This window comes from Vanacampus margaritifer, chromosome 7 (assembly GCF_051991255.1).
Source record: "Vanacampus margaritifer isolate UIUO_Vmar chromosome 7, RoL_Vmar_1.0, whole genome shotgun sequence".
NCBI lineage: Eukaryota > Metazoa > Chordata > Actinopteri > Syngnathiformes > Syngnathidae > Vanacampus > Vanacampus margaritifer.
In genome coordinates, this window is record NC_135438.1 from 21,029,402 (window position 1) to 21,173,580 (window position 144,179).

The 144,179-nt window shown below is 39.3% G+C and overlaps 9 protein-coding genes and 2 long non-coding RNA genes across 37 annotated transcripts in view; 4 read left to right on the forward strand and 7 right to left on the reverse strand.

The window, feature by feature from the left end:
- The first annotated feature begins 5,662 nt into the window (after positions 1-5,662).
- On the forward strand, positions 5,663-11,704 carry LOC144055799 (uncharacterized). The gene is made up of 3 exons (XR_013294937.1): positions 5,663-5,774; positions 10,806-10,846; positions 11,091-11,704. It is a non-coding gene; the product is annotated as an uncharacterized LOC144055799 (long non-coding RNA).
- Positions 7,127-12,340, reverse strand: rtn4rl2a (reticulon 4 receptor-like 2 a). Its single transcript, XM_077572119.1, has 4 exons — positions 12,193-12,340; positions 11,427-11,653; positions 11,116-11,349; positions 7,127-9,375 (listed from the first exon to the last, which is right to left on the reverse strand). Exons 1-4 carry the CDS (start codon positions 12,248-12,250, stop codon positions 8,521-8,523), a joined length of 1,374 nt encoding a protein of 457 aa, XP_077428245.1. The 5' UTR covers positions 12,251-12,340; the 3' UTR covers positions 7,127-8,520.
- A 22,485-nt stretch (positions 12,341-34,825) lies between these two features.
- Positions 34,826-50,794, reverse strand: unc93b1 (unc-93 homolog B1, TLR signaling regulator). Of its 2 annotated transcripts, none has more exons than XM_077572001.1 (13): positions 50,618-50,794; positions 47,839-47,955; positions 45,509-45,650; positions 45,280-45,433; positions 45,043-45,204; positions 43,910-44,039; positions 43,223-43,316; positions 41,606-41,730; positions 40,952-41,134; positions 39,829-40,102; positions 39,628-39,749; positions 38,686-38,808; positions 34,826-36,463 (listed from the first exon to the last, which is right to left on the reverse strand). In XM_077572001.1, exons 2-13 carry the CDS (start codon positions 47,953-47,955, stop codon positions 36,200-36,202), a joined length of 1,890 nt encoding a protein of 629 aa, XP_077428127.1. In that variant the 5' UTR covers positions 50,618-50,794; the 3' UTR covers positions 34,826-36,199. The 2 variants fall into 2 exon arrangements, with proteins under 2 accessions (XP_077428127.1, XP_077428128.1); XM_077572002.1 differs by having other exon boundaries at positions 50,571-50,794.
- An 893-nt stretch (positions 50,795-51,687) lies between these two features.
- timm10 (translocase of inner mitochondrial membrane 10 homolog (yeast)) lies at positions 51,688-55,671 on the reverse strand. Its single transcript, XM_077570954.1, has 2 exons — positions 55,428-55,671; positions 51,688-52,779 (listed from the first exon to the last, which is right to left on the reverse strand). The coding sequence occupies exons 1-2, from the start codon at positions 55,496-55,498 to the stop codon at positions 52,584-52,586; spliced, it is 267 nt and encodes an 88-aa protein (XP_077427080.1). The 5' UTR covers positions 55,499-55,671; the 3' UTR covers positions 51,688-52,583.
- Positions 55,672-55,839: 168 nt separating this feature from the next.
- On the reverse strand, positions 55,840-65,447 carry LOC144054621 (uncharacterized). Its single transcript, XM_077569770.1, has 7 exons — positions 65,279-65,447; positions 64,716-64,822; positions 63,792-64,618; positions 62,092-62,190; positions 58,749-59,124; positions 56,904-58,604; positions 55,840-56,520 (listed from the first exon to the last, which is right to left on the reverse strand). Exons 2-7 carry the CDS (start codon positions 64,816-64,818, stop codon positions 56,213-56,215), a joined length of 3,414 nt encoding a protein of 1,137 aa, XP_077425896.1. The 5' UTR covers positions 64,819-64,822; positions 65,279-65,447; the 3' UTR covers positions 55,840-56,212.
- A 126-nt stretch (positions 65,448-65,573) lies between these two features.
- ctnnd1 (catenin (cadherin-associated protein), delta 1) lies at positions 65,574-93,188 on the reverse strand. 9 transcript variants are annotated; one of them, XM_077570060.1, is made up of 23 exons: positions 93,029-93,188; positions 82,066-82,213; positions 78,977-79,051; positions 78,773-78,895; positions 77,632-77,924; positions 77,448-77,538; positions 75,796-75,986; positions 75,394-75,649; positions 75,114-75,185; positions 74,499-74,649; positions 74,185-74,383; positions 73,024-73,141; positions 72,753-72,909; positions 71,529-71,546; positions 71,266-71,331; positions 70,993-71,120; positions 69,845-69,995; positions 69,563-69,758; positions 69,279-69,472; positions 69,022-69,069; positions 68,778-68,860; positions 67,689-67,743; positions 65,574-67,411 (listed from the first exon to the last, which is right to left on the reverse strand). In XM_077570060.1, the coding sequence occupies exons 2-23, from the start codon at positions 82,204-82,206 to the stop codon at positions 67,356-67,358; spliced, it is 2,862 nt and encodes a 953-aa protein (XP_077426186.1). In that variant the 5' UTR covers positions 82,207-82,213; positions 93,029-93,188; the 3' UTR covers positions 65,574-67,355. The 9 variants fall into 9 exon arrangements, with proteins under 9 accessions (XP_077426186.1, XP_077426184.1, XP_077426188.1 ...); XM_077570058.1 differs by having other exon boundaries at positions 92,762-93,080; XM_077570062.1 differs by having other exon boundaries at positions 67,649-67,743; positions 92,762-93,080.
- A 14,746-nt stretch (positions 93,189-107,934) lies between these two features.
- Positions 107,935-121,240, forward strand: slc43a3a (solute carrier family 43 member 3a). 2 transcript variants are annotated; one of them, XM_077571787.1, is made up of 13 exons: positions 107,935-108,065; positions 110,285-110,616; positions 112,516-112,645; positions 112,906-112,952; positions 113,726-113,802; positions 114,145-114,237; positions 114,964-115,103; positions 115,169-115,302; positions 115,621-115,770; positions 116,487-116,594; positions 118,248-118,434; positions 118,527-118,650; positions 119,855-121,240. In XM_077571787.1, exons 2-13 carry the CDS (start codon positions 110,427-110,429, stop codon positions 119,996-119,998), a joined length of 1,524 nt encoding a protein of 507 aa, XP_077427913.1. In that variant the 5' UTR covers positions 107,935-108,065; positions 110,285-110,426; the 3' UTR covers positions 119,999-121,240. The 2 variants fall into 2 exon arrangements, with proteins under 2 accessions (XP_077427913.1, XP_077427914.1); XM_077571788.1 differs by having other exon boundaries at positions 115,627-115,770.
- On the reverse strand, positions 114,456-116,193 carry LOC144055634 (uncharacterized). The gene is made up of 2 exons (XR_013294914.1): positions 115,710-116,193; positions 114,456-114,740 (listed from the first exon to the last, which is right to left on the reverse strand). It is a non-coding gene; the product is annotated as an uncharacterized LOC144055634 (long non-coding RNA).
- Positions 121,241-122,032: 792 nt separating the features above from the next.
- Positions 122,033-130,153, forward strand: ccdc175 (coiled-coil domain containing 175). 4 transcript variants are annotated; one of them, XR_013294751.1, is made up of 3 exons: positions 122,033-122,373; positions 124,899-124,942; positions 125,013-125,572. XR_013294751.1 is itself a non-coding variant. In XM_077570559.1 (3 exons), the coding sequence occupies exon 3, from the start codon at positions 129,263-129,265 to the stop codon at positions 129,908-129,910; it is 648 nt and encodes a 215-aa protein (XP_077426685.1). In that variant the 5' UTR covers positions 122,037-122,373; positions 127,207-127,333; positions 128,558-129,262; the 3' UTR covers positions 129,911-130,153. The 4 variants fall into 4 exon arrangements, 1 of the variants encoding a protein (XP_077426685.1); XR_013294752.1 differs by having other exon boundaries at positions 125,090-125,572; XR_013294750.1 differs by having other exon boundaries at positions 122,034-122,373; positions 125,016-125,572.
- Positions 130,154-134,366: 4,213 nt separating this feature from the next.
- LOC144055013 (nocturnin-like) lies at positions 134,367-141,401 on the forward strand. Its single transcript, XM_077570558.1, has 5 exons — positions 134,367-134,511; positions 136,812-136,966; positions 137,050-137,215; positions 138,643-138,974; positions 140,598-141,401. Exons 1-5 carry the CDS (start codon positions 134,499-134,501, stop codon positions 141,120-141,122), a joined length of 1,191 nt encoding a protein of 396 aa, XP_077426684.1. The 5' UTR covers positions 134,367-134,498; the 3' UTR covers positions 141,123-141,401.
- A 2,549-nt stretch (positions 141,402-143,950) lies between these two features.
- elf2b (E74-like factor 2b (ets domain transcription factor)) overlaps positions 143,951-144,179 on the reverse strand; it is a 23,011-nt gene continuing 22,782 nt past the window's right edge. For all 14 annotated transcript variants that reach the window (XM_077570589.1, XM_077570595.1, XM_077570592.1 and 11 more), the window contains one exon: positions 143,951-144,179. This exon is cut by the window's right edge and continues 1,610 nt beyond it. The gene's annotated coding sequence lies outside the window, so the exon portion shown is untranslated.

A 144,179-nucleotide genomic window follows, 5' to 3' on the forward strand; every position in this document is an offset into this window, starting at 1 on the left:
GGGAACTGTATGTAAATGTCTGTTTACTAATAACATTACACCTTTGTTTAACCTGGAATCAACATGTCTGTATGTAAACGTCTGCTTACTAATAACATCACACATTTGTTCACTAGGAGTTGACATGTCTGTCCTTTAATCAACTTAGGAGGGGAAGAGGAACCTTTTATCTTTTGAGTATAAATGAGTCGATGTTCTGTAGATTGTTACACACTTGGGGGCTCCACATTACATTCAGATGTGGGTGTCCTGACTGTGTCTTTAGAAGCTTCTAAATAAATCCTTGCAAGGAACTTTCTTCATCAGATCCTGAATACAATTATTTGGACACGCAAAGATTACACTTAATATAGTAATCAAAATATTCCTTCAAAGTGCACTGAGTTCTATCGAATGCAACTGCTGTTTCAGCCACAGCATTTACATATTATAATTGTGTTTACACCAAACATCCACATACTGTATATTTGTGGCGGTGCATTCATCCTTCTGCCTTTACACCATCACACTTTTTTTAAGTCGCTCTAATTAGACTAAAATATGAAAGATTGACTCACAAAGGTCTATTTGGAAGAAATTAATCATTCCAGAGATTGATGGCATTAACAAAGGACTGTGAGGGGGGACATTTGGAAAGTCACAGATGTACAGACAAAGAGGAGATCGACTGTGACGTTATCAGTGAACTGATTGGTGAGACGCATCGTGAATCAGAGGAGCTTCTCGGCTCATGTTGGAGCTTACATGTTGCATGTTTCTACTGTTTGATGATGTGAGGATTCAAAAATAGGAAGCTGTGACGTCAATTGCCATCTGAGCAAGAAAGATGGTCGGAGATATGGAAATCTGCCAAGCAGTTGGCATAATGTTTACATCATATTGGAGAATATTCATTGATTGACATAGTGGACTAACTGAAAGCTAATTAGCATTCACTATATGCTGATCAGTACAATTGTGGAGTGAAATTGCTGTGGTGGAAAACCACCAGCTGGCAGCAAAACAGCCACAGAACATGATGCCACGGTTTCCACCGCCGCCACCACCACCATGCTCCACAGGTGGTATGGTTGACTGGCTCACCTTGAGTCATCCTAACAGACCTCTGCACCTAAAATTACCCAATGCCCTCCTACGATGGACTTTGTCAGTGTTGTCAGCTGCAAACTGAAATTGACCTTAAGGTGTTTGACAACTCAAACTAAAAAATCTAAACGGCAGACTCCTCACAACATTAATCAAGATAGGATGGATACATAATTTACTCTCTTGTGGCATCACAATGGAAGTTGACAATATTAATGACTATTCATCTATGTACATTACATACATGTGTCCTCCCCCGCCCACTGCCAATAGCTCCCCACTGTTTGCACACAGCTCTGATCTTTTTTTTCATTTTTCATTTTTTTCTTTTTTTTTTTACAATATTGTGAGTTTTCATATAGTATATTATGTCACCAAACACCCCACAATATGGTGGTAATTATGGTACCTTGACGTTCAAATTGTGATAATATTGTACCGTGATGTTTGGATGTCGTTACATCCTTAGTTGTAATATCAATCACCCTTCATCACTAGATGATCGACATGGCTTTGTTGTGCTCGTACCCGGTCTGATACTGCCCTATACTACAACGTTAGTAGGCCGTTTTTGTTGTTATTGTTTTTTGTTTGTTTGTTTTGCTGATTTGGAGGGATATGCAGAACAAACACAATACCTCAATAATATCACAATTTTAAGTGATTAAGATAGGTTAAGATTAAGTGTTAAGATTTTTGTGGGATAAAAATACACAAAATTAGTTATTTCACTAAATGTTGATTTGCTTTCCAGCCGGTGTGTGTCATCCTTGAATGCTAATTTTGATGCCAGAGAGTTCTTTGCGCTGTGTGTGTGTGTGGGTGGGGGGTAACGACGATGGTTATTTTGTTGTTTGCTTCAAACCCTTTGTTGTTGGGTTAGCCCTGGAGAACCCAAGAACCCTTTTCTTCCTTGGAAAATTATGAATTATACATTAAATGACTGCTATAAATTCACTGAACACCAAAATATATGTTTTTTCAATTTTAACCCTTTTTTTTAACTAGCAGAGTTGCTAATTTATCAAAAAAATATATATATACATATAAAACATACTCCTAGGCATTCTGCAACATGATATGAAATAGATTAACAAAAAAAACACAATTTTACCATCTGATGGTTTGCTGAGAAGACGGTTTTGTTTGGATTGATTTCCAGCTCAACAAAACAGCATGTTGCCAGCCATCTTGTCACCACCACTCTGGCTCATGTAAGTGCAATATTCATCCACTAGATGGCCCCATGCAGGGGTCAGAAGTGGCACTCTGGACTTTTGAAGTTAAATTTGTAAAATAAAAAAAGGTCTTCGTTATTTGAGTAGCAGAATTTATAGGGGCCAAATTTGACCCCGTGGGTTCGCCAGGGTTAGGAGAGTGGAAAAGCTTAAAAAGCTTCAGAAGAATATATTGAGAAATGTCTTGTGAAAAATGAAAGATCACATATTGTTCACATCTAAAATAGCATTTTTGTCATGCAACTGATAATGAAGTGCGTGGGCCAATGTGGCGCCCCAGTCTTACTGATGAAAACTGGTGGCCTCCTCCAGCATTTAGGTTACCCATCCATATTCTAAATGGATGGAAATAGAGCTATGACTCCAATATTATTATTACCATACAAACAACTGCTGAAGGACGCCAGTCCAGTATTGTTATGGCAATGTGTGAGATCAGAGTATGCAATGTGCAAAGGTGCATTCTTGTTTTGGTCAGCTAAGTAAATGTGCTGTTTGAAGGTAAGCACAATTAGAGAGCTTCCAAAGACAAGTCATTGGCAGTTACTAAGTTCCAAGTACTGTAGTCTCAGTATTAAAACCTGGGTGCAGCACATTTTTCAACACATGATATCCATCCATTCCTATTCTTTATCTCACCATTTGTCATCCCAGAAATCTCGTGTGACTGTGTGCTCTGAGTGATGCTAAATGACGTCCAGTCAAACCCACACAAGTTATATGAACTGTACGAGGATGCGTCACAGCCATCTTTTGCCAGGACCAATCAGAAGAATTGTGAAGGATGAGCTGTCCGATGCACTTGTTACATCCTTAAATAGGAATTGCAAACTCCCAGTCATACTGGAGACAGAATGTCCATATTGGTTCTGATGTGTGTGTGTGTGTGTGTGTGTGTGTGTGTGTGTGTGTGTGGGTGTGTGTGTGTGGGTGTGTGCGTGTTTAAATTGTTTACAATTCTGTAGAGTAAATTTTACTCTAAACAGAGTAAAATGTACACTTGAGAGAGAGTAATTTTGTGTGTGTGTGTGTGTGTGTGTGTGTGCGTGTGTGTGTGTGTGTGTGCGTGTGTGTGTGTGTGTGTGTGTGTGTGTGTGTGTGTGTGTGTGTGTGTGTGTGTGTGTGTGTGTGTGTGTGTGTGTGAGAGAGAATTTGCCTATCCCATGAAAAGAAAAAACTATTAAAGATTTTTCACACAAAAAAAGAAAAGTTACATTAGGGTTGAGGAACAAATTCACAACCTTCATTTTGGGAGACTTGACACTACCACCTGAGCTATGCCACTCTTTTTTTTTTTTAAATAAACTAGTCAAATTTAGCTAAAATCTCTCCTTGCAAAATTAACTTTGAATATCTGTGTGAAAAAAAAAAATCTTGAATAGGTTTTTCATGGGATAGGCAAATTCTCTCGTACACACTAATAATACTTTGAGTAAATTGTGTGCATTTTATCCTGTTAATAGTAATGTTTACTCTACAGAATGTACTGTGTAGTTAGCTGCAGAACAGGCAGCGGCGGCAGTTTTACGGCCACATGAAAGGACTTAACACAAGCAAGAAATTAAACATTTCTTAGTGAATAATTATTTTTACCCATTACCTGCACATAATATTTATCACAGCAGTGAAATTGGTATCTCTTTTTTTTTTTCTTAAAAAAAGTTATGATTGATTCCAACTAAAACAAGCCGGACTCCTGACATTTCTGACTGAAGATTTATCAGTAACATACGACGGCATATTAGGGCCATGTATTTTTAGGGAGAAAAAAACTCATAAATTTGCGACTTTAAGGGGCAAATTTGCGAGAAAAAACCCTCATAAACTTACTAGAAATACACGTAGCGTACAACTTGGATGTTTGTGCCAATACTTTTCGGTCTGGTTTTCAAATAAGAAGATAGCTTTAGCAGAGATTGACCATATGATGTTAAGCTTTCACTCTTTGAAGCGTTGGGTACGGCCAGCGACAATGACGCCTCGCTTTGCGAAGGTTCACACCCTGAGGATCGAGCATCAAGTTAATTTGTTAATATGTATTTTTACTTGTACATTTATGTTTCCAGAATTATTATTTAGACATTCATACTTTTTTTTTTTTTTTTGTACATGTATCTAAGTTGATGTGTCGAATCTGCTGCTCTCTGTCATTCACTTGCATTTACCTAAAGTATGCTAGCTTCTGATTGGTTAGTGTTAATCAGCTGATAGGGGATCAGGAAGTGGTGTCGCTCTGGCTGTGGTGAATGACGAGTAAAGTTTTAATTTAAGAATGAATCCGTCTCCATCCTACCTTTTCATTTTATAAACAGTGTCCCATTAACCACCAACGAATCCTCACATTAGACTATAGCTCTGCTACGTGTATTTCTCGTAAGATTGTAAGTAAATTTGCGGCATGGCAAATTTTCCACTTTATAAAGTGGCACGTTTGCTATGTCGCAATTTTGTGAGTTTTTTTCTCGCAAATTTGTCACTTTATAAAGTGGCAAATTTTCCACTCAAATTTGCGAGGTTTTTTTTCCGTAAATTTGCCCCTTTATAAAGTGGCACATTTATTAAATGGAAATTTGCCACTCAAATTTGCAAGATTTTTTCTTGCAGATTTGCCAATTTATAAAGTGGCACATTTATTAAGTGACAAATTTGCCCAGTCGCAATTTTGTGAGTTTTTTTCTCGCAAATTTGCCACTTCATAAAGTGGCACATTTATTAAGTGGCAAATTTGCGAGTTTTTTTCTCCGAATATTACATTAATACGCCGTCATAGTAACATATTGTCAGGAGAGTGGAGTTTGGTGAAAGCCCAAATGCAGGGCAAGGGGGCAGAGGTGATGTAAAAAAAAAAATTTAAAAAAAGGATTTTAATTATACAAAACAAAAGTGAACTCCAAACGGCAAGTGAAACAAAACGTGGGGAGGACAACAAGGCAAAAAACTGGCAGCATGACGGGAGGAAAACGACAATGAATCGACGCAGACAGAGGGGAGACAGGAGACTTAATACACTAACGACTCAACAAGACACACCTGGGGCAAGACACAAGTGGCTGAGGGCACTGATTGGTTGACACAAGGAAGGGCAGGATTACACTTAACAAGACCAAGGGAGACGCACAAGGAAAAACAGAACCCAAACATGACACATATTTGTTGATGTAATGAAAAAATAAAATCCGTCTTTTTTAATGTACATCATCAGATATAGTGTATATTAAGATGTGTATCGTATGTGGTGACTGTGGCTGAAATATGCATGAATAGAAATCAAATTGGAGTGCAGTTATTCATCTTAACACTTCCTTTTTTCTCTTGTGTTCAGTGGGTTCGTTGAGGCTGGACAACTGACAACTGCCTGGAGGACTTACACAACCGCGTGTGCGTGTTTGACTGAACATGAGCCAAGAAAAAAAAAAGATCTGCCCACTCAACGACATCAGGTTAAAACAAGTAAGAATGTATTCTTGTTCTTAATGCCGCATCTTGTAATGACATGTTTTTCTTCCACAGTAAAAATGACAAAAAAGGTTCTGACAGACAAATTTATATTTCCTTCTCTGAACAAAGGGTGCGCGTGCAACAATGGAACGTTGTATATTGAATGATATTGCTCCAATCTGTGAGAAGAAGTGATGCCGCTTGCCTTGCAGTTAAACATTGAATATTATCTCCAAGTGGCGAGCCTGTTTTTGCCAAGTAGGGACAACTTGCTTGGTGAGCTTCCGCGTGCACGCCCACTCTTCAACTCCCACTCCATGTCAACCTTGACACCTTTGCTTTGCTTGCATCACATTTTGCTTTGCTTGGATATCGACATGTGAGAACGGCGGCGAGCTGCAGGTTGGATGGCAGGCGCGAGATGAAAGCATGAGCACCACGCGTCGTGTGAAAGGTGTAAAATGCCACCATTTAGGTGGGCTTGGTGGTATTTTAAGTCATTTCTTACACCTGTACAACTTAAGCTCATGTTCCATCTATACGGCTGCATGTGCCTGACTTTTTTTGTGTCTAATTTTCCTTCCTACTCTCCGCACTTTGCCTCTCATTGCTCTCTTAGTTTCTTTGCAAATCGGCCAATTTGCACCTCCTTGGTCCATCTGGCATCTTCATCATCTTCAGCTGATGACTCACGCGAGTGATCAAGCTATTGACGTAATTGCCTTTCGCAGCGCCACCGGCTTGTGAATCCATTTAACCTTATTTATCCACACTACGGCAGATGTCGTTCACAGTCAGAGACCTTCCAGACTAGACCAATATTTATGAATGATTGCTGTGTCCTTTTGGGACACTTGACTCATGTGTACTCAAGATTTAGTCACATGGCAACAACCTGCTACTTTTTCTGGATATTATTATTATTATTATTATTATTATATTTTTTGATATATTTGGATATTATAGTTTGTTATATTAATATTATAATACATATTATAACATTTTATTAATATTATTATATTATTTTGATATTATAGTTTATTATATTAATATTATTATATTGTTAAATCTATTATATTATTATATTAATATTATATTATTTTTGATATATTTGGATATTATAGTTTGTTATATTAATATTATTATATCTATTATATTATTATATTAATATTATTATATTATATTATGTTGATATATTTGGATATTATAGTTTATTATATTAATATGATATTGTTAAATCTATTATATTAATATTGTTGTATTATATTATTTTGATATATATTGGATATTATAGTTTGTTGATATTGTTTTTTATAACAAAAACAAAGATGAAAATTTGAAAGAAAAGCACAAGTCGGATTCAATAAATATTCAATTTTTCTTTTTATAAAGATGTTCATCTGCATCCAGCCAAGTCTTTTTACATTGGTATCAATACAGTATGTCACAGAAAGACATCCAACAACCAATCAGGCTTCCTGAAAGGAAGAATTCTTTCCCAGAGTTTGTCGTAAACGACATCATATTTACAGAAAATATTCAAAAGAGAATAAAATGCAAAAACATTCAGATACAAATAAGAATAGCTGCTAAAGAGTGGATGTTTCACTATTCTTGCTCTTCTTTTGCCTTCCTCATTCTAAATCTATTCACAAATTCACATTTTGTCATTTTCATATCAGACCTCCTCTGTCTTACATTTCTTCACTTTTCATGTCACTCCCTGAGTATTGCTGTCACTATGGAATATTTTTAGAATCCATTAATCTATCGATTATTCAATTGATTAATCGGATACATTTAAATTTTGCATTGAAGTGCATTACAAAAGCCTTTTCCTCCTGATTACTGTTTATTGAGCAGTGATTGGTGTTTAGTTCGTACTTTGTATGCATGTAGTAATTAAACAAAAAGGGGGATTATGTTACCGGTTTGGTCATTGTTTTCCAAAGTAAAAGCAGATGTTTGCAAATGTATTATTTTGATTAAAAACAGAAGATAATCAGTCTTCTTTCATGAAGGACTACAGAAATCAGTGAACAATTACTGTTGATATACTAAAATGAGAGGATTTGGACCATTTTAAATTAAAAAATGGCTCCAAATGACGACTTGATTATTAAAATAGTTGTCGATTAATTTGATCATCGATTACTTGTCGATTAATCGATTAATTTTGACAGCTCTATCCCTGAGCGCCTTCAAAAAAATATGGTCTGTCTCCTAAATGCCTTGTCGCCTTCAGTTTTCCTGGTTCAAGATGAGCTAGACGACATCAATTGGAGCACGCACAACAAACAAACATACTGTCGGTATTTACATGACACTGTAAGTGGTTACAATACTGTTGTTACTATGCACTGTCTTCTAACAGTAATTAGTACTGGGTGCAATAATAGCACGATTAGTTTTTACTCAGTTGAGTTGATGAAAAATAATGACATCATTGACAACTGCTTTCAAATCTCGCTGATGTTAATGATGGACTTAGCCCTCACAGCCCTGATTTCAGGAAAATCGTGACATCATTCAGGCTTCGAGCGTAACGCTGTGCCTGCCGTGTGTTGTATCCAAAGATCTCCTAGCAGCCCTGAAAAAGTGTTTAGCCCTGTAGGTGGTACAATCAGAATCTCCCTATCTCGCTTGCTGCGCCTTGAGGATCAGCATACAACAGAGCTGTCTTGGAGAGTCTTGACATGGAGCCTCGCAGCCTTTAAAACAGGCTGCGAGGCACGTGGCGGGGCACTTGAACTTGGATTCAGCCAAATAGTAAGTGGAGACTGATTGTGAACACCGAGACGGCCAATAATGAGAGGGACGAGGGCGAGGGCGGTGAGGTGGAGGAGGAGGATGGAGGCAGGTCAAACTCAGGAGGACATTCGAGCTCAAAGCATCGCAGGGTGACGCCCGAGTCCTCGTTGCCATAATTTGCCCAGTACTCTTCCTGGTCAAGTTTCGGCAGTGCCAGTTCATCCTCCCCCAGCTCATACTTGACCAGCGATGTGGTTGTGGACGGGCCTTTCCCGTGCAAGCCGGCTTTCACCGTCTCAGAAGATTTCTCAAAGAGACCTTTGGTAGACGACTGAGGCTTGTTTTTGTGGAACCACCATCTGGTTTTGGTACTGAAGGTGGTGGTGGTGGACCCGCCGATGGAGCCTGGGTCGGCCAGCGGGCAGAGGGCGAAGTCCATTTCTCGAAGAAAGCGGAGGTCTTGACCGCGACGCGTGGAAGGAGACGCGCAGATCACCTCAGATGAAGACACGCGGGCCTCCCGGAACCACTCCCACAGGGCACGGGCTTCGCAGCCGCACGACCAGGGGTTGGCATTGAGCCGGAGGAACTCGATGCCCTGGGTGTCCCTCAGGGTTTGACTGGGCAGCTCGGGCAGAGAATTGTTGAAGAGGAACAGCATGGTCAGGCGACCAAGGTCGCGGAAGGCCCGGCGGTTCACCTGCCGGACGCGGTTGTCATGAAGGAGCAAGCGGTCAAGGTTTACCAAGCCGCGGAATACGTTTTCCGAGATAGTGCGGATGCGGTTTCCGTGCAGGAAAAGCTGACTCAGGTTGATCAGGTCCGAAAAGATGTCATCCTGCAGGAAGTGGAGATTGTTTTCCTGTGGACAAAAACAGCAAAAGCACACACAAAAATGCTATCAGTTGTTTTTATTTTATTTAACTCATTCACTCCCAGCCATTTTCATTTCTCGGCTGTTTTGCGGGATTTTGACTGATTTTGCAAAGCCCACACAATTTTGTGCTCTATTGCTTTAAAAACATGGAACCTACCAAAAGAAAAATTGGGACTTCCTTCTTTCACCAGGAAAAAAAGTAAATTAACTAATAATTAATCATTGTTAATAATAATTAATAAATAGTAAATCGCATCTTTATTCATAAACCTATTGAAAACACTGGGAAAAAGAGCTTGTTGCCACATGGCCCTGGTTGATCTCTTGTACCCTGCTGCCACCTGCTGGCCCTTTTTTGTATTAACTACCATTGCTTTAAGCGACCTCTTCCGGCCAGAGGATGCCTCAAATCATCTCTAGCATAGAAAAAACTTTCTTTCTTTTTTTTAACGGATAAATACGTTTTTGGGACCACGGCAATATTTAAAATAGAACGTTTTTATATGTTTTTAGGAGCAAATTAGTTAATTTAATGGCAATAAAATAACAGAATGTATCCCATGCAACATCTTTTAGATTTTCTCATGTATTCTTGTATGTAAATTAGCGATGTTTAATGCTACTTTTTTTTTTAGACCGATACCAAGAATTGATACCTCTATTTCCCCCAAAAAACAATGATGGATCATTTTAAAGAAAAATGTACGTATCCCAATATAGCATTTTTTCTTAAAATTGCATGAAATTAATGGAAATTGTCTATTCTTCTAATTCTTAATTTTTACTTCCTGATTAAATCAGCCCAAAGAGAGTGGCAGATACTGGTATCGGCCGTCGTCACAAGTACTAATGCTGTACCTTGAAATAAGGCTGGTATCTGCCCGATACGATACCTGCTATCGATACTCACCATCCCTAATGTAAAATGATGAAATCACATATAGTTTATTGGTAAATTAAAATTTTAATAACAGTATTAATATTTTTTTTTTATTAATATTATATAATATATATAACAATAATATAATATATTATTAATTAATATTAGTTAACATAAAATAAAAATATATTTTTAAATTAATTAATTTTATGTTTATTATATATGTATTAATATTAATTAATAAATATATAGATATATATAATAAAATGTAAAAATAATTCATAATTAATTAATTTTTATATTTTAAGTTATATCAACTAAATTATCAGATTCGCCAACCCTGTTCATCAATTTGTGACAAATTTGAAAAAAGTTTTTTTTTTTTTTTGGGGGGGGGGGGTTGCCCAATGTTGAGACTCCATGTTAAGCCGTGACCTGTCTTCACAAACACAAACACAAAAGTCTGAAATTATAGTGATTCAAATACCTCCCAGTGGGATAGAAATACATTTGTAACTATTTTTTTCTTTCATAGGTGGACAGCTACCTGCAAGTACAGTACATATTTTACATACAGTAAGTGTTTACATGACATTCTGGAAAGCTGTTTGAGCATTTGTTTGATATGCATGCTATCCAGCTTAAGGTCCATACATTATGCTCCCTCAAAGAGCATATAGTACAATACAATAAGATGCATATCAAGCATATTGAATAAATGCTCCAACGGCTTTACAAATGACACTGCAATACCATAAAAAGTGTATGTATCCATTACTTGTATTGTAACTAATTCACCATTTTACTTGGGGCATGCAAGTTGATTTCAGTCTAGTGCTCCCTACCTGTAAGTAGAGATAGTGCAGGCTGTAAAGCTTGCGGAAGATGTCGTGGGGCAGAGCGGTGAGTTTGCAGCGGTGCATATGGAGGCTCTGGAGCTTCTCCAGGCCGCGGAAGGCTCCTCCTTCCAGCCGGTGAAGATTAGGGTTGTCCCCCAAGTCCAACTCCTCCAAGTCCCTCAGCTCACTGAAAGCCCCTGCTTCGATCCAGGTAATGTTGTTGGAAAACAGCCACAGAACCTATCATACAAATTACACGTGATGATTCAAGCTGGTGAAACGTCAACGCTCATTTCATACCACCTCTTCCTACCTACCTGAGTCCCAAAACCAAAAGAGCCAACTCTAAGCTCCGTGATCCTGTTGTTCTGGAGGAAAACGCGCTGCGACTCATACGGCACTCCGACCGGGACGCTGGTGAAGTTCTGCGCCTGGCAGCTTACAGTCATGGGAGTCGGGTAGCACACGCACAGGTGCGGGCACCCCGACGCCAGACTGGGCTTGCCCAGGACCATCCACACCACCAACCAGAAGGAGAGGCCGCCTGCATGGAGGAGAACCGAGAGGAGGAGGAGGAAAAAGTCAGTCTGTAGCTGTCAGTGGTGCTGAAACCAGCTGCACTCTTTTGTATTTTATAAGGCTTAATGTAATGTAAAAAATAAATAAAAATAAAAATAAACAATTAAATTGCATAACAAGACTGCTTTTGTGAATAACCATTATTCCGTTCTTGCTTAGATTAAATGTATTTTTTTAAATCAATAATGCTGCTCGTGTATATTTCTTATACTTCTTGATTGTATGGATTGACAAAACTATCTATCTATCTATCCATCTATCCATCCATCTATCTATCTATCCTGGCGTTTCGATAACGCAAAATGAACATTAAATCTAGCGTTTATAATAATAATTAGCATTTGCGCACTGCAGCTAACCCGACTTTTACGCACAGCATTGTGAACACTAAAAAGGCGTTCCGCGAGGGTAATAATCCAATCTTCCTAGATATAACCATTCCCAAATATACATCATGCAGTTTTTGCTATCAAACATGAACGAGCCCAAAAAGAAGAAACTTACTTTTGCAGTTGCGCACGATGGAGCATCGTCGGCTCCGAGAAATCGAGAAGGTTTCCATCCTTAACCAAAGCCCAAAGCGAGTTAGCCTAGTGGGGCGAAGTATTGCCTGCTATCTCCGCTGATGACCTGGTTCCCGAGTCGGAGCGACTGAGAGAGTGCCGGCCGATGGGCACGAGTGTGCCATATATAGTCCCGGCATCCATCTATCGCCTACTGAGGTGGCCGCCGTGGAATCTCCTACGTCACAGACGACAGGGTCATGATTGAGTGAGGGCGGCAAGAAGCGGAAAAGGGCGGGGCTTGCTGCCGGGGATTCTCTTGGGGAACTTTGCGCGCGTAAAGGTGGGTTGGATGATCAGGGAGGAGGAGACTGCGGACGCACGTAGAAGAAATGGAGGAGGAGGGAGGGAGCGCAATTGGAAAATCATGAATGGATGAAGGAGGGAGCCGAGGCACGTTGCCCGCTGATGATGACTGAGCTTTGTGGAGGAGCGGAGGACGGGGAGGAGAAGAGCACACAAGTCGTTTCCTGGCAGCAGCTTTCTCGACTCTTTTGGTCTGCTTCCGGCGCTAGGCAAGCCAGACAAAAGATACAACACAAAGCTCAGATGGCTGTGAGCAAGGAAAGGAGGATGCCCCCGAATTATGATTCAGCCACAAGGGAAAACTTGATGCCACGAGAGAATCACTCCAAATAATTGGGCTTGGTTAAGGAAGTTAAGTACATCATTAATGTCTTTCTTTATTTTTTAATTTTTCATTTTGGAGTGGATCCCAAGCAATCACAGAGCAAAACCCATTCATATTTACATGCTCAATTTAGTTTCAATAACTCTCCATTCCCAGGCCAATATGGAGAGTCATTTAAGCATTTAATCAAAGTTTTTGATATCAGATCCTCCCTGTCCTTACCATGAGAACACTTCAGTGGGGTAGCCCTAGAAGAACGACCGTATCTATTTTCACTACTACACACATAGTAGGACAAATTACACATGACTGACTAGTGAGGCAAAACTACAGGGGCGTTCAGAGGGTCGGGGCCAAGAGGGCAGGTGCTCAGACATCCGCAGCGCATAATTTTGCCTCACCAGTTACATGTTGCTGATATCAAATAAATGACCCAACAACTTTATGAAAAGCACCATTGCATAAACAGTGGCGAAGCCAGACTTTTTATAAATGGGCGGGGGGGGGGGGGGGCAGGGTGGTGGGGGGGCAAGGTTACTTAGTATGCGTATCCAAAGATTATGCCAAATACTTTGGTTTTATAAACAATTAATTTCAAACATGGATGGATGGATTATAGCACACAGGAGATTTTTGCACATAATGTGCTAGACAAAATGTACAATATTTGAACAATAAACAATTAACAGTGTTTAACATGAATGAAATATGCAGCTTGTTTGAAATTTTAGATTTGTTTAGTTTAAGGAACAAGTCATATTTTCTTGTTTAATTTTCCACACACCCTTTGAAAAAAAAGGAAAGAAATTTGTTACTCCTAGCACTTTATTTCCAACCACATAATGTTACTTATATTATTATTTAATAATAATGTTATTATTTAATAATAATGTTATTAAATCTTGCTATTAAACCCCCCATTTCTAGACGAAAAGGGGCATATATACTAATTGAGTAAGTGCTAAGCTGTATTCTTCAAGCTTTTGTGCGTGATGTTTAACTCTCTTATTTTGAAATCTATGCTTTTAATTTGGAAGGCCGCTCCGTACTTCTGTTTCCTGCTTCACTTCTTCGTTTGTCATTCAGCTCATGGATTTATTTTTAGCTTGTGCAAAACAACTTTAACTTATTGATATCCGTTCAAAACAATCTATCTGAATCTAAAATATTTTAAACAGTCACTCACATCTCACGGGGAAACCAACATGACATTGCCAAAAACCTGTCATCTTGTTGCACTGATCTGAAGTGTCTAGATGGGACTCTGGAGATTCTTTTTCTCCAACAACATATTGTGGTGCATAGCGCCACCTACTGTGCAGGAGGGGCATAGCAATTAGTAGGCGTCTGATTGAAAAAAAAATGGGAGGCTGCACTGGCAAGACGTGCTGCGTCACTGCGCCGGTGCCGTGTTACGTCAATCATTTAGCGCCTGCGTGGTCCAATCAATAGGATTCAGCTCTGGAGAAAGTGCAGGCCATTCCATTTGAGGTACACAAGTCTCCAATAGCCGTTCCCTGATGATGCCACCTCCATGAGCTGGATCATTGTCTTTTGTGAATTTTGCGGTTAAGCTCCTTATTAGAAAACAGCGACTTGTGCAAAAAGTACTGAAACATTTAACAGTTGGACATGTGCATTGAAAAGCTTGGAGAAGGTCACATTAAGTTCAATGCATTTTAGGCTTGTCCTGAAATTTCAACTGAAAGCCAAATATCCCTAACTTTTTGTGAGTGGTGTACAGTATTTCTACTATACTATACCCCAACGCTCTTAACATTTGCCTATGTTGCTGATTCTAATGCATTTCATAGTGAGTATTTCTCTTATCTCGTATTATATGCATTCACTTATTTTGTTGTGGGCTGCTTACTCTATTGGCATCAACCAATCATAGTGCAGGAAGTGCTGACAGACCGTGCTTATGTTTTGGGTAATTTAACTCATTCACTGCCATAAATTCATTTGAACTATTTCTATTAGTTTAGCAGTTTTTTCCCCACTTTTATTAACAAAAGTATGAAAACCTAGAAAAAAAAATATTATACATTTAGAACAGATATAAAATTTTCGTGAGTTAACTAGTGAAGTCATGCAATTAATTACAATTAAACATTTTTAATCGCTTAATGCTTCTAATTTTTAATAATTATTTATTTCTTTATTTTTTAATCTTTTCTTTAAAAAAATTAACTAGTGAAGTCATGCGATTAATTACAATTAAAAAATGTAATCGCCTGAAGCACCTAATTTTTAATCTTTTCTTTTTTTTTAATAATAAAAAATTAACTAGTGAAGTCATACGATTAATTACAATTTAAAATATATATATTCGCCTGACGCCCCTAATATTTACTAATTTTTTAAAAAATATTTTCTTTAAAAAAAATAAAAAATAACTAGTGAAGTCATGCAATTAATTACAATTACAAATTGTAATCGCCTGACACCCTTAATTTTTAATAATATTTTTTTCTTTAAAAAAACAAAACAAGAAAAAAAGAAAAGATTATTAAAAATTAGGGGCGTCAGGTAATTACAATTTGTAATCGTAACTAATCGCATGACTTCACTAGTTAACTCACGATTAAGCACAAATGTTATATCTGTTCTAAATATACAATAAAAAAAATCTAGGTTTTCATACTCTTGTTAACAAAAGTGGAAAAAAAATGTTAAATAGAAATAGTTCAAATTAATTTTTGACGTCTATAGCCGTCAATGGCAGTGAATGAGTTAATGTATTTGATGCATATAATATGGAGGGGATTAAATAAGTGAGTATTCATGTTGGTAGCTCTTAATAGCATGTAAGCATTGAGAATTCTCTTGTCGCAGAAGAGTCATTTCAGAGTTGCCAGTGGATGTTTGGCCTTGAAAAGGAATTCATTTTGATGAGAGCTGTTTCGAGGTAGACAATAAAAGTCTTGCCATTCATACTTGCACACAGACAGCTAACAGATTAGCATACCAGACATGCAAACAAAATGGGTGAGCAACAACAGATGAGCAACTCACTCAGGCTGTGTTGTCCTTTAGTGCCCACTGACTGTGCAGGACAATCTGAACACAGGCATCCCTTTCACACACACCTACATCGCCAGCTGCACAAGTGTGTGTCAAGTGTTTGTTGCGAAAAACAGTTCTTATTTATGTGGAACAACTTTGTCAAAATGCCACCTCAGTCTTACAGTGTGGTGTCAACTTGGTAGGCGCCATCTCTGTGTCGTATGCTGCATCATGTTGGTGTCAATCCCACGCACAGTTGAAATGAGATTTCCCCTTACAGCACATCCACCAGCTCGTCCCAGTCCGTCTGTCTTTTCTCGTTCCCTCCGTCCACGTCCCACACCCAAGCACGCATGCACTGTTGCGCTTTGAACCACCGTCAGTCAGAGTGATGAGTGCGTCATAGCACCTCGAAGCAACAGCTTGTTCGCATCTCCCTGTGGTGAGAGACAGTGATGCAAGTAACCACACTTTCAATCAGCTTGTTTGATTTGGCCCGCTGCTGAAGGGATCATTGTTACGAAGGATGTCAGCTCAATCGCATTGTTAACAGGTGCGGAGGGCCCTGCTAATGGAATATTGAAATCGAGGTGTGGTTGCTGCCATAGTAACAGCACACTTTCTATGATTTGATATCCAGCACAAAGTCAACACACCATTCATTCTCCCGCAGTTTGCTTTAAGTCAGTGGTGTCCAAACTCGGTCCTCGGGGGCCGGTAGTCCCGCAGGTTTTGGATATTTCTCTCCTCCAACACAGCTGAAGCTCATCAGCAAGCTCTACTAAGCCTGATAACAATCCTGTTGATTGAAACAGGTGCGTTGGAGCAGGGAAACCTCCAAAACCTGCAGGACTACCGGCCCCCGAGGACCGAGTTTGGACACCACTGCTTTAAGTGGTGTTAGATATTGGCTTGTAGACTAGGGTGACCAGATGTCTCGTTTTGGCCGAGACAGTCCTGTTTTCGAGCCTTGGGTCAGCTTTCGCCAACCTCATTGTTTTGTCCCGATATTACGCAGTTCCCATCCCAGCATACCGTTTTATTGCCATGTGTATGTCAATCACCCAGTTGTCATAGCGATTCATACGATAAAGCCATTAAAAGGGAATTTAACAGTTTAATTCCTTCCTATTTACATTTGCTAATTGGTAGCAGAAATATAGTCTACTGTCTACTATGGTCACCACTTCCCAGTCGGACAATGTTTTTTTAGCGATATATTTCCAACGTTACAATGCGTGAACCGTGCGAGGTAGTAGGCACAGCGAGCTTCAAATAGCTGCCAGGACAGAGCTAAGTAGAGCTAGCTAGCAAGCTAGCTCTAAGCCAGTGGTGGGCAAACTCGGTCCTCAAGGGCCGGAGTTCGGCAGGTTTTGGAGGTTTCCCTGCTACAACACAGCTAAATTCTAATCAATAGGATCGTTACCAGGCTTATGCAGAGCTTGCTTAGGAAATCCAACTTAATTCAAAATTGGGGTTACATCGCCAGCATATGAACGTAACGCGGACGTAACTCGAGGACTCCCTTTACAGTAAAAGCAGACTTGCTAATCAAAACGAGCACCCATTTTACATTAAATTATAAACCTTCAAACATCACACAGGGCGCAATCCATGATGTTGTATATCATCTTGTTGTGTGAACTATTAACGAGGCTATACACTTTAAATTGGAAGCGCTACAGCTATAGCAACAGCTGGCACTGAAAATGTGGTTTGTAATGTCGCCCCCCCCCCCCCCACACACACACACACACACACCCCAATGACACACATATAAGGGATGATCAATGGCAAACGACGCTAGCGGGACTCGCCTTCGCCTTTGTCGTTCATTTTCATGTTCTGCTGCTTCCCACTGCACATATAGATCACTAGATCACTTGATGAATGGCAATGATTGTATGATGTAAGCCTTATTAACTTGAACTTCAATTTGTGTGGAAGGAGCCAAATAAGCCTGACACAAATATTTTTATACTGTAGTATTAACTCATTCACTGCCATTGACGGCTAGAGACGTCAAAAATTCATTTGAACCATTTCTATTAGTTTCAATTTTTTTTCCCACTTTTGTTAACAAGAGTATGAAAACCTAGGAAAAAAATGTATTGTACATTTAGAACAGATATAAAATGTGATTAGTCATGAGTTAACTATTGAAGTCATGCGATTAATTACAAGTAAAAAAAAAAAATTTTTTTAAATAATATTTTATTTTTTGTTTCATTATTTAATTATTTAAATTAATAATCAAAATAATCAAGATTAATCACAAATTTTATATCTGTTCTAAATGTTTTTTTTCTAGGTTTTCATACTCTTGTTAAAAGTGGAAAAAAATATGAAACTAATCGAAATAGTTCAAATTAATTTTTGACGTCTATATGGTCGTTTGGATGTCAATGGCAGTGAATGAGTTAACAATAATAATTAATCATATAGGCAATTGAGTGCCGTAATTTTATTTTTTAACCACAAAAAAAATTATACACAAATTTATTACTTTGATCTATCAATTATTTCTGGGACCTGCCGTGCCCTCCCTTGTCCATACAACATGGTGATGAAAGTACTGTAAGTAATGCACGTTTCACAATCTTTCCGACACATCCACCATGGCAGCATCATTTTAGCATGTCACATTGTCAACAACAAAGACACTCGTGGCAGTGTTCTTGCTCGCCTCCGCTCTATGTTGTCTTTGTTTTTGAAAGCCCCCTCCCTTCTGTCTTTCAATTGTCATCCTCCTTGCGTCATCACTTCCGCATGCTATAAATTAAGACATACAGTCTGCAATACACAATGCTTGCTGGAATGATTTTGCTTTTAATGATCTATGGTTTAAAAGTTGTGCATACGTATATGGCCTCTTTGGTAGGACAAGGCAGTTTCAAGAGTGACATTTCCTTAAACACTAACTCGGACTGTATACTCAATGGTAAAATGAGCCTCTTAAATGTTGCCCTGGTCAGAAAGGGTGCATATTCTTTGTCACTGTTTAAATTAAAAGGGAAAAAGTGCAAATATAGAAATTGTAAAAAAAAGTGCACCTCTATAATTGAGTTGCTGGCCTGTTGTTGCTTGAACTATTTCTGCTATACGGTAAAGGATTATGGGTAACATCTCTTTGGGTAACCTTTGCTGAAGGTGGCTTAATGGTTGCATCAAGGCCCTTGTGTGCAGCTTTTCTTTCTTTTCTTTTTTTTATTGAAATTATGTAACCTCGCAGTACTTTTGGGTCATCTTGCTTGAATAGGAGTGCACAGGAAAGTTTATTTTATTTTATTTTTTCTCTTTTTTTTTTTCTTAGAGCTCAGTATTGTTCATTCGGTAATTTTACTGATTTGACATGACATCATCATTGCGCTCTCTCTCGCTCTTTTTTTTTTTAATTTTTGATTTTTATTTTGTATGTAGGTGAGTATGTGCATGTGTGCGTGCGTGTGAGTGTGTACTCATTAGTTCACCTAAAACCTATTAAAAATCCCTTACCATTTACCTAAAGCGAATACTTCAGAATCCAGCGAGAGTCGTGAGGTTGTCAGGAGACCCGAGGAAGGATCAAAGAAAAGAAAGGAAAGTGAAATCCAGTACCGACCAGACATTACCTACTACCCACCGGGTTACCAACCAGAGTCTTTCACCAACCCCAGAAACATCTAAATTACAACAAATTAGGAAGACCTCAAGAGACCAAAGGAGAGGAAAGGAAGAAAGGATAGATGAAGCAGAGTGAGATCCACAGACATCAGCCTCCACCGATTCAACGACCAGAGGAAAAAGCAGATTGTGTTTGAATTTCGATAGATGCTGGTGTGGTGGATCTGGCATGCATGAAAACCTCCACCAAAGAGGGGAGCCGTCGACCCCGGCCAGGACAGAGCAAGCACAACACCTCAGGGCCTCCCAGGCCACGGCAGCGCCAAGGGACAACCCCCGGGCCCGGGCCCCGGCCGCAGAGCAAACCCAGGAGCCAACCCAACACGGCCCCAACCTAACGCAGCAGGACGGGGCACGGCAGGCCCGCCAGGCACCCCACCATCCCACAGCCCCCCACTCCCCCCAAGTTGATGATGTCATCATTTATGCATCCTGGCCTTGTGCACGGCTTGCGCTCAGCCTAACAAATAAGATTTAAAAAATAATCACAAGTCGTTCATGAAGCTTCATTTTCCATTTTTCGTCACTATTTGCAACTATTTCAGTCTCTTTGTGTTATATAAAACCTAGACTTGTGCTGTTTACAATGGCCACTTGTGCATGCCCTTGTCATACTTACTCTAAGCTAGTTGTACTGTTTTCATATAAAATATCAGTAATATTTTTTGTTTGCACTATTTTTCACCAGAGAGTCCTGACTTTTAATTTTGATTTGATTTTCTCAATAAATGCTGTTATTCAAAGTTTATTTATTCTTTCATTGTTTTAAAAAAAATGTTTTTAGCTTCTACAAAGGACTATGTAAACCAGTAAGCAAATTATTTATAAAAAATAAAATTAAAATAATACACTTGATGCTATGTACATGTACGTACATACCGTTATATGAATTTTGCGCCATATCGCCCAGCCCTAGCTCAAGGGGCTTGAATGAAAGAAAAAAAGGAAGGTGGCTGACCTGTAGTGTAATACTCGGCAGCGCTTTTTTTTTCAACCCGCTCAAATGCTGTAAAGAAGCTGCTGCGACTGGTACAAATTCACACGGTGAAACGCCAGCGAGTAGCGAGGTGGACACTTACCCCCGCGTTTGGTGTTTAATTCAAACAGCGTTTTGTTTTGTTTTTTGCTTGCGCCATCACAACATCCTATTTCGGCCTTATTTTTTTGGCTTTAATTTTATTTTGGCTGAATGCCAAAAATGCCTATTTTTGCCATTTTTGGCCAAATATTTTCGGTGCATCCTTAGTAGAAAGTCAGGGAACTTTATCAGCCGGATTGACTTTGGAGCTAACAGTTCTCCACTAAGAAGGTCTTGAAACTTCTCTTTATGGCTAAAATCCCATTTGTCACAAATGTGTCGCTTGTCGTCATTGTTGATGTATTTCAAAACGGATGTGTTGTTGTTGTTATTTTCTACCCATACAGAGGAGGCATACATTATCAGTCAAGGCTGAGTCGAGTTCTCTCGGTACTTTTTCTGCATTACCTTTATCAATCACCTTATTGGAATATTGTGACTATTTCTTATGGACCTGCACGTTAATCGCAAACCTTAATCCTAGTATCTGTTAGTTAGCAAAGCTGTTTACAAGCTGGATATCTGGTCTCTTAAAGGGCAACTGAAGACGAAAGGTGTCATCCTGTTCCAGTTCAGAATCAGAATCATCTTTATTGGCCAAGTATATAAAAACACAAGGAATTAGTTTGACCTATGCTAGTATTGCAGTAACAAGCAAAACAAAACGGTGACACATAGTGTAAGTACAGATAGTCTTTACATATTGTAAGGGTACCATTCATTTGTACCGCTTTTTCTGGGGTGGATTAAATATTTCTGTCATAGACTTTTGTGTCTATAGCTTGTGCAGTACATGTACTTCCTCCTCTTGCTCTCTCCCTCCCTTCTCTGCCATCTATATCCCCAACCCCCCCCCCCCCCCATCACCATTTCCTATGCTTGCAGCCCTCTGTCCCCCATTTATTTTTAACCCACAGCCATGCCTCATGCCTGACGCACATGAATACGTAATGTCACAACAGAAAAGCAAAGAAACTAAACATCTGAGGCAGTGAACTTCATAAAAACACTAACATGTTTTGTTTTATCAAATGGCACCTGTCAGACAGCGACAAAATACCTGCCAGCCTCTGTTAATCTCTCTTGCTTTGGTATGGGCTGTTGATTATTTCTTCGTCCTTTATCTCAAAGCAATCTATCATTCTGAATGCTCACACCCACTCGCTAATATGAGAGAGACGAGGCGGTACACACATCAAACTTACGTCACTCATCAGTCAGTCTTGGACATTTCATAGGCGCACTAAATGAACATAGATACTGTTTGACGCACAACAAATGTTGAGCATGAGAGTGCATGGGAAAAGTACGGAAGCGTATTGCATTCAGTTGGCAATTTTTTGGGGGGAAGCTTTGTTTTTTTGAGTTAATTTTTTTCATTTTTCATTTCTGTTTTACAAAAAAACATTCAGAGAAACAGGCTGAAAAAAAATCTTCAGAAAAACAGGAGGAAAAATTATTTTAAAAAATAGACAAAAAAATATTCAAAAAAAAAACTGAGAAAAGTAGTATTCTTTTTTTATTTACCTCTGAATTACAAGTGACTTGTTGCAGACTCGCTAATAGCGGAAGCGGACACTTTTCAGCATTCCTCCATATGCAATAAGATGGTCATGTTGACTTACTGGCTCTCAATAAAGGAATGAATGTGTATACTGTATTTTGGTTTGTTCTCTAATCTCTGAGGGAAAACTCTTTAAAAAATATTCAGAAAAACAGAGAAAGAATGTATTCAGAAAAACAGAAAAAAAAATATTATTTTATAAAACGGGAAAATTACTCAGAAAAACAGAGGGAAAAAAATTTAAACAGAAAAAAATACAAAAAAACAGAGGGAGAAATATTCAATAGAACAGAAAAAAATACTCAAAAAAACAAAGCTCTCCCCAAAAAATAGTCAGAAAAACAGGAGGGGTTTTTTTTCCAAGTGAATGTAAACGCTTCCATAGAAAAGAATGCAAAATCTTGAAACTACATTTATATGGTTCATATCGATGGGAAAATCAGAATCAGACAATGCAAAAGCACGGATATGTTTTTCTCATACGGTCAAACCTTTTTAACTAATTACACACTGTAAGGGAGGGGAAAAAAGTGTCTTGTCTGTTTGTAAGTCTGTCTATCTACTGTAGATATAATGTTGGACTTCGAAATAAAAGTCCCCTAATATTTGTATAGTTAAGCCTCATTACCCAATATTTTTTTATTTTTTTTTTTAAAGATTGCTCATAAGCCAGTAGGTATCGCAAGTCCAGTTCTAGTTCAGTTCACTAGACCATCCCAGGACTCCACCTATGAGGTTTTATACAATTTTGTTTCAAAATCAATTCCACCGTAATAAATTGTGACCCTTCTTTGAAACACTAACCCTTCATTGAATCCCTATAATATTTGAAAACACTACTTTGAAGCCCTACTTTGAATCCCTAACCTTACTTTGAAACCTGAAGTCACGCATTCTTTAATGGTATGAAGATGACTTGATCAGAGCAGTTACCAGTTAGTGGCTTAATCATCAACAATAAGCAAATATCCATATTGACAACATCAGCCAGCCAAGAAACGTTAAATGAGCTGAATGAACAGCAACAATGAATGAATGAATGAACGAACTCCATTCACCTTTTTTTTTCCTTTTTCTTTTTTCCCCAAAAATTCCACTCACAAAGCTAATCTGAATAAATAATTTGACTTGCGTGGAACGTCGTGTCACATGCGAAGAGCTACAATGCATGCCAAATACATTACGTAGGTCTGCTTTCCTGTGTGCATGTATACTGCGCATATACACTCGGACCATTGGATCATTTATCATACTTAACATGACTGCCATAAAGTATAATAGAAAACTGTTCAGATTAAAATAAGAATAGCCCCCCACCCCCAACAAAGTGCTAATTATATATATATATATATATATATATAAATGCACCAAAATATTAAATATTATATATATTTAAGAATGCTTTGTATTTTGCAGTCAACCCCCGCATACTCAAGGTTCAATACACGCAAATGCGCATAATTGCAGATTTTAAAAAAATATATAAAATAATAATAATAATAATAATAATAAAATAAAAAGCAATACTTTAAAATATTCTTGCTGAGTTTTTTTGTTAGTTTTTTTTTGTTTTGTAAACCACCCCACCCCTGAACACCCCCTCAGCATTTTAAAAAGAGTTTTGAGAAATTAATTCCCTCAAACCACCCCATAAATGATACATGTACGTCAATGCTTAATACCATAACCCTCTCAGGAACAAGTGCATGACACGGCAGTCATGATTATCATTTCATTTCAGTCACAGTTGAAGAACTATAGAATTATATCTTTCAATTCTCTCAGGCCTTCGTTTTAATGGAGCCCCTCTTTCTTGAGCTACTCTTGAGCAATTGTAAATAATTGATGTTTTCCATCTTCATTCACGCTCAAAGCAGTGCCCAAGTGACCCGATCCATTAGTGCAAAGAAAATAGAGATGTGGAGAACTCATTTCCTTGAGAAGGCTACCAGTTTATAAGGGGAACGACCACCAGCTGACCACGCAGCCAGAGCAGAGATATCACCAGATGGATGGAACATTGCGGCAAGGGACTTGGAAGTGACACAGTGGACATTGGCTGGTCTGTCCATGTGTGCGTGTGTGTGCATGCTCAGGCCTTGATTTAGCTCTCCTCGCCACTCATTTAGCAGTATTATACGTCAAGGGTGCTTTCGTTATCCCAAAATGCTGCAACACATGAGACTTACCCAATTCTCAGTGACATCAAAAGGAAGGCTGGAAATAAGGTAGCCAAGCCATGTGTGTGATGGATTTTACTGCAGTCCGCTCATGTTTCATCCATATGAATGTGTGTGTATGTGTGCTTGGTACTGACGTCAATACTCCTCCATTCCTGATTTAACAGCAAGGGGGGATCTCATAGCACCTTGTAGGAGTTATTGAGCACTATTTCTAGACTCAAGTGAATTAGGTATAAATCTGATAGGTGAAGTTCCACATCATTAATACCTAGATGGGAGCATGAAGGTGTTTAATGGTATATATTTTTAAGGGTCTTGAAACAGCACATTGTCTTAATGAAGTTTCACACCATATAAGGTTCACGGCTTCATACCATATGGAGAGATAAAGAATGAGGTCCACACTGTGACTGACCTATTTCTAATTTACATGGAATTGCATTCATCTGTGAACCAGGTGGATTGGAGAGGAGGGATATCATTTCCCTCTGCTCCTTCTCACTTGCTCCCAGTTTTAATGCACCACACACACACACTTTTATATACACTGGGTGGGGTCACATCCATGGTGTAGGGGTAGAGTTCGCCAGTCAACGAGCTGGCAAACTCAGTAACAGGGTTAGCTTTCATTTGGTACGCTGTGACATGACGACTGGGGCCTTTCCCCGCCGGGCCTGGGGTTCTGGGGTGCTGCCCATCTCCCGGTGCTCCCATCTCTCCTTCCGCCCCCAGTGTTCCGTCCCACCATGCGGATGGAGGTGGGGTGGGCGCGGGTGCCCTCGCCGCTCCGCTGTCCGGCCCCTCTCCGGCACCGATACCTGGGTACGGGGGGGTCCTTGGGGTTTGGGGGTCGAGGTTTGGGTGGCTGGCGGGGATGGGGTCGGGGGGGGGGGTGACTTGGTGTGTGGGGGGGGGGGGGGTCTGGGGGGGGGGCGCTCCTGGCTCCTGGGTTTGCTCTCCGGCCGGTGGCCCCTGCGTTCCAGGTGCTGTCCTGGCCAGGGTCAACGGCTCTTTAGTGGAGGTTTTCATGCATGCCAGATCCACCACACCAGCACCTACCGAAATTCAAACACAATCTGCTTCTTCCTCTGGTAGTTGAATTGGTGGAGGCTGTGGATCTTACTCTGCTTCATCTATCCTTCCTTCCTTTCCTCAGTCTTTCCTTTGGTCTCTTGAGGTCTCCCTAATTTGTTAGAATTTAGATGTTTCTGGGGGTGGTGAAAGATTCTGGTTGGTAACCCGGTGGGTAGTAGGTGATGTCTGGTCGGTGCTGGATTTCACTTTTCTTTGATCCTTCCTCGGGTCTCCTGACAACTTCACGACTCTAGCGGGATTCTGAAGTATTCAGTTTAGGTGAACGGTATGGGATTTTTAATAGGTTTTAGGTCAATTAATGAACACACACACACCCGCACACGCACATTTTAATATCTTCATTTCATAGTGTATCTTGGCTGACCAGCTTCCATTAGCATGCAGACTAAAGTATGCTAGATTTATTTTTATTTTTTTGGTCCAACAAATTTCATGTGTTGCCACGTCAATGTAATTTGCCCAGGGCCTTCAGAATCAGGAGTGCTGGCCTATGACATCTTCATCCCTCCAATAAAAATAAAATAAAAAATATATTTGATACGTATTTCAATACATAGGGTACAAACGGACAGTTTAAAGTCGAACAATTCAATTTAATTGAATACACTCACATAATTTAAATCAAAACCAATTTTCCAATTCAAATTGGGTTTCATTCCACCCCAAATACCTTCTTCTAGCATCAGATGTGTGTGTGTGTGTGTGTGTGTGTGTGTGTGTTTTTAAAACAATCAGATTTCAGATTCACCTAACCGCAAGCCTACTACTAGCTGACTTAGAGTGACTTTAGCATTTTTCATTAATCTGATCAGTTGACAGTAAATGGTCTTGGTATTTGAACAAACAATTATGGATGAGGATGAATGCTGCATTTTTTTAAAGAAAAAGTGGACATTGTCAGGATAGATAGGACAACGTTAGTAGTTTAGTGAGTAGCTTAGCTTAGCAACTTAGTGAGTAGCAATTAGCTTGACAACTAGCTAGCTACGATTACACAGTTAATGAAGCAAGATGAATTTTATGATATAATATAATAAATATATAATAATAAATAATATATATAATACTGGGGAACACAATTTTAGTTGAGTTATTCTTTATCACTTGAGTTTTTGAGCTGTAGGATCATCGTTTTCTATAATGAAATTTCAAAAACTATAATAACCCTGGTGCTCAGTTTGTTTATTTTACATCAGGCACGTTGTTAGCTAAAGGGTCCTTCGGTGCACCATTTTACATCAGGCAGGTTACTGAACAGTTAAGAGGTCTTAACAAGGGGAAGTGTTGGCCGTGTCTCAATTTGAAGAATGTAGAGTACGGTCTTCTTAAGATTGTACTCGAGAATGTTCTTCCTCAGAATGTAATTTTCTTTTTAAATCGGAACAGCTGTGTACTTGTTAAACCACATTTACGTTTTACCCAACCTCATTGGAATTGGGGTGTGCACTTTAAAGTAAAGCAAATAACTTTTCAACCTTAATAAAATATTTTCATAACTTCTGATGAAACATTGACTTAAAACTAGTTGGATGGTACCTTTGCTATGGCCTGAGGGGGTCTGTATCATTTTTACTGACATTAAGCAACTTTGAGGAGGATGGTAGGAACACTGCCACACAAAAAAACTACAAATGTGCTGACTGCTTTATGGCGTACGTCACTTCCCCCTTTCGTTACAAAAACAAAAGTCAATTTGAATGTCAAAGATCTAAAAAACGACGCAATGCTCTTGTCCTCATGGGAAATGTGGTCTTCCTTCAGCCATAACATTGACGCTTTTGTCCATATGGCGCCGCCATAATCAACGTAAACTGAAAGTTCCTTAGTGGTGCTTTAATGCAAAAGCAACAACCAGAGTTTTCAAGTCATTATCTTACCGTTAGAGCAGCCAACCAAGATGCAGCCTGCAGCGCAAATGAAACAACCTCACAGAACTGACACACCAGGATGCTGACGTTCATACCACTTCTTACACTCCTAACACTTTATGTGATAGATCTCTGCAACACCTGGAGAATGACGTCACCCAAGTGAGAACAGCATTTTCACTCAACACTGAAACTGCTGTATAATGTAAGAGTTATTGTGTGTTGGTTACACACCCACTGGATTCTCCCTATACGTCTGCACAGTTTAATGAGATTCGCTACATGTGCTGTATCAAAATGCCTGCCTTTGTAATGATGACAGACATGTTTGGGGTTAATGTGCATTTCACATTGTGTACGTGCAGACAGACATTCAAATGTGTTTAAATGTACTTGTGTTAAATAAAAAAAGAAATCTACCTTCTCTTTTCTTGACAGCCAAAGACGCACACAGCAGCTACTGGTGACATCTGGTAGTTGACGGCAGCCCGCTCATTGAGCAAGAAGGATTAACATGTTGGGTAATATAGACGTCAGGACAGAAGGTAAACTCCTGTGGCGTGAGACCAAATGCTTCACACTTTACTAAGCAACATATTCCTAGATCTTGATTTATTTATTTTTTTGGCTCATGTATTTGCAGTGTACCTTACAAGCAGGCTTGGGGAGTAACGGAATACATGTACCGCCGTTACGTAATCAGATTGCAAAAAAATGTAACTGTATTCCATTACAGTTACAGGAAAAAAACATGTAATCAGATTACAGGTACATTTATTAAAAATGGGGATTATTTCGAGGGATTACAATTTCTAGGATGAAAGAGAGTGCGAAAGAAAGCGAGAGAGAGAGAAAAGGACACAGCGAGACAGAGCGCGTGCGCGCCTGCGCAATTGGGACCGTTGCTACATGTCGAGGAGGTGGGAATGAACGAACAAACTGACTAGTCGTGTCCTCCACACGCGGGCAGTTTGAAAAAGCTTCACGGATGGGAGGAGGAAATGGCAACCGGTATTCACTGGAACTTACTCGGAGCAAAAGTTTGAGCTGAGAGTCCAGCGGCATGCTACGCGCTGTAGCTTCTTGTTAGCTAGCCCGCTTGCCTACAACCATAATGTGAGTTACACCTTCCAAACAAATCTTCCTCCCACTAATTCACTATTTAAACATCAAATACAACATATACACGGCTAAACTTGTGACTGGGATTAAAGTTAATCTATCTATCTATCTATCTATCTATCTATCTATCTATCTATCTATCTATCTATCTATCTATCTATCTATCTATCTATCTATCTATCTATCTATCTATCTGTCTATCTGTCTGTCTGTCTATCTAAACTGTGAGGTGTGGTGGCTTTCAGTGACATTTCGAAAACAGCATATGGCCTTCAATCAATCAATCAATCAATCAACCAACCAATCTATAGCCTACATGCTTTTTAATTACACAAGGATTTTTGCTATTTGTAGGCTTCCCGGGTCCCTATCACCCGCAAATAGCAGGGGCACATTGTATAGAATATATATTGTGGTGATATTTATTTTTATTTTGTCTTCATGAGCACACTCAATATTGGAGTAATCCAAAAGTAATCCAGTTACATTACTTTATTATTATGGTACTTGGATTACGTTACTAACTACATTTTTTAGCAGGTAATTTGTAACTGTAATGGATTACATTCTAAAAGTAACCCTCCCAACCCTGCTTACAAGACATCATGGTTATCTCCAACATCTTGTTCTCAGCTTCATCAGTGTGAAACTTTGGATTTGGATTTCTCTCCAGACATGAAAGAAAGCAGAAGAATCTTTTTTTAGCATTTACTTCAACATGTTGGTAAGTGGGGAATGTGGCGGACATATTGCAACTCAGAAATGATTTAACATACTAAATGTGTGACAACTCTAACCACACAAGATGTTCAGCAGCACTCTGACTGGCATTACATATAGAGAACTGTTTTTGTGGATGTTATTATCCCCACCTCCTACTTCCTGTCTCTTTGCACACAAGCTCTCAAAGTTATGACAAAGTCATAAGATTACCACCTAAATGCTCACCTGACTTATTTCCACATACACAAACATTATAGTATGTACAAATGACATGTCAATTACATAATTTTAACTCATTCACTGCCATTGACGGCTATAGATGCCAAAAATTTATTTGAACTATTTCTATTAGTTTAAACATTTTCCCACTTTTGTTATCAAGAATATAAAAACCTCGAAAACAATTTTTATTGTACATGTTAAACAGATATAAAATTTGTAGTTAATCATGACTTAACTATTGAAGTCATGCGATTAATTACAGTTAAAAAAATTAATCACCTGATGCGATAAAAAAGAAAAGAAAAGATTGTTAAAAATTAGGGGCATCAGGTGATTTAAATTTTTAATTGTAATTAATTACATGACTTCACTGGTTAACTCACGAATATTCACAAATGTTATATCTGTTCTAAATGTACGATTTTTTCCCCTAGGTTTTCATACTCTTGTTAACAAAAGTGGGGGGGAAGTTAAACTAAAAGAAATAGTTCAAATGAATTTTTGACGTCTATAGCCGTCAATGGCAGTGAATGAGTTAAACTCTTAGACCAACTTTCTAAACAATGCACACATTACAAATGATTATTTTGAATCTCAGGGACTTGAGCAGAAAGCAGAATGTGAGTAAAGGAGTAGATTAAGGGCTCAAACCGATTAGGCCCCTTTTGTGTTTTCGAAAGCAGTTGCCCAGGGAAAGGAAGACTCGACAGAGAGACACAAAGTTGCAAATCTCACAGCCTCCATCGGTGTGTTAGTGGGCCAGCAGGCTGGAAAGAAGAACTTCAAATTTGACCTAAAGTTTTAAAACCATTGTATCCTAAAGGCACAGTCACTAATCCCTCGTGCCATCTAGTGGTGAACTAATAATTTATTCATGAAAAAAAAAAGACTATTTATATCAATAGTACGCAAAAAAATATGTTGTATCGCATAACGTTTTTTTTTTTTAAATATATATAAGGGTTTAGTAGGTTTAGTAATCACTAATCATTCTACATGGCTGTAATATCATATTAGTAAAGGCTGCCATGTTTAGCCCTTGGGGTTCTTGCATCGAGTGTCGGACCCAATCGCTCGCACCTCCCGTGATTTTGGCTCCCATCGCTTGTCACCTTCTGCTTTGCTCTCACAAGCTTTTACTAGCTTCTCCTGCTAGCCGCTCGTTAGCCACTCCAGCCTATAGCTCCAACTAGCTCCAACTAACTCCCGCTAGCCGCTCTTGTTAGCTGCTCCAGCTAACTCTTTCGGCATAGCTGCCAAATCGTCGTCGCTCGCCGAGTTGGTAGACTGGTGAAGTGTGGTCTTGCTGAGCCACCGTAGTGTGTGTGCTTCTAAATGGTCACTTATTACACACTGGGGCTTTAATATGAAACTTTTTGAGCACCTAAACGATCTTAGAGCTGCATCAAGAATTTCGATCGTGACTTACAGAGAGCGGGGTTGCAGTTTACAGTGGTCTAGAACTGCACTCTATCATACTTTTTTCTTTTTTAGCATGCTTCATTTAGCTCATTTAGATAAACAAGAGGAGCTAAAAAATAACAGGATTCATCTGTTGGGTTGTAAATGGTCTTAATGTGATCGGTCGGTGATTACTTGTGCTATCCCATGCAAATTATTTTCAAAACTGTTCCCGCAGTTGCAATTTGAAATAATCACTTTCAGCCTCACATGTAATTTTTTCACACCGCTCAGTGATGCAGTTGTGGGATCGCCAAGACAAACATTAACAGGGAAAGCAATAAGCGATGAGAAGCAATAATATGACTCTTCGACCTCTGGAGGTTCACATGTTTGGAGGAACCATCTTCTCATTATCACAGTGGTAGGCAGCGATTAAATGAAGTCCGTCTGACTTTTTGACTTGGAGCCATCATTTAAGACCATACTAGGAAGCCTCAAGCAACAAATCCAGTTGAGATCAGAATGCAGATCCAAAAGGCAGATTGTGTGTCATGCTTCTCACTGAGGCAACCACGACAGCGCCACATCAAGGCTGCTTCTCAGTAGTACTCAGATTTTTTTTTTTATCCAATTCTCTGCTACACCTTCCCCCTAACCGTCCGAGGCGGGAGTCACATGAATGAACCAAAAAGGAGAAGTGGCCAAGAACAAGGGGAAGTGAAGAATAAGAAGAAAGATTCTCAAGGATGCACTCATGTCACAATGTTTTTGTTCTCTGCTCAGGACTTTCACTCACATGGCAAAATTTTGTGATGTAACTCAAAATGCTTGTCAGAAGGAAGGAAGGATGGAATATATCACAGCATATTGTCATCAGAGAGGAACATTCCATGAGATGTCCCATCGCCCTTCTACGTGGGAATTACACGTGCGAGGAAGCGACATAGGTGCAATGTTTGAGCGGACACCCAGAACTAGAAACAGGAATAGTTGGCTGCATTATTAATAGGGGTGTGCCAAAAAATCGATTCTCATAAGAATCACGATTCTCATTTAGTACGATTCAGAAATGATTTTAAATGTCCCAAAATCGATTTTATTTGAATTATTTTATACTGTCTTGCCTTTGTCTGTGTGTGCCTTTATTTGGAGCGCTGTTCATGTTGTACCCGGTTTGCCCACTGAGGGGCAGTGTGGTTTCACGCAGTCTAATACACTGTTAAGTTGTAGCCACATTAGAGAGTAGAAGGAAAAAGTCACAAACAAGTTGTTCCAATAATAGTTGCTTTTTTTGCAGTGTGGAGCCGTTCTTTTGAGTGATAAAAGTGCCGCGAGTAGCACGCTAATTAGCATTACCGAGTCAGACTGGAGTAGATCATTACAATTCCTTGCACATGTAGAGATTGAAGCAAAAATCATTGTCAATCAAATCATTTTGAATCAAAAATCGTTCTTAATCGAAAATCGATTCTGAATCAAATCGCAGACCCAAAAATCGGAATCTAATCGAATTGTGAGACATGAGGCGGTTTTTCACAGCCTTGGTCCATGGGCCTTTTGTCTCGTCACGTGAGTGTTTTTGTTCCTGTTTTTACCTCCCTTATTGGAGCGCCTTTTGTTTATCTCTGCCAGTGCTTTGTTTTTTTCCTCATTTTTTTCAGAGGTGATTTTTTATTTTTTTTATTTATTTATTTTTTTTAAATAAAACTCTAGCCATTGTTCCTAGGCCTCGTGTCACTCCACGGATTCATGATTTTGATTTCCATTGAGCATTCTTGTTATTTTGTTCTCAGCACATCCCCAAAAGATTTTCAATTAATATTTCATTCAATATAATCTAGGGCATGTTGTTGAAGGGGTTGAGTTTATTGTTAGCAGTCTATTTTAGAAAACAACAACAACAACACATTAAACAAAAACACTAAGCATGACGTTGGAGGTCTCTCAGGTGGCTGCAACACCGGATGAAACGAAGATGGCAAGTGTGTGTTGCATCCGTGTGCTTTCATCTCCTCTCATCGCCTCCTCTCATCGCTGTCAGTGGATGAACCACAGAAGCTTTTAAAGCAACTCACTGAAAAAACACCCAATGCTCACTCCATTCACCTTTGCTTTAGTTCTCGGTCTAATTCATTAATCGGGCATGGAACGTGTGTGTCCAAGCATGCCACGTGTTTCATTCTCTTCATGACCCGGTCAATGAAATGAGAAACATTCTAAAGTATATACACAGCATATACACATTGGCGGGGATTCTGAGAGAAACAGCCTGAAAGTCGCTGAGCACATAATGATGCCATTACTATGCACACCTACATGAAATGTAAAATGTGGAAGAGCGGTAGTTTAAAAAAAATATATGATGGGGAAATTATGCAGGTGGTGACTTGATGGCCCAGACAGACCGGAAGAGCCCCTTTTGCACCTCATTTCACAGGGAAAATCCAGTCCCTAAATCATGACCTATTATTATCAATTTCAGGGATCCTGATTCCTACAGCACCAAGACAAAACAATTTTATGTGTTGCAAGTTGAAGTACACGTAATCTTAAAAACTCATGTTATAACATAAACCTTTTAAATGCAATTAAAGGCATGTTGTGGAATGAATAATTTGTAGGAAAATTGTGTGGGAATGCTGAAAAGCTGAATGCTAGGATTTGAATGCATGTGCTTATTGTCATGTCTGGGAAGATCTGGCTTTGGTTGAGGGCCCTGAGTGGGTTCCCGCCCTTCCGCGGGTTGACCAATCCGGGCCCTCAGCCACTTGTGCCTGGCCCCAGGTGTGGCTAATTACCCAATTAGTGTGGGTGTATTTAGTTCCTGGGTGGTGATCAGTCACCACACCGTGACACTTATGAAGTAAACTGAAAGATAAATTATGTGAAAATTTCTCATCTTTAATTGTAGATAAATGAATAGACAGAAAATGAACCGCAATCTGACTAAAGTGGGATAGCAACCATCGCCACCTGTTAATGAGAAAATGCACTTTACCAACTTCGCCACCAAGTATGGTAATATTAATGATGATAAATTGTATCTATGGAAGTGAGCGTGGAAAGAAAAAATTCAAAGTGTCCCATTAAAAATGAATGGGGAAAGTTGATATTTAACATTAAATTGTGAGAAAACTGTAAGTAATGTGTAATCATACAATATATTTCCATGGAAGGCGTGAAGTTATTAAGCAAATTGAAATTTGATCGGTGTAAATTGAATGTATTATGTGGGAGTTGTTGCATGGCAAAAAAGTGTGGAGAATAAAATGTTATTAGTGAAATCATAATAGTAAAGGTTAGAAACAACACAATGCTTTAGCATTCCCACAATTAAAAATTAAAATGTATTTCCTTTTTTATTAAATGACTTAAGTCCTAAAGTCGTCAGCAGTTGACCATAATCAAATAAACAAACAAATCGACATACACTGTAAACTGGCCACTCGGTCCAATCGTTGAGTCAGTTCAATAATTTGGCATGTCTTTTAGCTTTGATTAGATTTTTTTTTATTCCAATGGTTGGATTGTTACATGTGGTATGAAATGCGAGCCATGACAGTGACTGTTGGCTTTTCACAAAATTTCACATATCGCACACCATGGCTACCAAGATCAAACCGTTGTAATCTATGTCGGCAATCTATCATAAGAACACTAACAAACTATTCATCATGTATCATTTTTCAAGCGTGAATACAGCTTTTTACGTACTCATCATATCACGCTCATTTTTGATTTTGAAAACTTGCTTAGTGATCAAAAGCTCTGCGGCTGACAGATGACTGTGAATCCAGGAAACATCTGGCTGTGTTAACTTGGCCACACTTAATCATTCTGAGTGTGACGTTGTGCATGCAGCTGCAAGCAATGGTGTAAAAATGAAAGGCACCCACTAAGGCACGTTACCTCTGATGTCAATGCTTCCTATGTGAAAGGTTCATCCAGCATTAAAAAATGTCCATTCAATGAGGGGGGTTGGCATTGAATCAAACGTAATAGTACAGGCAAGAAAATTCCAAATGCTTTTAATCTGCCACAAAGTTGCAAACAGCAGAAAGCGGCAACAAACAGAAACAGCCACAGCAATTAAATTGAATGGCAAAAAACAAAAGCAGGTCAACTGCTGTAAATACACTCCAGAGAAGCAAATAATGGGCTGAGACACACAATCTGACACAAGAGAGAACGTCCAAAAACTGTAAAAAAACATGCAATTAAAGTACAATTATAAACCAAAAACTAACTAACTGGGGGTATTAGGGGGTTGAACGGGTCTCTAGAAAGACTCGGTTACGATCATCACATTGAAGAGTCGTTCAAAAGACTCGATTCGTTCGTGAACGTCACATCATTAGTGCCCGCCGAAATGCTCCCACACAGTCAGTCAAGCGGAGCGCTTACATAAAAATACGGCAAATCTAATGTATGAATGGGGAGACGGGTAACTACTCTAGTGAGCCCAATGTGGCGGAGTAAGAGTAGTGTTACTTCTTCACACATCTACTCAAGTAAAAGTAAAAAGTATTGTGTGGTAAAAATACTCTTGGAAGTACATTTTAAAAAAAAATGTTACTCAAGTAAATGTAACGGAGTAAATGTAACCCGTTACTACCCACCTCTGTTTTTTTGTTGTGATATCACCATTCACCTCTAGATGGCAGACATGGCTTTGCTGTACTTACATCATCCTACAACATGAGTAAGCGTAAACATTTTTGAAGATTGAGATGATATGTAGGACAATCAATAACATTAAAATTTTGAGTGAGTTGATACAGTGGGGAAAATGCACAAAATGATTTGGTTTGTTGTTCTTTCTTGAAAGGTGCTATTTACACAAGAGAGCCCTTTGCACTGGGTTGGGGGAATGACTGTATGCGGTTATTTTGTTAGTTGCCTCAAACCCTTTGTTGTTGGATGATGATAGTGGATTTTTTTTTTATACATGCATTGATAAATGTTATCAAAAATGAAATAGATAAACTACTTTGCATATATGCACATATTTTGTCCATATTTAAAGTGGTTTTTTTTTTCTTTTGTGTGCCCCCCAATATCACAAATGAAAAATGGTGGCGCCCTCCATCATTTAAGTTGCCCATCCCTGCTCTTTAAAGACGATGACTCCATCAAAAAATAAAAAGCGGGAAACACAAGACAGACATTTTCAGTCTGCGGTAAGTATAGAAAAGGCCTGTTCACAAAAAACAACAGCTTCTTGTACATTTGGTGAATTTCCTCCAGCCTTTTTATCTGAATCACTGTTGAGAGGCTAATTATAGCTTCAAAAAAAAATGATCACATTCATTGGTCATCAATAATATAATGAATATGATAATGTAATGAATGACGAAAGGCCGACTTCCTCCGAATGAAACTTTCTTCAGCCCCTCTGGCCCTCCACCACATGGGCATCCTCGTCCCCGTGCTGCTGAACGTCGGCCCTCTTCCTCCTGGCTCGCACTGAGTCAGCGCCCTGAGCTGCAGCATCCTGCCGTTCGGCCTCCATGTCCTCCGCTCCAAACTCATTGGCCACTTGCTCCTCTGCCTCCATCTCCTCTTCATCTCTTTCGTCATCATCCTCCTCGCTTCTCTCCGAGTCTGACTCATCGGAGTTGCCGTCTTCCAGGTAGCGATAACCTTTGACCTGTGAACACCAATGACATCATTCCAGCAGGGTAAGAAATGGCTTTTTGTCAATCAGTAGAAATTTGGCATAATACAGTGGATATAAAAAGTCTACACACCCCTCTTTCTGCCAGATTTTTGTGACCAAGATAAATCATTACAAAACTTCGTCATAACCTTAACAAGTATACTTCAGATCATGTGGTTGCACAAGTTTGCACACCCTCTTAAAACTGAGATGTGACTGTTCACAAATAACCAATCACGTTCGACCACATGTTAAATGAGTCAGCACAAGCCTGTCACCATTTAAGATGCTTCTGATTGACTTCAAATGAATTTCAGATGTTCTAGTAGGCTTTTACTGACATTTATATGCTTTTGCGTATTAAGGGTGTGTAGACTTTCTACATACACTGAAACATGTTTGCAATATACCATTAATAATAATAGCATCAATTTGGTTTGAATTGATCTAAAAACATTTTTTTTAAATAGTGGGCAACCAGGGTGCTCCAGTGCGGGTGTGTCAATCATAGAACCGATGGCCTGGGGGTCTAATCCGGTCCATGAGGATAGAGAACACCTTCATTGCTATTTTTCAATACAAGTACAGGTAAATGTTTTCTGTTTGTGCCCTGAGATTGGCTGGCAACCAGTTCAGGCTCAGGGTGTACTCTGTCGACTGCCCGAAGACAGCCGGGATAGCAGCACACCCGCGGCCCTCGTGAGGAAAAGCGGTTAGAATAATGGATGAAGGGATGTTTTCAAAGTTTTGTTTTTTAAATTTTGTCTACTGGCAAGCACACTGATGAGCACGTACCACTTCACCCAGTGGTGTCCAAACTCGGTCCTCGAGGGCCGATGTCCTGCAGGTTTTGGATGTTTCCCTTCTATAACACAGCTGATATATGATCAACTAATAAGCAAAATCTGCATGAGTCTGATAAGGACCCTGTTGATTGGAATCAGCTTGTGTTGGAAGAGGGAAACATCCAAAAGCTGCATTTGTGAAGGCTAAAATATGCTAAGCTTCAGGAGCAAATTTACCCTCCGTCATATAAAATGCTGTCCTACCTTTACACTTAAATTCTGTGAAAATTTATTCTCACTGTTGATATATTTGACACCGAATATTGCAAAATGTTAGTCAACAGCATCATTTCAAAAGTTGTTGACTTATTTTTTTCATGTACTGCCACAACTTGTTTGTATCTTTATGTAAACGTTTACAAGGTGGGCAGATAACTTCACCTTCTTTGTTAATAAGTTCCAACTTTATTTTGTCAAGTGTGATGACTGAATTGAGGTTGTCAAGAATTCCAGATGGATGCGGGAATATATGTCAATTAAAAATGATTTCTAGAGTTGATTGACTGTTTAATAAACGATACATAAACCCACTTTGCTCTGTAAATTGCACATCAAAATGAAAACACTGATTCATAGTACTTTTCAAATTGCAATCGTTTAAGATTGCTCATATACTTTGCAACATTTGCAGCAAGATAATAATCAATAAATGTGAATGTTTTTTAAATGTACTTGTACTTATTTGCAGTAAAAGAATGGGAACATTTTGGAAAAGTTATTATGCCACGAATATACAGGTCCGGTTCACTTGAGATAAAATTGGGGTGAATGTTACCTGAAAATGAAAATAAATAGATAAATAAATAAAATGAGTTTGACACCCCTGCTCTAGTGATTAACACATCTGCCTCACAGTCAAGACTCGTTCTGGGTTTGAACCTCAGCTCAGGCCTTCCTGTATACATGTCCACCAGTAGTTTTCTCCAGGAACTACAGTCTTTTTGTCACAATTTGGTCTTTCTATCTAACTTAAATTACTTTAAACATTTCTGTGACGTTTTTGAGCAACAATGTTTTTTTGTGTGTGTTTTAGATTACGGTGTAAGCCAGGGTTCCCCAATTAGTTTTCACCAAGGTCCAAATTACCGGTATGTCAAGTTTGCCAGGACGCGGGCTGAATTGTTGAAGATGTTTTTTTGTTATTAACTATTGGACAAGTGAATATTGTTTTATGTGCGTAATGCAGAAATCACTGTTTCTGCTATTATTAGTTGTGGTGTTATTTTTATTAGTAGTACGTTTTTTTTTGTCGTAGCAGACACTGTGTATATAGTTGGAGTTATAGAAGCCTGTGTTGAGGGGCACACAAGAGAAAAAAAGCACAGTTGAAATAGAATAAGTCCATGTAGGGCTGGCTGTTCTGTTCACCTTGTGTCTTGGTCGAGGGATGCGGGGCAGCCTATGGCGCACATTGTTGGCGAGGCGTCGCTCCATCAGCCAGTAGCAGTAGCAGGATAGCAGTAAAGTCGCTAACAGGATGGCGAGTTTAGCCTTCATTGTGTGGGGAGAGAGACAGGATTAAAATGGGACATTTCATTCACAACACCAACAATGTCATGTGTTTTCTGCAGGCTCTTTCGACAGCTCTTGTGGAACAAAAAAGAGAAAAAAACTGTTTTGTTTTGTTTTTGTTCCAAATGAATGCTAACAAGGTTTTGCAGGCTGAAAACACAAACATTTGAAAATGTGTTGAAAAAGTTTTGCAAAGTGGCGTGTTTGGTGTACATTCTGAAACCCTCCAACTGTTCAAGATTACAATATATGTCAAATTTGAAACCCCAAAAAGGCATTGAAAATATCAGTGTGGCATTATTATTGTAGCATTTTCAGTAACAAAGGTTCTGCATGTGAAACTTCAAACAACAATAAGATTTAGTATACAGCATAAGAATTAAGGGGCTCTTTCACCCAAATTCGATCTTCCAGGCCAGTATGACTTCATAAGCTATCAATAACGACAGGTCAAAATATTTTCAGTTTTTTTGGGCACAAATAATTACAAGTACATCCTGAAAATATTCCCATTTATAATTACCTTATTGCGGCGTAATCTGATTTTTAAAATTTCTTTCTCTTTTTTTATTTTATTCTTGCATCAAAACCTAACAGGCAAATTTCAGAATGTCATTTAAGTGGTCGTCAGTGCTCCTTTAAGTGGACAAAATTAGCGCAAGAACATACATTAAGACTGTTTAGAGAACGTTTAGGAAACGCTGCAAAGCCTGACGTGAAACCAACATTCGTTAGCTTCGCAAGCATTCACTCCTCAGTGGGATGTGGCTTTTCAGTGTTCACGCCACTGTCACTTACCCTCATGGGCAAATCTGACCAGAGGTAGACTACAAAGATGGCGATGGCCTGCAACCAGTGATAGATCGTGTAGACAAAGTCCAGACGTTCTTTCTCTTCGGCATACAAAATACCAAGCAAGGCTGAAACATAAGCATGTGTTCATACTTTATGCTAATACATAAGATGTGCACGCACCACAACATTTCAAGTGCTACTCACTGCTGACTCCAGTCTTGTTGAGGGCCGTACCAAGCCCCCACAGCATGGAAATCACCAGAAGCGGGACTTCGTATCCCAGGTAGCAAGGAGGTGGCGAGAACACCATGAGGACCACCAACAGCACCGTATGCACAGCGGCGCCGCCTGCCAGACACACCCAGCGCGGAAGGCGAAGGAGGCAGAGGGACAAGGAAGAGAAGATGGAGCACGACAGCCCGTAGACCACAATCAAGAGCCACAGTTTTTGGAGGCCCAAAGTACAAACGCCATACGACTGTAAGGAGAGAAATGAGTCAGAAATCAAAACGACTGCGTGCTCATCCAATTGTCTCAGCCGCATCTAGTACCATGTCCTCATGATATGAGAACCTTTTTTTTTTGCTTTTTAAAAATTCGAGTGAGCAATTATTCAGACGCTCCGCCACTAGATGGCCACCAGATGGCAGCAGTGGACTTCACAACATCCAGCCACCATCAGTTCAAGTGGTTACCGCACAGTGAGTCTGTTGGGTTCTGTGCTTACATTTTCCTTTTTTTTTCCTCCTCTCCAGTATTTTAACGATTTCTTTTTTTTTAACCCTGATTTGCTGAGAAAAAGCAGATGATGTCCATTGAATTATAGCTTAAAATTCTAGAAAATCACGGGCGAGGTATACATGTGGGCAACTTGGCGAAGCAGTACAAACGTGGTAACATTGTTTGTACGCTACGTATTATACTGAAGTATAAAGAGACGATAAAGGCGATTGATCATGATTCATTATGGAAAATTGTGCAATCAAATAATTTTAAAAAAATTAACATTTTGACAGCATAATATACTCAAGGGTTGAGTACTTGTACTTGCACTGGTCTGAAAAAAAGTAGTATTGAACATCCCTATAATCATTATTGTATTTTTTTTTTATGACATACAATACTGTACTGTACTAGTTTAATGAAAAAAAACAAGTTACATTTGAAGGGGCTGAAACAGATTAATAGCATGTCCTTTAATTCAACATCTTAAATTAATTTGAGATTCAAGTGATAACCAATTTGAGATACAAATTAAACTTGTAAGTCAAGGTAGAAATGTATAACCTATCTGAATGAAGAGTAAATTTGAATGACAGCTCAGTACCAGGCTGAGTCCAGTGATGGCAAAGAAGACTTCCAATCCACTGTAGATGAAGAAAGGGCAGAGGAGCCGCAGGCGGTAGTCCCTCAAATGTTTGAAAGGGAGCTGGAAGATGTTTCCCCAGCCAATACTGCGGAGGTCGATTTCCTCTGTTGGGCGGTATGCAGCACCACACAGCACAAGGAACTGAATGAGGTAAAACAATCGAACTTCACATTTGAAAACTGAAAGACAGAATTTTCAAGTAGATGCATTCAACTAATATTTACCTAAATATCAATGAATGTCAGATCAACATCCTTAAGCCTTGATTACTCACATTGATGTTGTAAAGTATTCATGTGTAGCAATACGCAGGGCTCCTAATAATGTCATTTACTGTATATAGTGTAATCATAGATACCGTATACGGTATTTGTGTGCCGTTAGAAACGCATGGGCACACATCTTCAAGTAATAGACATTTTCTTTATGACCTGGAGATCAAATTCAAAGTTTCAGTTTTATACTGTATGATTGTGTGGATAGTAATACAGTAGCTAATGATTCCTTCATTAAAAGGTTGCATTTTTTACATGATGCCAGAGTGTGTGTTGTAGTAAAAGAATTCAACAGGTGAAACAACAATTGCTGGGTCTTTTGTTTGTGTGCACTTACAATGATCATGGAAAGGAAAGCGAAGCCCATGAGGATGCTCTCCACGATAATCAGCTTCATGGACTGGGGGAGACTTCTCAGCACAGTCGTGTTGAATCCCGGAATCACACCAGTGATGTCGGCCCCTGGTAGGAAGAAGGCAGGCAAGAAAGTTTAACCGACATCATTTGGAATAGCAGCTTCGGCATGCCATACACTTTGCAACCACTTTGTACAAGCGGACACATATTGAATTATTTCAATCCAAATGTTTAACACTTTCGCTATGATTTCAGAATGAAGGAAATCTTGACTTTGGATATGCAGTCTGAAAAGTCAAAACAGAATTTTGAGTCATTGGATGGATAAGATGTTCTCTAATGTACTCTTCTAAATATTGTACCACTAATATGTTCTATGACTGAGAAAATAGTCATCATTTACTGTAGTTCTTTCCAAATGTGTTTTGACTGGTTGAGGTCAGGGAACTTGATTTGTGCTTCACTAACATCCGAACACGCCTTTATGTACCGCTCTTCTATACAATTGTCCGCCTTGTCTTCATAAGATAAAACATACTTAGGAGGAAACAAAGACACACCCCTGATTTACTGATTAATTTACATTTGTAATGTGTGGAATTAAACCTTAATATATGTACTATTTAGAAAATAATCAAAGTTTTTTTTAATGTGTGTTCACTCACAATAGACGTGGTTACCAAATTTAATTTTGCTACGTACAATTGGTTTCACTCAATATATATATATATTTTAGTATCTAGCAAGGTGATAGCAAAACATTTTTCTATTCAGTTATAATTTATATATTTTTTTTTTACAACTGTGAGACAAAGAAAAGAGGTGTGTGTTTTTATATGAGGGTGGTCATACACAGGTATACTAGTGATAGGCCAATATGTTGTTGTTTTTCCAGGGCAGATACCGATTATTAGTAGTCAGGGAGGCTGATAATGGATATTTGGAGAATGGAGATGATATTAAATTGCAGTACAGTGGACCCCAGCATGCTCACAGCTCGGCACCTGCATTTTCACAGACACCACCCCCCCCACCCCATATTTATTTATCTATTGTGAGAGGAAGGGGATGGTGTTGTTTTATCCTCCATTTCCCCCCGTTTTGAGGAAAACACAAATTGAAAGTTTATCAGCATTTTTTTAAAGAAGACTTTTGTTTTTATGTCCCAACCCCCAAATGCACTTCAATGCGCATCAATTATATGCATATTTTCACTACTCGAAGGCCCTAACCTCCTCGAATGAAAAATAAATTTATTGCTGTCCAAAAAGACCAAATTAACTCTTATTATTCTTGAAATGCTATCAAGCATGTTTGCTAAAATAACTTTTTTAAATTTTAGACAGAGAATAAACAGCTTTGTTTAAAAAATGGAGGAAACTCCCAGTGGCAGCAGAATTTCTTAGAAACGTACGTGAAAATGTAAATAAATAGTTCCCTGAAGTACACACGCATGCATACACATTCATACATACATACACAAATTACACACATATACACACCCACATTTGTATTTGTGTTCTGTAATTTCTTATGTCACTGCATAATTTTCAGTTCCCAGTTAGAATGAGGGTGCATGGTAGCAATGTGACTTTACCACAACTTTTGACGTTGCTGAGAACGTGACTGTTGTCAAGAATGTAGCCATTGAGGATGAGACTCATGGGGAGCTCGGCAAAGACGAAGCTCAGCTGGTGACAGACACATGATGGAGAGGGGAGACAAATCAAAATCGTATTACAGCCATCAGACCTACAACCTGCCAACAAATATCTTATTATCTCTTTTGATTATTCATGATTATATTCAAGAATCAGAAACATAACTTGGTGAAATAGCTTCAGAAACAAATCTTGTAATCCTTTTAATATTAGACGCTGATTGCCGCTAAGTGCTTATCTGTTCTAGTTGATCTGCGGCGTATGAATGCATCATCCCACTGTCTGCCTAGCGTGTGTATCATTGAACCTTTCACTTAATTGTAAGGTCAACACTTTGCATTTTATTGTCAACTGGCTTCTTTCACAGTTAATCAAATTAGTCTCTGGTATGTTTTCATCTATTAGTCAAGCACAATTCAGGTATTTTGCTTTTCCCCTACTTAGAATAGACTGCAAGGTCATAAACCTTATTTTTAATGCTAAAATCATATTTATTTATTTTAACACAGTAGTTCCAGAGCCCTAACAGGCTTTTGCTTTTGGAAGATAATGATAATTTGTGTAGTATTGATGCACAATTAACTATGAAATGTTATGTTTAGATGAGTGTTGTATGGACTCACGTGGAAGATGGCACTGAAGACTGACTGGAAGATGATGATGTATTTGTTACACGCCCCTTTTGGAATCTTCTTCTGCTCCTGGACATGCTCTTCCTTATAGTTGACGTATTCATAATACTGTTGTGCCATCCTGTGTGTGTTATATGACAGTTTGACTTCAACTTGTCATCAATAACCTTTTTTTTTATTATTATTGTTTCTCAAACCTTATACACCAAGTACAGTGCCATGCTAGGCCTAAACGTTTAAAAAGGAGGCATTCCTTGTACTGCACTGAATTTTTTTTTTTAATTAAATAAAATCACAGCTGGATTCAATTCACAGATTCTACGCATTGCACAAAAGGGAAGATGTGTGTTCCAATCCGGCAACAGTAGCAGACGGGTGAGTCGAAAGTCATTGGATGATTGGAAGACAAGTTGCCAAAAACACACAATTATAGCTTGATATATAAATGAGAAGTAATAAGTCAGCTAATTCATGTATGCCAGCCATTTACAGTAACAGGTAAAACATGACAGAAGGTACATAATTAAAGTTTATAATAAGTATATCCACTTTTTGTGAATTGTTTTGCTAAGTGGTGTGCCGTGAGATTTTTTTCCCAGGTGAAATATGTGCCTTAGCTCAATAACGGTTGAGAAACATCGTCATTTTGTTTCGCTAACACAATCAAATTGCTCAGTCATGTTGTCAATATAACAGTCAGTGTACTCTGGAGGGATGCTGTGATGTAAACTAACGCTTACGTTTTGATGACAAATTCGGGTTTGTCAATTGAAAATGACACTTTTGTGAATGTGGAAGATCGCAAGCAACTGAGCACTTTTACCGTTTGCACTGTAATTTGTTGACAAACCGTCTCATTGTGAAACAGAAAAGAAAAGTAGAAATTTCAACATGCAACAATCTCCATAGAGAAAATTGTACATGCAACACCGTAGGGATTAAAAATAAAAATTAAACAAGCACTTTTGAGAAATTTAATTCAGATCTGAGAAATGTACCAAATCGACTGAGAATAACTGAAGGATAATTAGTTATAGATGATAGTTTGCTCATCTGTGCAATCCATTTTCAGCTTTTGTCTGAAAAGTGCAGGTAAACGCATTTTGATCCCTGCACTTCCTCACCTTGTGATATAATTCCCGAGGGAGGCCCATAGTGGCACAATGGCCACGCCTATGGCAACAGCAGATGGAACCAAGGTGTAGTAACGCTCCCAATAATTGGTGGAGACAAAAAATGCATAGATTCCTGAAGCCAGAAACATCATCCACTTTGTTCCTAGAAACCTTAGAGCAAGACATTAGGATGACATGTTTTAGCAGGACACCGAGGCGTGATTGAAAGAATTGTTGAGTGTGTACCTGATGAGAATGGGCGTGTACAGCAGGCCTAATATGGGTGTGACGTTAATTCCCCTCAGCATCTTCCGATCAATGTCTTCCAGACCGAGATTGCTGTACTTGACTTCACGATAAGTCATATCATAATGAAGGATAAGCTGCATCTGCAGCAACCCTGGAGAATGCACATCACAAAAGATACAGTTGAGTTTGGCCTGACGCACATCAAACGACGACTGCGCCTTCTCACCCATGTACACGCTGTAAATAATCATGGCTCCAATGCTGGCTGCAAGGACATTCTTGATAACTCCCAGTCGCTTCCTCCTGTAATATTTTCTCTCTTCCTCCTCCTCATTGTATTCTGCCTGCGGACCCAAAAACTCCTCCATCTTTGGGAAAGAGTGTGAGCAAATCACAAGAGTCAAAACAGAATCATTTCACCTGCATACAGGAATGAGTGACTGATCATCACAAGCAGTGGTGTAGTACAGGGTATGGCGTATACCCAAATTATAACATTGGCAAGTTATTTAGCCTCTCTAACTAAACTAACCTACATGATCTGATTTAGTTTTACAGTAGCTAGGCTGATATTTGATTTTGAACTACCCTAAGTTAAAAAACAAGAATGGGAACAAATAGTTTAAGATTAGGCCTAAAACAATATTGAGGTCTAACCACACTGTTTTTCATAATTTTTGTTCATTGTTCACTAAATATTGTTTTTTAACACTCTTCAACTCTTGTTTAGAAAAATACCAAGTACTAAATGAAGCCCAGTATGGCTTCAGAGCTAAAAGGACAACATCAATAGCTCGGATTGAAACAGTTGAAGAAATAACAAATGCACTGGATAAATAAAAGCATGCCATTGGAATATTTATCGACCTTAAAAAAGCATTTGTACCATAAATCACTCACTTTTACTCAATAAACTGGGATTAGAGTGATAACTGGGAACTGGTTAAAGAACTAGTTAACAAAACAAACACAATATGTTATAACGGGTGAACAGTAATCTGATAAACTTGGTATTGTTTGTGGTGTACCATAGGGATCAGTGATGAGTCCTTGGCTTTTTAATTTGTACATAAATTACCTTTAATGTATCAAAATTATTTAAATTAATATTGTTTGCAGATGATACAAATATATTCTATAGTAGTGAAAATTATAGCGAACTTGTGAGTACGGTAAATACAGAACTAAAAAAAATTAAAAAGTGAACATACATGGTGTACAGTTAGAAAATGTGAAGGAATATAAATTTTGGGGTCTAATAATTGATAGCAAGTGGACAAGAACTAAAATTTCCAAAAGCCTCTCAATCATGAATAAAGAAAAGCAATTCTTAGAATAGATCATGATGCTCTCAGAATATTATATTGTTCCTTAGTTCTCCCATATCTCACCTATTGCATTGAAGTATGGGGAAACAATTATAAATGTTCCATACAGCCCTCATTCATATTGCAAAAACGTGCAGTAAGCATCATACACAAGGCTCAATTTCTAGCACACACAAATACATTGTTTATTCAATCAAACTTAATGAAGTTACATGACCTTGTGAAATATTATTATAATATAATTAATCTTATTTAAAGCCTTTGGTAAATCACTCCCAAATAATGCACAACATTTGTTGTTGTTGTTGTTGTTGTTTTAACTTAGAGAGAGTACTTATTTCATGAGAGGCTTTGGAATTTTGGCACCACCAAAATGCTCTAACGGCCAGGAAGCGTTTTTGTGTGTCTGTATGTGGGGTAAAACTATCGAACGGTCTATCTGGACCTACAGCACAAGCAATGCCAAAACATTTATAGCTTTAAAGCATCTTACAAACACATGATCTGGTCACAGTATCAGGATGGCAGGGCTTAGCTTTAATTGCCCCGCATTGGCTTTTTCTTACCATTGTTGGTATTGGTTAGTTGTTTCTTACCATGCTGGTATGTTCCATTCCATTACTTTGTGGGTATGTCCTTGATGATACTTTACCATGTTGGTACATAATATTTGTTAGTATTTAATTATTGCTGCAACATATTGTATTTTAAAATTGGACAAATTATTATTTTATCCGTATGTAATGTTTCAATTTTCTTAACCTGTTATTGATCAGTGGGACTTGTATGGCTATAATTTAAATATTAGGGAAGCGGAAGCTTTCTTTATTGCCACTAGTGTACATGATGATGTTTTTTTTTTGGGGGGGGGGGGCATGATTATTTTCTGATTGTTTGTTATAATGTATTGCTATGTTTGGCTTTTTTGGAACATGACATATTTGTTTGATCTGCTCAAAAACAAACTAATCAAATCAAATCAATTGTTTGTTTGTCTCATGATAAATACACTTTACATTCATTCAGGCTGCTTATGTTACCACAAATAATAACTACAAACTGCTCCTAGTCAAGTCATAATTGTATTTAGTTAACAACTACAAATGATGGATTTATCATTATGAAAGTGGACAGTATCTATATTTCCACTTCTCCAGGGACCACTACACCACTGATCACATGGCCAAGACGTTGAAGCATGAATAAAACTGAGCATTAGAAAGCTCACCTGGCCCTGCATGTTGTCTTCTTGCCCCACAGCCAGCATTTCATTAGCAGCACCATTGAGGGGTGCTAAAACCTGATTCGCTTCATTGAAAGCTTCCTCCACGTCCACCGCCGCCATCTGGTGACCAAAAGGAGTACAACACCAAATTCGTCAGCATTGCCAGCAGTGTCATCATGTAGTGAGTCATCAAATGAACATATTTATTTAATAACAATATGTTCTGTATTAAATCCAAAACGTACTGATAATATCTGGGTAACTACTTCCTTAATATCATTACAAATATGTGCACATTGTCTGTTCACATCTACACACATTCCTCCCTGGCAATACTTTGCCAGGCCTTCACTGCAGTTGCCTTCATTTTTTGTTTTCTATCCCCCCCCCCCCCCTCTCTCTCTCTTAAATGAATTTAGGCATATATTACCTTTTTACTTCTTATGAACTTTACAATGAATTTCTCACATGGTTATTTTTAACAAGTTCTATTAAACTTATGAATTATATGTTAATAACTTCCTTTAGACAAGAAAAGTGTGGGGAATACATTTACATAGGAGTGTAGGCCTAAACGAGTGGACACGTCACCGCATTCCCACTGATGGACTAATGGACATCAGAGCAATTTAGCAAGCCAGTTCAGATTAGCAGCATTAGAGTTGACCCACAGTTTAGTTGTGAGCCGCCTCAATTTTGGCAATATTATATCGTTTAACGTCACCCGATTCTGACATTAGTTCAGCTGCAGTTCCAATCAGAAGGAAGCACCAAGCTCGTGAGACATGACACTCCGTTAACTTCTACATGTCATGTGACCTCTTTAGCACAATATAATACTGTTCTAAGTGTTGCACTGATGCGATTGTTTGTTTATTTGACCAAGTTAAGCCAAGCACTTGGTCACTGCCAAATAAATAAAAAGTACTAACTTTGCTCGAATGTAGTGTGAGTCATTGAATGTTTTTAGTAGCTTTACTCCTTTGATCCTGTGTGGACACAAATGTTTATATATATAGGGCAGGTGTGTGAAAAAAAATAATTCATTCAATAAAAATAAAAAAATCCAGCAGTATGCCACAGAATTTTAAGCCATATGCCTCCTTGTGCCAACAAGTTCATGTGAACTTCATATAATATTTTATAACATTTCAGTCAGTCCCATGTTGCCTTGACATTTATGTCAATGGCTAGACAGAGTCCAGCTCTGCGTGATCCTGAAAAAAGTCCAGCAGAGGATGCACTTCCTGGGGCTGCTGAGGAACTATGAGAAGCTGTTGAGACACTTCTATAAACCAAACACTGAATCAGTCCTGTGTTCCTCCATCAGTTTGGTTTGGTGCTACTACCAAAAAAAGTACTGTCCTTGATCAATATTCCACAGCATTAGTCACTTATTATTGCCCATTCAAAATTGTATCACAATTACTGTGCGACTAGTCACTTAATAATGCTCCACGTCGTTTGCACAGATGTCAGTGGTCGGTAGTACAGCACTATTACTACTATACATCACATCATTACTTGTTATAGCTACTTGTTACTGCAATAGATCATGCTACTAGAGACAAATTCCTTGTGTGTGTGTGTTGTTGTTTTTTTGCTTTTTGCTTTTAGTATTTTATTTTTTTAATTATTTTAATGTATTCTTTTTTTTATTTTACCCATTGTATTTTATTATTTTATTGATTGTTTTTAATTTTATGGTTGGTTTTACTCGATTTTATGTGTATGATAGTGTGCAGATCTTAGTTTGCAGCACATTTGCTTATAAAATGTGCTATATAAATAAAGTGTATTGGATTGGATTTTATATACTTAGCCAATAAAGTTGATTATGACAAAACAGCTTCCACTCTTCTGGGAAGACATGAAGCGTGCCAGATAACTCGCCATCTCTTTTTTAGGTAGTTCATGCCATGTGTTCTTCCACATCAAACTCATCCATTTAGGCCTTTATGGAGAGTTTACTTTGTGTACTGGGGCACAATAGCGCTGGAACATAAAATGGACTTCCCCAAACTGTTCCCCGCAAAGATAAGGTAAACAACTGTTTAAAATAAGCCTTGCTAAGATGAAGACTTGAGATTCAGTGAAAAATATGGGGTCTGCTCCTGATTAATAACGAATGTGTTTCTATTTTGTGTGGATCTAGATATTGTATCCAACGATATTGTTCCTCCCTCACTTCCTTGTTGTTAAACAAATTGTGCTTCTTCTCTATGTAACTTCCCCATGGTTATGAATTTGTTAATGTCATTTGTCAGTTGTAACCGGTGTTACAATACTTTCATTTAGCTTCATTTGAATTGTTTTATTGTTTTATTGTTTTATTTATTAAAATATAAATTTAGATCTAGCTCATTTTTTTATTCTAAGCGGCTTTTAAAAACGGCAACAGGGTAATCACAAAACTTAGAAGCATAATTACTGCTATTTACAATACGACTGATTATGAAAAGGTTTTCGCAATTACAAGCAAATCTAAATCATTCCATTTTATGCCTGGATATTTTTCCCTTTAGTAAATAGAGGTACAGTACCGAGAACCCCTCGTTACCTACATTAGCATACATTTTATTTTGTAATTAACCTGAATTGGAAACTGTAATACAGTTGGGTATGGTTTAAGTAAAGCATAGGGAAAACATGTGTGTGTGTTTTTTCAAATATAGATTATGTACTAAAACATAACTAAACCATTTAGCATCACGTTGACTCGTACATATACTCACCGCAAGTGGAGCGTATTTGACGCTGGTCGTGTACTCAAGCCACTTACCGTGTCTGACACGCGAGTCGTGTTTATTGTGGAAACTAGGTTCGTCCACTGTCCATCTGTGGGACAAGCACCAGCACTGAGCCTCTTCTCACGCGAGGTGGAAAGGCGAGGCTTTCGTTTTCCAATCAAGTGTGCGAGCCACAGGTACAGTAAATAATTAAAAGAGTTTCGAAGGGAACCGAAAGTCAGTCACTTCCTCCCCATCTGTTCGTGTTTGTCTTAAAGGGACAGGCGCGTATGTTTGCCGCCTTCCTCAATCACTCAAACGCCTGATAACGCTCATCATGTATGAAATAAATGATCATATTGCTTTGTTCACGTTAACAGAAAAACATTGCAGCCCCGCTGATATGCTGTAGGAAGGCTGACAGACTGAACGGCAACACACACACACGGTCCACTTACAGCACAATCGGCGCAAGAATGATCACTATGGACCAATACCTGAGGGTAGCAGACTTACATAAATAACTCCGTGTTTAAACGTGTTTGTGTGTGTGTGTGTGTGTTTGTACATACTACATTGTGAGGACCAAAATGCGCCTTTAACCATCAGATTGTGGACATTTTTGTGAAGTGAGGACATTTTGGCCGGTCCTCACAACTCAAGACCTCTTTTTGAGGGTCAAGACTTGGTTTTAGAGTTTAGGTTTGAATTGGGTTACGGTTGAGGTTAGGGTAAGGAATGGGAGTAGGCAATCATTTGTGATGGTTGGGGTTAGGTGAAGGGGCTAGGAAATGCATTATGTCTATGGATGTCCTCACAAATAAGTACAAGTATGTGTGCGTGCGTTTAAGGGTCTTTTTAGACAAACAGTTCATCTACCAAGCACAGGTTAAAGCTTGTGCCATTCGAACACCAAAGCTTTAGACTAAATTTGCAATAAAAAAAAAATATAATAATAATAATAATAAATATTTTCCTCATCAGGTCAAAAGAATATATCAGGGTTATGTTAATATAATTACACATAACACAACAGAAAACAACAAAAGAAAATGCAATTCACTTTCCACATCATTTAAGACACACATTTCACATGTTGGAATAATCATAAATCACATGTGACTCATTTTGTAATTTAATAAATGTACTTTAATAAGTTGAGGTCAAATGAAGTAATAGCATCATACATTTATATAGTGAACCCGCATACTCTCAGTACGGCACCCACAGATTCACCCATTTCCCCCCCCCCCAACATTTTTGTTTGTTTTACCCCTGATTTTTCATGGAAAACACTCAGCATTTTTTTAAAGAATCTTTTGGTTTTATTAAAAAAATCCAATGCATTTCAAAGGGTGTCAATTATACGCAAAGTCTTCACTATTAGCGGTAGAGGAGAAGCTGGAGTTGGCCAACAACTGATAACAGGCTGGCTTGACAGCAGACACCTGATGGAAGATTCCAGCAAAGGTTCCAGAAGTCAGATGAGGTTCCTTGCTGAGTTGGTGCCAGAGAAAGCAAGGTGAGCCAATAAAGAAAAAATGGTTGTCAACTTCTCATAATGCTGCACAAAGGGTCCGGATTGCTATTGGCTGTGGTGCACGTTGACAAATGATTAACTTGTATCTGCGAGCGGGTCAACAAAGCACAGTAAGTCGTGAACGAAAGAGAAACAGTTATTTGTGATAAACTGCATTAACAAATCTATGCATGACTGAGTCAGAGTAAAAACATAAAATAAAAATACAAACATATCCCAGGACTCCACTCTGAAGGACCAAGCCTGGTTGAATGTTAGTCCACATCCAGAGAGGCTGTTAAGACAAGGTATCCTCACCACGCGGATGTACAAAGAGCTCAGAACCTTTCATTAAACCCCGAATGCAGCCAACAGTTGGACCCAGATTAACTTAAATTCTGATGCATTTACCCACAAACACAACACAAATAAAACACTTCCTTTCAGTTGCCTTTTGTGTGTGTATAAGTCTTCAGCATATTATCCCGCTCTCGCTGTTGCTATCCGCTGCCGACGGCTGCTTTCCTCATCATGTCCTCATCTTGGACCGAGAGCTCTGTAAGCTTGCGTCCCAGCCTCTCGTGGAGGTCCAGGTATTTGGCCACGCAGCGGTCCAGGCACACCGACTCACCCTTGCTCAACTCCGCTTCTTTGTAATGTGGGGGCACGCACTTTCGGTGGCAGGCGTTGGTCATTCTAGAAAGGAAAAATCCATTTGAGATATTATTGTTTCAACTTTCAAGCTGTGTTTAATTTTGATCATTTTGTGACAATATATGCCAAGTACATCAGCAACTCAAATTATCTTTGCATTAGATATTTGTCATTACAGTTAAGATTTGGTTGTTGTATTAATTAAAAATATATATATTTTAATGTCATTATTCTTTTAAAATTTGTGTTACGTTAAGAATATGAAGACGTTATTTCCAACACTTAAGTTAAAGGTTTTAAAATGATGACAGTTTGGTGCTTTTGGTTGCTGTTTACTTTGGTAAGTTTTTTCAGGACTAAAAGTACAAAATTTAAAGAAATACATAATTAAATATCACTAAGTAGTCAATATCAAACTCTGCTTTGCAAGTTTATAATGCTCAGGTTCTTATATCCCTGTGTCTATATATTCTGTGAGGTCCAAAATGTATGTTAATAACTGGAATGCATGAAACATACTCAATGTTAAATCCATGGCCTTTTCTAAATTGTCATCATCATCATTATTTTGAAAAGGTTCCAACTAGACTACTGTATTTTTTTGTTCAACAGGTTTAGAAAGCATACAGTAAATAAATAAGTAATTTGACATATTGCTCCACCTAGTGACGGGATTGGTGATTGGTTTTAATTCACTGATCGGGCCCTTCCAAATTTATGATGATTGTGTAAAGCCTACTTAATTGATTTGAAAACTCAGAAAATAATTTGAGTTGATGTGACTGCGTGCTAAAATCCAGTCTAGGACTGGGCTTGGCACACTTGTGATCAAAGAGCCACATCCGTTTTATAAACAGACAGATGGGCCAGATCAGATGACCTTAAAATGTTTTTAAAATAGTATGAACACTATGCACAATTTTAACAATAAAAAATGCATTGTCTATTTACTATGTTATTTATAATCAGGGACATGCATAAGCGGTGCGCATGTGTAGTGAGGATTCATGAAGTGCGCCAGATTAGATTGCCTCTGTGAGCATTTACAAGCCAAGTATTATGCAGTTTAGGCAGCATAATGGTGGGTGATGACTTAGTAAAATATAAGTAAAATCTACAGAATGATGTTTGTTTGTTTTTTTACAAATTTGTCTTGCTTACACCAAATTAATTATAATAAAAAAAGTTTAATTTCTATATACAACTAATATTTTAATATTTCTATTTTGCAGTTATTGTCGGTATGGTGTGCAATGAATTAGTTTGTTCAGCTGTATTGACGTATGTTACCATACAGCAGAAGGAAGATTTTTATTTATTTGATTATTTAATATCCATGGCCTACATAAGTTTTACATAGGTAGTGGAAAGTGGATATTTTGCCATGACCGGCAAATCTCTTGCTAGCGCTTGTTTGCCATAAACGGCTCTGATTGGTCAATTGCCGGAAGAAGTCATGCACTGGATGTGGTTCCTAACTCGCTTCACCCCCCTTCGGTGTCTTTTCACAAAGTTTCCATTTTGTTTCACCACCGAAGAGGGGCTGCTATCGGCATGACTAGCCTAACCCATAGAGCATATAGACTGTTGTCAAGAAATTGTAGTTAAAAGGGGGGGGGGGTTCGAACCCATCCCATGACCTCATACATTCAGGGTGACCGCCTTAAAGTGTAACTCCACTGGAAACCATTCTTTTGCTCCACCGTCCACCCCTCACTAATAGTTGAAAATGGCGCTCAAACGGAGTGTTGCCTGCAGGATGTTGGGCTTGCGAATGGGGAGAGGGTTGGGCGTGGTCTGGATGTGATAGACAGCAGCAGTGAAAACTACGGTCTAAATCATTTCTATACTATGACAAGCTATGCTAAATAAACTAATCAAACGGTATGCTAATAAATCACTAACCTGGAAATTGGTATAAAGATGTTTGCAAAACGCTACTACTCCAAATCTAATTCGCTAAAGAGGCGTGCACGAGACTTATCCGTGGGTGTCTGAGCGACTACGTCATATTGTACAAGTGACGTAGTAAATCCCTTCACGTCCAATGAGAAGACTAACAGACAAATCGTGTTTATCCCAGAGATTAAACTGAAGGTGGCGCCACACAAATAGCGCTAGGCAGTAAATTGACGATCACGGAAAAATATCCACTTTGTTTTAAATACAACGATTTACTGTCATTTCGGAAAATTAACGAATGAATGGATTTAATGATACGTTAGATTAATGATCATTACTGCACTATCCCTCTTGTGTACACTTTCGGATTTTGTCGGCGTTGTAGTTTGACATCGCCGTAAATGCAGGGCACCTTGTACAGTGCAGTCAAAGTGACATATTTACGTAGATCCAGGTCAGACTGGTCTTTTACTAGGAAAATGCAACATTTGACAGACATGCGTCTGAACGGTTCTTACCCTGGACCTATTTGTCTACTGTAAATGCTTGAAAATGCTAATATTGAGCAGTAAGTTTTCCTTAACGTGAATAAAAGCTGCAAATGCGGAGACCTTCGAGAGTAGTAGCACTGTTTAGCACTTGAATTTGAAGTGATTCCGCCCAGTTGCCGCAACAACAGCTTAATTTCATATTTGTTCACGTCAATGCCAAGCAAGAGAACAGTATGAATGATCAGTGGGTGCCACTGCAGCAGCTAGCACGCTCACGTTAGCGTATTTCAACTTTACCGGTTGTACATATCAGCCATCATCTCCACCTCCAGCTCCGCCGCCAGTTGCTGCGCCTTCATGGGATCCATGACCGTGTCGCAGTGTAGTGCAGTGTTTCTGAACGAAAACAAACAGTCGTGATGACCTGCTCCCTCTAACAGTGGCAAATTCCGTGCCGGTGAGTCTGCGTAACCTTCAACTCCGAAATATACACGTGCAAACGATTTCCGTCACCACTTCCGGTGTCAATAAAGTTACATTCAATCATGATGAGGAGGGACAGCGCGCCCTCTACTGTGCTGCATATGTACTTTTACTCCGGAAATACACCCTGACCCCTTCACCATCCCCCATAAAACACTCAAGGAAACGTTTAAATCCACATTGTTATTAACAAAATATATTAACGGTGAATTTAGAAAACACAGGCTTCCAAAACTTTTTTATATACAGTATTGTATGCAAAAATGATTTGATTATAACCAATCACTTCAAACAAAACGAAAACAATTTAAACACATATACAACACAAAAAGAAACATAACTTGTTTTTGCAAATGTAAAAGTAAATGGCTCTGCAACTAGAAAAATGTGAGATTCTTGTGTTGCCATCTTACACAAACAAAACACTGAGAAAGAAAACCAACAGGAAAGATATAAAAGGTGGTCACCCAGTTAGGCATCTGGCATAGGCATGAAATAGAAGTGAAAGCCCAAAAAAAACAGAGAACATTGGGAATGACCATGAGTTATCATACAACAAAAGAAAAATATGCATGCGCACATACAAACGTCAGTTTGTCTCATTCTCCTGTCACATCAATTTCTCCTTCATCTTCGCTTGGAGTCGTATCAGAGTGGACGAGCATGTACTGATATTGCGTGGCGACGGGCATTCTTTCTGGGGAGGAGAGCATAACGTCTACTTCGATGAACTCTTCATGGCCGCTTTCTGGGCTCATTGGTGGCTCAGTGGCAGCAGACAGGTGTGGACTGATTTGTGGGTTCACATTGGACTCCACAGTCATTTGATTTTGCCGGCATGGCTGGCTGTCACTAAGAGAGCAACCTGGGTTGTAATTTTTAGGTGACATCACAACAAACTTCTTTCCTGCAATTCGAAGATGAACAAGCAGTCAATTTCTTTACTGATGACTTCTGTATAAAACAGAGTTCAACAGTGGCTTTTAGTGATTAATTAATTCTAAAAAAAAGAATAGTCAATTTGATCAATTGTCAATTTTAACACCTTTATTACATATCTTGTTCTTGTGGTGTATTTAATTGAATATATGTGGAAAGGGATTTGCTAATCACTGTATTCCAGGTTTGTTTTTGTTTTTTATGGTTTAACAACGCCCCAAATTCTTTGGAATTGGGGTCTGTAGATACAAATTCCTTTGTACTACTTTTCATCACCACCTTGACTTTCACAACTGAAATCATTGAACACAAGTGAATGTACAACACCAAAAACATGTTGTGTAGCAATACCTTGTACGTGGTTCTTCTGTGTTTGGTCCATCTCAGTATGTTGAGCAAATGATTGTTGGACGACGTCCACTGAAGGCTGCTCGTCTCTGAAGAAAGCGGACTCCTTTTTAGAAGAGCTCCCTGATCCTTGTTGTAATCCATCTTTCTCAACTGTGGATCCGTTGAGAATTTGATCATCCGAAACGTTAACATTTACAGGGCATTCTTCCTGAAGCTGAATAATGTCAACGTCTTCATCTAATTTCGTTTTAGCAACGTCTTGACTTTTGCTTGATTTCTTTTTAAAGTTGTGGCCTTTTAAAAAGGTCTGAAATTCCCTGAAAGCAACCCTCCGTTTGGGCGCTTTGTTATCGTCAGCCTTTGCAGCGCTCTCAACATTTTTCAGTGTAACCATCTCCTTTCGTCTTCTCTTCCTCATTTTTAGGCCGTTCCCTTTTGTGGTATTGCTCTTTTCCAGCTCTTTCTCTAACAATTCCTCTTCAATCCTCTTCTGATTTTCACTCGATGTGCCTGGAGAGGCAGTGTTTGGAGAAAAAAGTGCTTCAATCGTTTTTGAAGTTGTCCCAGGTTTCTGCTTGATGAGACAGGCTCGTTTTGATGCAACAGGAGGTCTCTGGACCTCAGAGTTTGCATCCGTGTCACTTGGTGGCACTTGAGCTGTTTTCAGACAGCTCCTGGTTTTGGTGCGGGTTTGGCATGTAGGAAGAAGTGCTTCAGTATTTGTTGCTGGTCTCTCGCGTTTCTTCTTGATGAGACGGGCTCGTTTTGATGCAACAGGAGGTCTCTGGACCTCAGAGTTTGCATCCGTGTTATTTTGAGTGCATGTGTCACTTGGTGGCACTTGAGCTGTTTTCAGACAGCTCCTGGTTTTGATGCGGTTTTGGCATGCAGTCGGCGGTTTTGGAGGTCCAGTAGTTCTGGTTCTCTCTTTCTGATGCGTGTTTGTGGTTGACTGTTGATGCCGTTTTCTTAAACAAACGGATCGTGATTTTAGGGAACTTGTAGCCATTTGTCGTTCTTTTGACAGGACATTGTTTTGTGACAAACTAACTGAGCAAATACTCAAGTTTTTTTTACTTTCAATCCCGTCACAGGTTGAACCAGAGACATCTTGTGGATAATCAACATGCACTTTCCTTTTTTTAGGGGCTACAGTATCATCCATAGCAACATCTTTTCTATGGACAAAAGCTCGCTTTACATTCTTGGGGTAACACTTCCTTTCAGCAGCAGTTGGACACGCCATGTTTTTAATACAAGGTCGTGCACGGTTCCGGGTTTGCTGCGGTCCATACTCCAGCTGTTTGAGGCATTGCATTGGCCAGCAGTTCCTATGTGTCTTCAATAAAGGTGGCCGTTTATCTTCTCCATGAGTAAGCGGGAAAACTAGTAATCCAGACTGTTCTGTGAGCAAGGGTCTTTCAAAGCGAGACAACTGACGATTACTAGTGGTTGGGTCATCGATTCCTAGCGAAGAGAGAGGAGAGAGGCATCTAGGAAGCCGCAAATCGTTCCACCAAGGTGGTGAACCCGAAGACATGGACTGCATCTCTTGGAATGGCGGATGGCGTCGGTGACGGTGGCTTAGGAGACCTGTTTGGTCCGCTGATCTCACAGATGGACGATCCTGAGGTTGCAGCGGGATTTTCGCACCGCTAGGATCAACAAGTGGTGCACATTTACGGTTGACCTGATTCTGAGCTGTAGATAAAAAAACAACAAAGATTAAAAAAAAATAAAACAATCTTTGGATATTTGATATTGATAGACCGATATGTTTTTTTGCGGCTACAAAAATACCTACGTGTTAAGTAAAAAAAAGTGGAAACGCATGCATCCACATACCTCTGTATGTTGTTCTATGGGCACTTTGTTCCACAATGTTCTGGTGATATTGACGCTCAGGTGAAGGGGCCACTGAAAGTGTCTTACTTTGCCCCGTGTCTCGCTCTGGAACTCCCAAGTCAGGCAGAATGTTCAGACCCATCATGATGTCCTCCAACAACTTCTCTATCTGCTCATCAGATTCTTCTGCAAGGCCGAGAGGCTGTTGAACAAGTGCCGATTGGAGCGTTCCATTTTGGTGTGGAGCAGTGCAATCGTTGAAGTGAAGTAAAGGTTCAGATGTTGTATTGGGAGGGGGCGGAAGTTTAATGGAGTTGCCGGGTTCAGTTTGTGTAACGTGGGCATGTGGTGTCTGAGCTGCAGTTTGGTGGGACTCCTACAAAGAGATAATCATCAATAAAAACAAATATATGCAGAAATGCCTTATTGAGGAAAAAAATATGGATCATTTCAAGATGCATCAATAGTTGGTAATTGAATCAAATTGTGACCCAGAGAAATGTACGCCTCCAAGTTCCAGTGAGTTCATGTTGCATAATGCAGTACATTGATTTCATATTGAAACAATGTACTGTAAATGCTTTCACTTCATGGCAACCAGCAGATGGACCAGTTGGAATAAATAAGGAAATACAAAATTAACAGGAAGACCCGATTGTGGGAACAAGATCATTTTAATGGGATGCTCATTGAGCCATTTTCAACAGTAAGAAGATAACATTTTGGCTGTGTCCGAATAGGCACCCTACTCCCTATACAGTGGCCTACTGAGGAGGCACGCCATTTTGTAGGGGTGTCAGAATGTCCAGGGAACGAAAATGTAGGCCACTCAAAATTACCGATTAATCGATGTTCACTCAACCGGGTTGATATAGATCACAATGCATTGCGGTTATAAAAAAAAAAACGGTGTGAGCGACAGCGCAAGTGCGAGAATCAAAGTGATGCATTAAATATATATATATACACAGTAAATTCTGTAGAGTAAGTTTGACTATTTAAATAGGACCAAATAGACTCAGTTTTAGATTAATATTTACGCTAGGAAGAGAGTAAAATAAAGAAGTCACTCTCAAGGGTTGAGGAACGGACTCACAACCTTCAGCTTGGGAGACTAGCAACACTACCACCTGAGCTATTCCCCCTCCTGCTGTTTGCTTATCTCCAAGAGACCAAAGATATCGTTTTTGGTCTCCTGGAGTTAGAAAGATTACAGCTGACATGAGTAATATACTAACACACAGCAGGAGCTGCGTGGCTCAGGGAGTAGACCGGCTGTCTCCCAAGCTCAATGTCGTGAGTTCGTTCCTCCACCCTTCAGTAACTTTTATTTACCCCCCCCCCCCCCCCGTTATTTATTTTACACTCTTCCAAGTGTAACTATTACTCTAAGACTGAGTCTATTGCCTTTATCTCCAAACTTGTGTTTGCTAGGTGACCTAACAACAACTGACTTACCACATAAACAATTTAAATCTACACTTGCAGCCCTTACTATCGCTAAAAAAACAATTCTTGTTAACTGGAAAAATAAACAGACTCTGAATATCGACCAATGGTCTAACCTCCTCATAAATCACATTTTAATGGAAAAAATATCTGCCTCAAATAAAAACCAAATATCAAAATTTATAGAAACATGGTCTACGTATATAGAATTTTTTAACCTAATTCTGGTTACTTAATTCTGCCTGTTAGCGAGAGCCACCACATTGTGATAACTTACATTGATGTTTCTGCATTTGGCAATTTATTATTATATTATATTATTAGTATGGGATTTTTTTTTAATAGGCTTTAGGTGAACTGATGAATACACACACGCTCGCACGCACACACACATACTCACCCACATACAAAATATATATATATATATATATATATATATATATATATATATATATATATATTAAAAAAAAATGTTTTTAATAAAAAATAAAAAAGGAGAGCAATGATGACATGTCGAATCGAATGAACAATACTGAGCTCTCCATAAGAAAGAAAAAATAGAGAAAAATAAATAAATTAAAAAAATAAAAATAAAAAACTGAGTCTATTTGGTCCCACTCTAAATTTACGAGTCAAATTTACCCTACAGAATTTACTGTGTACAACGGAAATAATTTCTTTGTTTTAGTTGAAAATATGCACATCAAAGGAATTAAAATACTGTTTTAAAACATTTTCATTCACAATAAATAGTGCGTCATGACGTGTACGGTGATCACGTGATATGCGACAAGGAGCAAGTAGTGAGCTAGCTGTCCGAACTGCCAAACAGAATAAGGGCACGACATATTAGGCCACTATATAGTGCGGGGGGCTATGTAGGGATGAGGGGTTAGGGTACACGTGTCAAGATCCAGTCCTCGGGGGCCTGAGTCCTGCATGTTTTCGAGGTTTCTCTACTCCAACACACCTGATTCAATGATCAGGATAATTATCAGGCTCCTGCAGAGCTTGCTAATGAGCTTAAATATGAATCAGCTGTGTTGAATGTGGGGAAACATCTAAAACATGCAGGACACAGGCCCTTGAGGACCGGACTTTGACACCACTCGACCATAAGGGTGGACATTTGGACACCGTCTTTGTCTATAGTTAACATAATAACGTCATTATTTTTTATGTACAACTAATACCTTCAAAAACTAATTTTGCCACTTGCTGTCAACTGAAGATGACATCACATGTGCTAAGGAAACAAGTAACGACCAATCATGGCTCAGTTTGCTGACCAAACCAACCTAGAAAACAGATCAACCGTGATTGGTCGTTACCTATTTCTTCAGCACAGGTGACATCATCTTCAGTCAACAGCAAGTGGAAAAAATACTTTTTAAAGGTATTCATTGTACATGGAAAATAATGATGTTATCAAATTAGTTCTGGACAAAATATTAACTTTTTACTGTTGAAAATGACTCGATAAGTCAACTATCCCTTTTAACAAGCAAACAAGGCTTCTTCTAAAAATGGCAATAAAGACTCATGAGAAATAAACTGAGTTCCCCCCCAGGCTGGCAAAGTCCACATTGCCTAAATTTTTTGTGCTAGCTGACAGGTTTTCTGCTTTCACATATTAGCAAAATAAGAGTTAAAGCTGAAGAAGATTGTTAATTAGTTGATGTTTACTAGTTTTGTTTCAGTAGTTTTTGTCCACAAATACAGTACAGGACGGTTATTTTTGCATCGGGGCTGGTAGGAACCTGTCCTTACCATTGTGAGTCTATAATCACATCCATATATTAAGGGATAAAAGCTACTATTGTGAATTAGAATCAATGCTTTTCATGAAAGATTCAGAGGCTGAAAGTAACCTAGGCGAGTCTCTCTTACATACCTGAGATAAAGGAGCAAACCCCAACGCTGCCTCATCCTCGTCCTGAATGGTCACAACCTCCCATAATTTTTCTTGTGTCCTCCTCCTCCTCAACTTGACCTGCAAAGCAGAATATCCCAGTGCTTTATTTATCCTGACTCAAGATGAGGATAAAAATATGTGAGGAAGTCCCCACACAAAAGCCATTTGTGTGATTGTGTTTTGACGGTCATTATGGGGTACCATTATGGCGTGTATGTTTTTAAAGTCACACATTTGTGACCCTGGTATCCTGATGTGTTCCTCTTCTGTTACAGTATATCAAGTTTAGAGAAAACTAGGGATGCACAATAATGCTATTTTCAACCGATACGATAAACCAATAATTTAGAAAGTGCCGATGTCGATAACCGATAAGTAAGCCAATAATTGTTTGCAAAATTAACTTGAACACAAATATACTTTCGAGTGCTACTACAGTATAAGTCAAACTTACAAATACTTTGAAACATAGTGTAAAGCACCATGAAGCTGAATTTTGTTGATATCTCTACTTCAAAGACAACCAAACGGTCACGAACTGCGAGTAGGGGTGTTTAAAAAAAAATTGATTCTGCAATATATCGCGATATTATAGCACGCAATTCTCGAATCGATTCAATATGCGGTCGAATCGATTTTTAAACATCAATTCTTAATGGGAATATTCAACAAAACGTCTTACTTAGGGTTAGGGTTCACACGTTAAGCATGGAAGAATGTTATATAAATGGAACATTAAGCCATAATATTTTATTTCAATGCCGTTCAAACATGAAACAGATTGCAACAGATTGTTTGTTAAATAAAGTTGCTCACAGTTATAAGCCTAAAGTTTCAGATGAATAAATCATTTTTCGGACAAATCTTACAGTGTACATGTACACGTTTACGGGTTAGTATTTTCTAAATTTTAATTTTTTTTTTAAATCGCAATAATCAATTTCTAGATTTGTATCGTGATTAATCGGTATTGAATTGAATCGTGACGTATGAATCGTGATACGAATTGAATCGCCAGGTACTAGGCAATTCACATCCCTAACTGTGAGGGTAACATTTTGGGGAGACACAGTAAAGAAAGCCCACACTGGCGACTGCCATGTCACCATGATGCATCACATAAGGTCACGCGCATTATGACATCACAAATAAGCAACACTACCACAACAGATGGACCAACGTGGCAAGTCCAATATTATCGGCGGATTTCCTTATTATCTAGTTTATCTGTATGACGTCAAATTGTCCGATAATTTCAGATAATTATCGGCCACCGATATTATCGTGCATCCCTAACATGTCCAGTTGCGCTTGAAAGTAAAATCATGAGTACAACTGTAAATGTACAAAAGCTAAACGTTGTTTAATGATACAAAAATGCTATAAATCGTCAACCAATTTCACATGCACATTTCTACTCATGTCAACTTCAATCTCTGAAAACATCAAAACAATCACCACAGTATTTGGGATTTTATGAGCACTAAGCATTTTTCTCACCATACAATTCACTCATAAGTTTACCACCCCGCGGGTATGTACATTTTCAAGCACAACTGTAAGCTCAATTAAGTAGATAAGTAATCAATGTCACTCAGAAACAACATACTTGGACCTGAATAGTGTTTCAAAAACAATGAGACAGGTATTACAAAGTTTTGCTATACATTTATATTTACCTTAACAGAAACTGATGCCGACTCCATCAGTTTCATCTTTGCCATGTTCTTCTTTGCTCCCTTGGCAATTGCAGGAATCCTCACTGTTACATGTTTACCTTCTGACATCTTCTTTACTCTATCTCTGCTTGTCTTGCTATTGTCCTTTGTTTGAGTCAGCACATTAGTACTGCCAGTAGAATCAGAACATTCTTGCTGAGGTCTTTGAGAGAAGGAAGTGTCATTGTTGGAACTACAGGTGTGATTGTTGAAAGCTTCGCTATTTAACATTGGCTTTGTTACAGAAGCAGAGGGTTGGTGTGAGCTAGACTTTGGTTGAATTGTGATGTGGTCTGGGGCTACAGGTTTAGTGTTTAGATTTTCTAATGGAGTTTGTGTCCCTGTGGATACACAACTTCTCTTCTCCAATGAATGATGGCCATCGTTCCTTCCTGACATCTCATGTTGCACTTGTGCATCTTTCATTACCGTGCATTTAGAACTCTCTCTGCCTGCAACTTTAAATGCGCAACATTTACTGCAACTCCCAACCTGACTCTCCTGGGGTTGCACCTCCTTCGTCGCCTCACTTGTCTGTCTTTCTATGAGGGGTGTTATCCCAAACTTCTGGACTGCATCCATCACATCCTTCTCTTCCACGCTTCCCTTTACCACCAACTCCCCTGAGTAGAGTAGACCAACCAGCTTCAACAGGGTGTGGGCCTTCAAAGACTGAAGCTGGAGCTTTCGTTTTTGCCCAGATGGAGGAGACGGTGTGGCTGACAGCTTCTGAGACAAGTAAGGGCTAAGAGCCGCTAGAACACAACTATGAGTGGGCACCGAGATACCTTAGGACAAAGATGGATAGCACTCAATTCCCAAGTTTAGGATTACAACATTATAGTTTATTCGAAAGATAATTTTTGTTTATCCTCTGGGACTCACCTTCAGTTTGCAAAAGTGTATCACAGAACTGGGTGCTGTGTTGTTGTCTCTGGAGCTCTCCAAGAAGCGTCATCTCATGGCCCCTCAGCTGGTAGTGCTGCATGTTTCTATTGGCATCGGGAGGTTGATGGCAAATATAATATAACGTACCCACACACCCAATCTTCTACTTCCTAATTTGGGCCTGTTTTTATGTTGAAGCAATAAAATTGTATACGCGTGTGTAAATGGATACATTAAAACAATATGGCCTCCATTCTGAGCAGGCGGCAGCGATCAAAATGACCATCGTCGGGCCACGTGGTCTTAGTGTAAAAATTGAAATATAAATGAACCTTGTCAGTATCACCTAAATTTTTCTAACGAGCTAAGTGACAATTAGCCGTGTATTGCCTCGATATGAAACTGCAATACTATCTTGCAAAACTTTAGACCCTCTTGCTAATAACTTGCCCAAAGTTTCGTGAACAAGTCTACCAATTAAAATGAACGCTGATAACTACCCGTTGAATGCCATTCCAACCCAAGGCTAAGAGCAGCTAGCATTCGAAAGCGTGACTTACCAAAATGTTAGTCACTCGTGCTTTTTTTCCCCATACAATGAAGGTCAAGCCAAAATGCAGTGCGTGTTTCGAAAATAACACAATTTATGTTCAATATCTATGTTGCAGGCTTCCGAGTTAAGCTTCCACAGTGACCAATGGCGCCACAGGTTGGGTCGCCAGCCGGGCAATTAGCGATGACGTCATAGTAGAATACAACAGGCACACGGTTGCCGGAATTGAGGGACTACTGTGTTTTTCCACAATTGCAAAACGAATCAATTACTGTACTGTATTCACAAAGTGTAAACCAACCCAGGATGAAAAATATTTTTTTTATTACAACAATATATTGCAAGTTACACAAGTCATCCATAAACAAGAATGTGCAACTTTAAGAGCCAAGGCAAAAATGATAAAGTGTAGTTTTTAATCAGTTTTCAACCAATAACGGGACAATTATTTTCAATCTAACAAAAAAACGATTGCATATGCGTTCACCCAGAGAACCCAAAACAATTAAACCCAAATCAATACTTTAAAAAAAATACATAAAGCCATAAAATTAACAAATATTCTCTTGTACATATATCTATATATCGTGTAAATGTGCTTTTATTTTTTTCCTCCTCTACCCAACAGAAATTTTCTGGTCTACGCCTTCTTATACAAACCAACACAATCCCATGCAATTCGCAATTTTTTGAGTCAGTCCTCTATTCAAGGCAACTTGAAAATTAGGCAGTTGGCATGAAAAAATGAAAACAAAGAAACAAAATATCACCTCGTGCTTTTTTCTTTTTTTAATTATCTAACATTTAAACTTTTCACTAGTGTATGTTGTCCTCTACAGAATAAGCACAGAACTTGAGAATGTGGGCAAAAAAGGACAACTTTATTCTCCCAATGTGCTGTTCTGTACACTTAAAGGCAGGCAGGCGATGTGTTTGTGGCGCACATATACAGAACACATGAGTTTTGTTTTCGAAAATGAATTCTTACTGGAAAAATACATCAGGTATTTTACGTTCACTTGTAGAACACAAAACTCCAGTATTCCATATACTGAGATGGTGGTTGACAAGCCACATTATGGTTTGATACACCCATCATACCTGTCCTGAGTAATCAAGGCACTCCAGTTGGCCCACACAATCACTGTTAAAACAGTACAGTATTACACATTCAGATTATGGACTTGCCCGCATCTCACTGAAGGATGAACATTTGCGACGCTAGAATGTTAACTTCACGTCAGGGTTCATTCAAGGTAAGAACGTTTAGAGAACATTAAGAAACACAACGACCTAGAACGAACCCTGACGGGAAATCATCATTTGTTAGCTTCACAAATGTTCTCCCCTCAGTGGGATACGGGCTTAAGAAAATGCCTCTGGTGGATCACAAATGTAAGGAGTTTTGCAGTAGTGCCATCTATCAGATGTCACAGGTGAAGACTGATCTGTCAGTAAATCTTAAATCAAAACCTACACCCCTTTATATTGATATCGAATACAAAAACTGCAGCATGCCCATGCATATTAGCGATGGACTTTCACAAAGAAAAACATTGTACAAAAAGCTTTTTTAAAGTTGTTAATAGGAGAATTTAGCAATGGCAGTTGTAGCGGCGGCATTGTCATTTGGCACATGTACACGTCATACGGCACAAAGCAAAAACAGGAACAACCACTACAAAACACAAATGTCAACCAATCAACCGTTTTTCTATGGTAACAAATCTTTCTGTAGACATCACCCATTAAAGAAGAGAGGGATTAAACAAGTTCTTTTAAACATATTCATGAACAATTTCCCCCAAACGTTCTTATCCAAACAGCCAAACTTCAAATAGAACATTAGTGTTTTCCAGGCAAGTCGTAGTGTAGTTAAGCAGAAATGGAGAGTAGAAGAACAATCTTGTTGTCATAGAGCCACATCACTTTTCCAGTTCTGATGGAGTTTCATTGGCTTGTCAGCTGCAAAAGGAGGACTGTCAAGAGGAAATAAAGGCGATGCAAAAGCATGAGGAGGACAGGGGAGAGTAAGAAAATGGTGGTTTGTCCCATCGGTAGTGTTCTGGTCCCTCTTTGTCAGTTTAGCAAGGGCAGTGGGCGGGAGGATGTCGTTTTGTGATGCAGACTATCAGTTTTTCTGTAAGGAAAACAAAAAAGGTGCAATGATTAAATCCTTTTCCAGAAGGAATCCTTTAAATCACAACAAAACATACATCAATCATGCAGCTGCTAACAACTACAGTATGTCACAAAATTATCAACAACTGTGGAAAACACTGTTACTACAAGTACAATGGAAGCTCACTGGTGACACCACGGGAAAAATAAGGCCATGCAACTGAGATGAATGGAGCTGCCTGTGAGACAAACATACCATGCGCTGACATGCAGTTAGACAGTGGGTGTAGCCTAACCATCATAAGAATCCATTAGAGGCAAAGAGGCTTGCCTTTGCCCAAACCTCACTCCCTGGGAGATAGAAAAAGAGGAGAGGAGGAATGTGTGATAGAGAAGAAGCCAGAAAGAAAATTTGTGGCAGAAAGGAAGAAGACATGAATACAATGCATTAGTTGTTAAAAACCATTGAAAAATTTGAGACCAAAATATGAAGAATTAGGTGGCAAAGATGAGAAAGGGGGGGGGGTACAAAATGTGAGTTTGTTTTGAATTCACAAAGCAGGTTAAACGACAGGAGTGAGAAATGTGCCAGACAAATATAGACCAGCGCTTGGTCTGAAGACGTGAGGAAACATGCTTTCTGTGGGCGTGTGTGAGCACGTCCCTTTTCACAGTAACGTTCACCGCTGCTAATAAGGGAACGGATTGGTGTATCATGTGCAAATATGCAACTTCAAAGGAAAGGTTGCAACATTACTGTAACTAATGGCTGCAAATACAGTAGCTACAAAACTGTTTGATCAGAATTAAGATCTTGGTTCAATAATTCTGATCAAAGAGTTTCATTTCCCCTAAAAAAATTAGCGCTCAGCTATTTTATGGCTGCCATTAAACCTTTTCTGATAGCATTTTCAACGCCTGCAGTTAGCACAGCAAAGAGAAAACCCTCCATAATCAAACCACTGAAACTAAACTATGGACTATATGCCACGGAGGAGGCGGACTTCCGGGTTTTCACCCATCAACTTTGTTTCAGTTTCACGACGTGCGGGCCGCGTCCCAGTACGTGCGCTTCCGCCTCTGTGCCCCTAGGTTGCGCGTTCCCGTCGACGGGTGCGAGGCTGCGAGTGTGTAGTGTCTGTCTCAGTGTCCGAAGCATTTCAGATAGCCGAGACGCCCTCTCACCGATTAGCGGGAGCACGCGGTTGTGGGGCGCAGGGGTGGGGGTTGCGAGTGTTCTAACGTGGCCAGCAGTGGCCGGAAACGGCGCTGATGTGTAAAACCCGGAAGTCAGAAGTCCGTGGCATCTACCCTATAGAACATTTTACTTCTCAACTGGAACAAAATTCTTACTCTAAATCATTCAAACATTTAGAGCCTAATACCTGGACTGCCTCTTTATCCTCAGGCTCAATAGTGTTGTCCAGAGTGTTCCTTCTCCCTCGTTGGTCCAGTGTGGAGTAGGCATCTAGTAGGAGTTGTAAATTCAAAGCAGAAAAATTTGTGTGTTTGTAATGAAATCCATAATGGTAAAGTCAAAAAGGTAAGCTTCACCTCATGCAAGTATCTAATCAACATCAGTACAGTATAAATGAGTTACATATAAATGCTTTCTGTGTTATTACTCACCTGGTCCCATGTCATTCATTGGAATCATTTCTCGTTCACCTTTTGCACCTGAACACAGAAACAAAAACAATAAGCATCTGAGCTTCTGGAACACAAAAGTTTCCTGTTCTTAATGAGACAGAATTCATAAAAACATAAGGGCAAAGACACTAATGTGATAGAATGTGAATTTTAGTTTCATTTTATTGCACTATTGAACACTGAAGGCCGCTATAAGCAGTAGATTGGAAAGGGGTGTTTACTTTTTACTGGCTGACCTTTGTCTATGAGCGGCAAAGTGCTGTCCTCATATCCTCCGTTGGTCCTAGTATTGTTGCTTGGAGGGTTTAAGTTGACCATGAAGTCAGTTTTTTTCCATCCATCCTTCTCCAAAGTGCGCCGCAGCTCCTTGTAGCCCCATACAGTCTGCAGCACCAGCCCAGCCCCACGCACTTCCCTCTCCGAACGATTACTGGTGATGCCAGAGTGAGTCAGCAAACGGGTACTTAAAACACAAACCCGAGAAGAGATTTAATGCCCCGCTTCCTAAAACTATACCTACCCGTCCTTGTTGATGAGGACTAGCCTCTCAATTCCTTGCGAGGCCCTGAGAGTCTTTGCAGCTTCCAAGCTAGAGCCCAGCACCTCATGGAGCGTGCTCAACACAGACACCACAGTTGCTTCTGACAGCGCTCGCACGGGCTGACTCTGACCGCCACCAGGAAGGTTGGCCACTAGGTGAGGCACTGCATGTTTGCCTGTGTGACAACATGCAAGCAATGTGTCATGTTTAAGGTCAATTGGAAAGTGTAGCTTCTTAAAAGTAGGGAGCTGCAAGCCTCACCAAGTAGGTCTCTGTTACGAGCATCAATTGCCAGGTTACGGAGGGCTCCCGACATGGCTCGAACAACTCTGTCGTTGCCGTGGGCCAGCAGTTCGGTCATCATGGGCAGACCTTTCTCCTGGCGTAGCAGCGCACGGATGTAACGGCCATACTGTGCAAATACAGATATGTTTTCAAAACGGTGATGTGATTGCACATCATAGCAGCAGGATGAATTCTGAAGCAATATTATCTGCTCATATTAAACCAATTACCCAAAATATGTTGCAAAAGGAACCATATGGGTTTTTTTTTAAGGCAAAGAAGTGTAATGTTATGTAATGGCCAAGTAATCACCTGACTGGAATCCAATTGAGCATGCATTTCCTTTGCTGAAGACTAAACCGAAAGCAAAATGCATTTTCCCTGATTACTCACTAATTCACAACGTGTTCAGCAACAGTAGTAGCTAGCCGGAGCTCGTTGCTAGCCAGCTAGTACAGCAAAGGTCACACCAAACTGTGTCTAAACCTCTGACTACCCAGGCAAATTTTTTAGGGACCGGACGTCTTCACAATGAATTCTCTGTTTTGCTATTCAATGTGTTTTAATGAGGTGCAAAATGCAAATTTTGCCTCGCAAACTGCAATGTGAAACAACTTATTTCGAGCCTTTCCACCACAAACTAGCGGTAGTGGCAGAATAAAATAAGATGTCTTTTATCTCCTTCACAACGTCCTCTTTCACCTGGTTGCACAAGACTGCAATGGCCGTTTTCGGAAATCCACATTTTTTAAGGCTTTTATAGGCAATTGTACTGCTTATAAAATTCTGTAGGTTTTAAGTGATAAAATGGTGACAGGATATATGTTCAGAGCATTATTATTATCATTATTGTGTGCATTTAAAAATATATATTAATCAGAAATATATCTTCTATTTCTTATTGGGGCTGGAATGAATTATTGTTAATTGAATTACTATTCATTTCAATGTGAAAATTTACCTCAACACTTTGGGTTGCAAACTGGGTAACATAACCAGAGGATCCACTGCATTTCAAAGTCAACATTTTGACACATTGCATCCTTTACATTTGCACCACTTGAAAACATATCCCCATTTTGTGTACAGCCAAATAAAATACAGCGCTTATTGAAAGGAGGTACCGTCCAACGTCCAGCGCACAAATTCTGAACAGCTCCCGCCGAGGCCTCCAGCACGGTGGGGTTCTTCGACTCCTTCAGCAGAGATGTATAGACGCGAACCACCTCTGGTTGGAATAACAGCTCATAGCCTACAGGACAGAGCAGGTAATCAGGCTAGCACAGCATGTAAAGAGAGAGGAAATAAAGCTACTCAAATCAGGGAGAGGAAGACAGGAAGATAGAACCTTCAAGTGTAACAAGAATAATCAACAATGTTGATTTAACTGAAGTTACCTTTAGCAGGTGTTGTTCTCTTTGGAATGTCGATTATGTCTGCAGCTGGATCCTCATCTTTCTTTCCTGAAAAATACATTTTAGTTATATAATTAAGAAGAGACCTCGACTTATCATTTATTGTTAGGAAATTGGTTAAGTTCTTTCAGAGAGACGATTTGCATGTTAGTACAAGAACACTACAATCTGTTAACTACTACAATTATTACTACAGTGACTATTGACTAGCAGAGAACGTAAGGCCACCACGGTAAGGAGCTTACCTTTGGAAAACCACTCATCTGAAGTACAGCACCAAAAGGGAGAGAAAAAGTGGAGAGGATCAGAGGAAGAAAGAAAGGACAGATGAACAGAAAGCATTTAAGCAAAAGGAAAGGATCCATAACTTAGGATACCAAGTTAATGCCTGCCTCCAAACCCACAATTCCACCCACAAGAATAAGCAGTACAACATGCACAAAAAAGCTCAGTACACCATCACAGCATGTCACTAAACGGACCAATCACGGACGATGTTATGCCCTGCCATCTACGGCGTACAAGTATTGGTGACATCCGTGCAGTACCCGGCCGCGAGCTACGGCGCTCTTCTCCGTGTAAATCATGTGATGTGTGCTGGTCATTACCACAAGAGCAACCGCAGTAGTATAAATCAGGCTTAAGTGCTTGTTATTCAAATGTCATATTAAATTTGGTGTGTTGACTTTTAAAAAAAAAAAAAATTTTTTTTACATAATTTGTGTTATTTTGTTTTACTTTTTTTATTGCATGACTGATCTTTACCCAATGTAAAGCACTTTGTATGCAGTGATGGTTGTTTAAGAATGCTTTATAAATAACATTGCGTCAAGTTGAGCAGTTAATTGAGAGGCCAGCATAAATGTAACATTCAAAAAACAAATAAATGAGCTGAAATCAACATGTTCTTTTTGTTTTAATATATCTCGAGTTGTATCCACTTCAATTACAGTAATTTCTGGACTACAAGCTGCTACTTTTTTCACTTGCATTCGACCCTGCGGCTAATATAAAGGTGCAGCTTATCCATCAGATCACAAGGGGGCGCACTATAAAGGAAGCGCAAAAGTGTCAGACAGAGCAAAACAAACCAAGTTATTCCAAATACAGTAGGAGAGACAGAACGAGAGCGAGACAATGTGCGCCCTCATTATGGAAAATAGTTTTTTCCTTTTATAGAGTACCATGCCAAATCCCATGTCGTCAAAGTGTCGTAACTACAATGCTTATGCAATTACCAGAAAAGGAAACCACTTATGAAGAAAAAAAAAATCAATACTCTCAATGAAACGCAAGCGGAGCAGCTGAAAAGGATGACCTTTCGCTCACATTCTCAACATTCCTGTGCAAACTTGCAGGTTTGTTTGTGTGGGAGTGTGTCAAAAGAATGAGACTCAATAGTGGAGAGTAGCAATATTAGAAGTGGCCCTAAACCAACTGAATGGTTTTAATTTCTCAGTGAAACATACCTTTACTCTTGCGTGAGCTGAAACAACCAGTCTTCTGGCTGGACGGGGCCGGTCCCTGGTTGATAGGTGCAGCTTCTTGGTACCTCTCATACCCGGGGATTTCGCGATGCACGTGAAATGACAGGTTTCTCAGCAGACATACACTGTTCTCTATAAGCTGCATAGAAATAACAGGAAAGTGAAAAATCAAACAGCAAAATGTAGATAAAATAATACACTCCAAGGTAAACATTACAGGGGCTACAATAGCGGTATCTTGTGCATACTCTACCTTATTGTCCACATCTTTACAGTCAATCTGGGACTGAACGATGTACATGAGAGAGTCCACCAATCCTGTGCATTCCCTCAGTTTCCGTCTCGCTTCACTTCGCTCTGAACTCACGTTTCTGTCATTGTGTAGAAATTTGAGTTGACAAGAGCAGAAATAAGAATACTAAAGGGATGAGCTGATTCAAAAGGCTAGATGAAGTAGTGAATGGAGAAAGAAAAAACGTGAATTTAACCGAATACAAAAAAAACATACACATATGTACATAGTTTACTGACTAAGCTTTATGCTTGTGTGTCATTGTAAATGTGCAACATTATCAAATGCATTTAAATTTCAATGAACAATAAAAAATGACGATAATGATGTTAGGAGGGTATAGAACTATGTAATTTAGACCCCACCCCTATGTCTATATATGGACATGTTTCCGGTCATGCCTACCCACATATTTGGATTTCATATCACATCATACGTTCAAGTTGGAACATGTCTTGCAGTTTAATTCGGACATGTTCTGTGTAATATGAGAAAAGGTCCCTCCCCTTTTAGATGATAAAATAATTGTATTACTTATTGTGTGTAAATGGGCATAAGGGGCGGGGACGGAAGTGAGACGTCATCTTTTGGCATTTTGTCAAAAGGGGACAGGAGGGGCGGGGCTTAATGCATGACATTATCCATCAAAATTTTGACAGAAGCGGGATTCTATACTCTCCTGACGTTATCACCTTTCATATGCTGATTTCATTTCATGCAATCACAGATGTGAACATAACTTAACACGCAAGGCCGATTAAAAAAGATAATGCATTTTGTCTGAAAATAACATACACACAGCCACAATTGCAAAGCAATGTCTTATTTTGATGGGATCATTTTCACTTATTTTAAACCTTTGTCATTTCAAGTAATTTCAGTGACCATTGTGGGTTAATTTTTAACTACATTAAATGCCCTGCTGCAAATTATTGAAATTCCCCATCCCTGACCTCACCCAATCAGGGCCTCACATTTTCATTTACTTGTAATATGTATTTGCGTAGCCAACTTTTGTAAATCCGCCCATTCCCCCTTTCATCTGCTGCTCTAAGTAGCATGCAAAAGACAGCTTTGTCTGCTTTGCAATGCCACCTTGATGCTCTTTATTTGTCCTCATACCTCAGGCAGCCCGCAGTGTTGGTGAGAGCTGTCTCCCACTCCAGGTGTCTGGGCTTACAGTTTTCCTCGCCTCCGCCACCATTGCTTCCGCGCTCCCAGCCTGAACGAGGTACCATCACTTCATCTGAGAGGGCGTGTAATGCGTGGTCCACAATCTCCATTTTTACAGAGTCATGGGATGACAGGTTCCAAAGTGTCCCTGAGACATTTTATATTTTAATACAGATTTTTCATCAAAATAAAAATTCCTCAGGAATATAGGAATAAGAAGTCACATGATAAATATTTACATGTGTTGACCGTGTGCAGCTAACCTGTGATTAAGTCAGTAAGGTCCTGGTCATGGGTCTTTCTCAGAAGCCTAATTAGGGCAGGCACTCCATCACAGTTCTTGATAGCAATTTTGTTGTCTGGATCTTTACCATATGAAATGTTCTTTAAAGCTCCACAGGCTGCGTAGTGAACCTGTGACACACAGTTTTCACCAGACTGTGATGATTAAATTATATATTAAAAAAAAATGACCACATCCATGTTTAGGCAATTGCAACTTCGACTTAGGACAGTTCCTTGTCTCAATCGTGGAATTCAGAAAAAGTTTTTGAACTGCCATGACTTAAATTCACATTTGCAATAGTTTACCACAACTCTTACTAAATTTAAATTCGAACAACCAAAGAACGTTTTGATAAACTATATTTGGAGCAAATGCTGACCTACCAGAATTTACCAGGAACATCCAAGCTGTGTGCAAAAGCTGAAGCAAACATCCATTCCTGTCCCTCTTTCACTCAGTATTTGTGTTAGAACTCAGGAGCAGAATACATACCAATAAACTGTTTCAGTGTTACGCAACTAAAACAACCTCAACTGGGAAAAATCATAATTACCGTTCCCAAGACATTAAACCACGGAGAAACTTTACTTACCTCTTTGTTTGGGTTGTCAAGCATTGATACCAATGCTGGGATGCCTTTCAGACGTCGAACCTCCGACTTCACCTAAAAGTGAAAGGCTTTAGCTAAGGGATGATGATGCACATGATACATGTACATTTCATTTGCAGAAGTGCATAATAACATAGAGCACCCTCACATTGTAACCAATTAAATGTGAAAATTGCAAATAAACGACTAGAAAAAGGTCACAAATCCGGCAACCAGTCTTGGCTTTATACAAGTGTGGGCGACTGTACTTGAATTATCTTACTTTATCATTCTTATAAGTGAGATGCTGCAGGTATGCAGCGGCATTGCTCCTGACTGGATCCAGCCTGTAGTTAAGCATGGCAACAACCTCCGGCAGCTCTGGCTGACGCCAGCCACCTGGGCCTGGTCCTTTTCTCAGAGTGCTGTCCAATGAAGCCATGCTTCCTCTTTCACCCTGTGCCATAGGGGGACCTCCTCCCCAATAGTACACGTCCCCTGGACCACTCATATCGCCATCCAGAGTGCCCTCGTAACTCCTGAAGAAAAAGAACCACAGCAGGTAAGATGTACAGACAGACAGGCACAATCAATGATCACAGTGCTACTCACACTCTTAAGTATGAATACAGAGAGAGCACACTAAATTATTCAGAAAATCTCCACATGACATGTACAAACTCACCCAGTCCTTCGTGGTGGGCCATGAGGAAAGCCATGGTGGTTACGGGGCACGGTGCTGAAGTGTAGCGGATGTCCCATGCCATAGTCGGGCTCATCATAGCCCATGCTTCGGTGATCATCCTCCAGTCCGTATGGCTCTGGAAGGAACCTTGGGACTGAAGAGAGCTCAACTGCACTTCCCATCCGTCCAACCTAAAAAGCAGAAAGTGCTACTCACACTGGTGTATGAATGGTGCGAATGTTTGGTGGTGGTCGCACACTGGCAGCCACCATCAGCCTGCCCCAGGGCAGATGTGGCTACTAAAATAGTTTACCGCCACCAGAGTGTGAATGTGTGAGTGCATGAATAATGTTTCCACTGTAAAGCATCTTTGAGTGTCTAGAAAAGCGCTATATAAATCTGATGCATTATTATTATTATTATTATTAGAAAAATGTAAAACATGACAGACACTTTAAGCCAAATCTGACTTTTGAAATTGGCTTACCCTGTTATTCTATGTCCTTTACAGACGAAAATGTATTTATTTATTTCCAGGGACCATCAATTAAAAGTAGGGCTAGGCAATAAATCAAATTAATTGGATTAATTAGTTTAACAATCAACAATTTAAAAATCAAGGCGCATATAAATAAATCCACTCTTTTTCTTCATTATTAAAAGACGTTCTTAATTTCTGTTATATCCAAATGTTATTGTGAGTTGTAATTTTACGCAAGTGGCAGAATTGGTGGTTTATAAGACGTGTTTGCAAAAGTTACTAACTATTTGTGACATTTAAAGGGGACTTCAACCCCAAAATTGTCTTTACAATATGTTGTATGTGTTTCTGTGTTCTTTCTTGGTGGAAATTTGTCAATGAAAATACTTCCTTTTTTTTTACCTAAATATGTTTTCCTGCATGTACTGTTAAATAATAAATTAAATTGCCAATAAAAAACAAACATGTTTTATTATGCTGTTTTATGAAGACCATCTATTTGTCAAAACTCTCCTTAAAATATGTACCTCTGCTTTAGACCACATCCATCCATTTTTTTTCTTTATTTACCAAATTTACACATGAGGAAGTAGTTTGCACCTTCCCAAATTTTAGGGGCCAAATGCTACCATAAAGGGGCAGTGTGGAGCCCTGGTCATGCACGGGTCAAAATCATGTGGTTAAATATGTCATTACACTATGATTAATGCTGATTTCACTGTAAAATATAATTATGTGGTTTTGATAACATTGTCAGCTTTGTAGAAACAGTTTACCTTTCTTCACACAATTGAGAGGAACATAAAGGAAGTTAAAAAAATCTGTCATTCATAGAAAGCAACGTACAGCATAAAGCAATTTCTGTGTTTTAATGACATACTGTACAAGCAACGTAAAATATAAATTTTGGCGATAAAAACCATGGTTTTCATTCAGAAGAAATAGTCGGCAAAAACCATCTGAACTAATTTTGCATACATATGCTTTGTTTAGTCTCTATGTTCTTGTTTTTAACATTACAATTTAGCGCGAAAATTCATCCTCACTGCTTGCCAGTTGTCTAGTGTACACATTGCCACTCTGCTCTAAATTAACTACTGTATTTCATTCAGTTAAAAAATATATATTCAATTTAAAACAAAACAGTATGGCGGAAAACTGCAAAATCTACCTGTGGTTGAGCAGCATAGGGGTCTATCTGGTTCCTGCTGGGTGCTCTGTAGCTTGGATCAAGAGTTCGATAACCATCTGAATGAACTGGTCTAGACAGACAGTTGACACAGAAATAAAAATATCACAGAATTAAGTTAAACAGGAAAGAAAATTATCACAATTGCAGACAGTTGGTGTGCTACCTATAGCGATCGTCCATTCGAGCACCCCTGTTAAGGCTTGCATATGGTTCAGAAGGGGGTCCAGCACGGTAGTCCTCGTAGCCACCTGGAGGTCCATATTGATAGTTGCGAGGCACAGTGTGGGTGGGGTATTCCATGGGTACACCTACTCCAGGTGCCTGCCTATAGCCCCGGTCCATGGGTGGGACGTAGGCTCCCATACCAGTCGCCGAACCACCACCGTCCAAGGAAAGTGTGTCGGATATTGAAGGGATGACTGTGCGAGTGGTAATGGGCATTACTACTTTTTTTACCTAGAGCAAAAGAGGCAGGGTGGGATATGCATTATTATTATTAATGCCAATAATAATAACAATAATAATAATATTTGGAATGTGGGGGTTGTTCTTTCTGGGGCCTAGCTGGGCTTCAATATCAATATGCATCGTGACAGATACATAATCAATATTAATAGAAAATGCCTTCAATAAATGTTTGACAGAAAAAACAATTGTGAAGAAGACCTCGACCCCGGCATCCTACATGCTGTAGGCATGTAGGTCCTTGTAGGTGTTGTGTCTTTGATCGTGTACATTGAGTTGCCTGGTGTATGAAATGTGCCTGTCTTACCTTGCCTTAAAATGATTTTTTTACCACAAAGTGTGTTTTTAGCGCAAGCCAAGCCACTAAATAATTGTCTGTCAGGTGCCCAACCCAAAAAGAAACAGCTTGAACCAACGAAGAAGTGCCCACATCCACATGTGTGCGTATGGCGTACGCACATCGAATAAAAGTGTGGCTTAGCTTTGTTTAAATAATAATAACGTCGCCTCAGTGCAGCTTTTACAATAAGATTATATTGTGGAAATTAACACCTCCAGATGGATACAAAGAGTAGAAGTCAGGGAGTTCCCCGTCTTTATTATAATTATATTTTTGGCTGTGTTTTATTGTGGCCCAATCTTTAACCCATTTAATACTACCGTACTAGTGACGAATAAAGAGAATTACGTTACATAATTTATTATGACATTTTGATAACTTTTTAAACATATACAAATCCATCTACTGATTGAGATGAAAGAAAGTAAACTAAAGGTGTGTAGCTCCCTAATCACACTACACCACACTTGTTTAGATTTGATCACAAACATAATTTTACCATAGCTTCATTGCGTCTTGTGCCATCATCATTGGTTTCCATGGATACCATTAGGTTGGACTCACGGGGCTCTCCCTCCACTGTGTAGGTCTCCTGCACCATCTGACCAGGCTCCATCCTATACTGCAAAAAATACATTCCTGGGTATGAGTATTTTTGGGTATGGGTACCTTTTGTTAATAATTAGTTGAATTAGTTTCTTACGTGATGTGTTCCGTTGATGTAACTCTCGTTAAGTGTTAGCCTTTCTACGTCTGCATCACAAGGAAGGCGGCCGTTCTATGAGTAGAATGAAATATACTTAGAGCTTGTTCAAAGCATTTTCAAAAGCTTGTCAAAGCATGTTTAACAAATATTCTAAGCAACGGTAAGGATCTACATGTGTACTGTACGGTTGTGATCTGTAGCAATGTCCTTCATTGGGCTCGAAAACTAATTATGGATTTTAGTGATAATTCAAGTAATGCTTTTATAAATATCACAACTGGCAAATTGCTAATGATGATAGCTAAGAGGTGCAGGATGTGATTATAAAGTATTATAATGCCAACCTTAAAATCTTATTTCCAAAATTCCTGACAGCATAGCCATTCCAAAGAACATAAAAAAATAAGTTTAAATAAGCATAACATCACATCAGTAATGAGTTTTAATAGTATAATAGAAACAGAGACAGAGGATGTGAAATGAGTGAAACACTATTGTTCAAAAATGGGAGATGAAACATGATATGTGCTGACACCAACAGACTGTCAATTTTGTTTATTCAGGGTGATACAGTCAATTCCACCCCAAAAGGATGCTCCACACCTTTAACTTAAAATTATTTAACCATGAGGGTAAAGAAAGGCCACAGGCTGGGCCAGACTTGTGTAACAATGATTCAGAGATGAGACATTGCTGTCTGGTGATGACTTAAAAAAAAGAAGTAATAATAAAAGTAGCTGTGGGAATTCAAGCCAATAGTCATAGCATGTTGAAATCTGGAAAAACTGAAAACTCATAAAAGGTGACACAAAACACTAGGAACCATTTTACTGTTTTTTACAACAGTAGAAAGTGTTGGGCAAATGAGCATGTGGGAACATGCCAGTGATGAGGGTGACAGAGAAATGCCGAAGCCTTTGGGGTATGTAAACAAACAGATAAGAACTAGCAACAGGTTACTGTACATTTATCTTGGTCTCACACCAATTGTACTTTTAATCCAACTCAAGTCCTTAGGCACTTGGTTTACATGGAACAGTTTAATACAAAGTACAGGTTTACTTGTATTGCAGAGAGACTAATGACACAAAGGGGGAGGTCCATCCCAGCTGTTCTTCATAGTCAACAAATGACAACATGCAATCATAGCTAAGGGAAATGTGTGCTTTTTCAAGTATATTTGTATTCATATATTTAGAATGAATACATGCATGTGCAAAGTAATACTAGGTTCAGTTCAGCCCAAACACGGAATATTGCGTCGCCCGGCGTATATTGCCTGCTTGTGGAGAACTACACAGAAACCAACAGAGAAAAAAAATGTGAACATCGCTAGTCAATCTGGCGAGCAGTGGTTATGTTGTTACTTTATGACAGTTCAACAGCTGTAGACCAGTTAACCAGTCCAAGCCTGCTCCTTTTTGGCTCGCTCGGGTCCAGGGTTATATTGGAAGCTGGCTGTATTGTATACCTCTTTGCCCCAACAGACATGAAAAGACATTGTCCTATGTTTTTTTATCTCACCACGCTGTGTGTGTCTGTTTGGGCTTTTGCTGCTGGGTGGGACGTAGTACAGTAATTACATTATTCCCGGCGATGAAAACGTCACATTTGAGAGCCCCAGCAAAATGGGTGAAGAAGCAAAATTTTAAATTATCTTCAAACACTTTATCCGCATGCGACCACGCAAACTGCATTGACTCTTTATATAGAAGGCCAGAAATGCTCAGCTCGGGGTCTGTCTGACCGCAACATAAACATAAAAGTGTATGCAGATATCAGCTAAGCTGTAAAGCTCCATCTCTGCAAAAAGTTCAACCAAAATTGCCACACTGTTGCTCAGTCCTTTATCAAATGAGGAAAGTCGCCGAAAGTGGTCTACCTTATTCCAAAAACAAATCAATACACTAAGCACATTCAGTTTAATTATTGTATGGTGACTAGGGGTAGGGGAGACTGTTAAGTACAACATTAACATAAATATGAAAGTCTAAAGGCCTAGATACACCAATCTGACGTCGGCCAAATGTGATCGACACCTACCCCGTGGCGTAGAAAAATGAAGTAAATACACACCTAACCGACAGACTATTACGTACCTTCAGCGCATGCGCAAGAAGTAATTCCCCTGCGTACCATTTGCGGCGGTAGTCATTATTCCTAAAGGCAACCGGCAACCTATTCACTGAGGCGCGGCGCCAGGGTAAACGCGGTGGCCAGCTGGTGTAGCAAAAACGGCGCTGGAACAAGCTTCGTCTCCTTCTCGGTCCCGAATGCATGGATGTACTGCGTTGTGGCGACTCCTGGCTGCTACCGATCGTTGGTTCACCCGAAAAGCTTCGGCCGTGCTGCCCTGCGCGTTTTGGACGCGATGCCGACCTCCAGCTTCTGAAGGAGCTTCCTCGAGACCGCCGGACGAAAGGGCCATGCACCCCTGCTGCTCCCACAAGGATCGCGCTGTTAAATGCGCGGCCATTGACAAACAAAACGTTTCTTTTGAGGGAGTTTTTCCTTTCCAACAACGTGGATATCCTCTGCCTGACGGCAACCTGGACTGTCGCTGATGAGTCCACCGCTATGATTGAATTACTACCGCCTGGCTGTGCTCTCCGAGGACGTCGGACCGAGGTGGAAGAACGGGGACTACTTAAAAAAATTAAATAAAAATTAAATGTCAACGATGTCTATTTATCACATTGTTCACAGCTTTGTAGCCACCTTTTTTTAAGTCGGCTAAACTGTCACTGTAGTGTGCTGTGTCATTTACCGACCTCCAAAATACAATAAGGATTTTTTAAACGACTTTGCAAATCTTCTTGCCGGAACCATGCTGAAATATGATCATATCCTTTTTATGTGAGACTTTAATATTCACGTGTGCTGTCCTGAAAAATCCTTAAGTTGAGTTGAGTACTGTTTATCCGCGTTGTCACTTGCTCTTCTTGCCCCGTGTGCTGATTTGCTAGCTAATAGCCAATCACAGTGATCAAATGCCCCCGACACCGATTCAACATGTTGAATTTGCTGGAAACGCCTCAAGGTGCTCGAGGGCGGATGGGAAGGAGGCAAGGAATATACAATGTTACCTGCAAGTTGGGGAGGGGGCGGGGCAGAGTGCCGGCGCACGACCTCCGCTCCTCCTCCAGAGCTCGGCTCAGCATCTCAAACTGCCTCTCCTGCTCCCGCACGGAGGCCAGCAGGGAGGCCGTACTCGCACACTGCTCCATTCACACACTAAGAGCAAAGCAGAGGAAGGGGAAGGACAGCATCAACACCAAAGAGGGTTTTAACCAACACCAGAAACCAAAGAACCAAAAGAGCAGAACTGAATCACCCACGTATACAGGTATGAGGGCAAGTGGTCACAGATACCATGCACAAATGAAAGTACACTTACAGGAGTCATTGTTAGAGGTAAATAAATAGTACGGGTTAACACAGTGATGAAGAGGTAAGGAAGGAATTAAAATAGCAGTTTAAGTGCATAAAAAATAAAAGGAGTGTTAAAAAAGGAGCTTGCAACTAGAGCTTCAGTCAATCACAATGATTACGACCAAGTAGAGGGCCTAGCATCAAGCAGGAGAACTGGAGCAACATTTGCCGGCATGCTCTTCTGCTCAACAGGTTAAATATAGACAGAAATGCGTGTTGTATGAAAAAAGATGTTACAGAAGGTTTTAAGCTATGGCATGTGCAACTGGTTAGCACTTCATTTTTCCAAGGATGCAGTTAAAGTGTGAAGGAGTAAAAAGTGTGAGCAACACATCTTCAGTTAATATATGTCCACCATTATATCCTACATCCTTCATGACGTCAAATATGAATTAACACTTTGAGCACAAGGTACAGGACATATGAAGTTTCATATTGAGCGCCCAAGCAGAGGTTACATTTGACATATGAAAATTAAGCAAATGGCCAACAATAATTTGCATCACCGGGCAAGGTGGTCATTCAATGTTTTATTGTGTGTGCTGTGTAAAATGTTATTCATGTATTCATTAATATTTAATTGTTAATTTGGCATCATGTCTCACTTAAGCCGACGTGTGCCTGTCACTTCTCCACAAACAGACTTCAGTCATGGTGTAAATACAAAACACTCAGCGAATTGCAACTATCCATCCACTTTCTTTACCGTTTTCTAGTCACCTAGTACCTGGCGATTCAATTCGTATCACAATTCATAAGTCACGATTTAATTAGATGCCGATTAATCCTGATACGAATCTATAAATTGGTTATTGCGATTTATTTTTTATTTTTTTAGAAAATACTAATCAGTAAACTTGTACATGTACACTGTAAGATTTGTATAAAAATGTATTTATTTATCTGAAAATTCAGGCTTATAACTGGTTGTGGGGGCGGGGGGTCCTGGGGGGGAGCGGGGGCTGTGGACCGGTGAGGTGCCTGGCGGGCCTGCCGTGCTCCGTCCTGCTGCGTTGGGTTGGGGGCGCGGGCCGTGTTGGGGTGGGGTTTCCGGCCGGTGGCCCCTGCGGGGCCCGGGGGTTGTCCCTTGGCGCTGCCATGGCCTGGGGAGCCCTGAGGTGTTGCGCTTGCTCTGTCCTGGCAGGGGTCGACGGCTCCCCTCTTTGGTGGAGATTTTCATGCATGCCAGATCCACCACACCAGCATCTATCGAAACTCAGACACAATCTTCCTGGCTGATGTCTGTGGATCTCACTCTGCTTCGTCTGTCCTTCCTTCCTTTTCCTCAGTCTCTCCTTTGGTCTCTTGAGGTCTCCCTGATTTGTTGGAATTTGGATGTTTGATGTATGTAATTTTTTTTAATTAATTTTATTGTGTGTTCTACAGGCTGTCCATATAGTCTGGACACCGGAGGGGAGGCATTTTGCAGACATTTTCGCATGGCAGATACATTAACACGCCATTAAGATATATAAAAATCCATCTCTAATCTATGCCCACGTCAACCTCTGAAAATATAAAAGATGATCGCACCACTAATTGTATTTTATGGTCATTAAATGAATGAAAGAATGACGTCGTCGTCGTCCTCTCCGCTCACTACAGCTTAATGGCGCTAAATGAGGAAAACGCTTTTGGACCTCCTCGGTCCAACCTTACTTTCTGATAATGTTATCTTTCTCGCACCTGTTACGATACTGCCGTGTTCTTGGCGCAAATCTATTGCCATGTGTGGTAAATCAGGCGCAAATTTGCTCCCTGCTGTCAAACTTTGTGGGCGTGTTTGCGCTGTTATAACATTAGAGCAATATCCTTAGTGAATAGGAAGTTAACAGGGAGCAAACTGCGGATGCAGTTGTGGAGCAATATTTAGCGCTCTTAGCGGACACAGTGCATTCTTAGTGGCTTTGGCCCCGGGTCTTTAAATTTACTGACTCAAACCAGATTGAACCTTCAATTTGGTCTGACAACATAGGCCTTTTTGCATGCACATGCAAGACATAAGTAAAACATAAATAAGTCTGTCATTTTTTTATTGTAAAAATATGGGTCATTACAAATACGGTTTCAAAAGTAGCATTGCACAAAGTCAAACAAAAAGAAATACACAAATAACCCGTCATTGGAATTGTAGGCCTATGATTAGTCGCTCTCAAAACCCCAAAACTCCTCTACCTCTTCGTCAGTGTCAGAATCGAACAGGTTGATTGCCTTTAACTTAAATTAAATGCAGCATCTTAAGCACTTCTCTGTTTCTTTTCCATAAAGAGGGCGTGTTCTGTCTCGCCTACTGTATTTGGGCTCACTGGTTTGTTTTGCTCTGCCTGGCGTGCTTGCGCTTCTTTTATAGTGCACCCCCCGGTGACCTGGTGGATAAGCCGCATTGTTGTATTAGCCACACGTTCGAATGCAAGTGAAAAAAGTAGCGGCTTACAGTGCGGAAATTACAGCGGTACTTTCCATTTGGGTCCTCTTCCATTGCCACACATTTTATGAATAGGACCAAACCACACAAAAACACACACACACCATTGTCATAAATTCCACAGTCAGATTTAGCATGTCATATCCTGTCTCAGCAGTTGGAATCTGACTTAATGTGTCATTCCCTTTTTCCCCCCAATGTCCACCCTAACACCTATTTTATTGGTTAAAGATCCATCATCTCCTCTGATCAAAGAAAACTGAGGAGAACTTTGGGGAGAGAAAAAAATCCCAGTGGATAAAGTGAACAAAATGAAGGAATTTGAGAGGAAGTGCCAGTAAAATTTTATAACAGAAAGCAACAAAGAAATTTTGAAACCTGAATCACTGCAGCTGCTGTCAAGTTGTATACTTCACGACACATAGCTAAACCCTTCAAGTCCTAACATGACATATCAGATCGGTCCTCATACTATGCTGACCTTTTGCTTGCCATGCTGTTAAAAACGAAAAGAAAAGAAAAAGTTAGTTCTTGTTAAGAACACAGAGGAGAATGGTCTTTTATTATTGAGTGCTACCAACATCTTCACGTCTTAAACACGCCCCACCACTAACATTCTTGTGGTAGGGAGTTTCTTAGGAGAGTTTTAAATGGCTTTAGCCACTTAAAGTAATATTGGAAATTATTATTTTTTGCCATTAGCGCCAAGGCTAATGGCTTAGGTTGGAGTAGACACCTCAAACACATTTGCCGGTCGTACATAATAATATACACGATGATGGAAGTAATGCAGATGTCCACTATATAGTGGAAACTTGACATTAAATGAAAGAATGAGTTGACATGTCCAGCTGATTGTTGCATACTCTCGATTTTTACATACCAACTCACTATTCCAGATAACACTGCAATATGGACATTGCGTACGCATGCGCGCACAACAGAGGTCAAGCTGTGATAAAATGCTGTATAGTGGCTTGGCCAAGTGTGCTGCTGACACAGCCTCATTTGAATTGTCATACAGAGATTTGGCCTCTGTGCATTTCATGTGTTGTTGTTGGCACAAATCCAACCATTCCTACTGCCTTTGCCATCCCTGCTTTAACCTACGATCTCCTCCCCCGCCCTGTGGCCAACCGTATGGTGGTGGCACAGAGTGCACATGCCAACAGTCCTACCCTCATTTGACACGGAGATAAATTTGGGGAAATCTTCATGGTCAGACAACATTACAGGAAATGCACGACAGCCAACACTACATTTTAAGATTAACAGCAGTTATTTTTCTTTTTTTAAACACTACATGAAAATGTAATATGCTCTTGCAGGCGCAATGAATACATGTTTTAAGTATGACAATCAAATCACATCTTATTAGAGGCGTTTCCATTACAGTTTTTTGCAAAAATGAAAGCGATATTATACTATTTCAATAAAACACAGTTTCGACTTGCCGATGTTTCCATTAAAAAGCGTTTCACTTCTCGCAGTTCCGTAGGAGGTGCTCATGATGTACGGAAGACAGACGCCCGGAGTTCTTAATATTACTTTTAAAACATCTCCCTCGCCTCATCGGGCGGTTTCGGGCATTTTTTGTTGGTGTTGTGTGTGTGTGCGCTTATAACTGGGTGCTGGGCGGGGATCACATGACTACAGGGAATGCGCAAAAAGTGTTTTGATTACACTTTTGCAAAATACTTGTATTTCGACATCTCAAAAACCACCTCATGAGAGCGCAAAAACTTTTTTTTTCGATATTTGAGAGTTTTTTAGAAATCACGTGTTTCCATTACCAGCTTGCTTTTGCGCAACTTGCCTTTTGCGCAAAACTGAGGGTAATGGAAACAAAATCGGTAAATCAATAATTGTGATTTTTACTGAAATTTAGAAAAAACACTCATCAGTAAACGTGTACATGTACAATGTAAGATTTGTATGAAAATGTACTTATCTGAAACTTCAGGCTTATAACTGTGAGCCACTGTATTTAACAACAAGTTGCAATCTGTTTCATGTTTGAACAGCACTAAAATAAAAATATTAAGGCCTAATGTTCTATTAATATAACATTCTTCCATGCTTTAAGTGCGAACCCTAACCTTAAGTAAGACGTTGAATTGATAAGAGAATTGTGCGCTGTAATATCGGGATATATTGCCGAATCGATTTTTTTAACACCCCTATTGACAGCCTTAATTGATCAAGTTTCATCTGTCTGTGCTCTGAGAACAGTGACCTCTTCACACATCACTGACAACTTGTGTTACAAGTAGACTGAGTTATCTCTTTGTTCTTGATGTGCGATTTAATTTCTTTGTGATAAATTCGTGACAGAGCCTACTCCAATTCATTTTGCTTATCAATGCAAGCGTTTGTCCTTGACAGTGGCTCCCTGCAAAACAATCGCGCCAAAGAACGTAGCCACAAGGCCGAGTCATACCAGAGCAAAAGAATCTGTCCTCACTAGAGTTTTACAGCAAGCACAAAGACCAAAACTGTGTCACATTAGGGTAGAAGCACTTCAGCTCACATTATATTTGACACAGCTACAGTAAATAACCAACACAACATCAACATCCTAAACCCCCCCCACCCCCCCCACGCCACGCCACGCCACGCCACCTCACAACGAACATGTTATATCAGGCATGTAATTTCCATCCTCCTATCACCACCCCGCATTAATATGTAAATAATACCGAATTAATTACAAAGTGAGACGCAAAGTTCTTGACAATGAACAACTAAGAACAATGGTAAGCAGTAATACAAGAACAAAAGATGAATAATCATCCATCCAAACATTTTCTTAACCGCTTGTCCTCACAAGGGTCACTAGAGCCTATCTCAGCTGGCTTCGGGCAGTACGCGGTTGCCAGCCAATCGCAGGGCAAACAGAGACGAACAATCATTCACACTCACAATCACACCTAATGACAATTTGGAGTGTTCAATTAACCTGGCATACATGCCTTTGGAATGTGGGGGGAAAACGGAGTACCCGGAGAAAACCCAAGCAAGCACGGGGAGAACATGCAAACTCCACCCAGGAAGGCCGAAGCCCGGACTCAATCTCACGTCCTCTGCACTGGGAGGCGGACGTGCTAACCAGTCAACAACCGTGCCACCCATAAATAAATAAATAATAATAGCAATAACAGATAATAATTGTATCACATCTGCTGTGGCCGCGCCAGAGAAAGAGGAGGGTGACGCGGCGGGGCTTTCCGCAAATGGCGAGACGATGGCGGGAACATCCCAGCCAAATCTTGCTTGCTTCCACACAAATCCGGAAATGTAGTGTGAATCAAATACAGAGCCGGTGGGTGACGTCAGTACACTGGTGGTACATACACTGCTGCGTTCAAGTGCGCTTTGGAATATGGCAAAGTCTGATTTAACGTGAATCGTGCCGTCACTGGTACCAATCTCACCCGGAGTTCAGTGATACACTGACTCTCTGCTCATTTGAAACTGCCACAATAGATCGTCGTTGTCATGTCATCATATTAAAAGCAGCACATCTGTTAAAAACGTCGGGTTGATTTCTAGGGCTGAGAATCTTTGACTGTCTCATGATTCGATTAGATTCAGAATCGATTATCGATTCAGAACGATTTTAGATTAAAAATTATTTGATTGACAATGATTTCTGCTTCAATTTATAGATATGCAAAGAATTGTCATGAACTACTCTAGTCTGACTCGCTAATACTAATTAGCGCGCTACTCGTGGCACTTATAACTCAAAAGAATACAAAACATACAAAACACTTCAGGAATGTATACAGAGAAGCATCTTAACACCCTAACTGTAATAAAAAAAACTTTTATTGGAATAACTTGATCATGACTTTTTGCTTTTATGTGGCTACAACTCAACAGTGTATCAGAACGAGCAGAACCACACTGCCCCTAAGTGGCCAAATCGTGGACAACATGAACAGTGCTCCCAAAAAGGCACACACAAACAAGGACAAGACAGTATAAAATAATTGAAATGAAATCGATTTTGGGATATCTAAAATCAATTCTGAATCATACTAAATGATTATCGCGATTCTTATGAGAATCAATTTTTTGGCACGCCTATGGATTTCTCTTCATGCAGTTATAGCACCCTCTGGTGGCTAATTTTCTACTGCAGTTTAATTTTCTATGTTTAAAATCCACGCTAATGGTCAGATGAAGGGGAACTTAATATGCATGTGAACAGAGTCAATATGTGTAGGAACTCAATGTGTGCTTGCATTAGCAAGTAAGTGCCTCAATATATTATATCCATCCATCCATTTTCTTGACCGCTTTTCCTCACAAGGGTCGCGGGGGTGCTGGAGCCTATCCCAGCTGGCTTCGGGCAGTAGGCAGGGTACACCCTGAACTGGTTGCCAGCCAATCGCAGGGCACACAGAGACGAACAACCATACTCACAATCACACCTATGGACAATTTGGAGTGTTCAATTAACCTGCCATGCATGTCTTTGGAATGTGGGAGGAAACCGGAGTACCCGGTGAAAACCCACGCAAGCACGGGGAGAACATGCAAACTCCACCCAGGAAGGCCGACGCCCGAACTCGATTATATTATATTTATACATTATTTATATATAATATTGATATCTATAATATTTTTATTTAAAAAATTAATTCCTGTAATATATTTTTTTAGTATGAGCTCTTTTTGTTTTGTTTTTCACAATATTGTGACCTTTTGAATCGCCAACCTCCCCACAATATCGTGATAATTATCATATTGTGACCTTCATATCGTGATGTTTGGATATCATTACATACCATAGCCAAAAAAAAGTTGAGATACACCATTTGTAAGGATGGGTACCAAGCCCTGGTACTAAACTGGCGCTGTGGCTGAATTTTTAAGAACTGGGGCATCGATAAGCTCCACCCTTAACAGCTCTGCAAACAACAGTCTTGAAAAAAAATCATCCATCCATCCATTATCTAAACCGCTTATCCTCACGAGGGTCGCGGGCATGCTGGAGCCTGTCCCAGCTGTCTTCGGGCAGTAGGCGGGGTACACCCTGAACTGGTTGCCAGGAAATCGCAGGGCACGCATAGAGGAACAATCATTCACACTCACAATCACACCTAGGGACAATTTAGAGTTTGCAATTAATTTACCGTGCATGCTTTTGTTTTGTGGGAGGAAACCGGAGTACCCGGAGAAAACCCACGCAGGCACAGGGAGAGCATGCAAACTGGTATTAATCTACTAATTAGAAGATGTTTCAGTCATAAATGGTAAAATAAAAAAGGCCATTGCAAAGATTTTTTTGGGCAAACTGTTACAAAGAGCAGCTTTAAGCTTTTATTTTGAAGTTATCAGTAGTTTTGGCGGCGGATTTCGGATTGAGTGATTTTTTTCAAACCATTTTTTTCTGTATGTTTCAGATAATGGTTGGATGGATGTTTTATTATAATTTAACATTAATGTTGTTGTTGCAAGACAAGTTAAAGGATCTTTGTGCAGTTTGTCACTTTTTTACTCGCGACTGCCACCTCTGGCCCAAAGCATAACTGCAGCATCTGTGTCAAACTTGTATCATAGTGCGCGTGTGAGTATGTGCACAATTTTAAAGCAACAGCCACAGTTGGAAAAACGAAAACAACTTCAAATGAGGTAAGAAAAACTCCACCCCTCCCCTCCCCAAAGAAACTGGAGTGTGCGGGTCCGCACACTCTACTATGAAGGGAAGATAAAAGCTCAGAGTCAGAGTAAAACAGTCAGGGCTCTTCGTACTCATGTGGGCATTGGTGGAGCATGCATGATGTAGAAAAAGCTTTAATATTACCTTTTTAAATGGCACAATGCACCCTTAATTTAAAAATAGAGCTGTGTTAATAATTTGTTTGTTTTTTTAAACAAAAAAAGTACCAATAAGAATACCATTTAAGTACCAGATCGAGTATTGTTAATAGTAGTATTGTTAAAATTGGAACGATACCATCCATATCCACTTCTCATTTTATCAGTGCCACTGAGAGTTCAACAGCCCTAGATAGGACAATGCACTTTTTCGTGGTGAAAAATGAAAAACAACTTTTACCACCTAAAAACTTTTGTCAACGAGAACCTCTTGAAATGCTCGATTAGTGTTGATCAAACTATATACAACAAATATGAAGAGTGTTGGCTTTTAACAATGAAAATGGTTGCACCCAAACATAGTGCTACAAAAACCACTTAATCTCATAATCAAATATCTGCTGTACTTAGAGGCATGTGCCCAAATTAACCCAGATTCACAATTTTTTTTTAAACTCACGCTGCAGACATTTCTAATGTATACTCCTAATACATTATTACAGTCAATATAGACTCAAAATAAATATCTAGAACATGGGATCTGTGTAAAGAATTACTGAGATCATGAGATGTGACAATTAAGAATCATAAAATATAAAAATATTCAGGAAAAAACTATTGCAAATTCAAGCAGACTGTGAGAGACAACACTGAGGATTCACTTGCCTGCAGTTTACAAAAAAAAAAAAAAGTGTCTCACAATACTACAAACTTTCTCAACTTTCCAGCAAGCCTGGCCATCTCACAGGTTTCAAAGTGAGCGCGTTCGGCGTGGCTCGCCATGTTTACCTCCTGCATGCAGAACAAAGTGACGTGATCGCTATTCAAATAAAAACACATTGCAACCGTTGGGAGGAAGACAGGAAGGCAGATAACCTGGGACAGCAGACAGACGGGGGAGGAGGTGGAGCGACGAAGGAAAACGCCAGCTTTTAAGAGTGACACACCCAAGGTTTGCTATGAAAGGCCGTCATTACTGAGACTCACAAATGATAGCCCTGCCTAAAACATCAGGCTGAGCAGCAGACTTCAGTCCTCAGAGACTACTCGGATGAGAATGAATTCTTGTGATTTTGAAACCCTGTTATAGAAATGAAGCCATGTGGACGTACCTGAACAAAGGGCATGTTCATACCTGCTCCCAATCTCTGACATCTCTGTTACAGCAGGTAAAAATCAGTCATACCTGTGTAGGCTATTGTGTAATATGCAAGGCATGTTCACATTACACTGAGCAAAACTAACCAATCAGCTTTATTCCTGTACACGTACGCTCTGCACTGATTTGAAGCATGTCAGAATTACTCCACTATCAACGCACTAAATACCAAGTTGGACCAAATCCAGCATCCTTTCTGATCCTGTTAGTTGAGAAGGTGCAAGCAAGCCTCTACAAAAGGACACCGAATAATGAAACGAAGCACGCTTGTTGGTCTTGCCACACCCCACACGTTCAGACCAACACAACAGGTTTTCTTGCTTTTATCACAACCACTCCTTTTCTACCTGGCACACACCTTCAACGATAATATTTGAAACTTTGAAGTCTGACCACAAACCGTGAAAGTGCTCAGCGCCGATGTCCACCAAACAGCGATGCATGACATTGGCTCAGCCGAAACTGGACTTTGACCGCTAACTTTATGTCACTTCCGTGTCATCTTGCTTATTCTACCACCCTAAATCCTAGCACATTGTCCGTTTAAATTGGAAATTGCCGTGTGTCAATGTGTCAAACAATTCAATTGAAATAGTATACACGGAAGGTGTAAATTACACAAACCACATTGGTCGCAAAGTACTTCAGACATTTAGTTTGGGGTAACCTTGCTATTAAACGATTGTACACCAGCGCGTATTCATTGGTTTAAGCAAAACCTGACTTGTGTGACAACATCTCACACTACTGATAGTGGTGGAGCCAACTCGAACTTCCGTGCTTAGTATCCCTTTAGCTGCTGTGGCTAGCATGCTAACGTTACGATCCAAGGAAAACATCGTCACGACTCACGAGATTAAAATACGTTTGCCTTTCCAGCGCATACACATTCCAAGCAGGCCAGCGGGGTACGTATCACACAACGAAAGACCATTACCGTTTGCTGGGAGTGTTAGTCTTCTTTTACGAAGTCCATAAGTGTTGGCGAAGCGGGTTCAGGCCTAGCCTAGCCTAGCCGAATGCAGCCAACGCGCAGTCCAAAATCTAGACCCGCAGTCTCGGAGAACAAGTGAGCTCGGACAGTGCGCAGCGAAAACGCAGTTAGAAAAAAAAAAGTGCCGTCGAGCAATTACGTTGAAAACACTGCACAGAACGTGGCCACCGCCGGGCGAGATCTCCAAATCAGAAGAGAGAAAACACCCACCTATGCAATTTCCTCTGTGCCAGGCTTGTTGTTCACTTGACTGGCCTGAAGGCTGAGGGCTCTTCCTCCTATGCTTGAAAGGAGGAGGGGGGGTTGATCAACACCGATTTCAAAATGACTGTTTTTCCTCATTTCTTCATATCAACGTCTTAATTTGGAAATAAGGTTTAATTCTACATTATCAGTGCCAGTGATTCATTGTACCCCCACTTTTGCACACAGCTATTTTTTTTTATCAGGCTTTAATTTTGGAAATACTCTAAAAGTGTTGCAATTCTGTCCTCTTGTGGCACCCTCAGTAAAATACGGCAGGTCAAAAGGTATTGGTAAACATTTGGTTTTCAAAACGGATAGATGGACAAATAGTAGATAAGGTTTGAAAAAAAGTTTAAAATGTGTATGTGATTTTTTTAAAATAATGAATACAGTACATATTGCATGACTGAATACATAGTTTAATATGTTTACAAAGTATTTTTTTTATATATTCATTCATAATACATAAATCATTCTCATATTTTAATATTTTCATAATTTATCTGAAAATTATTTAATGTGTAATTTAATGCAGCAAATATTGCTGGACTCTTGGTAGCGTAATTACTCATCAGCTGATGAGTGTACAGTAGTGTGCTTGCTTTACCACTTAAAGAATGTAATAAGTACAAATGTTAGTAGACATTAGTATGCATCACAGTTTCCCGGAAGTAAAGACTTGAATTTGCATATTTTTGCAAGTTTACATAGTAAAAATGTAATTTAAAATATAGGAGCAAAAGTTAATGTGTATATATACTGTACTATATTCATTATATATATATATATATATAGACATAAATATATGTGTGTATGTATATATATATATATATATACATAAATATATGTGTGGATATATATATATATATACACACATATATTTATGTATATATATATATATATATATATATATATATATATATATATATATATATATATCCATCCATCCATTTTCTTGGCCGCTTTTCCTCACTAGGGTCGCGGGGGTGCTGGAGCCTATCCCAGCTGGCTTCGGGCAGTAGGCGGGGTACACCCTGAACTGGTTGCCAGCCAATCGCAGGGCACACAGAGACGAACAACCACACTCACATTCACACCTAGGGACAATTTGGAGTGTTCAATTAACCTGCCATGCATGTTTTTGGAATGTGGGAGGAAACCGGAGTACCCGGTGAAAACTATATATATATATATATACATATATTTATGTATATATATATATATATATACAGTATATATATATATATATATATAGACATAAATATATGTGTGTGTGTGTATATATATATATACATTAGGGGTGTTAGAAAAAATCGATTCGGCAATATATCGTGATATTACAGCACGCAATTCTCGAATCGATTCGATATGCGGCCCAATCGTTTTTTTAAACATCAATTTTTATATGGGAATATTTAACAAAACGTCTTACTTAGAGTTAGGATTCACACATTAAAAATGGAAGAATTTTATATTAATGGAACATTAAGCCATAATATTTTATTTCAGTGCTGTTCAAACATGACTGCAACCTGTTTGTTAAATGCAGTGGCTCAGTTATAAGCCTGAATTTTCAGATAAATAAATACATTTTCATACAAATCTTACAGTGTACATGTACAAGTTTACTGATAAGTATTTTCTAAATTTGAGTACAAAAAATTGCACGAATCAATTTAGAGATTTGTATCGGGATAAGTCTGTATCGAATCGAATCGTGACCTATGAATCGTGATACAAATGTAATCGCCAGATACTAGACAATTCACACCCCTGATGTGTGTGTGTGTATATATATATATATCCATCCATCCATCCATTTTCTTGACCGCTTTTCCTCACAAGGGTCGCAGGTGTGCTGGAGCCTATCCCAGCTGACTTCGCAGCAGTAGGCGGGGTACACCCTGAACTGGTTGCCAGTCAATTGCAGGGCACACAGAGACGAACAACCATACCCACAATCACACCTATGGACAATTTGAAGTGTTCAATTAAACTGCCATGCATGTCTTTGGAATGTGGGAGGAAACCGGAGTACCCGGAGAAAACCCACGCAAGCACGGGGAGAACATGCAAACTCCACCCAGGAAGGCCGAAGCCCGGACTCGATCTCACGTCCTTTGCACTGTGAGGCGGACGTGCTAACTATATATATATATAAAAAACATTCATACTTGGGGGCTGACTTCGCTTCTGTTGGCAGCGTATTCCATTTGTTTGCAGCATAACGGCTAAATGCATTTTTTTAACCTTAACTTTGTTTTAGTTTAAAGTAGCACTAAGGTACTTTTCAACCTTAATAAAATATTTTCATAACTCCTCTGATGAAACATTGACTTAAAACTAGTTGAATGGAACCGTTGCCATGGCCTGAAGGGGTCTGTATCATTTTTACTGGCAGTAAGCAACTTTTGAGGAGGAAGGTAGGAACACTGCCACACAAAAAACTACAAATTTGCTGACTGCTATATAGCATACGTTACTTCCCCCTTTCCCCATTTGTTACAAAGACGGAAGTCCATTTGAATGTCGACCCACGAGCACTAATTTCATGACAGAAGCTGCAAAACAACTGAAAAGTTTTGTATTAGGAGACAAAAAAGGAAAAAGGAAGTTACCTGAATAAAAGGACAGCCAAGGATCAACATTAGCCCAGATTTCCCTTGCTGGCGTGAGCTAAAAAAAAAAAAAAACGACGCAATGCGCTTGTCTCCATAGGAAATGTGGTCTTCCTTCAGACATAGCAATACCGCTTTTGTCCATATGGCGCCGCCATAATCAATGCAAACTGAAAGTTCCTTAGTGTTGCTTTAACTGAAGAAATTTTTGGTTATACAGTCATGACACAACACTTCAAGTGAACTTTAGCCATTTGGTGACATTGCTTGATATAACTACATATCAACTTTTTTTGAGAGAGAGACCTACATATCATCTGCATAGCCATGATAGTCAACATTTGAGTAGCATGGCTGAACAAAAAGGGTCCAAAGCAGAGCTGTGCAAAATTCACTATTGCAGAATTCAATTAAATTTATGGATGAATTTGAATGGAATCCACCCCACAGGACATTAAACTGAATTCAAAGCAATTCTGAGAAACTCATTCTCATCACTTATCAGTGAGAATGAGACATGAGTGCATTTCACTACAGTGTACTGCAAACAGAATGTCCAAAATGTTTATGCAACCATTACAAAGACTTAGATAAAAAGGTATTCTGGGAAATGACATGCTGTTCTATCATCATATGAAACAAATTCAAGTTTTTACAAAGAATAATCTTTATTATCTGAGCAGGCTTTTAGGGTTAAAAAATACGATACTTTACTAGTACTATAATTATTTTGTACATAAAGTCCTTACTTAGTCCTTTTTTGTGCTCATTTTTCCCCCCACCTCGGTGATTGTATTGGGTAGTTGGTCTCCCTTACAGGAGTGCTTGCTTCGTAAGGGCAGGGTTGTGGGTGAAACAGTTCTGTTTTTGTGTATGGAACGGGAGCGGCTCTATTATAACAAGTGCATCGCTTCTTCTCACTATAACTACAGATACAACTCGAGCTCTGTCCACTTATACGCTGGGGAAAAAAAGAAGAAAGAGCAAAATGCTTAGTACACAAATGTGCAGTGATAAACCGTAAAAAAAAAACGAACGAAATAACGAAAACTAAAATTAGAAAACCATTTCCGTTAACAAAATAAAATAAAAACGAGCATGTTTTTTGAAAAACGACATCCAGTCCCTCTCTCAAGTAGTACCATGCTTGCTCAACCTGGAGGCACACCTGCTGACAAACATCATCTAAGAAGCACTTAACTCTAGTACTGCTAAAGTCATTGCAAAAACGTTTTGCCAACATTCTGAACCCAGAGTCACCACAGTTTGATGCCACACCAGCAGCGGCATGCCTGCTGGATCCGAGTGTTTCACTGGTTCTGCAAACGAACGACACAGTTCCTCTGAGGAGGGCACCAGAGACTTTTGTGAAGAAACTGGCAGCCCAATATAATCCAACTGCTGCAAGGGCCACTCATAATCCAGCCAGCTCCACCGTTTTAGGCAACCCAAATTTACATTTATTTACTTACTTATCAAAACATGCCATAGTTTGCTGGCAACAAATAGGCTGTGATTCAACACTGCAAGCTCGTTTGGTGAACTCTGTGTGACATTTGAAAGTCAACTTTGGCCAAATCCAAACTTGTTATTGTTATTTTAACTTAACTTGCATAGCAATCACAGTAACACTAATTACTTTTGGCCACTTTTGTCATCTTACATCTGTGGCCCTCACGCATTCTAGCAAAGTCTTGATGCACACTTACCTTATTAGAAAGTTTAGTGATGACACATGTCATTTAAGTTTGAACTTTTTTCACTATTATAATACTTAAGGTAACTATCAGGAGTCATTATATATTCCGCTCCATGAAACACATTAATGCAAAGTAGTACACATCTTCTTCTTCTTTTGCTTCCGGCTTTTCCCTTCAGGGGTCGCCACAGCGAATCAGTTGCCTCCATCTAAGCCTGTCTTCTGCATCCTCTGCTCTCACACCAACTACCTTCATGTCCTCTTTAACTACATCCATAAACCTCCTCTTTGGTCTTCCTTTAGACCTCCTGCCTGGCATTTGTAAACTCAGCATCTTCCTGCCAATATATTCAGTATCTATTTTCTGGACATGTCCAAGCCATCTCAGTCTGGCCTCTCTGACTTTATCTCCAAAGCCTCTAACATGTGTTGTCCCTCTGCTGTACTCATTCCTGATTCTATCCATCTTGGTCACTCCCAGAGAGAACCTTAGCCTCTTCATCTCTGCCACCTGCAGCTCTGCCTCCTGTCTTTTCCTAAGTGGCACTGTCTCCAGACCAGACAACATTGCTGGTCTCACCATAGTTTTATAAACCTTTCCTTTCATTTTAGCTGAAACTCTTCTATCACACATCACACCTGACACCTTTCTCCACCTGTTCCAGCATGCCTGCACAAGCTTCTTCACTTCACCGTCGCTCTTCATTGCACTTGTCTCTTTATCTCCTTTTCTTCCAGATGACACACCAAGGACTGTCCTACCTGTCTCCCTGACCACATTTGCTGTAGTTGTCCAGTCATTTGGAAGCACCTCCTGACCATCCAGAACCCGTCTCAACTTCTTCCTGAAAGTCATACAACACTCTTCCCTTTCAGCTTCCACCATTTCGTCCTCTGCTTTGCCTTTGTCGTCTTTGTCTTCCTCACCGCCAGAGTCATCCTACACACTACCATCCTATGCTGTCTGGCTACACTCTCACCTACCACTACTTTGCAGTCGCTGATCCCCTTCAGATTACACCGTCACTACAAGATGTAGTCTACCTGTGTACTACCGCCACTCTTGTAGGTCACCCTATGTTCCTGCCTCTTCTGGAAGAAAGTATTCACGACATCCATTCTTTTTGCAAAGTCAACCACCATCTGTCCTTCTGCGTTCCTCTCCTGGATACCAAACTTGCCCATCACCTCCTCGTCACCTCTGTTTCCTGCACCAACGTGTCCATTGAAGACTGCACCAATGACAACTCTCTCACTTCTAGGGATGCTCTGCATCATTTCATCAAGGTCCAACCAAAAGTTTTCCTTCTCCTCCAGCTCACATCCTACCTGTGGCGCATACCCACTAACAACATTGATCTTCACACCTTCGATTCCTAGCTTCAGGCTCATCACTCTATCTGACACTCTTTTTACCTCCAAGACGTTCCTAACAAACTCCCCCTTCACGATAACTCCTACTCCATTTCTATTCCCATCTACACCATGATAGAATAACTTGAACCCTGCCCCTAAACATCTAGCTTTGCTCCCTTTCCACCAGGTCTCCAGAACACACAATATGTCCACCTTCCTCCTCTGCATCATGTCAACCAGCTTTCTACCTTTTCCTGCCATAGTTCCAACATTCAAAGTCCCTACTCTCAGTCCTAGACGTTTGGTGTTCCTCTTCTCTGTATTCCTACTAACACACCTTCCTCCTCTCCTTCTTCGACCAATAGTAGTCCAGTTTCCACCACCACCCTGTAGGTCAACAGCACCGATGGCGGTCGTTGTTAACCCGGGCTTCAACCGTTCCGGTATGGAAGTCATTTGATTCTCATGTCTGATTTGGCCAAAGATTTGCGTCGGATGCCATTCCTGACACAACCCTCTATATTTATCTGGGCTTAGGACCGGCACAAGAAGACACTGGCTTGTGCCCCATCATGGCCTTTTAATGTATTAATATTGTAGGCCTACTAAATGTGATAATTTTTTATGTATATTTTTTTAGTTTTCGGCGGGTCAAAACCTTGTAACTCCAAAATTGTCACTTTTCAGGAGACCCTAAAAATGGCATGTTCTTCAGTTTCAACCATAACATTGCATCACCATAGAGAACAAGCCATTTTCAACACTTTAGATTAATCAATAATTCATAAAAAATGACACCCACACATGCAGACTGACAAAAAGTTTAGATTTTTGAAAAAAATATGAAATTTGCCAAATTGTGATTTACCAGGTTTTGGCCCGGCGCCGGCGATATGCAGCTGTAACAGGTAGTTAGTTAAAAGTAACATTTTTATTTAACATTATAATCATTATGGCCTTTGTAAAAATGTTTTTTAGGTCTAGGTGGGGTTGTCAAGTCAAATCATCTTTAGTTATATAGCGCTTTCAAACAGCCATAGCTGTCACAAAGCGCTTTACAGAAGCAAATAACATAATATAAAATGTGGACACTAGACCCCTGTGATAAGGCCCAAGCTTTTGACCTTGAATTTAAGTAAAACATTTGGAGATGGGGTGGATTAATCTGATTAATTATTATTCCATGAATGCGAGATTAATCCGAAAACCGTGTTTAGTATGCTGTAGCCACAATAGGCTATTTTCACTGAGGAAAATAAGGCGACATTTAGTCTGAATGGAACACCACAAGAACGCGCATGACGTCGCATCCACCAGGCACAGGGTGGGAAATTTGAACCTGAATTAAATATAATTGAGGATAAGCAATTTAGAGAATGAAACTTAAAACTAAGATAGCAGTAAATCAAGTAAGCCAAGTGCAATGTAAAAAAATGTTGCATGCAGTTGTTCATTCAAAGTAATAATTTCCATTCAAAACAGGATAGTTATTGATTTGAAGTTATTGATTTGATTGTGAAAAACATTTATTTTGCATTGACAGACATCAAGTTGTATTTTTACGGAACTAAATATACGCCCAAAGGACCCAAAATAAACTTTTGGATTTTCTTCCAATTACATTTTTTTTCATCATACCCTCCAGGTAATATATTTAGTTTGAGTCAAACGACATTGAAAACGACAGCACATCAATACCACCATGGCATTTAAGGCTATTCTATATTGTTGGGCTTTGAGTGACAGTTTTGAATTTGGTAGTTTGAGGGTCAACTGCTTTCAGAAAGCAGTCTTTCATTTGATATTATTTAAGCTCGCGAATTAGCGGCTATTAGCCCAGTGAGCTATCAGCTCGCGAATTAACGGCTATTAGCTGGCAGGCCAACATAATAGCCGTTTTTTTAGCGGCTATGGGGTAGATGCCACCGACTTCCGACTTCCGGGTTTTACACATCATTGCCGTTTCCAGCCACTTTCACAGCTGGCCGCTTTCCAACACTAGCACCCCCACCCCTGCGCCCCCCCCACCGCGAGCTACTCTGCTATCTGAAATGCTTTGGACACTGAGACAGACACTACATGCTCGCAGCCTCGCACCCGTCGGCGGGAACGCGCAACTGAGGGGCACAAAGGCCAAAGCGCAAGTATTGGGACGCGGCCCACACTTCGCAAACCGGAAACGGAAACAAAGTTGATGGGTGAAAACCCGGAAGTCCTGCCTCCTACGTAGCATACAGTCCATTTGGGTGTTAGCGTGTGGGTGAACGACTAGCCCGCGAAGCTCGCGGGCTAGTCGTTCACCCGCACGCTAACAGACTAATTAGCGGACATTTGGGAATTAGCGGACATTTGGGAATTAGCGTGCGGGCTAACGGTAAGGAAATATTGATAAAAGTAGGCAGTGAGTGAGTGCATGTGTGTTTCTGTATGTGTCTGTGTATGTCGAAGGACCTGTTCACCGATCTCCAGTCTGTATTCAATGAATCAATAATCTCTCTACCCGAACAACAACGAACACACAGAAGACAAAGATAGTCTTCTAACAGTCTGTGTATGTAAACCACATCATAGTTGGTGCAGAAGCTGATGGCAAACACTCCAAGTGAAAGTCACTCATTGCTGTTTTATTACTTTCTACCACAGAAAACCAGTAGGGTGAAGGCTGCAGCGACATATGGGGCACTCAAGAATGATGGAACATCCACAAAAAGCAAAGGAGAGAAGACAGCCGCGTTGATCAGACATTCATTTCTCAGCTGGCCAGTAGCTGCATTGAGGATACACTTTTTGTTTTAGAACTTCAAAATAAAGATAGTCCACCCTGAGACTGGGGGATCATTGGTTCAGTCCCTGGCCGGGTCATACCAAATACTATAAAAATGGGACCCATTTAACTCCCTGATTGACACTCACCAATAAGGGTTGGAATTGGGGGGTTAGATGACCAAATGATTCCCGAGCGCAAGCCCCATACTGCTGCTCACCGCTTCCTCAGTGGATGGGTCAAATGCGGAGAATAAAGTTCAACCCACTTAGATGGGCGTGACAATCAGTGGTACTTCAACTTTATCAAATGTGAGATTTATTTATTTATTTATTTTTGCTAAGACTTGTGTTTACTGCTTCATTTTTTTATATAAGAATAGGAATGTCATGTGGTCACTCACCACAGTGATGCAGTGAACTTATAAAAGGCTAGCCTTACACGAATTTAATGCAATTTTTTTTTGACTGGGACGCATTCACATTTTCAACTGCTGTTTTCTTTTTGGCCACAAGATGTCCCCACAGTATAGTGCAGTCACTGATCTGGCTAGCGGATAGGCCAAGACTTTTGAAGCCGCGAGGCCGCCATACTACTACTCCCAACAACATTCGAGACATTACTTAGTAGAAACAACATGATTTATGATGTTTTAAATTTGTTAAACATAAACAAAAGATGCCTCTGTCAAATCTAATATTAGAGTCTGGAACTGAGCGATAGAAGAAAACCCGCCAACCAACCCCCCACCCCTGCCCCCCGGCCATCTATGAAGCCATAAATTTTATATTGTACCAATGTTCAAATACGTTCAATAAAACGTTCACTAGTGTTACAATGATCCAAAGTCCTATGCCTTCTATCCATTGTGGATATGTATGTGTTCATGGCATATCTATATGTTCCGGGTTTCTTATTTTATCAAGAGTAATAATTGAAAATAAAAATATAATTGATTTAAATTATAAGCCAGTACAAAGTGAATGGACTTAATAAAAAACAATTATTGTCGATTTTAATTATTGATAAAATAGGGCCCATAATGCGGAAATTAGTTATTGTGGATTTTGTGCAAATAAAAGTCATAAATATTGTACTTGCACAATTGAAAGCTACTGATAAAAATTTAAGAGACAACATGACATTTGGTTGTCAGTTACACTGAAATCACATTTGAATTCAAGACCATATATTCATTATGACAAGCAAATTACATAGGAACCTGTTATAAAACTTTCATTGGTACCATGAAAATGGCTTTGTTATCAGGTATCTTGCTTGTTATATCAGTAGCCAAAGACAGGTGATAAAGCAAATACATGTACAAATACACTCTTATTTGAACATATTATGTGTAATGTATGTATGAACACACTGGTACATTTCCAGCATTCAGAATGTTGAAAATCAAAATCCATGTACAGTAAAAATATACCATATACTAGTAATAGCCTGTATCATACATGTAGAGTGTATTCCTTATGTTACCGGCTTGTCAAATACATTAAAGGTTAAAAAAATAAAACAAAGGTAAAATATTAAAGAAACTGTACACCTAGTTTGTAAAAGAAAGTTATCTAATGTTTTGCGTGCAAAAGATATCTACAGTATATGCTCATGGGCTACATGCTTGAGCCCACGCCCCCTCCTGTGGTAGCTTTCTGTTGTCCAAACTTTCTATATAGGTGTCAGTACCAGATATGTAATTATGTATTTATAGACATCATTAATTATTTTAAACAAATGTTATGTGCTATTTTATCTCAATTATTTTATGTTTATTTATTTATTTGTATTTAATCTAATTTATTATTTATTTAATCTATTTTATTATTTATTCAATATTAAAGTATCCTGCTTTTATAGTCTTAGGTTTATTTATGTTTTTACAATTTCAGTCCATACATTTGTTATTTAAATTGCATCTTTGATATTTTCTTTCCAATGTTCCCACGTTAATGGGATAGTTTCCCACCAATCCTGTAGCGTGAAGTCATCTATAAGCGACCCCGATACGATTTGGCAGCCCGATCACGCATTACAATTTTTTTCCATAGGTTTGGCACATTTCTTGAAACTGAGATGACATTTCAAAATACCATGGACAAATCCCTAAACTACCTTACAATTGGTCTCAACTGAATTATCAGCAGGATTTGAGTTTACTGAATTACAGCAATTTTCATTTTTTATAATAAATACTGGCAGTAGGGTTTCCAGCATTTTTACTGTTATTTTATGGGCTTGAGTAATGTAACAATACAGTTACCGGTACTCCTGCAATAGCACTTAAAGTTACTTTGTAGACCGGGCTTGCTCCAACATGCAAATAGCAACTGAGCGATAAAAAGAGGAAAAGATTAAGTAGCATCACCACTCCACAATGTAAGTATGTACAATTTACTGCCAACAGGGTGCAGCAGTGAGTGAGAATTGACAAGATTTAACACAGTTCACAGCCATGGTGCCCATCTCACACACGGATTGTAAATTTACATCACTGAGGATGTGACATTGTCGTTTTTAGCACGCTGATGTGTGTATCCAAAGCGATTATTGTTTTCAAGATGGCAGTAAAGTCACTTTTTTAACTTTGTTTCAGCTAAAATAAAAAAAATATAAATTCGTAAATAGCAAATAGTTTAAAAAAGAAAGAAAGAAAGAAACGTGTGGATGGAATCAAACCTCTACCCCATGTTGAATGATGTTGAAACAGGCCTTACTCAGCACAGTATTTTCACAGTGTCTCGCGGTCGATTTTAAATACAATCACAGATTGCAACACTGATATGTTATATAACTGTGTTTAATACCCACACCGTTTCCCAGAATGCATCGGGTTTTAAGTGTATAATACCGTTTTAATGGAAAGCTGGATATTACTGTCAGGATTTGGCTGTTTTGTTTATTTGTTTGTTTTTTGTGTTTTTTACAGCAAAGTTTTACAGGTAAAAATCAGACCAGAAGCACACGTAGACTTTAGATATCAAATTAGCCCTTTTTTCTTGTTTTATAGGCTACTATAATGTAACAAATTATACAAAAATACTCATGTTTTGATATAGATTGTTCAGAGATTATTACATGCAGTACACATTTCATAATAAATTTGTCTTAATATAATGCATGATGAAACAATACAGTGGATTCCTACACTGAGACAACGTGGCAGTTTTAGAACTCAGACGCAGAGATAGGGGTTTGAGGCCAAAGCAGCTATTTATTAAACAAAACAAAAAACTCCTCGTTGAGAGGGAAAAAACAAAAGCTATTAAAGGTTAAACTAAAGGCGCTCCAAAAGAGAGGAAGTCTAAACTACAATCAAAACAAAATCACTCCTTAACTAAAACAATACTGTGGCTATTCAAAGTTACAAACCAAAGTTCTCTCAAGAGCCAGGGCAACAAGGCTGTGGACGGTGACTGGCTTTAGTGGCTCTGACGAAAACACTTAGGCACACTTACTACAATCAGGAATCAGGGTTGACACTGACACCACACGAGGAAAAGCAAGTGACCTGAAACGAGAGGAGTCAGAATTTTCAAAATAAAACAGGAAATGACAAGACAACCTCACCGCGGTGTGACATACTCGTGGTTGTGCAGCAACAGATTGACTTATTTTTGGATCCCCCCCCGCCCCCCACCAATATTTTAAATATTTTTTTCACTTATAATGTATTTATTCTAATTTGAGAGCAACCCATTTTTAATTATTTTTGCTCATTGGGGTTTAAAAAAAGACCCCCCCCCATCGATCGATCAATCGATTGATCTATCTATCTATCTTTCTATCTGTCTGTCTGTCTGTCTGTCTGTCTGTCTGTCTATCTGTCTATCTATCGCTCTAATCTTCCCCATGTATAATGCGACTTTCGTGTGTCTGCGCCTGCGAGCATTGCCGACAATGTTCAAGCTAGATTATGCTGTACCAGTGAGAAAGAAACGCACCACAGAGGATTCTTTGTAGGCTTGTGACTAGTTAGGATCGGATATTTGAAACACTTTAATAACATCTATCACATTGACCTTTCCAAAATGAAGGTTACATCATTACAATATGATTGATATTTAATTGATGTGACTCGGTGGAAGCATGCAATGGCTACTGGAGTTCATGCAATGTGCTGACCATCCTCCTTATTTTTCCATCTGAATGCGGTATCAAATGCAATCATTTTGTATTTCTTACAATGCTTACTTGAAACACCGTCGCTTCCGAGGGCAAGCACATCGTGGATAAAATAAGGTTTATTATTAAGTTAACAGCATTAATTACCCGAGTCGTTTTGTATGATACTTCAATGGTTGATGCTTGTAGAAAGTTCTTTCATCTAAAAATGTGGTTAATGAACTTCTATATATTGGTGTATTAAGCATTTCGGTGAAATATTTTTAATTTTATCCATGAATTTTCTAATTTTGTGATTTACAAAATAATATAATGAAGAAAAATATAAAGCACGTGAATATGACTTGATTAAGTTTTTCTCTATAGGTTTTTTAAAAAAAAAATTTTTTGAAACTGATGACATTTTCAAAATACCATGGACAAATCCCAAAACTGCCTTACAATTGCTCTCAACTGAATGGCATTTCTCATTGCTTTCATCAAATTGCTAATGTCTTAGTACGTCTCAATTGCCTCAGTGGATCTGTGCAAATGGTTGTGTACATTTAGCCAACAGTTAGCACAATATGCCCACATTTAGCACATTTTCCAAATGAATAGATCTTGCTAATCGAGTCCGGGCTTCGGCCTTCCTGGGTGGAATTTGCATGTTCTCCCCGTGCTTGCGTGGGTTTTCACCGGGTACTCCGGTTTCCTCCCACATTCCAAAGACATGCATGGCAGGTTAATTGAACACTCCAAATTGTCCATAGGTGTGATTGTGAGTATGGTTGTTCGTCTCTGTGTGCCCTGCGATTGGCTGGCAACCAGTTCAGGGTGTACCCCGCCTACTGCCCGAAGCCAGCTGGGATAGGCTCCAGCACTCCCGCGACCCTTGTGAGGAAAAGCGGTCAAGAAAATGGATGGATGGATGGATAGATCTTGCTAATCGAACTGGATTAGTTGTTTTTCAGTCTAATGGCTGTCTTCTCCAAAACATGTCAGCAGGATTTCAGTGTGCAAGTCATAATATGCAAAATCATCTGTTCAAATGTCAAAATTAGTCAAGCATACCACATGGGATCAGTGTAGAGGATGGTTGAGACATTCACGCCTTTTTTTTTCCTTCACAGCATTGCAAGGGAAAATATCGGCTGCGACGTGGATGAACACCTTTGGCCAAATAAAGAGCAGCGTATGGATGGCCAAGAGGGGAATGTGACGATAGTGACTACACAATAAATTCTGTAGAGTAAATCTGACTCATTTTAGAGTAATATTTACACTTGGAAGAGAGTAAAATAAAGAATTTGCACACACAAAATAAAAGTCACTGAAGGGTTGAGGAATTTTCAGGGGACGGCCGCAGTACCACCTGAGGTACGCCACTTCTACTGTTTGCTTAACTCCAAGATGTTTTTGGTGTCGGAGTTATGAAGATTCCAGCTAACATGAGCGATATACTTACTACAGTAACACACAGCAGGAGCTCTGTTGCTCAGGGCGTCGATCGACTGTCTCACAAGCTGAAGGTTGTGAATTCGATCCTCAACCCTTGAGTGACTTTTATTCATTTATTTTTCACTTCTTCCAAGTGTAAATATTAACCTATAGAGAAAAACTCTAAGTGGCTTTTATTTATCTATTTTTTTTTCAATTCTTTATTTGACTCTCTTCCAAGTGTAAATGTTACTCTAAAACTGAGTCTATTTGATCCCACGCTAAGTAGAGTCAAATTTACGCTACAGAATTTACTGTTTAGTGAAAGTGTTACAGTAGTTGGTTCTTCATTTACGCTGGGCGCTAGATATAATTTTAGTCATTATTTTTTCATAAATATACAGAATTCGACTTTCACTTTCTTTTGTTGCACACTGTGTAAGTTACTTTGTGTGAATAAAAAGTGTGGCAATTTCCTTGACTGTGAGTGGAGTATGTAAAACCGCAAAATTTGAAAACTGCTCTTGTAAAATCCTTTTTCTTCCTCAGTTTATATATAATTGTATTTTGTTGAAAAATAAACTATTGAATATTATACAAACAAGTAAGAAAGATCATTACCATGCATTATTAGAGCAGAATGAGATGAGATGAATTGCAACAGATCAAATTAAATTGTGCAAGTGGTCAAAACTTTGCCAGTGTAGCTGACAAGTGAAAGGAAAACGTAAGAATGTAGATTTACATCATGTACAGCACAGTACAGTCTGAGTTGTTTCGCTTTTGAGATGTGAACACAGTCACTTGAACGTTACAGTGATTGGCCGCCACTCTGCGCGCTCACAGTATTCCTCCTACGTCACCCACGTACGACTTGAATGAGAGCCCGTCGTCATGTTCATTCCCGCCCGCCCGCCTCCACATGCTGAAGCGGATTGCGCACAGTTGCAGCTCGTGCGCGGATCACGTCACTCAACTACTACAATGATGGTTGGACTTCACCAACACTAGACGGTAATTATCGTTCAGTAAACGTCTATTATATGTACATTCTGTGGTGGTTTGTGGAAGTAGCTGTGCGCGTCATGACCGTTAGGAAACCGGTTTAAACAGACCTGTCTATGACGAAACCTGCGCACTTTGTTGTGTCAACATATATATTTGGACTATTCGGCATGAGCGCCTGGCGATAACTGACTGGCTAATACAGTAATTATACACTAGAATTTAGGCAATTTATTTTTTACACATGCGTTGGAGTGAGAGTGAAGTCATCCTGAAATCAACACATTAATTAAGACTAAGATACCTATTTAAATAAGTTATTTTTATTACATACTTGACTTCTATAGCCATATAGTTATTTAAATCGTCAAGAAATGTCCCCACAGAAAAACAATGACAGGATAACTTTAAAGATAGAACTTTGTATCTCAATATAGCATTTTCCTTAAAATTGCATGAAATAAACTCTAATGGGTTGTTTTGCACGTCCGCCTCCAAGTGCAGAGGACGTGAGATCGAGTCCGCGCTTCGGCCTTGGGTGGAATTTGCATGTTTTCCCCGTGCTTGCGTGGGTTTTCTCCGGGTACTCCGGTTTCCTCCCACATTCCAAAGACATGCATGGCAGGTTATTTGAACACTCCAAATTGTCCATAAGTGTGATTGTGAGTGTGGATGGTTGTTTGTCTCTGTGTGCCCTGCGATTGGCTGGCAACCAGTTCAGGGTGTACCCCGCCTACTGCCCGAAACCAGCTGTCGCCTATGCTCTGTCGGGGGTGCCAGAGCAATCACTGATGTTATGGAACTTTCCAAATTTTCAGAAGGATAAATAGGAGCGGGGATCAACTTGTGCGGACGTCCAAAAGAGCAGTTAAATGTCAGCGAAGTGAGCCTTTCACCTTCATATGTGGCAAACATTTTGTTGGGGGGCAGGCATGCTCCTACAGATGACAATCATGATCCCTTGCCGGCCACCGCCGTCCTGAGGAGATAATTCATTTTCTTTCTTTCTTTCTTTTTTGTTTAGCGTTTGGCCCCTTCCCCGACTGCCGGACGACAATAATGAATGACGAGAAAAAAATGCTAAAATGGCTATGCCACTGTTGTTCGGACCTGCCTTGCCTACTACCACCTGATTTTTTTTCTTGCCTTTCATAAAAATCATGGCATGCTGTGACATGAATGGAAATGTATCTGTAGGGCATTTTTTGAATTAAGGAAACAGCCTTATAAACGGGAAAGATAAAATAAAAAAGTAAAGTAAATAAAGAATTGAAGTATAGCGCGTGTTTCTTGAATTTCCGAGTAGAATTGCGATCGACACACGCACGCACAAAGCAATAAAAATGTACTCCCAACAACTGTCAAAGACATAAGACAACCAGATATGACAGACAGGGCATATGGTGCTAAAGGATAGCTTGTTGAAACTGGAGAATGTCAGGAACAGTTGCATAGGAAGATGTTTTGAGGGGAAGAAGAAAAAAAACTACCACTGGATCAGTTTGACTCTTTTTCCCGTCTTTTTCAGCCCTCTACACTCAAACCATCTCTTCAATTGAACATTAATATGTTCTTTAACGTGTATTCCAGTGAATTTGGCATCAGGGACATTATATATATTATATTGTATATTCTTCCCATGCCCGCGCGGGTTTTCTCCAGTTAGGGTTTCCTGCCACATTTCAAAAGCATGCATGGTAGGTTAAATACTAAATTGTTCCTATAGGTGTGATTGTGAGTGTGAGTGTCTATTTATAATAGCCGTGAATTTTGCCTTTTTGACTTTCGCTATTCTCAGTGACCAGTTGGAATCCACCGTATTTGACAGTGTTTTTTCAATATTCTGTCAAGACATAACAATACGGAGTTAATGTTGCGCTTATGAATTAATGTGGTTTCATTTATGCACTGCAAATGTTTGTATGTGTATTTCAATGGTACTGTATGTCATTCATATTTATAATTTGAAAAAACATCCATCCATCCATTTTCTGAATCGCTTATTTCTCACAAGGGTCGCAAGGGTTCTGGAGCCTATCCCAGCTGGCTTCAGGCAGTAGGCGGGTACACCCAGAATTGGTTGTCAGCCAAACCATGGGTTTGAAAAAACAAGACTAGAAAAAATGGATTATTTTGAAAGAAATGCACATATAAACAGATAAATGACTGTTTGTGGTGCTTGGGCTTTATATCTCTTTTCTTTTTTCCCCCTTCTGTCTGTGTTGTAGATATCTGGACTTATATGGGGATTCCAAATCACTTTGAGAAGGATACAGTGTTTCAAAGAAAACATGGGAACAAATTAAAACCCAAGAAAAAGCTCAACCTTGACTGATTGTTGGAACTTTTGAAAGCAGAAGAAAGTGAAGCATGCAGAGTCACAAGACTGGTACGAGGCTGCTCTACAAGCTGACCTTGGTGTCTGGGATGCTTGAGTGTCTCTGTTTCGCTGGTGTCCTGTTTGGGTATGCCTCCCTGGTGTTTGTGTTGAAGAAAGATGGCTACTTCAGTCAGCTGTGTGACAGTGATCAAGACAGCAATGGTACAACCGCTGTTAAAGGTAAGAGACACAATATATATTGTTAGGGGGGGGATCCAGTGGAAGTTTTGTACACGTTTTGCAGTCAAGACATCTCCTGGGGGACATGGATAAGGAGTCTTGTCTTTGTAATGTTACAAATGTCTGTAAATAATTACATTGTTTCTTCTTTTTTAAAACGTTGAGCTAACGCCTCTTCTTTTTTTTTTTTTTTACAGTGTATAGGGTCATAAGGAACAGGTAGCCAATCAGTACCTGTTGTAGTTTTCAGAAATAAGACAACCCAACAACAATCACATTAAGGGTTGCGCTGCCATGGCTGCTTGCCCATGATGCAACTTGGCCTCCCACACATGCGCTTTTTATAATGTCGACCTCGAGAGCCCTTATCTGGCCTGTTTTCCATGTCTCCCTCCTCCGACACACCTGAATCCTATCATCAGGATCATTATCTGGCTTCCGCAGAGCTGATCATTTGATTCAGTTGTGTTGTAGGAGGAGAGCTATGGAAACCAAGGCTGGCTCTCGAAGATTGAACTAGGAGCAGGGCCGGTTCTAGTTTCATAGGGGCCCTAGACAAGATGCTGTTTGGGGGGCCCCTAGTTTGCCAAACTACAATGAAGAGATTTCTAAACCCTTTACATGGTCTCCTAAGATGCCACAATCTATTACACTTTATACGCAAAACAGACTACAGTTAAAATTAAACATCTTTTGAGTGCTTAGACACATGTTTAATTTAAATAAAACACAACAAAGCAAACTCAATTTGAAAGTGCAACAAGGAAAACAAACTAACTTAAAATAGCTCCTAAGGTTATCAAGCAAATAGACCATGAGTGAATAGTTCCATTTTTTTTTTAAATTACAGTAATATTGCAATAATACAGAATATTAAAATTAATCTGTTTTTATACTAAACATTGTGATGTACAGTGTATTTTTAATGCTTGTACCCAATTACAAATTTGTCACTTTTAAGCATTTTATACAATAATTCACATATTAGTTGAACTAGGGGCTGGCCAAGGGCAGGTTAACATCTATAAATAAATGCCCAAGGCTAGCAAGCTGGCTAGAAAAACAAATAAACAAACTTGCTAAAAATAAAATGGAGTTTCGCCTCCAACTATCCATCACCAACAAGTGCCTTACCTTTCTCCTTTGACCGGTTTTCTTCAATTTTATTTTTCTTCCTATTTTCTGCGCCGCTGAGATAACTTCTTTTTGATGGCATTAACGGTGTCTGTTTTGTTTGGTACTCTCGCTAACGGGAAAGGTAGATGGGTAGCTGTCAATCTTTCTCGTGACACAACAACACCAGCCACTGCCCATCATCACAGTTTATTTTATTTATATCCTATGTTTATTTAAGCATAAAAGTGATGTAATAAACAAATATTAGCAAAAGATAAAGACAGGACATTTTTGTCGTCCTCAGGTAAGACTACACATAGAGCTTGGGGGCAGTTCCAAATGTGGACTCGTCAGACCACAGTACACTTTTCCACTTTGCATCAAGTATTTACTGTATAGCCACCTGAGGGATCATAGGTCACCAGCATTCAATGTTGGTTTGTGTCCTTGTTGCTTATGTGCAGAAATGTCTCCAGATTCACAGAATCTTTTGATATTATGCACCATAGATGATGAAATCCCTAAATGACCTGTTATCAACCAACCAGTTCACTTGTGGACACTTCATCTTTCCCAGTCTTTTGTTGCCCCCGTCCCAGCGTTTTTGGAACGTTTATTTCATGTATAATAATAAAAAAAAACATATGTGCTGTACCTATTCGCCTGAAACAGAGATACAGTACGTTGGCCTTTCTTGCCATCTCCAATTGTTGTTTATTTTATTCTCACTTGCTTCCTAGTGAGACCTAATGTATGCCCCCCCCCCGTGTCTCTTCTTGGCAGGCTGCAGTAGTCAGGATGAGCAGTTTGCTCTGGTCTTCACCATTGCATCTTTCCTCAACAACTTTATAAATCTGTTTTCCGGCTTCCTCTTTGATTACTTTGGCACAATGATAACCAGGCTGCTGGCAATGTGAGTTTTTCCTCTTTACATTTGTAGGGTTTCTTGTGAGACCGTATTCTATTGAGACCAGGTTGGCCTTACAATTTACAGAATTAGCCTTGTTGCCTGACCTAAAGCAAACATGTCCAACAATGTCCTCTTAATGTCAAAATGTTTGCCTGGCTAATTTGGAGCCAATTTGTAATTATTATTGTAATATTTTCACTTTTACTTTTTCTTGAGCATATAAAACAACAAAATTAAGGCTTGTGTTTTTACTTTATCTGCAGATCTCTTTACACTACTGGAACCCTGCTTGTGACCATTTCTAATGCAAGTAGGTGCCAACTAACACACACATATGCACAATGCACAACCTATAATTTAATGTAAAAATGCAATGCGGTGGTCCAGTGATGACCATTATTAGAAAGGTCTTTGAAACATGCTACCAACTTTTCTGTGTTTTGTTGAAATCCAGCAAATCAGGCCATATAGACCTACATTCCCCCTCCAAAAGTATTCTAACAGCAAGGGCAATTCCTTTTGCTACAGACTAGACATTTTTTTGTGGTTTGAATATGAGAGAAATTCTCAGAGAGAAATAATTGCACCTTGAGACCTTCAGGAGCCAAATTCAGTGACATTGCATTGAAACAGGTTCATTAACAACATTTTATGACATTTACAAAGACAAAAAATAATAAACGTTGCCAAAGTTCAAGGGACCATTTTGTTCAGTGGAATATTTCAGACAGGACAAGTCAATCTCACACTTAACTTAGAATATGAATTGTACTTGTCAAAAAGGAGACTGAATATAGTAACCCTATAAAAGAAACCAAAATTAAAAAGAAGCTCCATTAAATGCCTGGAATAGCATCACAAAAGAAGAAAAGTTTAGTCATGTCAATGGGCTTGATGCTGTTATATGAAATGATTTGCAACTAAATATTAAGTCTTCTACATTTTTTATCTCTATTATATCTATAATATCTGTTCCAATACTTTTGGAGCGGAGTGGAGATCTACATGTAACCTTGACACCTTAACTAAAAAAGTGTTTATTTAAGAGATATATTAACCCATTTGACCACCTTTCCCCCCCAGCACTTTCAATCCTACTTTACCCTGCACTGTCCTGCATTGCTGTGGGGGGGATTCTGCTCCTTATGACAAACATGCAGGTAGATTTACCGTATAATACATCACTCTTAACTCATTTACGTGGTGGGTGTGGGTAGGATGGTGGCAGTGGCTGGTGGTCAGAAACACCAAGGCCTGACTTACATTTACAATCCAATATATAATAATAATAATACACATGACAATTAAATTCTAACATTTGTTCCATGAAATTGTATTAATCCATTTCCAACAATGAATTCTCTTGATTTTGTAAGAATTGTCTTGGCTGCACTGTCTCCAGCAGTAGATGTAAGATTTTTGGCCAGGCTGCTTGTAATGAAACAAATGATACACAGTGTAAAGAAATCCGCTATGATTTGTGTCTTTGTTTATCATAAAAGGTGGGCAACCTGTTTGCAGCTCATCGCTCCACCATCATCACTCTCTACAGTGGTGCTTTTGACTCTTCCTCAGCGGTGTTTCTCATCATTAAGGTAAACTCTCTCGTACACTGGTGTGCATATAGATGTGTATATGTGTGTGTGTGTGTATTTACAGGCGTGTCTCAATAAATTTGAATATTTTGGATGTAATTTATTTCAGTAGTTCAATCCAAAAGGGGAATTGCATACAATGTATGATATTAAGATTGTAAGCTATTATGATTCAAACCTGTGACGGTGTGGTCAATGGCAAGGACCCAGATGCAGAATCGTGAACAAAAGTTTATTGAGCACAAACAAAATATCACCTTCTTCTTGCAAAAGGTTAAAAACACAAAATCACTACGAGGGTAAAATTAACAGAAATTTCAAGTCGAGAAAACAGGCTGGAGAGCAACTGGAAAGCAGGGTTGAGTGATCTTGAGGCAAAAAATCATCTGGCACAGGTGGAGCATTTGGAGCCGGCTTGAGAAACCGAGGGATTGCTGATGTCCTGCAGGTGTGCTGAACGAGCCCCGCTCTCCAGCAGCTCTGCCCCGCCCTCTCACACTGCCCTGGTGAATAGAGAAGGGTGTTGATCAACATTGCAATCACAATGGACAAAAAACACAACCACAACAGAACCTACTTGATTATGGCTAACAAATGCCCTAAACAGACCACCTCAAGAAATTAGAATATACACAGCAAGAAACAATTAAAATGCTTTTTAATAAAGAAAGAAAGAAATAAAGTCATGGTTCTGTTTTTAAACATCACTCCTCATCTACTGTGCAGGTTCTACATGAACAAGGCATTTCATTGCGCTCCTCCTTCCTCGTTATGTCCTTGTGCTCCATAATACACGTTGTGCGGACACTCATTCTGATGCCCAGGACACGGATCCCCTACCCCCTAACACAATACTACACCTATGGGTAAGAACGTCATCTGTCTTTCCTGTACACTATACTGTTTAAATGTTACATGACTGATTTCATAGATTGAAATGTGGAAAAAGCAACCCCGACAACGTGGAGCAGAGGATGAGTGATAAAGCCCTGCCAGTTTCAGGAAAGCCAAGTTACAGGATGAACTCATCCGAGGAGGAGACACAAGTCAATAGGTCTGCAGAAGGTAATAGTAGTTAACATCTTGGAAAACATTGATGATAATATGTGAGTGTAAAATTTCACTAGCTCTATTGCCATGATTTCAGTAAATGTGACAAAACATCGGACACAGTGCAGTATGATGCAATGCAGTTCTAAATCACAGTAAAATATAACCACAATAGTAGACATACTAATCAATGGGCTCTATTGCAATATTATACTGTATGCACACTGTTAATACAATACCTTTCTCAAATTAGTCTTTGCAAAGGTATATTTTGGGATTACATCTGTTCCAGTGTATCCAGAATATTTATTTTCCTTTACGGTTCTAACCCAGATTTAGTGCCAAGTTTCAAGAGTTGCGTGCTGTCCTGGTTCTTCGTGTGCCACCTGTTATGGTTGTCCATCATGCAGCTGAGACATTACCTCTTCATCAGCACCCTCAATCCCATGCTCGTCCGCCTGGCCAAAAATGACGCCGACCTGGGTAAAAATGCTTGTTACAAGTCAGGTTTCCATCCAAATGTTTCGAAATTTTTATGCGAATTTTGTGAAAATGCGCAAAACAGACATGCGATTTATGCCCGTTTCCATCCGCTCTTCTTTTGCGAATATGTGCCGCAAGATGACGTTGTAGTGACGGAACTTTGGGACAATGGGGAGTTCCAGGTTGGAATGTTGGTTTTGACGGACTGAACGGAAGTAGTTTGCCTTGTTGGCTTCCCAGGTAAGTAAAGTGTGTTGTTACATTGAGAACTGATGTTAATAAAGCCATCTAAAATTGCATTATTGTATTTTTCTTTAATTAAGTACAAAAATAATCGTGTTTCTTCGTCTCCCCAAACATATCTTACTTTATAATCCGCCATTTATTGGGACTACAAACGTGCGTGTGTGACGTAGTATCGGTTAAAACGTGCGACGTATATCCGGTATTGTAGTCGCTTATTCGCAAAACCAGTTTCCATCGCCAAAATGCGCATTTTGCTTTTTTCAATACGCTTAAAAAAACACCCCTTCCAAGCGTAAATTTTTGTGGGCGAATTTTGAGCCTTTTTTCGAATTTCTGGCGTTTCCATTCAGTTTCTTTTTTGCAATTCTTGAAAATTCGAATAAAAATAGGTGGATGGAAACCCACCTACTAACTAACATGACATGCAGTACTTTATTTGGCTGATTCTGTGTGCATTCTACCTCCCTCAGTGAGTCATTACACCAATGCCTTTGCCATGACACAGCTGTGTGGAGTGTTGTGTGCACCCTGGAATGGACTCATACTGGACAGACACAAGGGAAAGCCTCTTGCTCCTGGTAAATCGGGTCAAAGCCCCTTATCCATTGCACTGGTTCTAGCCCAAAAGAACCTGGTTCCACCCTACCTGGTCGCTTTTCCATGATATGTTTTTTGGGGGTTGTGTGGTTTACAATGGAACCCTTCTTCAGAACTCCAACTTGCCCCTAGAATGCAGGCCGAGTAGGGCCGTAACATCACTGTCATCTGATTGGCCAACAGATGTAGACGTTTCTTTAAACGAGGTGGCCAGGAACTCCACTGCACACACCCATTTCTTGGTTTCATGTAAGCGAGACAGCTGGTCGCCGCCAAATCATAAATATACAGTATATACAGTACAAATATCAAAACCAAATGATGAAATTGTGAAGCTTGTGGTACAACTTTTAGTGAGCGGTGTGCACCACTCACCAGCTCCATTCATTTGATAGAGACTGAGCTCTCCATACAAATGAATGAGAGATCTCTAAAAGGAGGGTGTTATGCGTCATTTTGAATGGACCTGGAAAGTGTCAATATTTCATAATTGTAATTATGGTTAAGTATTGTTTATGTGTAATGACAATATTTTTATGACTTGGCAGTGGACACCGTCTTTCGTTGGCTTAAGAATTAATGTGGACCTCTGTACTTATGCCCACTTCATCTTCAGAAATTATTAGAACGATTGCCTCAATATTTTGGATTTTATGGAAGTTAACTCATTCACTGCCATTGACGGCTCTAGACGTCAAAAATTCATTTGAACTATTTCTATTAGTTTAACATTTTTTTCCACTTATGTTAACAAAAGTATGAAAACCTATAATTTTTTATTGTACATTTAGAATATATAAAATTTGTGATTAATTGCGAGTTAACTAGTGAAGTCATGCGATTAATTACGATTACAAATTTTAAATCGCCTGACGCCCCTAATTTTTAATAATCTTTTCTCTTTTCTTTTTTTTAAATTGCGTCAGGCGATTAAATTTTTTAATTGTAATGAATTGCATGACTTACAATAATTAACTCACGATTAATCACAAATTTTATATCTGTTCTAAATGTACAGTAATTTTTTTCTAGGTTTTCATACTCTTGTTAACAAAAGTGGAAAACATTTTAAACTAATAGAAATAGTTCAAATGAATTTTTTACATCTATAGCCGTCAATGGCAGTGAATGAGTTAAAAAAGTCTTCCGTGTCAAGGCAAATCAAGTTTGAAAAAACAAAATGCAGTCTTATTTTGTTTCCCGATTCAGGTTAAACACATGATAGAAGATCAGATAAAGCCTACTTGTAGATTTTTCAATTTTCAAACAAAAAATAGGAGAGGACTCGTTCAATTTACTGGGGACAGCACCACTGCCTCCTAGTGTACAGATGAGGGTTGGGCCTTTCGACATGTGAATGTTTGGAACCCGTGTGTGAATATCTTGAAACTGTGGCGTTTGTCTCAAAAATAAAAGTGTAGGCCTGCTTATCCATAAACGCACATTCAACAATTCACAAGCGGAATTGAATATTTTTAAATAAGTCATGATTAATGCCACACAACATGAATAGAGTAATGTGTAAATCACAGATATATTTGTGGATGTGAAAATCACGGATATCATTTGCGGATCTGATTTCTGTGTGAATAATTTTGAGACAAATCTCTCCCCATAATTGTCTCTGTGTGTAGGAGAAACAGAGCAGGAGGCCGACCTGCGCTCATCCTTGCTGTCACTGTTCCTGACCGCCCTGCAGTGCCTTCTCTTTTCCTTGTGTGTCTCCATTTCCTCCCTGCCTTTGCAATACTTCACCTTTGTTCTCCAAGTCATTAATCGCTCCTTCATCTACGGGGGGAATGCAGCCTTCGTTAACATTGCGTGAGTGAAAAACAAACAGATTGTGACAAATTGTTCAGGTGCCAAAAGGGTCATGTTTACTGACTGCTTCAACTGTCTTTGTGTTTTCTCAGTTTTCCAGCTTGTCACTTTGGAAAGATGTATGGCCTTGTTATGTCTACGTCGGCGGTAATCTCACTACTTCAGTACCCCTGCTTTGCGTTGGTTAAAGGACCTCTTGATGGAGATCCTTTTTATGTAAGTAATAGAAGACAACGTATGAGTGTTTGTTGTTACCGATGGACAGCAATAACCTGATTATTGGCCATTTTACCCCAGCAACTCATGCTTTTTCGATCATCTAGCTGTGAATTTTCTTCTTCACCTTGTTTGGGAAAACATTTCTGTCTCACTGGTTTCATCATATCAAAATACTGCTGTCGATGTAAACATGATGAAGTTTAAGTTCCAATGGAGATGTGTAATACAATATTTTTTTGATTTGAAGTCAGATCAATTTTATTAAAAACTTAAATGTGCTTGCCTGATAGTTTAAATTTGCGTATAATCGATGCCAACATGGAGGGGGGTGGGTGATCCTCTAAAAACAAAAAATATGAACAAATAATTTACAGTTTTTATATAACAAAGAAAAACATACACAACAAAAACATTATATAAGTTAACAAAAACATACATAACGAAGAAAAACAAAAATACATTTTGAGGCACTTACAGTAGCTAAGTGAAACATCATTTGTCTGCATGACCGTTTTATACTGCGACTAAGCTGCTATTTTTTTTTTTATTAAAAGCACATTACAAACTTTTTAGGGGTGGGCAAGTGGATACTGAAATAGATCAATAGTCCAATATTTCCATTAATTTCAATGGGGAAAGACTGTTTAAGAGTTCTGAGTTACAAGTGTGGTCATGGCACAAATTAAACTTGTATCTCAAGGCACCACTGTATGTTCTATGTTCATAAACATATTGAATGTTTTGCACGTGTCCCTGAAATTGCTGTCCTCCCTGTCATGAGGGGACTGCCTATTTAAAAAAGTAACTAGCATTTTGTATTTCCTTAAACGCCGGCTATTTTCGCTTGTTTTGTAATTATCGTGTGTGAAGCTGGATGTTGTCAAACTTGTCTTTTGTTAAACAGTCAACAGCCATCTTGCGAACGGAATCATGTTGCTAAGTGAATGTCCACCATATGCCCTTTAAATCCTATCCATAAATGTCCACCCTGTCAGCAAGCTCACACACTTTGCTCTTTGCATGTAGGCTACATTGTTGGCTTGCAGTTATCTTATTTAGATACATAAAGTGTGGGTGGTTTGTTTTTCTAACAGGAGAACATCTACCTAATGCAACCAATATGAAGTTCAATGGAACTTGTTTTGGTGAAATGAGCAGGTGTCAAAGACACCAATATTGACTCAACTGTTTTGTGTTGCAGGTGGACGTTGCCCTCACTCTGATCACTCTGCTGGTGTTCATCCATCCTGTGTATGTCTTTATCCACTGTAAGAAATTAGCCCGTCTCAGGAAGAACAGACAGACTGTCACATTTGACGTAAAATTGCCTGATGAGTCAGCATAACATAAATACTTGTACCAGTAATGGTATAAGTCAGATATATTTCCATCATCTATTACATATCTATTTGTACAATCCATTTAATAACTGAACAAATGTTACTTTTATTATTGTAAGTAGTGATGTTCTGACAAAGCTGAATGAAGCCTTTAATCTTGGTTTAAAAAAAAAAGTTTCATATATGCATACCTGCTGGTCAAAACCCTGATTGCCGTTTCAATGATATGTGATGACCTTTTTTCTGTTTTGTAAGTGTGACCGTGGAAATAATGGAAACTGACGGCTTTGTTGTAACTACTTTAACTTACATTTTTCAATTTAAGCCTCACATTCACCCATTCACATCCACACACACCAGTGGTCGGCTGCTGCCATGTCCACTGGGAGCAAATCGGGGTTCAGTGTCTTGCTCAAAGACACTTCGACATGGCCCCCAGGGCTGAGGATCGAATTTGCCTCACGGAAGGGAGACGACTACTCTACCACTGAACCACCAACCCTTATCACGAAAATAACACTATTATTTGTTTGACTGTGTGTGATTCATTCATCAAATCTGATCTTGATTAATGTGTTGTTAATGGTATGTATGAAATATGTGTTTGTTAAAACAAGAGTGTTGACATAAGATTCAGATAACACTGTATATGATGGAAAATTTATTCACTTTTATTGGGAAATTGTATTTTATCAACATTGACTTGGTTTCACTTTTTGAGGATAGCTTCCTTCAGTACAATACATCTGAGAAGAAAGAAACACTTGAATTCGTATTTGCGACATCGCTGGCCCGTAACAAACTCACAAATGAATTCCTGGAGTCCTCAACACACTCCAAACCTTGGTTTGTACGACCCATCACAAGTAACCACGACATACAATCTGTTGACAAGATATTTGTGATAAATGTACAGTAAATGTTTTTTTATTGCAATTAGAGGTGTCAAAATTAGTGCGTTAATTTAAAGTTCCTTTAACGCCACTAAGTTTTTAAACGCGATTAATGACCACCCCTTACTTGGAAAGCCAGTACTGGGGGAATTCTAGTCGCAACGCAGCAGACATGTCCAGATCAAAATTTAGCAGTAATGAATTTAATCATGTATATATTTGTGGAGACTGGGGTCAAGTTGTATTTTACAGTCAGCCCCCGAGTCAGCCCCCCTAGGTGTTCGGATGATACAGAAACCTCTCCTAACTCTTCATATGCATGAAGGTGTTTGAATAAAGGTTACATTTTCATTATTGATTTCATTATTGTTTGTATAATGATAGTTTTAGTTACAGTTCCATTTTTGTCTTTGCCAATTAATTTAATACATTTGCCTTTGATGTTGATTTTAAATATACGTTTTGAGCAATCCATTTTTTTTCTAAGATTTTGCTCAATAGTATCTCTCAGTATTGCAAATTTTCTCACGTAAACCTCACGTTTGACTTCCCTCTATAATCCCTTATTTCTCTTAGTGAATTTTAGGAGAAACTAATGAGAAACGTTTGAGACAAAAGGGAGAGTAAAATGAGACTGAGATGAGATTCTCACATTTGTCTCACATAGTCTCACTTATTTCTCCTTATGCTCATTTTCTCTTTGAAGTTAGATCTTAAAATTATCTCCATTAAGTCTCAGGTATGACTCCCTCTTTAATTTCTATGTCTTCTTTATTTCTCCTAGTGAATTTTAGGAGAAACAAATGAGAAACGTTTGAGAATGTGTCTCACGAGACAAAGACGAGCAAGCTTTGAGCAATAAATATTTCCTCTGGGTCACCCTAATCCACTTGTTGAAGCCAGAGGCACGTCTTTTTTGTCCAAACTCTTAACTCGTCTACAAAAAAGAAACAAATGTTAACAAAAAAAAGCCTACTTTTCCCCATAAGGGTCCTCGAGTCACACTTCCTGAAATAAAGTAGATTTTACTTACCTTGATAATTTAAGGTTTCTGATGAGGTTTCACTTCAATCCAGCTTGTAATACAAATTCACATGTGAATACGGGAAGTAGTAATCACCACTGATATGTCACACCTGTTTTGAAGAGGGCGGAGCGCATATTCGGTAGCAAAGCCATCATTCAACTCTCACAGGGCAAACCAACATGGCAGCCAGCTCCCAGGTCCCGCACACACTAAAATCCAGATTTTCCCCTGGGCAACACAACCACCAGAAAACAGTCGCACCATTGGTACACCAGTGTAAGTGGCACTGGAGGCACTGTGTGTACCAGTAAAATGTCTTGCCCAATGACTCAACGACACAACTTGGAGAGAGTGGGAATTGAACAGCAGACCTTCTGGTTACTGGACAACCAGCTCTACCTGCTGCCGCTGCTGCCACCCACACCTAAGAAGAAATAGGTCAACTCCCCAATTTCCAAAAGTGAGTAAATTGTCCTCCTAAAAAGTCCTCCCTCCAGGGTGGGTTACAACAGCAGGAACACAATTAATATACAGAGAGTATATTGCGTTGCTACATTTATATTTGTACTGTATTCTAAATTTTCACACAAACTCAGTCCCATAGTGCACTGATAGAAAAGGAAGAAAAAAAAAGACTTAAAAAAACTTAAGCCATGATTCAGTATTCACTCGGAAATTCTAAGTCCATTTTACAAGGAGCGTTGAGAATACATTTTACCAGTTTATTAAAAAACTAAACAAAAAAAGGCTACTTTAAGAGTGAGGTACAAATCCACAACCTTCAGGTTGGTGGACAGCCACCTGAGCCATGCCGCTCCTGCTGTGTGCTAGTATATTGCTATTGCCAGGTGGAATCCTCGTACCTGTATGTTGGCCTCATTTTGGACAGTCCAGCAATGCAGAAGAGAGACAAACAAGATTTGCTTAGCTCAGGTGGTACAGTGGTTGTCTCCCCACCTGAAAGTCATGAGTTTGATCCACAATGCTTGAGTAGCCTCTTTTTTAAAATAAAATAGTAAGATGTACTCAATACTCTCCTTGTAAAATTTCCAGAGAATTTCTGAGTGAATACTGAATCATGGCTAAACATTTGATGGTAAGGATCTTCTAATACCCATGTTTTCAACAGCCGTTGAGGAACCCCTTTTTTCAAAAAGGGTTCTCTGTATTGAAACGGTTTTTACAGGAACCCTCAGCTTCAAAAGAACCCTTGAAGATGTTTTTTTTCTTCAAAAAAGGGTTCCTCAGAAGCCCATAGTTCTGGGTAGAACCTCTGCTCTTCATGAAGAACCCATTTGGAACCCTTACTTCTAAGCATGCATATCATCTTCTTCATCCTCTTCACTCTTATCTTCAAATCACCTTGGTGAGATTGTTTGATGCTTTAGCTTCTCCACAAAAAACTCTAGTTCTGGTGAGTCAGAGGCTCCTTTTGCTCAATCTATACGTCCTCAATTGACCCGTCTTCACATCATGCTTCGCTGTCCTGATGGCGTCTTAAGCCAAATTTATGGGTTTGTTCCTTAAAGCCCCAGTGTGTATTTTAGCGCAATCTAGTGGTGAACTAATTCAAACCCACTATTGATTTCAATAATATGAAAAACAAAGTTCCATCACATCAACATACATTTTAAAAATATATATAATCGTAGGTCTAGTAATCACTAATTAATATTACATGGCTGTAGTCTCACGTTACTCGAGGCTGCCATGTTTCGCCGCCATCTTCCTGCTACGGATGACCAAAAGCACAACTTCGCATCCATAGTTAGCCCTGGTGGTGCTTGCATCTAGTGTTGGACCTAATGGGTTGGCTGCCGCTTACCTTCCACATCTGGGGGCTGCAGGTGGTTGTTGCTGATCCCGTTTTTAGCTTTTCCTGCTAGCTAGCTATTCTTGTTAACCACTTCAGCCTATAGCTGCGACTAACTCCCGTTAGCCGCTCCGACTAAATACGGCTCCCTCGGTCTTTCGGTTTCGCTCGCTGGGCTTCACACTGGCCGCCAAGTCCCCGTCGCTTGCAGAGATGCTCGTTTGCTTACGCAAACTATGAATTGGTGGTAGGCTTGCGAAGTATGGTCTCTCTGAGCCACCGTAGCGTGAGTGCTTCTAACAGCATGCGCTTTGGCTGCATTCAGTGCTATTCATTGCATTCTATGCTACTAGCGACATCTAGTGGTCATTTATTACACACTGGGACTTTAAAAAGTAACTTATTTTTTTTAAATGACCCAACACACGTTCAACTATAGTGTGTGCGATAATCTGCACTGCCGTGGAGATAATCGATACAATCTATCAAATTCAAAGCATAACAATCCAAATCTCAAATATTGCCTCCACAGACTGTGTGGAGAATATGTATTAATTTCCTCTGAACAGATACAAATAAACAAGTCAGCTTTATTCTGATTGGTTGAGCCACTATTACAATGTTAATATTGTATATTGCTTTGTTCTGAAAATTCTAAGGATCTGAATCCTGTGAAGTGAATCCAGTGCTTTAAAAGCCTAAGCATGTCGTTCAACATACACATCGCTCATTGTACGCAGTCGATGAATATCCGATGAAGTCCGTCCCTAACCACCAGGCTTTGCAAGTTTTCGGGGGGAAAACCCTGTAAAATAAGACGCTACAACAGTTTTTTACAATAAGTCAACTTGAGCACTCACTGTCTTGAATCCCAGCCCGTGAAACTGGGGGTCAGGGAACAAGCCACACATAAGACCCTGTTGACAGCCGGGTTGTCGTAATGTCTTGACAATCTTTGCCTCACCATCTGCTTTACCTCCGTTGGAATTATGGAGTCTCCGGGTCGGCATACGAGGTGGCGGGAAAGCAGGCAAGTGAGAATGGGTTTTAATAAAGATAAGTGTGGGAAAGCTTCTTTGGCAAGCGTTTGGCAGGTCACAGGACCGAACTTAACTTCTCCAAAGTGTCGGGACCACGTTTGATGAACTGACTGGATGTTGCGTTTACTTTAGACAACTGCTAAATGATCTGGATGCTGAAGCAGCATCTTCATCAGGTAAGTGTTCACATTTGACCTATTTAACAAAATCCCTTAAGAAGCTTTTACACTTGATGAGTGTGCTCAGCAGAGGATAGAGTCGATAGCAGTTGGGCCGACTGTGACTGGCCCATGAGCTCAACTCCATCTGCTCCTGTTTGCAAGACGTTGTGACCAGGCGGCTGGAGCAAGGTTAAAAGTGCACCCTGGAATTGTGAGAGTGTCTTGGAGATGTCAGAATGTGGCATGACTTCCTCAAAGATGCTCCAGGTGGACACATCACTGATGGCAGGCAATGGGCTCTGTGATTGGCCGGGGTCTCCACTCTCTCTGGGAGGAGCTGCTGGGTTCCGGCAGGTTGATTGACCAAGTATCTTCAGGTTCACATTCTCACCTGCACTCAACATCAAAACAACAAAAGATGCAGAGGATACTGATCAAGTTATTTCCAATAATTGTGCCAGAACTGTATTAGTTTTAAGGTTATTGAAGTCACTACATTTTATAATGAATAATAATGAAAATGAATTACTGCATATACTGAGTCATTGTTAATTACATTGGTAAAGTTGTTGGTTATTGTCAATAACCATTAATGTAATATAAGCTAAAAAGGTCCAATGCAATTAAAATATATATTTTTTCTCATTGTGTTATGTGTGACATGGTTTAAGTTTGACAACTCTGTAGTTTATGAAAGGCCAAGGCCTGCAAAAACTACAGATTTGAATAGCGTAGTTGTGACGTAGACTACAGTTATTATTCAAGCATCTGCAATCTTGTGCAAAGCTAAAACTTTGCATCAGCTGCCATTCTCTGAGGATTTGATGAATATGAATATGAAAAAAAAACTTGTAAAGCATTTAAGATGCAGAATTTTGTTGTGTTCTGAAACATTTTGTCTGATGCTGTGGAAGCTCTCCGTTAATCATAGATTGTGCTCGAAAATGTGATTGCAAAAAATGTCAGAGAAATCCTACCAAGGGTCATTGCATGCGGGGGGGAATTACAATTTTAACCACGCAGATTTGGATTTTCGTGAAACTTGCTGTACTTGTTGATAGTGACTAAATCTCAAATGTTGGGTCAATCGTAGCGGGGGTTTGGGAGCTATGTGGCCCCGCTGAGGGGGTGACCACCTTAATTTGAACCCTTATATTTATACTACTGGGTCAATCTTCACCAATGCAAATTCCAGAGGTTTCCCTCTTCCAACACACCTGTTTCCAATGAAGAGGATCATTATCAGGTTTATGTAGAACTTGATGAGTTAGTCATATGAATCAGGTATGTTGAAGAAGGGAATCATCCAAACCCTGCAAGACTCTGGCCCTCAAGAACCGGGTTTGCCCACCCCTGGTTTAAGAAATGTTGTTGCCATGAAATGTGTCAAGTCAATTTAAGACAAGTTTATTTATATAGCTCTTAATCACACAAGAGTCTCAAAGGGCTTCACATGCCCTCAGTTGACAAATAGCAACGACGAGTGTGTTTATCTCAATTACCTTTTTGTTAATATAGCCTAAAACTTTAAATCGTAAATAACTTTTGGAAAATAGTAGCGCAAGACAACTGTTTCAGCATAGGAGACATGTTTCATTGATTGATTCGTTCAGCTTCAGTCGAAAAAATAAAAACAAAGTTAATATAGCTTTGCAGGAAAATGTGCAGACCAGTCCTTACTGTACTTCACATGGCTATTGTGACTAAAAGTGTAATATAAAGTTGATGGAACGATACTGTCAATCTAAAAGAGCCTTACATCAAGCACCTAACGCAAACGTTTTCATGTTAACTTAAAAGTTGCACTTTTGACTTGAAAAGCAATCGCGTAAAAAAACAAACACATCGACGTGTGTGGCCACTGATTAGTTAAAAACTACAAAAATGGCGTCTTCAGTGCTTCTACGGTGGTCGACACAGCTCCTATTACTCCTCCAACTTCAACCTCTCGTTTCACTTTAATGTAGACTAATACAAAATACGAACAATACATGCCAATATAATACTCAAGCGCAACGAAAACTGTCGTTCTGTATCGGATGATTACGTTGTTAGGCGACAATTTATCCAGTCCGGGCTGTCTTGCACTTTGTTCCTTTAAATCTAAATACCGACTGAGGGGGGTAAATAAATGCCATGTCATCGAGAAGCCGTTCTTTGGGCACTGCGATACAAATATCACACACAAATAATACGTGTATGGTGCTCATACAGATATCGGAGCCCTTTTAATGCCCCTTTAAGACATTGCAAAGCGAATGTTCTGCTTCTTTTTTCAGGTTATCCTTGTTGTGAATGACGTCAGCACCCTGCGACAGCCAGCCAGGGTTGTCAAATATTCATGTCAATAAATCTCCACATAAAGCTGCAGAACAGTATGATTACTTTAAAGACTTCATTGCCAAGGTGAGATATATCAAATATGATGCAGTTTAACTAAATAGCCACAGTATAATAATATAGCTTGTAAATGTCCCTTATATCCTGCTGTTGAAAAAACAATTTCTTCTACGACTAGACTTCTTCGGCAGATTGAACAAAGAATGAATGTGATGCTTGTTTATTCAGTTCGCTTCGTTTATCACGTATCTTTTGATTTTCCTTTGTGTGCATATCGTTGGTTCACGCAAATGTGAGCCCTTATGTTGGCAGAAATTCGAACATAAATATATTATATATTTCAACAAACAGTAATTGCAGTAATTGTAATAAGTAATTGCGGAATAATAAAATAGCCTACAATTTGGGAGAGAATATGTGCATTTTGTTTTTTCCGATAAACACGTCACTTTTTACCTGAATTCCTCCAATCTGGCAACGGATAATCCTCGAATAGATTGTTAGTCATTTTAAGACGTGTCATTTCTAGACACACGCACGAGAGCAGAGGATTAAGAGTCATATATTTGAAGTTGCTTCATGTTTTAGGTAAGAAGTGCAGAGGTTCTCATTATGCTGCCTTCATGTGGTATCGAAATTATGGTAAATACCACCTGTCGAGTAGAAAATTGCACGTGAACGCCCCCTCATGTCGTATTTTCTACTGGATAACTGGGAATTAATTTTGATACCCGAGTTTCCGAGTTGAGGGAACTATTCAAGTTTCAACATGGCGGAGAGCGCCGGATGATTTGTGAATGGCAAGAAATATTAACACTTATAAGGGCGTTAACGTCCGCTAGAACAGCAGGTTGTTTTAGAATCTACACAATTACGTAGCATATACAATTTTGCTGTAACAACAAAATGAGACGAACAGAACTCGGTCGTAATTAGACGTTTCCGAGTGGTAAATTCCATATTTCCCATAACACGTGAAGGCAGGGTAGATTACATGGAACTGAACGTGTTTTTTTCACACGACTCTCACTGCCGTATCTTCAATGTCAAGTTGTTGTCACGATCTAATTATTATTATTTTTATTATTATGACGTTGCTTGTATAGCCGTATTTAAAGATGTTATGGCCGTGATTACTTGCCATAGCTCCCTCGTGTTTGTGTTACCGTGGCGACGTAGCTCCTAGCCCTAGATTGTTTTGATGTTTTGTGCAGAGAGAGTGTGTTGAAAAATGGCCCCTTATCCCAAGTTGCCGGCTGTTTTAAGTACAGTATTCTCGAACATGTCAAGGATCTGGATAAGCAGCTTCAGGAAGAAAGAATTCCATGCTCTGCTGAGGCCAGTCTTCACCTGACTGAGCTATCCACCGCCATCACTGAACTGACGATGGAGAGACAAGCCGTCTATGAATATTTAGAAGGAGTGGTCATCGAAATCAGCAAGCTGAGACACCGAATTAGCAACACAGAGCAACAAATGCTCAAGCAAGTGAAGTCCAACGTGGAGGCCCCTCAGGAAACCAAAGCTCAGGAGGTAAAGCAGCTCCACCACGACCTCAATATGATATCTCAGCTCAAAGAAGCCACAGAGAAAAAACTGGAAGTACATCTCAGTCAAACTGAAGCTCTGCAAGAGAGCGGGAACATGCTGATGAGGCGCATGATGGCGCCATTGTTGCTTTAAATGATTGCATCATCCTTAAGAACAGCATGCAGAGTCAGCTTGACCACACACGGCTACAGATAGAGGAGCTGTAGGACGGCATTGCTGCTGTGGAAGAAACCACAGCAACATTGCGAACAAACATGGCCCTTGAGAGAGAGAGGCTTTTTCCGTGCAACAAGACAACCTGTCAAGAAAGATGTGCCGCGCTGAAGAAAAAAACAAGCAGCAGAAGCAAGTGATCACGAAGTGCAGAAGAGATTTGGAAAGTATTAATGACAAGAACCAATCAGTATGTGACTGTTTGGGTACACTCCAAGTGGACATTTGGAGATGGAGAAGCGGCGGCAGCTTGAGGAGAAAATAAGCGCTAAGCTGGCGACCAAGTGTGATGAGGAGAAGTCAAGACATCGGGACTTGGAAATGCTCACCTTGGAGCTGAGGAGGAGGAGAAACCATCTGGAGCTGTCGATTGAGGAGCTGATAAAGAGTACGGAGACTCTGCTTGAGCCCAAAGAGGAGCTGAAAGCTGATCTGGAGAAGCTGAGAGCAACTTTAGTTGACTGTCTTGGTAAACAAGTTTCGGAGCTGAGACACGTGGAAATAAACATCTACCAATATGAGGCCAAACTGAGACAGGTGAGCGTAGAGAACGACAGATTGCGTCTCGCCATCAGACGCACGGCAGATGATGTGAGCAGAAACAGCCAGAGCAGAAATTCTTACCGGCGGGACATCGACCAGTTCAACACGGCAATCGAGGCCTTAGTGGCGAGCATGCATCAAGCCTGGATGGAAGATTTGATGTTAACTGAGAACAGTCAGAGAAGAGATGGTGCTTTGCTAGCATCCATGACTGACCTGCGGAAACATCTGGAGAGCAAGAAACGCCAGTTAGAAAGTGTCACCACACTCCAGCACACACAAATGTTACATTTCAGCAAAAAGCTATTAAAAAATGTTATGGGAATTGTTAAATAATTTCTTAAAACCACTCATTATTATTATCGTTATTATTATTATTAGGGGTGTCAGACGATTAAAATGTAATCAGAATTAATCTCATGACTTCAATAGTGAACTCACGATTAATCACAAACTTTATATTTGTTCTAAATGTACAATATTTTTTTCCTAAGTTTTCATACTCTTGTTAACATTAAAGTGGATTAATCACAAATATGTTCTAAATGTACAATAAAATGTTTATTTTCTTATCTTCCATATGCTTGTTATGTAAAAGTGGGGGGAAATGTTAAACTAATAGAAATATGGCTGCATATTTTAGTCATTGATACAGTAATTTCATATATTAAATTGAGTTAACATTAAAAAGATGTACTGTACTGTAAAAAATGAGTGTGATATTGATTCATGTTGTTCATTATCTGCCACGTGATGGCATAATTGCATTTGTAAGAAGCTGGTGACATCTCAGTGCATTTTTCTTTTGATATTGAAAACCATAAAAGCCTGTTTTTAAATAAGTACATATTTTTCCCCCCCTGATATCATTGTGTTAAGTACACAAATACTATGCTCTGTAGAACTATACATTTACAACACTAATTCCATCAATTTCCACTTGCGCGTGTCAGGTGATTCCTAACCTCTCACTTTAGTCGAGAGGTAGGGTACACACTGGATTGGTCGCTATTAATTACAGGGTACATATGGACAAACACCGTTCACGGTTACATTTAGACATTTGGTGGCAGGAAGCAGGAGAAAACCCATGGAAGCTTGGGGAGAACATGCAAATTATACACTGGAAGGTCAGAGCAAAGATTCAAACCCAGAACCTCACAACTCGGAGACAGACGTGCTTACCACTAACCACTATACTGCCGCAGTAAATCCTTGTCAGTTGCAGTTCAATCTGCAAACTGCCTCACATGCACTCCATATTTGTTTAGAAATGTATTCTTAGCTACATTGAAAACAATTTCACATCCAGCAGGGGGCAGAATTAATAATCTCTCTCTATCTCTCTCCCTTAAATGACCTTGCAATGTAGTTGCAGGGTCAAGCAAGCAGCCTGGCTGGCAACAACACAGGCTGACAGCTGGGTCCTCACATTGGAACTTCTGTAACTCCAGTCACAACTTGAAGGACCTCATGCAGGCAAAGCAACATGAGGGGACAATAAAGCAACCGAAAAAAGAAAACAGGTAAGATGGCAGTTTTGTATTATGTTGTTGAAAGTATTTAGTATCTAGCGTCTGAAACCTGATTAGATTATTACTAATTATATGTAAGTACTCTGCAGTTTTATTATATTTCACATTCTTTATAATTAGTTTCACATGTAAATAATGTTTATATATATATATATATATATATACATATAAAACTAATGTTTTTATCAGTTGAAAGACACATGCACATTTTTGTGCATTTAAATGACAATATTTACAATTTCATCGTTGGCATTGTGCACTAGTGGTTAGTACACCTGTCTCACAGTTCTGAGGTGTGGGTTTGAATCTTATCTTATTTTCCATGCCTTAAATCATGCATATTAGGTCCACTTAAGGCTCTAAATTGTCCGTAGGGTTGAATGTTGCGTGTGAATGTTTGTTGATCTATATGTGGCCTGCCATTGGCTAGCAACCAGCCCCGTGTTCCTTGTGTCTTGCTTAAAGTCAACTGGGATAGGCTCCAGTTCACCTCTGACCCCAATGCAGATGACTGGTATTTAAAAAAAAAAAATTAAAAAAAGATGGATTGATAATAATAATATTTTTTCAGCCCTATTGACCACCTATGTATGTTTTATTCCCGGTAACTGGCTGACTTCTATGTTGAAGTTTGTTCTGGAGGAGGTCAGAGAATAAAGTGACAAGTTTAAGTGAGATTCATAACAGAACATTACACGCAGCTTTTAGCATTGCACTCTTAGACTTGAATTGATGTCCTAATATAAAAAACCCTATTTAGGGCGACACGGTCTTTCGAAGCTGGCCTTTGAATCATCAACGCTGCATTAAGTGTTAATGAGTTCATCTCAAAATAACACAATCTTGATTTTATCGCTCTCAGTAAAAACATGCCGGTGAAATTGGCATGCAAAATGACCTACATAATGGTGAGCGGTGCACTGTAACGCTATGAGGCAATTGCCCTTTCCCAATATGGAAATGTCAATGTCCTACTCGCTCATTCACACGCTCTGTTGATAGACCGTAATCCTACTCGTGTTTTCTCAACTTAGCACTTGATGTGCCTACAAAGCCCCAACCCCAATGTGTGCAGACGAAGGTTTGCCACACTAACTCACTGCACTTGCGTGTGGTAACTTGTGGTTGAGAAATAGCCGCTGTGTGCGCACGTGAGTCTTGTGTACACACAAACATGAGTCATTGCTAGGCCACAAGACAAGAACCGTGCGTTGTGTTTTACTATCACGTCAAAGCACAACCGCGAGACGATATCCCCTCAGGGAAGATTCATCCGGTGCCAGCAAAATATGGCAATGTAACCATATTTGCAGTCTATTCTAGGAATCTTTATAACGAAAACCAGCCTTCTGTTATCAGAATTTAGCAGCACAGCTTTAGCTCTGATAAGCGCTCGTTCGCAATGAGCATGAAAACTTTGCAAACACATTCCCCAACTTGCTGTCTTTCAAGAATTTTACTGCTTGGTAATCATGGGCTGATTTTTTTTTACAATTCAAAATATAAAAGAATCTGAATTTGCTCTTGCTACAGTTGAAATCTCGTTTTGATTGATCAAATTTCATGATTTGATCAGGCAATTTTATCACTTCCTAGCGGCATACCTTAGCGGGATACAGCTTTTAAATAACTTGGAAAAAACTATAAACCGTCATGTTAATGTCACGTAATACTTCTCCAATTATATTATTTTGGCAGTTTTGCAGAAGTGCGTATGTTCCATTTTGTGCTGCTCAGTCTCCACAGAATTCTGTACTTGTCATCTTATGATGGATAAGTAGATTGCGAGAAATGACGCTTGCGAAACCGCAAATACGAGACGTTGCTGCATGAAGGGAAGTTGTTGCTTAACTCTTAAGAGGTACGCATTCACACACACCCTTGACATAGTGGTTGCTAGGTGACAGCTGAACGAACCATTGTCCAAATCAGTTAGCTTTTGGCATGTATGTTAATACCAGGTGTCACTAGGCGTGGGCCGATTTTAGATTCTGATGGTATGATAACCACAAGTAAAAAATATTGTGGGGTCATGGTATTTAAATTACAGCTCTTTTGAAATATTTAAATGAAAACAGCATTTTCCCCCCATTGAACACAATCTATTTTATTATGAAACAAAATATAGAATATTTGGTACACTAAGAAATGTGTACCATGCTAAGATTAAGTAAATAAATTAGGGGTGTCAGGCGATTAAAATATTTAATCGTAATTAATTGCATGACATCAATAGTGAACTCACAATTAATCAAAATTTTCTTATCTGTTCTAAATGTACAGTAAAATATTTTTTTTCTTGTTGTCATAAAAGTAGAAAAAATGTTAAACTAGTAGAAATATGGCTGCATCTTTTAGTCATTGATACAGTAATTTCATAATAATTCTTAAAATTGAGGTAACATTTAAGTAAAAAACGAGTGTGATATTGATTTTTGTTTAGGTCATTTTTTTGCCACTAGATGGCATAATTGCATTTGTAAAACGTGTCAGCTCAGTGCATTTTTCTTTTCATATTAAGAGCTATCTAATCTTTAACATGAAGTAACTTTTGAAATTCTGCACATTTTTAAAATGGTAAAATACAACTTTACCCCAGTCCCCACAAATATATGCATTATTATTTAATTTATTACTGCGAAATTTTGACATGGACGTGTCTGCTGCATTGTGACTAGAATTCCCCCAGTACAGGCTTTGCAAGTAAGGGGCGGTCATTAATCGAGCGTTAAAAAAAAATAGTGGCATTAAACAAACTTTAAATTAACGCAAAATGAATGCATTAATTAATCAAAATAAATCCATGTTATCATTCTTCTTCTGTTTTAATACTTTGAGTAAAGTCACAGTGTTCCAACATTGGTGAGCTGTTTTTAGAACAGACGTTTGGGCTACTCATGTTGCCATTGGGGCTAACTAGTGCATCCTGGCACCATATTTATTTTCTCACAATAATTAGGAAACATAAACATCAATATGCCACATTTTATTCCTCTAAATCTCTGACAGTGTTTACATTTTTCAACTCCTAGAAATTCACATTGTCTCATCACTGGTGAGTTATTTTTAGATGGGCTGCTCGTGTGGACCCCGCGGTTTCTACCGTGTTTATGTGGACTTAATTACCGAGACGACAAGTGGCACACAATCTGTGCTTGCAATTGTGTATGTATGTGTCTGCGTCAGGGCGTTGTGAGAGAGCAGCAGTGTGCTCACACACTTCCTCACCAGCACATGACCTCCTTAATCCGTCTCCCGCCCCCGAGGTTTTATAGGCTCCGGTAAGCGCAGCCAAGTCAGATATCAGCTTACACTCGCGGGCGTCACATCGCTCTCAACGATCATCTTTATCTCCAGTGAACAATCTTGAGCACACAGTGGACGGAGTGATGGAGACAATGAGTAAGACAATTGCTGTTATTGTGATGTGTTTAAACTGTGCTTTATATGATTTATTTTCTACTTTAAAGAAAGCAACGTGGGATGTTTCCTTCTTAAATATGGTTTTAGAATGAGTTCAGTAGAATGAATCAGCTGTTTGCGTTTGAACATGGTGCTCCAAGATGTGGCAGCACTGTGCAAAGTTTCAATATTGGTACTTTGATAGCGGGTTAAATTCACTCTGTGCCTACTGATAACACCACCAAGAAGGATATAAATGTAAATGCCTAAAATTGAATATTTATATCTATATATACGCTATGCATTACATATTCTTAAATCTAACAATCAGTGTCATTCCTCTTATTTATTGTATACAGAATTTTGAATGTTTGCTGGTTTATTAACAAAAACAGGTTTTGGCAGGTCAACTGCCAATCAATATGACCCACATTGCTTTAGTTGACCTGCGACAATAACCTGTGGATGTTTTAGTTTCCTTTGTAAACATTCAGATGTTGAAATTGTTGACTTGGAAAATACTAGTAAACCAGTTGCATTGAAAAAAACTAAGTAATTAAAGAGGAAAACTTACATACATTTTTCTCAACATTTTCAGTGGTTACAATTAGAATGGAAGATGATTCTACTGAATATTTTTAATTGAATAAACATATGCTTATTTGTTACAATTTCAAATATTAAGTTATGACTGATTTTGCACAAAAACAAAACAAAAAAACAATTTTAATGTAATTGGGTTTAATTATTAGTCCGTTTTATTTAAAATCAGTGTAACTAATGGAAGAAATGGCTTTCAGCTTTTTCCTCACATGATTTGGTTGGTTTGCTGCAGTTTCTACACCCACCCATTTTTGTCCTTACCCAAGGTGAACATTGCCATTTGCCATGGCCAGATTTGAAGTCAGCTTCCAGCCTTTATACTCCTTCTTGACCACGTTACAAAAACACTCGTGCAAAAATGGGTCCGCTGTTTGATGCCGTGCGATAAGGTGCCGTTTTTGCTATCTGCTCAGAGAGGCTAAAGTCGCTATTTACTCCCAGGTGAAAGATGACCCGATAAACTGTGTTTTATTCACTTTTCACTGCATCAACAAGCAGCTTGACACACATATTGTTGCTGCCGTATAAGGCAACTCTCATTTATTTTATTGATTATTTTCATAGTTTTGATTTGGTCGAAAAAGAACAGTAAAGTCATTATTTTTATGTTAAAATATTCAATAAGTCATAATACTAAAATAATCAAATTTGGATTTAAAACTTTATTGAAAATGGGAACGTACTTTTGGTTCCAGCATACGTTACTAAGGGGCACTGTTAATTGATGCACACGTGGACGACAAGGAACTTGTGCTTTCTGTTAAGTCGTTATTCCTTTTGAATGAATGTGGCCAATGAGGTAAATATTTTTGCTTTCTCAATTGTTTATTGTGAAGCATCTTTATTTTGTGGCTTATTTTCGCTCTTTCATAGTTGTGACGGCATTGTTGCTGTGTCGTTTTAACGTGTTGACAACATTAACTGTCTGTTGAAACCCAACAACGAAGTTGAGCCTTGATTGAACTGAAAGCAGTGGATGCTTGTGAATGATTGCGAACGTAGCAAATATTGGGTTTCCAGGAAGGTTCGTTAAAGGTTGCAAATATGTTCACAAACAGTTACTCTTTTGTCACCAAGAAATTAAAATGTTCCTAAAGTGACCATCCTTTGCCATCACCCAAATTAGTAAAATTATGAATTACTAAAGTAGTGCAACAAAACTTTTAAATTCATGTGCACTGTAGCTAAATTTTTAAGTAGTAATCAAATTGGTGTTATAGTGTATTCCACTAGTTAGAGGGGTGGTTTCAGTGGTGAATGTCTGGCTGTTCAACTTATGCACTTCAGTCATTTTCCACTAAGTGGCTTTACGTCGACCAGTTGTAGTGTCAAGCTGTTGTGTTTTCAAGGGAGAGGAGTTTAATCCACTATTTATTTGATAGCGTATGCTTCGGTTGGGTGCAGCACAAACACACGCATGTGCAAATTCTGACATTTAAAACCTCAACTCTTTTTGTTTTCTGCCACAAAGCTGGTAACTTGTGAGTCATGACGAAACGTGCTCTTGATCACGCTGACTAACTGGAAACTACCACTAAAACACTCTTTCCAGTAATTTGGGATTGAACAAGTTTAACAAGAAAATCACAGACAAACAAGCCTTCACACATTCTCATCTATGGACAATTTAGATAAATGGATTATTTTATTTTTTATTGACATTGACTGACATTTCAGCATGTTGTTTTTCTTCCCAGGTTACCCAATGGGTGGAGGGGCCACCAGGCTGTACAGCGCCTTGGCTCACACTCTCAGCAGCAGTGGCGCCAGCAGCCATCGTGTCCCTCTCCCTCTGACCCACTTGGACCCCAACCAGCCGCTGGACACAATCCTGGACCCTGATTTCTGCCAGGTGATTCTGACTCGTCTGTCTTCTAAACGTGGACAAACAAGACTAAACTGGAAATTACAGCATCTGTTTTGTTTGACTTCCAGGAAAAAACGGGGGCCCCGTCGAGTCCCCTCGATCCAGCCGAGGTTCTGAGGCAGTGCGATGTGGCCCTTGGTGATCAACCGCCACGCTTTCACAGGACTTTCATCCCACGTGCAAATGGCGACGCCGGCACCATCCGGGTGATGCAGTGGAACATTCTGGCCCAAGGTAGGGGACAGCTGTTGGACACCATGTTGACACAAATTCTGGTCACACGTTTCTACTGTTTTTAGGAAAAAACAATTTTTTGGGGTGGGCATAGACCAGGGGTCTGCAACCTGCGGCTCTGCAGCCACATGTGTCTCTTTAGTCTCTCGTGTGGATCTCTTTAAAATAAAAATAAAATATTTATTATTATTATTAATTGTTTTAAACATATTATTAGATAACATTCTTCAAATGGATTAACAATCTAAATTCAAAAAAAGTGTAAGTCCAAATGTTTAAGAAAAAGAGACAAAAGGTTGATTAATAAGTTTAAGTGTTAATTTGTTAAATGTACAAAAATTATGAGGAAAATCTGAAAATTAGCATAAATTGTTCATGTAATTGCCAAAAATGTCAGAGAATTGAATACAAAATGCAGAAATTAAAAATTTGATTCAAAAGTCAGAAAAATTCTTTAAGAAAATATCCATAAAATTCCCAAAATAGGAAGAGAGCAAGAAAATACCATCAGTCCATAAAATTGCAAAAAAATGAAAACGTGTATACCAAGTATGCAATTTGATATAATTAAATCAACGATACTTATCTCTACAAGTACACTATAATGACTAACATTAAAACACAGTATGTGCGGTGTGCCTCAAGGTTCAATTTTAAGCCCTTTATTGTTCTATTTATATATTGCTGACATCTGGCTGAAACCTCGTATGTCACAGTTTGGCAAATTTCATATTTTTCCAAAACCTATTACAATGTTTAATCCACACATGTGGGTGTTTATTTTCATAAATAATTTACCAAGCTAATGTTTTGCAAATGGCTTGTTTGATGATACAATGTTAATGGTTAAAGTTAATTTTCTCTTGAAAAATGACTATTTTGGCGGTACAAGCTTTCGGGCCGACACCAGCGATATGCTCCCTCTCGGTGCTGCTACACGGAGGCACAGAGTACATTTCGGTTAATTTGTTACACAGCTGTATGTCTGTGTCTCCTGATGACACAAGAATGCTCTTTTTAACTGCATTTTAGACATCAAAACCTGGATGGCAGATGTCATTGAGTCATTCAGTCCTGAGGCGCACAGAGAAAGACTTTCAACTGAATTGCAAGAATTATCATTAAGCCTCTCATCACAAGTGAGAAACCTGGGTGTTATTTTAGATTAATTATGTACCCTTTGCCATCACATTTTTTCTGCCCGTCATTGAAGATGTCATTGGCTTAGATAGCAGAAGAAATGATTTGTAGCCAATTAATCAAAAGTGTTCACACCAATTACTATCCTGCACACCTGATCTTTCATTGTGCTACGACACCTGCTTGGGAACGACTGAATGACTTTCTGGATGTGTAGTTAGACGGACGGGCATTGCGGACTCTGAAGACCTCAACATTCGCTGACACACTCATCTCTTTCTTCTCAGCTCTCGGAGAAGGACTCGACAGTTTTGTGCTGTGTCCTCCGGAGGCCCTCAGCTGGTCCCGACGGAAATACCTGATCTTAGATGAGATCCTCACCTACCGACCTCACGTCCTGTGTCTGCAGGAAGTGGACCACTACTTTGACACCCTGCAGCCGGTTCTGGCCCGTCTGGGTTACGGCAGCAGGTTCTGCCCCAAGCCCTGGTCGCCGTGTCTGAATGTGGAGGGCAACAACGGCCCTGACGGCTGCGCGCTCTTCTTTGACGAGTCGCGCTTCGACTTTTTGGATTGCGTCAGTTTACAACTGTCTGCCATGATGATTCCAACCAATCAGGTGGGTGCAACCTTCTTGATGGCACCCTGCCTCACGTGTACATCTGTCATTGATACCCCCTCAAATATGGAGGACCACAACTTCCCCAAAAATAATAATAAAAATTAAATATGGAAACAACATACACACACACACACACACACACACACACACACACACACACACACACACATATATATATATATATATATATATATATATATATATATATATATATATATATATATATATATAACTACATGTACAAATAAAAAACGAGATTCAAAAAATAAAAATAAATGTCGAAATAAATATATAAATAGAATTAAATATCATTCAATCAATAAAAACGCTCTGCTCTCACATTTCTTTCATGCTGCAGACGCTCTGTCAGGTCGAAATGTTATTCAAATGAGGGGGCGGTCCTAAGCGTGTTTTGGGTTGGGCTCTGCTGTTGCAAACTGCCCTGTTGTCGAGCAACTCAAGTCACAAGTTGTGGTGACAGTGGACAACATAGTCATCCATTGCTGGAGCTTTCCATGCAAGCCGGCGAAACTTCCTTGTTCGCCGACCAGCTCACTCAACCATTGAAAGGCAGTTTGCAATGGCGCTTAGGACCGCCCCCTCATTTGAATAACATTTTGACCTGACAGAGCGTCTGCAGCATGAAATACTGGAAATAAATGTGAGAGCAGAGCGTTTTTATTTATTAATTGATATTTAATTCAATTTAAATATATATTTTTTTGTATTTTGACATTTATTTATAATTTTTGTATTTATTTTTACTTTTATTTTTTTAGGGATATATATATTTTGTTGTTTTTAGGATTGAATTATATTTTTTATATCCGTTTTTATTATCACTTTTATTCATTTATTAATTAATCATTTTATTTTTAATATTGGCAGTTTTGGTCCTCCATATTTAAAAGGTTTATAATTGGCAAAAGCAGCCACAAGATGGCACATAATGAGGCCAAAATGAATACCTTTGTCGACATAAACAGATGGTGTGTGCCCAAAAAAATCGCAATTCTCATTTACTACGATTCAGAATCAATATAAAATGTCCCAAAATCGATTTTATTTCAATTGTTTTATACCGTCTTCATGTTGTACACAATTTGGCCACTTAGGGGCAGTGTGGTTCCACACATTCTGATAAATTGTAGCCACATTATAGTAGAAGAAAAAAGTCACATACATTATAGTAGAAGAAAAAAGTCACAATCTCATTATGCCAATAATTTTTTTTTTTTTTTTGTGCAGTATATTAACAGCATATGCCGGTGAGTAAAGTTAACATGCTTCACTGTATCCATTTCTGAAGCGTTTTTGTATGAAAAGCCGTTCTTTTGAGTGATAAATGTGCCGCGAGTAGCGTTCTAATTAGCATTAGCGAGTCAATGGCGCATAGAGTAGCAGTTGTGCGTCACAGAGTTTTTGTGGAAAAAAGCACTTTCCTTACAATTCAAAACTTAATAAATGTAAAAAATAGAATGAAAAATTGTGAGACAGGCGAGATTCCCACCCCAAATACACAGCAACTCTGATGCTCAGAAATGTGTGTTTTGCATTTTTGGCACAATTTACATTACGTGCCAGCAAATCATCTCTCACACGTTGCTCTTTTGATCTCAGGTTGCTTTGGTGATGATGCTTGGTTGTCGAAGCACAAGGAGGCGCGTGTGCGTCGCCGTGACTCACCTAAAGGCCCGCTCGGGCTGGGAGTGGCTCCGCAGCGCCCAGGGCTCGGACCTCCTGCGCCAAGTCCAAAACGTGGTCCAGAAACATGCGCCAGCGGAATCATCCGCTGGTTCCAATTTCCACATCCCTCTGATCATCTGCGGAGATTTCAACGCAGTCCCGAGCGAGGAGGTGTACTGTCGTTTTGCGGCGTCCTCTCTTGGTTTGGACTCGGCTTATAAGAAACTCAGCCAAGATTGTTTGACGGAGCCGCAGTACACGACATGGAAGATTCGCCCGACGGGGGAATGCTGCACTACTCTGGACTACATTTGGTACAGTCAGGACACGCTGAGGGTGGACGCCGTCTTGGATTTGCCGTCGGAGAAAGAGATTGGCCCCAGCAGGCTTCCGTCCTTCAGCTACCCTTCAGATCACCTCTCTCTGGTTTGCGACTTTAGCTTTAAGGAGGACGAGTGAGCTGGCAACTCAAGATTGTGTCAACAAACAGCGTCCTAGTTGGTCTGTGAACTTGTGCAACAACAACGAGGAAGGGAAGAAAGCAAATAAACCTCGTGGTCTACCTCCTGCAATTTGACGCAGTGTTAGACGTTTCCTGCATTAGGTTCCAGATCTCGACCTTCCAAGTGTGCTCTGAACATGCACATTACATCCGATATGAAATCCTGACAAAATTGGATTGAAACTGCAACATGCTGCTAGTGAACTGACTGAAATAAACATCATTTTGTGACCATTTGTATTTTGTACCATATGTTTACATTTCACCCCTATCTTATGTTCAAATGCTGCTGCTTTTGCTTCCTGTGTTGTTTACACTTGCAGCAGGATATTGTTTGTGCACTATACGGCTAATTTAGAAGAAAACTATGTGCTTCCAGGCCATACATTCACCAGTGAAACATTTAGACAAATAAAGGCTAACAAACAGCAGTGTAGTGGTCCCTGGAGAGGTGGGTATAGTCTCAATTTTCACCAGTTTATTTATTTTTTTAAGTAGTCTAGCAAAATGTCCTCTTTTAAAAACGGTGACATGTAAGAGTTAAAAATCCGTCATTTGTACTTGCTCACAATAATAAAGTTAATATACATGACTTGTTAAGAACAGTTTGTTACTACTGGTAACTCAAGCAGCCTGAAATAATATACAATTTATCTATCATGGTAAAACAAATGATAAATAATGTTATAAAACAAACTACATTATTTAGTGAACAATGAACAAAATTAGTGAACAACAGTCTGGTTAGGCTTCAGTATTGTTTTGGGGTGATCCTTAAATAATTTGTCCCCATTCTTGTGTAAATCTAGGAACTAGCCTAGCTACTAATGTTAATTTCGTAAATGTAAACTAAACAAAAATAATTTCATCAACGCTTATTTTTCACCGGACTTAAAACGAGACTCGACTAGACTAAAACCCTCATTAATAACTGGGACTAAATCAGTATGCATTTTCGTCAACTAATGAATACCAAGACGAAAATGTACTTCACTTAAAAACTGGACTAAATTTTATGGACATTTTAGTTCATGAACAAACAAGATGAAAATTATATAATTTTGTAAAATATTGTCTCTGTGTCACTGTCAAAAGTGTCACGTGACACACTCCTTTTTCAAATTTGCAGCTAGCAAGTGCAACATGCACCAACACGTGGGACAGATAGGAGGCGGATTCACGATGAAAGGTTAAAAAATAAGAAGACTTAATTACAGTTATGACGTAACATTAATCCAACGGCTATACCGTTCCAACAATAACATTAATCTAACTGACCGCTAGCGCTAACTAATGATGGCTATCTTACTAGCTCGTACTAGCATAAAGCCATAGTAGCCACTTGTTGATATACTGTAATTGTGTCTGAAGTTGTTTCTCAAAAAGAGAGACATTTTATGTGAAATAGTTTTAGATCTGAAATGTTCAACATAATCTGACAAAATATACAGGGGTTAAATTATTTTCTCGACTAAAACGTTGACAGTTTTTGTTGACAAAAACTAGATGAATAAAATGGTTTTCTTGGACTATAATGCTAGATTTATAGTCAACAACAAAAAAAAACTATGATAAAAACTAACAAGCATGATTGAAACTGGACAAAATTTAAAAATGGCGGATAAAATTAACACTGTTATCGTGTTATGCAATACCCAGCCCTACTATCAAAGCAGCGAACAAGTCCTGAAGGGAGTAAAATGATATCAATGAGAAGGTAAAGGAGATTAGAATGAGGTTGTATGGACGTGATGAGAATGGAGGAAAATAACCCTGGCTATGAATCTGCAATTAGAAGGAAAAAGACCTAGAGGAAGGCCAAAGAAGAGATGGAAAGAAGTATATCAGGATGTGGTCCATTTCAAAGTGAAGCCAGAGGATGCTCAAAATAGGAGTAACTTCTTGGAGAGTAAAGACCAAGTCTAGTGGGAAAAGAAAGAGGCAAACAAGTCTTAATTCATATTCATTTAAACCAGATAAAGTGCGGATGTGACTACTATTCACAGCGCCCCCAAGTGGTCACCCCGGGAGAGAACAAGTTCTGGAGCCGTTAGGTTCGTCTATCTTGGGAGTCATCTGAGTGGCCGGGGAATGTCTGCATGCACATATTAAACAGATTTGGGCACATCTGTTTAAATCTGTTAGCGGACCATGTGCATGTTGTGTATTGAAGCGTTAAAGCAGGTGCGGGAAACGAGCAGTGCCACTGGCTTACAAATGCTGCAGGGCCAAGTACACTCTTATCAAATTTTGCATATTATTTCATTCTAATTATTTTATTAAGTGTTGTATATGTAAAATTGATTAATGTACTCATAAGAAAGTAAATAAGAAAAAACACATTTTTCAAGTTTGTCATTTTTATTTAAATTGTCCAACTATCGTATAGAAAATTGTTAAATAAAAACAGTACGATGTGAAATTACCAAAAATATTTTTATTTAAAATAAATCAACCAATTGTTTGAGATTAATGGGGGGGGGGGGGGGGGGGGATGGTGGTGGGGGAATATATTTTTTTCCCTTTTTTATACCAGCACTCAATTTTACATATATTGCAGGAATCTTGATAATGTGACTGATGAGTGGGCAGGATTAGTGGCTAGAAAGATTTTCAATGTTTTTTTGTTAATTACTTTTGTCAAATTCAAGTTATTGCTTTGACCAACCATTGCAGGGAGGGGCACTAATAATGTTGTCGATGTATGTCAAATGTTAAGCATTCATTTTTCCCAAACCAAACTAAATTCTAAACTATTTTTAGACCAAACAAAAGTAGGTTGTAATGCTTCAGTAAAATCTACTTTAATACACTTTGAAACAAGAGTACAACAAAATAGAATATACTTCAAATGTTGAATATACAAACAGTTCAGTCTGAACACAAACTTCAGTATTTTCCCTCTTTAGATTAAAAAAATGAAATGTAGGTGTTGGCCAACGTGACAGGAAAAAAATGACCTTTTTTTTTTTAAGTGACCTGGCTGACTTGAAGACTGACATCACATTCATCAC

Excerpts from the sequence above, each read along its gene's own strand:
- rtn4rl2a (XM_077572119.1), bottom strand. The coding sequence starts at position 12,250 with ATGGAAACCTTCTCGATTTCTCGGAGCCGACGATGCTCCATCGTGCGC. Across the intron at positions 11,350-11,426 it reads CTTTTGGTTTTGGGACTCAG|GTTCTGTGGCTGTTTTCCAA; the intron begins GTAGGTAGGAAG and ends TTTGTATGATAG. Across the intron at positions 9,376-11,115 it reads TGCACTATCTCTACTTACAG|GAAAACAATCTCCACTTCCT; the intron begins GTAGGGAGCACT and ends TTTTGTCCACAG.
- unc93b1 (XM_077572001.1), bottom strand. The coding sequence starts at position 47,955 with ATGGCGGCGGTGGACGTGGAGGAAGCTTTCAATGAAGCGAATCAGGTT. Across the intron at positions 44,040-45,042 it reads CTCGGGAATTATATCACAAG|GATGGCACAACAGTATTATG; the intron begins GTGAGGAAGTGC and ends TAACACACACAG. Across the intron at positions 43,317-43,909 it reads TCTTCAGTGCCATCTTCCAC|CTGAGCTTCGTCTTTGCCGA; the intron begins GTGAGTCCATAC and ends GTCTGTCACCAG.
- timm10 (XM_077570954.1), bottom strand. The coding sequence starts at position 55,498 with ATGGATCCCATGAAGGCGCAGCAACTGGCGGCGGAGCTGGAGGTGGAG. Across the intron at positions 52,780-55,427 it reads ATGGCTGATATGTACAACCG|AATGACCAACGCCTGCCACC; the intron begins GTAAAGTTGAAA and ends TTTCCTTTCTAG.
- LOC144054621 (XM_077569770.1), bottom strand. The coding sequence starts at position 64,818 with ATGCAGCACTACCAGCTGAGGGGCCATGAGATGACGCTTCTTGGAGAG. Across the intron at positions 59,125-62,091 it reads GGTTTGCTCCTTTATCTCAG|GAGTCCCACCAAACTGCAGC; the intron begins GTATGTAAGAGA and ends ATCTCTTTGTAG. Across the intron at positions 58,605-58,748 it reads CCATAGAACAACATACAGAG|CTCAGAATCAGGTCAACCGT; the intron begins GTATGTGGATGC and ends TTTTATCTACAG.
- ctnnd1 (XM_077570060.1), bottom strand. The coding sequence starts at position 82,206 with ATGGAGCAGTGTGCGAGTACGGCCTCCCTGCTGGCCTCCGTGCGGGAG. Across the intron at positions 75,987-77,447 it reads CCTATGCTGCTCAACCACAG|GTTGGACGGATGGGAAGTGC; the intron begins GTAGATTTTGCA and ends TCTGCTTTTTAG. Across the intron at positions 74,650-75,113 it reads TTGACAACCCAAACAAAGAG|GTTCACTACGCAGCCTGTGG; the intron begins GTAAGTAAAGTT and ends TGTGTGTCACAG.
- slc43a3a (XM_077571787.1), top strand. The coding sequence starts at position 110,427 with ATGCAGAGTCACAAGACTGGTACGAGGCTGCTCTACAAGCTGACCTTG. Across the intron at positions 115,104-115,168 it reads ACACAATACTACACCTATGG|ATTGAAATGTGGAAAAAGCA; the intron begins GTAAGAACGTCA and ends CTGATTTCATAG. Across the intron at positions 115,771-116,486 it reads CAAAAATGACGCCGACCTGG|TGAGTCATTACACCAATGCC; the intron begins GTAAAAATGCTT and ends TACCTCCCTCAG.
- ccdc175 (XM_077570559.1), top strand. The coding sequence starts at position 129,263 with ATGGAGAAGCGGCGGCAGCTTGAGGAGAAAATAAGCGCTAAGCTGGCG.
- LOC144055013 (XM_077570558.1), top strand. Across the intron at positions 137,216-138,642 it reads GTGGAACATTCTGGCCCAAG|CTCTCGGAGAAGGACTCGAC; the intron begins GTAGGGGACAGC and ends CTTTCTTCTCAG. Across the intron at positions 138,975-140,597 it reads TGATGATTCCAACCAATCAG|GTTGCTTTGGTGATGATGCT; the intron begins GTGGGTGCAACC and ends TTTTGATCTCAG.